The 139,339-nt window shown below is 54.1% G+C and overlaps 3 protein-coding genes and 2 long non-coding RNA genes across 10 annotated transcripts; 4 read left to right on the forward strand and 1 right to left on the reverse strand.

Moving 5' to 3' along the window:
* Nucleotides 1-8,410: 8,410 nt before the first annotated feature.
* ASB6 (ankyrin repeat and SOCS box containing 6) lies at nt 8,411-14,244 on the forward strand. Of its 2 annotated transcripts, XM_058302261.2 has the most exons (6): nt 8,411-8,667; nt 10,225-10,406; nt 11,504-11,610; nt 11,723-11,831; nt 12,300-12,386; nt 12,563-14,244. In XM_058302261.2, exons 1-6 carry the CDS (start codon nt 8,555-8,557, stop codon nt 13,228-13,230), a joined length of 1,266 nt encoding a protein of 421 aa, XP_058158244.1. In that variant the 5' UTR covers nt 8,411-8,554; the 3' UTR covers nt 13,231-14,244. The 2 variants fall into 2 exon arrangements, with proteins under 2 accessions (XP_058158244.1, XP_004455085.1); XM_004455028.5 differs by lacking the exon at nt 10,225-10,406 and having other exon boundaries at nt 8,498-8,667.
* Nucleotides 14,245-14,413: 169 nt separating this feature from the next.
* Nucleotides 14,414-24,139, reverse strand: NTMT1 (N-terminal Xaa-Pro-Lys N-methyltransferase 1). 5 transcript variants are annotated; one of them, XM_058302265.2, is made up of 6 exons: nt 23,993-24,139; nt 22,653-22,738; nt 17,723-17,831; nt 17,346-17,556; nt 16,254-16,506; nt 14,414-15,338 (listed from the first exon to the last, which is right to left on the reverse strand). In XM_058302265.2, the coding sequence occupies exons 4-6, from the start codon at nt 17,505-17,507 to the stop codon at nt 15,082-15,084; spliced, it is 672 nt and encodes a 223-aa protein (XP_058158248.1). In that variant the 5' UTR covers nt 17,508-17,556; nt 17,723-17,831; nt 22,653-22,738; nt 23,993-24,139; the 3' UTR covers nt 14,414-15,081. The 5 variants fall into 5 exon arrangements, with proteins under 5 accessions (XP_058158248.1, XP_071073016.1, XP_071073017.1 ...); XM_071216915.1 differs by having other exon boundaries at nt 17,346-17,561; nt 23,993-24,137; XM_071216916.1 differs by lacking the exon at nt 17,723-17,831 and having other exon boundaries at nt 17,346-17,561; nt 23,993-24,138.
* Nucleotides 18,400-34,728, forward strand: C8H9orf50 (chromosome 8 C9orf50 homolog). Its single transcript, XM_071216528.1, has 8 exons — nt 18,400-18,441; nt 27,738-27,825; nt 29,106-29,196; nt 29,345-29,434; nt 31,847-32,007; nt 33,586-33,754; nt 33,943-34,117; nt 34,505-34,728. Exons 1-8 carry the CDS (start codon nt 18,400-18,402, stop codon nt 34,610-34,612), a joined length of 924 nt encoding a protein of 307 aa, XP_071072629.1. The 3' UTR covers nt 34,613-34,728.
* Nucleotides 34,729-48,197: 13,469 nt separating this feature from the next.
* LOC131279493 (uncharacterized) lies at nt 48,198-67,856 on the forward strand. The gene is made up of 3 exons (XR_009186872.2): nt 48,198-48,438; nt 63,503-63,862; nt 65,677-67,856. It is a non-coding gene; the product is annotated as an uncharacterized lncRNA (long non-coding RNA).
* An 11,728-nt stretch (nt 67,857-79,584) lies between these two features.
* On the forward strand, nt 79,585-107,706 carry LOC131279494 (uncharacterized). The gene is made up of 2 exons (XR_009186873.2): nt 79,585-81,144; nt 85,090-107,706. It is a non-coding gene; the product is annotated as an uncharacterized lncRNA (long non-coding RNA).
* Nucleotides 107,707-139,339: the final 31,633 nt, after the last annotated feature.

Below are 139,339 nucleotides of genomic sequence, written 5' to 3' on the forward strand. Positions count from 1 at the left end.
TCACTGCAATCAAGTGACCCAGGAAGCACATGATGACAGACGGTGACCTTGGGCAAGTCACTTCTCATCTGCAGTGGGGTGATAACAGGACCCATAGGGGTGCTGGGAGGACTCGCCCTCGATGCCCGTATCCAGCAGGGCAGGGGACTCCAGGCCAGGCCGGTGTCTGAATCCTCTGGGTCGGAACCCAGCGCCAGCCTGGCCACGCCCTCTTCTTGCTCCTTGCTGGCTGTCCCCGGCAGAGCCCGCCCTGCCTCTGTCTGCCTCCGTTCTCCGGCCCCGGCTCCTTTGTCCCCGTCACGGTTTGTTTCTCTCTCCGGTTTGCTCTTTTTCTGTTTCTGTCTGCCTTGTCTCTCTCCCTCTTGATCCACCAGGAATTCTGTCCCAGAGGAACCAATACTCCAAGGCTCCGCTATTTTCCCTTTTACAGCAGTGAGATGGGAAAAGAGAGAGAGGAGGGGAAAAAAAATCAAAGCTCCACATATTGGTTCCAGATGTGGCCCTCTCTCACAGCCCTCTCCAGCAATTTAATTAAATTCCCCCAGACAGCCAGGAGGGTTTCTTAATGATCAAATTTCCCCGGCTCCCCTCCTCAAATGGCCCTCGCTCGGGCCCGCTCTGTCTCCCTGACGGATGGCCAATGGGATTCTTCCTGCCGTCGGCTTCACCAAGCAGGACCAGTGGGGGTGGAGTGGGGGGCTCCTGGGGCGCACAAAGGGTCCTGCCCTCCCCCCACCGCTACCATCCGTCCTTCCCCCAGGGAGCTGAGCTCCTTGAGCCTTCCCTTGGCAGAGCCCGATGGGGCCTAGTGCAGCGGCTGGAGGGGGCCCAGCCGGCCCCTGCAGAGCTCTGGCCTGGGGCTAGCCTGCCAGGGACTAATGCCAAGTGGGCGGCAGCAGGCGCTGGATGAGGGAATTTCTGGGATCAGGACTCTCTAAGTCCACAGCAGCCAGGGATGGGGCAGGCTAAGACCCCCTGGGAACACTCCCCTGCCCCCATTTCGACAGCTGGAAAGACCAAGGCTCAGAGAGGGCAAGGCCTGGGTCAAGATCACACAGCTCTCCTCTGCCAGAGAGCAGAGGTAGAGGCAGGCTGGCCAGCATTTAAGGGACAAGGATCTTCCAGGAAGAGGCCAGGTGATATTTCTTGAGACCGTTTCCCCAGCAAGGCCAAGGGTCATGGGCAGAATCCTCCCCTGTTAGACCCTCGGGAGGACCCCTCGGGAGGAATCTAGGCCAGCCCCGTGCCTGTCCCTTCTTGTGCTGACGAGGTGCAGAGAAGTCAGGCCAGAGCCCGGACCCCGGACTCCCTCCCACCTGAGCGGGAGGCCTGAGGGGCCCCAAGTACCTACCCGCCCTGCTCCCCTGGACTTCGGGGGGCTCTGAGGACTCACCTCAGCAAGGAGAGGCCAGGGCCAGGCCTCTGATGTGGGCACGTGGGGCGGCGGCGAAGGGGGTCCCGACTCCAGGGGGCTCCCCAGGGCTGGTCCAGCCATAGCTGTGTTCACCGGCCTGGCAGCACCAGGAAACGCCTCCTGGCACCCGGCTGGGGAGGAGGGGGTCTGCGTCGGGGAGGAGGCTGGGTCAGGAGACTCTGCTCAGGAGGGGCAGCGTCCTGGGGGGCAGGCGGGCGCGGGAGGAGCAGGGCAGCGCTGGGCGCACGGGGCCCCGAGGCTGGTCTTCTCTAGGTCTCCAAAGGGCTCCTTTGGGCTTCCCGGGAGAACAAATGGAAAAAGGGAGGGGACCGGAGTCCGTCCCTGGCGCAGCCAACGTCCTGCTGTCCAGCTCCTGCTCCGGCCTCCTCCGTCCTCGTGGGCTTCTCCTGCCTCCCACTGCCCACCACCCCTACTGCAGGGCCCAGCCTCCCTTCAGCGTGTCCTGGTGCCCTGGCTCGTTCTTCAGTTTACCCCTGGAGCCAGCAGAGGGTTGCCTCCGGGAGCCTGAGAATCCAGGCCCGGCCGTGTCAGCATGAGGCCTGCGGCCAAAGAACAGACTGGACCGAGGGTCGGGGGTCAGGGTGGGGTCAGGGTGTGGTGGGGAGGAGGGAAGGAAAGAGCGGGGGCCAGAGCAGATGTGCAGACAGGAGGGAAGCTGGAGGACGGCGGTTCCATGACCGCACTCCAGAAATATGCCCAGCCCCTCGGTGCGCGCCTCGCTGCCCTGGGGCCTGCCCACGGGCCGCAGCCGGAGGCGCCGCGCAGAGACGCGAAGGCAGTGTTCCTTTTGGTGGACTGCGAAGTTTTACAAATATCTCACTTCATGGAAACTCTGCCGAATCAAAAAGAGAGAAATGAAACGGGGACTTTCCCCCACTCTCTCCCTCAAGGGCCTTATAAGGGACAGACCTGGCTGCCGACAGCCCCTCCTGGGGGCAAGGGGCTTGGGAGGGAGCAGGGGCCGGGGTGGGGCTGGGGACACCTGCCCTGCCTTGGAGCAGCCCACCCTGGACATGTGTGTGAGGATGTGCCTGTGACAGAGTGAGGGTGTATGGGTGTGAGAATGTGTGAATGTGGGTGAGAGTGCGAGTGTGTAAGAGTGGGTGTGAGGCTGGGAGAGAGCGTGTGTGCGAGTGTGGTGAGAGCGCACTGTGTGTGAAAGAGTATACGAGGGACTGTAGAGAGACTCAACAGCTGTTTTGTATGTGTGTGTTTGTGTGAGTATTGCATGAGCGAGGTCGGACCATGTGTATGTGAGTGTATGACAGTGTGTAAATGTGTGAGTGTGTGAATATGTGTGAGTGTTGAGAGAGGGTGTGTGTGAAAGTATACTGTGAGTGTGTGAGCGTGAGAGAGGGAGAGAAGAGAGCAGTGGTCAGGGAGGTGGTGGGTACAAGGGAAGATGAAAGACAGGGCTCTGGGTTTGAACCGCAGCTGGGCCCTGGCTTTGAGGTGGTCAGTTACCCCTCTGGGCCTCAGTCTCCCCAACTTTTCCACGGGAGTGCCAGTATTACTCACCCCCGGGGTGTCAGGATGGGCCAATGAGGCGATGCGTGACAAGCTTCTAACCTAACGTACAGGGCACACTCGGCCAACGGCCACCGTGAGCGTCGGTTTCATCATTCAGACAGACAGGCCGGCCCTGCGGCTCCCCCGAGGATCCACTGCCGCTGCAGCGGGAAGGGAGTGGTGCAGGGCAGTGAGGGCCCAGGAAGAAGGCTCCAGGAGGGCCTCCTGGGAGAGGTGATCTGTGTGCTGGGGAGGATGTCACTAGAGGGGACTGGGGAAGGAGGAAAGGTCTTGTGGACACACGTAGACCCTGCCCTGGGGTTAGCTTGGGACCTTCAAGAATTATCCCTGCAGGCTCCTAACACACACATTTCACTGCGATGGGCTCGTGCAGCGCACATGGTGTGAGTTGCTTAGCTGAATTGCTATAGAACTTGCATGCAGTAAACCTTATATGTTAGCTGTTACCGTTGTTGTTATTAAGCACAACTTCTCATGTCAGTAAACATTAGAGTGACCTACCACCCTAGTTTGCCTGGGGTTTCCCAGGATGTGGAACTGACAGCGCTAAAATGAGAGCAGAGAGAGAGTGTCCTGGGCAAATCAGGACGGCTGGTCACCCTAGATGTAGGTCTAAACCATTATATTTGGCGGTTGGGGTGGCAGACAGAATAATGGCCTCCCAGAGATCTTTGCCCCTAATCCCTGGAATTGTAAATACATTACATGGTGCCTTAGTTTGCCACAGGGCCACCGATGCAAAGTACCAGAAACGGGTTGGCTTTGATAATGGGAATTTTATTTAGGGTAGAAGCTACAGTTCTGAGGCCATGAAATGTCCAAATCAAGGCACCATCAGGGAAGCAGTTGTGGCTCAACTGATAGAGTGTCTGCCTACCATACAGAGGGTCCAGGGTTCGATATCCAGGTCCTCTGGACCCATGTGGTGAGCTGGCCCACGCGCAGCACACAAGGAGTGCTGCGCACAAGGAGTGCCATGCCACACAGGGGTGTTCCCCGCATAGGGGTGCTCCACATGCAAGGAGTGCGCCCTGCAAGGAGAGCCGCCCCACGAGAAGAAAGCATAGCCCGCCCACGAGTGGCACCGCACACATGGAGAGCTGACGCAGCAAGATGACGCAACAGAAAAAAAGCACGACACAGTTTCCCAGTGCCGCAGGACAAGAATGCAGGCAGACACAGAAGAACACACAGCAAATGGACACAGAGAGCAGACAACGTGGGGGAAGAGGAGAGAAATAAATAAAATAAATCTTAAAAAAAAAGAAAAAAAAGGCACCATCGGAGATGCTTTCTCACCAAAGCCAGCTACTGGTGATCGTGGGGCCCTGCCACTTGCCACAATGGCCGCTGCTCTCTGCCAAGGTCCCCGCCTTCCCCTCCAGAGTCTACATCTCCTGGAGCTCAGCTGTGGGTGACCTGGCATAGGGCTTGGCTCTTTCTGGGCCTCCTCTCTCAGTCTCGGCTGTTTTGTTTTCTTCCTGAGTTCAGCTGTGAGCTGTCAGGCACATGGCTAGTCTCTCCAGCCTTGAGCTGCTCCGTTCGCCCAGCCCCTTGGGGGCTTCATGCTTAAGCTTTGGTTACTAGGGATCCTTGAGTCCTCTCACACATGGCAGGGTCAAAAATGGAAACTTCCTTTCTCTGTGTCTCCCTTTATATAAAGCTCCAGTAAGTGGGCAGAGACCCAACTTGAGTCATGCCTCACTGATGTAGTCCAATCAAAAGGACCCCACACTTACAGGAATGGATTAGTTCAAAACATAATCTTTTTCTTTTTGAGATTCATGAAATAACTTCAAACTGTTATACATGGAAAAAGGGACTTTGCCAATCTGATTCAGGCTATGGACTGAAAAATAGGGGAGATGATACTGGATTATCTAGACGATCCCAAACTAACAATATGAGCCTATAAAAGCAGCGAACTTTCTCTTACTGGAAGAGGAAGGAGGAGTCAGAGAGATTCCAAGCAAGGGAAAGATTCAATGTGCCTTTGGGTTCTGAAATATAGGGGCCCACAGGAAGGACCCAAGAAAGTCCTGAGGGCTATGGGCAACCCTCAGCTGACAGTCAGCAAGGAAATGGGGACCTCAGTCCTACAACCATAAGGAACTGGATTCTGCCAGCAGCATGAATGAACTTGGAGGCAGATTCTGCCCTGAGCCTCCTGAAAGGAGCCCAGCTAGCCCACACCTTGATTTTAACCTGTGAAACCCAGAACAGAACAACCAGTTTAGCCAACTCAGACTTCTGAGCTACGGAACTGCGAGATGATAAATTTGCAGTTTTAGGGCACTAAGTTGTCATCATTTGTTATGGCAGCATTCCCCCAATTTATCTACATGCCCCTTGGAATAGACATTTGGGGTATTCCCACCTTAGCCATGATAATCATCCATATTTATTCCCTTGGATAAGTTCTTGAATTTAAACTGTTAGGATAAAGTAGGTTTTTGTTTTTTTTTTTAAGCTTTAGTTAGCATTGCCAAATTGCTCTCTAGAAAGTTTTAGCCAATTTATCTACACCACCCCCCCCATATGCAGGTATAGTGTCCCTTCACTTACACTGAATTCCATTATTCTTTTTGAATATTTGTCATGTTGTTTTAAGTTTGCATTTCTTGGATAGCTAGAGAGACTAAACAGTGCTTTTGTTTGTTGACAACTTTCCTTCTTTTGTGACTTGCTCTTGTCCATCTTTTGTTGGTATTTTGCCTTCTTCTTGCTGATATTTAACATTATATGGGGAGGTTGGTCTCCCTCTGCACATTGGATATAGTCAGAGTGACTCCCAAACTCCCTAGGGAGGAGTCCTCCCAGGGACTCCCTGAGCTCTGGGTGTTTGGCCCCAGAACCCACATCTTGCTGAAAAATGCTGGAGCTGAGCGGCGGGAAGGGCCTAGGCTGGCGGGGTGGCCAGGGGCAGTGGCAGAGAAAGAAGAGTAACGGTTCAGAGCTGCAGTCAGAGGCTCTAAGCGACAGAGAGCCTCTTAATGGGAGGCAGATGGAGGAAACAAGGTTACCCATGGTGACAGGAGGGAGGTCAGGGGGCACAAAGCTTTCCAGAGACAGGAGCCTGGGGATGGCAGGCGACAGGGCCTGGCTCCACAGAGGGCTACCCAAAGGCTGTGAGAGGGGAGGGGTCAGCTCCTCCCTCCTGCATGCACAGACCCTCTGGGGCCCAGAGCTGGAGGAGTGGTGAGCACGGTCTTCCCTGGAGGCCAGATGTATGGAAGAGACCCAACCTGGTTGTGTGATCTGGGACAAGTCCCCAGGCCTCTCTGAGCCTGTTTCTGCATTTGTTAAAATGGGGTAATACCATCACCACTTCTTAAGAGTATTTATTTTTATGTAACATTTTCTGTAATCTAAGTATTTTTTTTAAATAAATAAAAAATATATTAAAACAATAAAAAATATAACAAAACAAAACAAAAAAGGGAGTATTTAATGAGATCAATGTGTCAAGCATTTAGCATACTGCCTGGCACATAGAAAGGGCTCAGTGAATAAAGCTTGATTTGTATTGGGCTTATTAGAATTGTCATGTCTCACCCCCTCTCCTTCCGCAGAGTCATCGGCATCATTAAGGCCCTCTTCATTGAATCTAAGAGCCCTCAGGCAAGGAAAGTGAGCCCCAGAGATGGGAAGGGCCAGACTTGGGGTCACCCATGGAGTCAGGGCAGAAGGTGGCCTCTGACCCAGGTCATCCCACCTAGCTCTGCCCGGGATGCTGTTCTGTTCTGGCCCCCACTCTAGAGGCGCCTCCTTCAGTTACTTGTTGCGTGTTCTCAGTAAGGTCAGGTCCCCCCGGGAACCCCAGTGTCCTCAGCTGAATATGGAGCAGGCATCCCTGGGTCAAATGAGAGAGGCTGTGACCTGCTGTACCATTCTGGACCTTGGCATCAATTCTGGGGAAATGGGCTCTGTGGGGGGTGGGGTGGGATGGGAGATGGATAAAACTTAAAGCAAGGGCAGAAATTCTAACCTCCCCCAGGGTGATGCCTGGGGAAACTAAGGTCCACTGAGAACAAGTGCCCTTGTCCAGATACTCATTGTTGCCCGATGAGAATTTGGTCTCAGTTTCCTGATAATCTGATTTTACAAGACCAGCTGGAAATTCCCATTTCTGTGTGAGCAAATTTTCCTGATTTCACTCAAAAAGAAGATACATCTTTCCTGGGGCAAGAACCAAGGCAGAAGTGCTGAGAGCTGTGGACCTTGTAGTTCAGAGTTATTTCTGGGAGGCCCACGCTGGCACTGCCCGAAAGGGGCTTAAACCCCAGCTGCCAGTCTAACACCCCTTGTTTATTGCTCCTTTAGGCAACAGAAGTAGAGGCGTACTACGGCATTTTGAGGGCTTGACAGGAGTTGTGATAGCTAGTCATTTGCTCTGCACAACAACCTTGTAAACTTAACAGTAATAAAAGCCAGCAATTATCCACCCCCTACTGCATACCAGACCCAGCTGGATCACCGTAGCTGTACCTGGGCATGCTTTGGATTGATTTTTCTTGTGAAGTCTGTTTTGCTGGTGGTAGTAGGGCTTACACAGCACATCTTAAGTGTTTAATCATGACACATGGGTTGTTTTAAATGTGCGTCTAAGCATTTTGTTTTGTTTCTCAGCTTCACAATTCTTGGGGTCTGGCAGGTACCAGGCCAGAGACTCCCAACCCAGCATGGGGGGTGCTCACAAGCCAAGGTTGTGATTTGAACACTGACTTTCCAGAATTATAAAGACATAAGGGCTCTGCTGTGGGACTAAGGTTGTAGAAGCTCAAGTTCATGGCCCCAGTGAAGTGATCTCAGGCTTGGGTTCCTTCCTACTAGACTAGACTTCAACCGACACTTACAGAGCTACTAATCCTGGATATTAAGTGGGTGCGATTAACCCTATTTTATCGACGAGGGAATTAAAAGTTCATTGGATGCATCAAGGCAGAAAGTGGCAGGAGCCGACAATCAGCCTGGGTCAGGGTCTCAAGAGGACAGAGAGGAATTGTCCCCACAGCCCGTGGGGCGGACGTGAGGAGAGAGTAGTCCACTTCATTCCACCGTCACTGGGCCCGCGTGGGGACCGAGGTGTGACCACAGGCCCCGTCCGGGGGAAGATGAGAGCTAGAAGCCGGGGTCCAGCGCTTTCAGCTGTGGCCGGGCCGACGCTCGCAATGGGCGGAACGCGGACGGCGCCCAGCGGCCGTGGACGACATCGCAGGGCCCGGCTAGGGCAAAAAGGGGCGGGCCCGCCTCGGACTCGGGCTCGGGCGGACTCCGAGACCACGCCCCCCAGCTCTGTCGAGGCAGCCCGCAGGTCAGCCCAGCCCGTCGCGTTTCCGGACACGCCGCGCTCCTCCCAGTGTGCAGGGGGCGCTGTCGCCGTCCGACTCCCCTCTCCTGGGCCTGCGCGGGCCGGAAGCGCGAGGGCCATTTCCGGCGCGGGGGGAGCGAGCTGGGCGGCGGGCCGGGCAGGGTGCGGGGGCTGGAGTAGCATCGGCCTGGCTCGGCTCGCGGCTGCTGGTACGCGCCCAGTCGGCGTCTCGGCCTTGGGGGGAAGGCGGCCGCCCTGCAGCGCCCGGGGCCGCCACGATGCCATTCCTGCACGGCTTCCGGAGGATCATCTTCGAGTACCAGCCGCTGGTGGATGCGATTCTGGGCTCCCTGGGGATCCAGGACCTCGAGCGACAGGAACACCTGGACGGGTAATTGGGTCCCTTCCCGCCGGCAGGCCAAGGCCGCTTTGACCTGGGGCCACTTTTTACTTTAGATGTCGCTACAAGGTAGCGGTACCGGGGCGGGAGAAGACGTGATCCTCCACTTTAGAGATGAAAAGATTGAGGCAGAGGCCGAAGTTGCGTGGCTTCGAGCTCAGTCTTCTCCGCGCGGACCCATATTCTGCTCCTTGAAGTGTAGGGTTCTACCAACGCTCGTGGGTGGGAAGGGAGCGCCGGAGGGTGGGGTGTCGCAGGGCCTCCGCCCTCAGGGCCCCGCCCGCAGGGCCCCCACCCTGTGCTCCTTGCCTCAGGCCCTCCACCCCCCACCCGGACGCTAGCCTTCCTGTTTGTGATACAGCGTAGAGACTGACAATCACAAGTAAATTGTATGGTGTACTGGGTGTAATGAAGAAAAGGAGGGTCAGATGTCTGGGTGTTGGGAATCAGTTGGAATTTCAAATATGGTGATTACTGAGTCCAAGGACTTTGGTGGAAACAAGGTTTTCTTCCTCACTACATCAGCTCTGCTGACGTTGACAACTTGCTCTGAAAATGCAGTGCAAGATGTTTCCTTGTCTCTGAAGCTATTCTGGCTGGAGAGGGGATGGGGTGTGGGATAGGCTCCAGACATCATGCAGGGACCCTGTCCAGAACGTGGTGTTCTGGGCACTCTCCAGGACTGGGATGGGTGCAATGGGGATGAAACACAATCCTGCCCAGTTCAGTGAGGATTAAACCTTGGATCAGCCACTGGCAGGGTGCAGTGAGTGAGAGTAAGGGGGAGAGGCGAGTAGGAGCACCAGTGGAGAAGGAAAGCCTCACCAAGAGGAGGTGAGGTGGTGGCAGCCTGTGAAAGAGCCTGGGAAATTGTCAGAGCTGCGTGCAAAGACATGGAGCCCTCCCCCCCCCCGCCCCCCCCCCCCTCCCCGTTTGAGCTTTTGGGAAAGGCATGGCAGTTCTTAATAGGTCGCGTTGGCCAGGAGGGGAAGAGGATTTGGGGGAGGGGTTGGCAGGTAAGTGGGTTGCACTTGGGATGTGAAGGACCTTGTGTGCACACACCTTGAGAAATCTGGCAGGCTAAATGTCTCTGTGTGAAAGGGGAACAAAAGAGGGCTGACGCTGTCCTGGTGCGGGGAGAAGGCGACATGACCCAGGCTGGTCTGTTACCCTCTGCAGCTTGGGGAGAGTCCGTGTCTTTTGAGTGGGAAGGGCTTTCTGGAAAAGGAGCATCAGTGTTTCTTGCTTGTGACCTCAAGAGTTCCCTTCAGTGCCTAGAGCCCAAGTGTATGAGGCTTTGTACCCATGCCAGGGACCAGATTCTCTGGGCAAGCTGGGAGCCAGGTTGGAAGGAGACCGAAGACAGACCCTTTTCCCAAGAGAAATTTTCTGCCTAGGCCCATAGAGCCTAGGCCCTGACTTTGGTGGGTGGTTACAGCAGAAGAGTGGGTGGGGCCCAGCGGTGGGGCTCCCTGCCGTAGGGAGTCCATGCCCAGCAGTCTCTCAGCTCTTCCCACTCTCAGCTAGTGGGCCTCTCTCCTGTCCCAGACCCAGTCACGTCGCCAGTGAGGAGAGCCGGATCCTTGTTCTCACGGAGCTGCTGGAGAGGAAGGCCCACTGTCCATTTTACCAGGAGGGCGTGAGCAATGCCCTGCTGAAGATGGCCGAGCTGGGGCTGACACGGGCAGCTGACGTTCTCCTGCAGAACGGGGCCAATCTCAACTTTGAAGGTCAGCTGAAGCCTAGAGAGGATAGGGGTGGACACGTGGCTTAAGTATGGTCCTGCCCTGGGTGGGTGGCCAGGCCTTTCTAGGAGGTACTTACTCACTTATATCATGGGGTGATGACTAAAGAGGCCCAACCCTGGACGGTCTCCCACCTCCCCTCCTGGCTTTCAGACGGCTCTTACCACCTCTTTTCCAAGGGCAAATGTGTTGTTCCTGCTACCATGTGATTGATTTAGCAAACTTTCTCCAGCTCTCAGATAAATCCCTGAGTCCATTAATGTAAAAATGTGGCTGCTGGCAATGCGCCCAGAGCTGAGAAGGTAATTTTCTGCCGCTTACTCTGAGCCATCTTGCATTTTTGTTCATACCATAGGGAGAGAAGAAAAACAGATAAACTATGTTGGGCATGCATTATGGTAGGACCGTGTTGGTTTCTAGCTTGTGGATGCTGGGAGATGGCGATGGAGCTGTTGGCCTTTTTTCTCTGGCTTTCTCCCAGGAAGGGTATGGTTGATGAATAGACAGGGTCTTTCTGCTGACACAAGATGCAACCAGGCATGTCTCCCATCCCCACTTGATAGGCCCAGCAGTTGCCAGGCTCCCAGAAAGTCAAGGAGCTGAGAGAGAGGGCCCATTTTTAAATCAGTCACTTTTGAGACCTGGCTGGAAAAACTTGGCTCTTATTGCTACACTCAAGGAACAGAGTAGCCAAAGAGCTGCGTTCAAAGTGCTCCTCCCAGCATTTCTGAGAGGAGATGCCTCCGTTTTACAGCCCCGTTTTAGAGAAGAGAAAACTACAGCCCAAACAGGTTAAGTAAATGCCCCCTAGATCGCTGCCAGGACCTGAGCCTCTGAGTGTAGGTCTGATACCAGAGCCTTGCTGTAGAGGCTGATGAGCACACTTCTGGCCTGACCCCTGACACCTCATGGTGATGGGAGCCTGGGCCTGCAGCTTCTGGAGACTTCAGGCTCAGATATAAGTGAGATATATAAGACAGATCTAAGTGAGCGCTAGGGCTGGGCTCTGAGACCAAGACCTGGGACCCCATGAGAGTGCATTGGTAGGCAGGACTGTCCATGAGCTGTGCCTGTGCCTTCAGACCCGGTCACCTACTACACTGCCCTGCACATCGCCGTCCTGCGAAACCAACCCGATATGGTGGAACTGCTGGTGCGCCATGGGGCCGACATTAACCGGAGGGACCGGGTAAGAGAGCCAGGTCCAGCCTGCTCTGAATGGGGGAGGGGGGTAGGGACAGGGACCCCTGAATAGCCCCAAAGGCCCTCAGGCCAACCTGGCTTGTGTTCTTTTGGCTCAGATCCATGAGAGCAGCCCCTTAGACCTGGCCAGCGAGGAGCCAGAGCGCCTGCCCTGTCTGCAGCGCCTGCTGGACCTTGGAGCAGACGTCAATGCAGCTGACAAGCACGGTGGGTGCCTCACGTAGGAAAGAGAGCCTCAGGGCCTTGTGAGGGAAACCCAGGGTAACCCAGGAGGGCGGGCTGGATGCTGGCCTCATCTGACAGGCACAGCGTGCAGCGTGCACAGGTAATTCACTGTCTGCCCCTCGAGCTCGAGTTCAGAGGCTCTTTAGAGAGGCAGCGTCGTCATTGTTCCTGGGCCGGGCCCTCGCAGGCTGCCTCGGTAGGTGGAGAGGTGGGGTGTGTGCACGCTGGGATTCCGAGGGAATCAAAGCTTCCTGTCAGGTGAGGAAGGGTCTCAGGTAGCATTTCAGAGTCCACATTTCTATGCAAGTGGAAAGAATAATCAGAAACCCGTCACCCTCAGACCTAGCTGAGGTCAGTCCTTTTTAAAGTTCATCTTCTGTTTCTCTGGAGTTACCCTGACCTCAGCTTCCCGGCCTCCCACTCAACCTTATTCTCTCTCTCCCTCCCTAGGGAAGACTGCTTTGCTCCATGCTTTGGCCAGCAGTGACGGGGTGCAGATCCACAATACTGAGAACATCCGGCTCTTGCTGGAGGGAGGTGAGGCTTGTCCCCTCCTGGCTGAATAACTCCCAGGCTGGTTCCAAGCCTCAATCTTTCATGTAGCACTTACCTGGTTTCCACATGCTCCCTACCCCCTTAAAATGTAAAGTGTTCATTTTTAAGTGTTTAAGGCCTTCTCCCACCTTCTGTGTTTTTCCTAATGGCTCTTCTAGGGGCAGATGTGAAGGCTACCACCAAAGATGGGGACACGGTATTCACTTGCATCATCTTCCTGCTTGGTGAAACTGTGGGAGGGGACAAAGAGGAGGCCCGGATGATCAACCGCTTTTGTTTCCAAGTCACGCAGCTGCTGTTGGCTCATGGGGCAGACCCCAGTGAATGTCCAGCCCACGAATCTCTCACCCATATCTGCCTCAAGAGTTTTAAACTGCATTTCCCTCTCCTCCGCTTCCTGCTAGAATCTGGAGCCGCCTATAACTGTTCTCTCCACGGTGCGTCCTGCTGGTCTGGCTTTCACATCATCTTTGAGAGGCTTTGTTCCCACCCAGGCTGCACTGAAGATGAGAGCCATGTGGACCTCTTGCGCAAGGCCGAGACCATCCTTGATCTCATGGTGACTAATTCCCAGAAACTCCAACTGCCTGAAAACTTTGATATCCACCCGGTGGGTAGCCTGGCAGAAAAGATCCAGGCCCTTCACTTCTCCTTGAGGCAGCTGGAGAGCTATCCCCCAACCCTCAAGCATCTGTGTCGTGTTTACATCCGCCTCTACCTTCAGCCCTGGCCTGTGGATGTGAAGGTCAAAGCCCTTCCTCTGCCTGACAGGCTGAAGTGGTACCTCCTCAGTGAGCACAGTGGTACCCTCGAGGATGATATCTGACCGTCCCAGGCAGCCCTCTCGCTTTCTAGCCCACTGTCTGGGAAATTTAATTCAACAGCCTGTTGATGGATTTTAGCACCTGCCACAGACTTAGTAGAGGGTTCTTTGATCCTGGAAACCTCTGGTCCCATCTATCAACAGTGCAGTTTCGAGAAGAGACCTGGTCCTTCATGAGTACAAAGAAAACCAGGTAGAGTCTAGCAGCTGTAATCATTCCAGTGGTAACAGATGTGGTTCCACAACTTCCAAGGAGATTGCCCTCCCTTCCCTCCCACCCCCCAAGTCTCAACCCCTGTTGGAAAAAGAACAGGGTTCAGAATTGGGGAATGTTTATACCCTTGTAATTTGAAGGGCACCCTAGGGCACTTAACAGAAGCAGGGAAGCACTAAGTCTAAGTAATTCTTGGGAGCTGCAGGAAACTGGTTCGTCCGGCATGGAGGAGACACGACCAAAGCTAGAAGTCAGGTAGGGTTAGGTCCTGTTTGAGAGCATGCAGCGGCATAAAATCAAGCTTCTCCTTCATTCCAGATTCTGAGCTGGGGAATGGGTGGGACACACACAGGCACACTTAATGACCACTAAAGACTTGTCTTCCTGGATTTGAAAGCCAAGCTGACCCCTGCCAGCTTCTGGAGTCACCCACAGTCCTGCCCACCAAGGCTCCACCACAGGTACCTACTTGTGCATGGGGGCTGTGCTCCCTGCTACGGTGGCAGCTCTGCTTGTGCAAAACCTGGGTCCCAAGGGCAGTGCCTTCTGCCTAAAAGCAATCATGAGTGCATGAGCAGGAGGCTGCCCTCACTGAAGTCTCATTTTGTGAGGGGCTTGCCTGATGAAGAAAGCTGCCAAGACTGGAAGCTTACTGTGCTGCTCAGAGCTGAGCTCCCACAAAGTTGTCTGAGTCACATTGGTCATTGTGAAATGTGTAAAACTATATGCCTTTGGGAAGAAGCTAAGGCAACTAAATGCTATATTTATATTATAAAATTAAACTGATCTCTCTTGGCCTTGAAGTTACTTGTGTAACCTCTACCCCCTCCCTGGTTTAGGATAAAGGCACCCTCAGGCTCCCACAGCGGCCTGTGAGAGATGGTAGGCACGAGGAGGTATGGCACTGCGGAGGAATTTAAGCAGTTCAATTCTGTCGTCCCAGTAAAAAAAAAGCAGCTTTGAGACAGGGCCTTCATAACAGGGATTTACCCTTTTATTTTTGAATGAAAATGCCTGCCAAGGACCCACAAGGCACTGTGAAGGGAAGGCCAGACATCTCCCCTTGGTACAGGCTGTTGTGACTGTCACCTTTCTAAAGGAAGTCAAGGCCCTATCATCCAACAGGACTTGGAATCATGAATGGTCCCACAAACGGCACAGTATAGCAGACTGCTGGATTCTCAGACCCCACAAGCCCCACTAACCCTATTTGTTTCTCTCAAGGAGGCCACTCTTCCCTCCAGGTAGAGGCATTTCTTCATGTCCACAATAACGTTTAGGGTAATTCTCTTCCTCTCAGGGCAGCCAAGCCTATGGTTGAACAGCCAGCTGGTGTTCCTGAGACCCAGAGAACTGCAGCTTTGGATGTGATCACTGAACTCCCACACACAGCACCAGGCACGGGCCTGCAATGCCCAATCCCCGCCTTTTAAAGCAGGCAGAATCATGCTCCTCGCCTCCTGCCTGATTCAGCAGCACCCATCCCTGCTGGGTCCAATTTTGCAATTTTAAAGAGAGTCTGTATAGTGGGTGGATGGCAGACAGGTATATTTAGCAGCCTTTCAACACTCCTACCAGCGTGGAGCCTTGATCTCACCCACCCCCCCACTGGTCCCTCAGTTTCTCCTGCCAGCCTGGGCTCATCTCAGGGCAAAGCTGTAGACGTGGTAAATCTCTTCAGGGAGGTTCTCCTGCCTCTCCTCGGCCAGAAGGCTGAGGCCCGCACTGCGGATGATCCTGCGGACCACCTCGAGGTCCCGGCACACACTGCTGTCCACGTCATCCAGGATCACACCCTCCTGGGCCATGTTGTCTTTGATGACGATGATGCCATTGGGGCGAAGGCCCCACTTGCAGCGCCGCAGGAACTCAGCCAAGTGCTGATCGGTGAGGTGGCCTGGGAAGGCAGAGGCCTTGGTTACCAGGGGCAAGATGCAAGCCTGTACACACCCCTGGATGTTTTTTCAGCCACCACTTTCTGAGCACTTAATCTGTGCCCAGCACTTTGTTTAATGCTTAACACTGAGACTTCCCTGGCTTTCACAACAGTCCTGAGGGTTTTACTAACTCTATCTTATGTAAGAGTAAACAGCAGCTCGGAAGCAACCTACTCGAGGACAGGCAGCTATTAAGTGTGAAGCGGGGAATGAACAGATTGACTGGCTTCCAAGCCCTGCCCTTAACCAACACACCATGCCACGCATCCCTTGTAGGCCCGGATCAGGGGAGCATACCTGATGTCAGGTTTTTGCATTGCAGGAGCTTGCAAACAGATTTCCTACCCTATATTAAAGTTCTAGATAAAGGCTTCTTGGGAACACAGACTACACCCAGACCAAGCATCCACAGCTGCCAGCCCCGGAAGTGGTGGCTGACCACTGGCACAGAGGCCTGCTGCCAAACCAGCAGCCCCTGGAAGAGCACCCTAGGCCAGCACCAAGTGTGAAGCTAAGTGGGTGCAGGAGGGGATATCAAAACCGGGCTCACTGGGAATGACAAGAACACTGTTCATTTTGTTATTCAAAAACCCTTATGTGTAAGAAAAACCAATGTTCAGTTTCTCAAAATGTAAGTCACTGACCATTTAAAACTTTTCCATAAAAAGCTGCCCTCACATGGACTGTAGCAGGTGCTTGCTGCACTAAGAAAAAGCACCAAAGGAGCTTGTGAGAAGACCCCTTTGAGGCATCTCCACTGCAGCCCTGGGGAAGCCCAGGAGAGGCCTGCTGGCCTGCCCAGCTCCCAGGGCCTTGTGGGGACCTCAGTGGTCAGAGACAGGGAGGAACATGGAGGAGGGAAGTGGAATCCTCACCTATCACCCACTGGATCCAGATGACGTCATAGGAGTTGGGCTCTGGGCTGAAGTCCTGAAGACCACAGCAGAAGTAATTCCTCACCCTCTTGCCCTCCTCGCCCAGGTAGGTCTTAGCTTTCACCAGGAAGTCCTCCGTCACATCGACCATATCCACCACTTTGAACAATGGCAGGAGGAGCCGCTTGGTGATCCTTCCAATGCCAGCCCCACAGTCCAGGGCATAAGAAGTTCCAGTCTTGCTTGGGCCTTCCTAAAAAGCAGAAAGCATATAATCTATAAGGGTCAGAAAGCCATAGGGACCCTGTCACTCCAAAGGGGCAGGGCCAGTTCCCCATTAACCCAGAACCATAAGCACTGGTAGGGACTGCCTAAGCATAAAACACGCTCCTTTATCTGGGCCACACATTTCTAAAACAATACATGCACTAATCACTCCCTTCTGAGACCTCATTAAAATGACAATGCAGGGAATAAAGAGTTCAAAGGGTGAGAAGAAAGGAAGAGGAGCTATCAGTAAACAAAGGATTTCAAAGCACATTCAGGAAGAAGGAAAGTGGGCAGAGGGGAGACAGGGTAGAGCAGGGGGAGAAAGCAGCAGCGTCCAGTGCTTGCCAAGGGAAAGAAGGGAGCAGGGTCTAGGGAAGGCTCTAGCCATGAGATACCGGCATGGTATAGAGGAGGCGGGGGGGTGAAAGACTTAGGGCTGCAACCACTGTAAGGGAGTAGGAGTCCGCATACAGCTGAACAGCTAACATCCACAGCCCCAGATGCCCAGAAACATGGCAGGAGAGCAAACGTTTTGTCTCTGGCAAAACTGAACAGTTTGAGAGAAGACTTTTAAATTCTGGCACCTGAGAGTCTGCCAGCATACTAGCTAGCTCCTGTCTGATAAACTGAAAGCAAAGTCCAGAGACCAGTTGTCTTACCCTCCCCACATAAAGCTTCCATCCAGCTTTCCAAGACCTTGCCATTAAATACCAAGAGATAACTGAAGAGTCTAGTGTTACTTTAAAAGATGGCACCCCAGGCAGACCAGGCAGTGCCACCAGGGCTACATCCTCTCCTGGAGAGCACACTAGACCTGCCTACCCTCAAAAACCTCTGCAGGAACTTCCGGGAGCTGTTGATGTCGATGCTGGAGATGTGGCCATACCCCCCCAGCATGCCGTCCACTGTGGGTGGGACTTCTTTCCAGTACATCTTGGCCTTCGAATAGAACTGTTTCTCATCTTCTATCACCTCGCTTGTCATGCTGTCACCAACCACGTCTCTGCTCAAACACCAAACTCAGCAATGACACCTTTCCTGAGCAAGAAAAAGAGGAGTGAATCAGCCCAGTCTAGAACCCTGGCAGAAAGGTTCCTTCATGTAAAGGGACACCACACTTTGGTAGTCACACAGTCTTGCCTGAAGTGAGGCGTGTTCAGTTTGTCCAAATGTGCTTCCACCCCCCTGGATAACAGTACCTTCTATCTCTTGCTTTCAAGTCAGTCTGGAAAGCTGTCTTCACATCAAAGCAAGAAAAGTCCTGACTTCTAGTTCTTTACTTGACCCCAAGGTACAGAGAATCTGAATCTAGATTTAAAGAAAGCAAAGCAAGAAACTCAGGCCTCTTAAAATGTACATTCCAGTCCAACCTGGGAGGGGTCTGAGGAGCTCCGTGCCTCCCTTCCCCGCCTTCATGAGCACAGAAACAAGCTCACGGTGGGCTTCATTCATTAACAGTGGGCTTGGACTCTATGTCAGGCCCTGTACTGTGAACAAGGGTTGCAACCAAACAGTAAACAACTATGCAGACACACATAACTACCGCAGTGGTGAGGGCCGTGAAGGAGAAAAACGAGATGCTAAACACGCATACTCCTACAGCCACTGTGGGGGACTGTTTGGCAGTTCCTAAGGAAGCTGAATATAGACTCGCCATGTAACCCAGCAGTACCACTGCTAGGTCCAGACCCAGGGGAACTGAGAGCAGTGACATGAATAGACATCTGCACACCGATTTTCACAGTGGTGTTATTCAAGATTGCCAAAAAACGGAAACAACCCAGATGTCCCTCAACCAATGAATGGATAAACAAAATATGGTGTATATACACAATGGGATATTATGCAGGTATAAGAAGAAAAGAAGTCGTGAAGCATGACGACATGGATGAACCTGAAGGACATTATGTTGAGTGAAGTAAGCCAGACACAAATGGACAAATACTGCAGGATTGTGCTATTATGAACTAAATATATTGTGTAAACTCATAGAGTTAAAAATTAGAATATAGGTCACCAGGAAAAAAGCATACCCTAGAAGAGTCTAACTGGTTGGGGGAATTGGGGAAGACATCTCTGAGAAAATGACATATGAGCTGAAACTAAAGGATGAAGAGGAGTGAACGAGGCCAACAGAGGGCAAGAACACTGCTCCCGGAAGAAAGGAGCAGGCAAAGGGCACTTGTACATGGAAACTCAAGGTCTTACAGGTCACATTTAGTAGTTAGACTTTACCCTAAAGGGAAACAGATTTGAACCACCCTTAGGATTAAGCAGGGTGTAACGTAAGATGATCTGTGCTTCTGGAAGATGTGTTGGCAGCTAGGTAGACTGAAGCAGGCAAGAGTGAACAGAGACAACCGATCAGAAGACTACTACACTGATAGATGGAGAGGGACCTACAGAACAAGAGCAGGGCTAAGGTCCACGACCCCCATGGAAAGGGATGACCGTTCAGCAGCTCCACACTCAGCCAGCCTGGCCACAGCATGCCAGGGAGGAAGAGAAGGTTCTCATCTCTACCCCAAGACACTGGACACTGACATTAGTCACCAAACCATGACCACATATAAAGCACTGTTCTAATTGCTGTGAGGCTGACCAAGATAAAGTCCTGACACTCAGAGAGACAGGAGAAAAAAATGGGACCAACTAAAATACAAGGCAGAAAAAAAGGACTCTCAATGACCCAAAAAGTGCCATGGAAACTCAAGTGATGGAGGAATTTCTTCTGAATGGCAAATGGGGGCAGCAGCCTAGAACAGGCAACCCCTGGGCTGGGCCTTGAAGGATGGGGAAGGCCCTGGATGAGACAGGAGCTGGAGAAGGCAGGGCATGGGCACAGGCAGAAGTGGCATGACAGTGCATGTCACTCAGAGGATGGCTGATGGCCTGGGCTAGCAAAATGTGGAGAGAGAAGAGTACTGTGGGAGACAACCATGGAAAGGCAAATGGGGTCTGGATTATGGTGGGCCCTGAGTACATGCCAAGAATTTCTGAAGAGCAAGGGGGCACTGTGACCTAACTCAAGGGAAGCAGAGAGGTAGAGAGGCGGGAATGGCAGTGGTCACCCAGCTAGAAGGTGCAGAACAAGAGCTGGAGTAGTGCTGTAATAACAGTGGCAGTGGCTTCTGCTCTGCTGGACACATGCTAAGCAATTTTCATTTACCTCTGAATCCTCACAAAACATCTGATGAACACGAGCGCCTCCACTCTGTAGAACAGGGATCTGATGCACATGGAAATTAAGTGACCTCACTCAAGGTTAAGAGGCTTGTATCCTAGGCCCTGACTGTTCTTCCCACATGGAGCGCTCATTCTCGTCATCTGGGTCTCAGCCTCCTCAAAGAGGATTCACCATCTCAAAAACGCCTTCCCCAAGCAGCCTATCTCAGTGGCTTCCTCCAGTGCCTTCTCTAATCACTACGTTTTGCTGCCTTCTTAATGTGTATTTCTATGGGAACTTATATTGTTACTTACTGCCATTCAGCCTCCACTAGAATGTAAGCTCCAGAAGGCAGGACCTTGCCTGGGTACTGTGTCCCCAGTACCTAGCGCCAAGGAGTCCCTCAATGCAGAATTTGATGGAAGAACAACTAACCCCATCACTTGCCTGTAAACTCCCTGAAGGAGGGATTGTGTGTAGGCACAGGGCAACGGGATCCTGGAGGGCAGGGATGCAAGCTCTCCAAATTCTCCTGGAAAGTTGCTTCCGTGCTCCTGGGTTTTTACACCTTTTACACATTTTTACACAACTCTATTGGAATGTAATAAGTCCAAAAGGATGTCACTGATCCCTGAAACTATGGGTTCAGCAAAGAAAGACTAAACATGGAGAACACTGTTATAATTCTATAACTAAATAAATAAAACCAAGGACTTTTTAAAGGCTTCAGGAGAAGGAATCAGAAAATAGAAAAATGACCTGAAGACAAACAAGGTGTTTGATACGTAACTTAAGAGACTCTAAGGAGAAGGAAGGGAAACAAAACATATGAAAACTAAATTTTTTTTTACTGGTCACATTTGATAATAGCACCCAACATAGAACTGTACTTGAACTTGTCCTGAAAGAGAAGAAACAGACCCACTCAGCTGAATTGCTCAAGGACACTCCTGATGGCAGAGGCAGAAGCAGAAGCAATTCTACTTCTACCACTAGTCAGCCCTTTCCAGAGAATCCAGCCAGTCAGTGGGGGACACGGGGGAGGGCCTGCCGCAGCTGCCAAGAGCAGATGGAAAGGGGCGCCTCCTCTCCATCCCAGGCCTGACTCCTTGCACAGATTCCGGCCCTCTTCATTACAAGGTCGCACACTAGCCCTCTGAGGGACTAGGTGAGAGCTGACAACACCCATATGCTCTACCACGGTCCAGTTCCCTTTAGACCTGTTGCTTGGGCACTATTTCCACCTTCGATAGAACCTCTAGCTATGTCCTGAGAGACTCCGACTCCCTCTTCAGATTCCTGAATCAACACTCAGACGATCCCCTCACTTCACTGTTTGGGTTCAAGACTGGAGGCCCTAATGAAGATGAGTACAACCACTACACTGCCATGGAGCCCTCTGGGTAAGAGGCTACGGGGGACCTATGTTCTAAATACAGCACCCACCCACCCCCCAGTTCACTGCAATGTTCCCACACCACTGTCCCAGCCCCTGAAGCCAGACCCCTCAGAAAGAAAAAGCAGTCAATGCACTGCTTAGAAGAATGAATTCTTGCTCCACCCTTGACTTACACAGCAAGCAAAATAATGTGGAGACCAATACAAGTAGGGCAGATGAAATCATGGTTCCCTGAGAACTGACAGGAAAGGGGGCCACCAGCCTGAGAGTCACCCTGTAGGTGAGTTTGAAAGCTACTTGTGTGACTGAGGTCTGGAGGTCGAGTGGGCTGTTTCCAGCCAATGGACACCACAGCGCTACCCATCCACACCACACCAGGAGTGCCCCAATTCAGACCGGAGCTCAGTGAGATCAGGTCTGCCCATCCTCACTGCCTGCCAGTCTTAGCAAACTTGTGGTTTTCTATTCAAATTTATTTCCTCCACAGGATTGGGAGCTCCTTAGGAACAGTAGTGACATCCTGGAATTTATCACTGTATTTCTTGTACACCCCACATATCACATAAGTATTCAACAAAAAGTTCACTTCTGGTCAAACGGACAGAATAAATTTGCAACCAAGCTCTTAACAGGCTGTATTCTCTCTACCTCCCCTACCAGACTGTAAGCTCTGGGGTGTGTGGGGTTGTAGGTAGGAATATTATCTTGTATTTCATCAGCACGACACTGGATATAAGGTGTTTACTCATTAGGTGTTTAAAAAAAATGAAAGGATGAGCTTTATGTGGCTAAGCCATTTTCTACTTTTAAGAAAATCCTATAGAAAAAAATCTAACCATTCAAAACTGTGCAAACTGAAAGCTGTTACTGACAATATAATATTTTGCTTTACCAAAAGCCATACAACATGATTCCTTTAAATGTCAAGGTCCCCTGAATAATCTAATTTACAAGAATTCCACTTGCACACAGATTCTAGGAAAATGCCAGGGGAGGCACATCTAGACTGGGAAATGGCACATATAACTTTTGATGTTTGTACTAACAGCTAATTCATTAATGTGATCCCTAGGGCCCCATCTGCACTTAGCCTCCCAGTGTCGATTTGACCAGGGCAGGAGGTCCCTAGGAGTAGTGAACAGCAAGGCTGGTCAAACAGCAGGAAGTCCTCCTACACTTTGCTCCAGAACTATGAGACCATGTGGACCTGGAAAGGAGTCAGAGGCACAATGTGGCTGGGTGTGCCCTCTAGGCTGGCTCAGAGGTGAAGAGAAAGTCTTTGTTCATAGTTAACTTTTGCTCTTCAGCAGGTAGAACGTGATCTGAGCATCGTTCATGGTCAAATGACCACCTCTTCCTTCTTCCTCTTCTTCCTCCAAGGTGTTTAGGGGGACCTCTGGGCAGCCATCCCAGCTACTACTACTCTTCTCCCAGCACCCATGGAAGAGAATGGTGCTTCGGCTGTCACTGTCAGTTCTTAGCACAATTATCTCATTCTCTTAATTTAACTGTCTCCAAGAAAAACCCCAAAAGCAAATGTACTTAGGAGCCTGTTTGAAGTTACCTCCTCCCTCTGGCAGCCTTGTGGGCAGGGCCTGTTCTCTCTGGGTCTGTGCAGACAGCAGCTCAACATATGAGAATGGCAGAATGCTACAATGGGAGTGGGGGTAGGGAGAATTAAAAGAAAAAAACAAAGTATTATTACCGTTATGCTGGATGGCCAATCTAGTAGACCTAAACAGCTCTGCAAATCAGCATAGAAGGGGTATGAGCGTCCCCTCCACCATTAGCACAACTACTGCAGAGGAGATTTCTGAGAGACTAGCCTTGTGACTTCTGGCCTCCATCAAAGCCTTCAACATGTACCTCCAAGGCTCCCAGTCACCAGTTTACAGATGGAAAACCCAATACACTAAAGTAAAGTGAAATGCCTTAAACACACACAGGACACCAGCACCAGAATTCAGGAGGAAATCCAGGCTTCTTGTCCCAGCCAAGGCTTGGTCCCTTCCACAGGCCCATCCCATCTGACTGGGCAATCACTCTAGACATCAGGATAGCATAACCATCTACTACACTACCCCACCCACCCTTGGGGCCTCTGGTATCAGCTTCAATTCCTTACTGTTTTTTAAAAATATACTATTCATGTATTTTTAAAAGATACATAGATTACATAAAATGTTACATAAAAAAATATAGGGGACTCCCATACGCCCCACTCCCCACACCTCCCACCTTTCCCACATTAACAACTTCTTTTATTAGTGTGGTACATGCATTACAATTGATGAACACATGTTGGACCATTTCCACAAAGCATGGATTCAATTCTTTATTGTACAGACTAAGGAACCAAAGTCCAGAGATTCCCACAGAGGTCATCCAGTTGGACGACAGCAAAGTCTGGGCTTTTCCATATGGCAGCCTCCCTACAAACAGGCTGACCTTGGCTCCAAGGGCTACTGGCAACGAGCTCTCTTTTGGGCTACACCTGTGACCGGCCAGAACCGGTGCTGCGCCCAAGGTTAAAATATCACAGCAACGCCTATGTAACAGGCACTTAAATGTACCACCCACCTTCCGAAGTGGGTGCTCTCCTTATTTCCCCTGAGGTTCAGAGAATGAAATGGACTTGCTGTGGCCTGGGGGGACAGGTGTGCGGGAGTGTCCGGCCCAGGCTTCGGGTGCCCTGGCTTTCCTCTCCTACCCCGCCCCTCGGAAAGTGCCCAAGTCCGGCCAGCGAACCGCCCGGGGGCAAGCACTGGGGCCGGGGAAAAGCAAGGGAGCCGCTCACTCGAGTCACGTGACGAGCCGGGGCCTCAGGGCCCCTAGGCAGTTGGGGGGTCGAGGCTACCCCTCTCCCAGCGACCGCCGCCCCCTGCAATGCCGCGCGCTACTCACCCCGGGCGGAGGCTCCCGGAACCCGCGAAGGTCGTAAAAAGAAGGAGTGCGGCCACAGCGGCAGCCCTACAGCCCACAAACTTCTCCGCCGGATCACGACGAGCTGCGACAGGTCGCAGCGTGCGCTGCCTTTGTCCATATGTCACTTCCGGGCGTCAGGAGAGGGCGGGGCCGTCAATGGCTCCGCCCCGCGGGCTCAGGCTATGGCTTGGCTCTTCTGAGTTTGGAACGGCTTTCCCGACAGCCACCACTCCTTGCAGCCTGTCCCCTCCTCCAACAAATACACCAGTTAATTTGGAGGCTGCCAGGCTGGGTTTTTAAAAACTAGTGTTCTCTGGGTTTTTCACTGGGCAAAAAGGGCCCTAAGCTTTTATTCCTCTAATCTCATCCATTCCCATTAGCATCTTAAAATAACATACCTACCAAAAAAAGAAAAAAAGAAAAAGAAGTACCCCTGGCACAACCAAGAGGTTGCCACCACAAATAAACAAAAGAAATCCATTAAGTTTCCTTTTCCAAACAGATTGTCCTCCCTTAAGCCCCTCCCATATATAGAAATTCTGGAAAGCTGCCTCGGAAGCAGCTGTTAACCTCTTCTAGTCTCAGGCTCTTCTTCTGCCAGATGGATGCAATAATTTCTCACCTTCCGATGTCCTGAGAGTTAAATTGATGGGATATTGAGTGTTAATTTTTCAGCCCCTCAACTTGCACAGTGGCCTCCCAGGAAATGGAAGCTGTTATAATGACAATATTCATCATTACTGAAATCATTTTTCCTAAACCAATATCCTGTTGTAGATTTACAGCACCTTCCGCTGGGCATTGTACAGAGGCGGTGCTCAAAGTGTGTTTGCTCTAATGAAGCGAAAGCAGTGGGGTGAGAGCCCCCAAAAAGTCCTGCCTGCAGTCAAGTCCCCAGATGTGTTTACTTACAAATTATTTTGCATCCCCTCCAGCCCACCCCAGGTCAGACTTCATTGCCCTGGCCTGTGCCCCTCTTCCAAGCTTCATTTTCCATGTCTCTAAGGGAAGGAGATAAATCCTGGGCAATCTCTACTACTAGGGGCATCTAGAATCCTTTTTTAAAAAAATTTTTTAAAAGATTTATTTATTTATTTCTCTCTTCTTCCCCCTGCCACCCCATTTGTCTGTTCTCTGTGTCTATTTGCTGTGTCTTCTTTGTCTGCTGCTGTTGTTGTCAGTGGCATGGGAATCTGTTTCTTTTCTTTTTTTTTTTTTAAGATTTGTTTATTTATTTAATTCCCCCCCTCCCTGGTTGTCTGTTCTCTGTGTCTATTTGCTGCGTCTTGTTTCTTTGTCCGCTTCTGTTGTCGTCAGCGGCACGGGAAGTGTGTGCAGCACCATTCCTGGGCAGGCTGCACTTTCTTTCGCGCTGGGCGGCTTTCCTTACAGGCGCACTCCTTGCGCGTGGGGCTCCCCTACACGGGGGACACCCCTGCGTGGTAGGGCACTCCTTGTGCGCATGAGCACTGCACATGGGCCAGCTCCATATGGGTCAAGGAGGACCAGGGTTTGAACCGCAGACCTCCCATGTGGTAGGCAGACGTCCTAACCACTGGGCCAAGTCCGCCGCCTTAGAATCCTCTTCCGAGGGGCGGTGGCAACTCTGATCACAGCTCTCATGTGCTTAAAAATCCACCTCCCATTGGAACTCTGGTGCCATGCTGGTGGGAATGAAAAATGGTGTCAGTTCCTCAAAAACTAATCATAGAGTTACATGACTCAGCAATTCCACTCCTAGGTACTGTATCTACCCCCAAATAATTGAAAACTCAGATACTTTGTATGCCAAGGATCATAGCAGCATTATTCTCAATAGCCAAAAGATGGAAACAACCTGTGTCCATCACCAAATGAATGAATAAACAAAATGTGGTATATCCATACGATGGACAGAATCATCATTATTCATGTGGATATCCATACAAGAGAATATTATTCAGCTGTAAAAAATGTGAAGTTCTCACATATGCTACAATGTGGATGAACCTTGAAAACATTACGTCAAGTGAAATAAACCAGACATAAGAGGCAAATATGATATAATTCCACTTACATGAAATATCTAAAATAGGAAAATTCATAGAGACAAAGTAGATTAGAGGTTACCAGGGGCCAGGGTGGGAAGTGAGGCAGAATGGGATGTTATCACTTAATAGTTACAGCGTTTCCCTTTGAGTGATGAAAAAGTTTCGGTAATGGATGGTAGCGATGGTCATATAACACTTTGAATGTAATTAAAACCACTGGATTTAAATGGTTAAAATGGGAAATTTTATGTTATGTATTTTTAATCACAATAATAAGATAAAAAACTATTTTAAAAAATGCACACAACACACACCCCACCTTATTTTTCATGCCATCAGAAAAGAAATCCTCTTCCCCGTGCTTGGCCCTCCAAGGTCTTTCCAGATCTGGCCAGCTCCCTGACTTCAAAGCCTCACATCTTTGAATTCCCAAGCCCAGTACATACTAGCTGCTCAATAAATGTTATAGACCACAACAGCTGAAGGGCTCCTCAGAAATCATCTAGGTAGTCTGGTGTTCTAATTCTCTAAAATTTGCATACACTTTGCATAAATATAAAGACTTCTCACTACCCTCAGTCAATATTTTAACTCCCTGAAGAGAAGTGCCCCTCCAATCCTGGTTGAGGAGCCTTTGCAGAAAATGGAATACATCTTCTATGCTGCCTCCTCCAGGCAAGTGTCCTATACTTTGAATTAAGTCACTAGTGCATTATCAAATTGTAAAATATTATCATGACAGGGCAATTATTTGTTCAAACTACTCTTGATTCCCCTCCGACTTTCACAATATGTGCCTCCTCCCTTGTCTCCTCCCAGTCAAGAGTCCATCAGTGCTTCCTTTTACACTGGAGCTCAGGAAAAGGAGGGCTTGTCCCTTGTCACACAGCAAACAGTAGCCAGGCACGGACTCGAAACCGGAACTCTCTGTTTCCAGGCCCATTGCTTTCCTCACTGCCTGCTTTGCAGAGGAAGCTCTTCTTTCAAAAGTCTGCCAGCTAGACTCCTGCCCAAACATGATCCACCTGTGCCTCCTAGATAAGGAGGGGATGGCTGACCCCTGTGCCCCAGCTCCTTGGCTTGGGCCTAGCCACCCCAGTCAGGAGTCCTGCCCACCTCCTGTGGCCACAGCTATGGCATCCTGAGCACAACAGCCGCGTCCTCTGTCCCCAGGCCCCAGTGCCCACTGCTCCTCAGGTGGGCGAGAGGCGGATCATAATGATCCTGGAGAGGCCCTGCAGGCAGCAGGGAGGGGCAGCAGAGGGACCAGGGCTGCAAAGATGACCTCTCCCAGGGACCAGCCCACCTGGTAGGGGGCTCTAAGTTCAAGGGACCTTTTCTGGCCCCGCCCGGAAGCCCCACCAGGTGAGTGTGACACAAGATAACTGAAACAATCTGGGGGTGTGGTGGGGAGGAAGCAGGTTCAGAGATCCCCAATGTCAGAGTGGGGGTTGGGCAGGGCCTCTGGCTCCCAAAGAGGGAATTTGTTAAAAATATGTGTCTTGGCCCCACCCCAGGCCTACAGGATGGGAGTCTGAGGAGGGAAGCGGGGGTAAGTCATGGGTATTCTCAACATGGCCCTGCCAGGACTGGAGAGCTGCTGGTCAGGCCACCTCCTCCTCCCTTGCAAGGGGCTTCCAGATCGCCTCATTCCCACAGAAGGCTAATAACAGTACTAGCCCCCATGACGTGAGCACCCCAGCGCATGGGCCAGACGCTCTCTAAGGCGTGATGCTTTCTCACTCTTGCAGAGGCAGGTGCTCATACTATCCCGTTCTGCAGGTGAGGACATGGAGGGAAAGTGGAGAGAGGTCGATTGGCTTGCTAATACAGTTCATAAGTATTGGAGCTAACACTAAACCCCAAATAATAATTTAAAAATATATATATATGGGCCAACCGCTGGTCTTTATTAAGTACTTACCCTACTTAATACCGTGTGCCTGACACTGTTCTAAGCGATCTACTCGTACTCGCTCATGTAAACGTCACAGCAACCCCAAAAGGTGGGTACTCTGACCATCACCATTTCTCAGAGAAGAGGAAACAGAGCCTTCGGGAACTCAATCTAGCCAGAAGCCACTGGCTGCAGACCCCGTCGCGTTAACTCCAAACCACACTACCCCCGATCTAGGCACTATGGCCCGGGGGCTGAGGGCTGCTGTGTGCGCTCGCCCCACCTCACACGGCGGGAGGCCGGCGTGAGGACGCCCTGAGCGGAGAGCAGGGCCAGGCATGTCCCGGCGTCACCCCAACGCGGGGGCCCAGGAGGTGGCGCCCGAGTGGTTTCCCGGCGACGGAGGTCTCCGGAGGAGGAGAGCGTCGCGGCTGCCCGCGCTGATCCCGCCGGCGCTCGGGGAGGTCCTCTGGCCGCGTGGCGCGAGGGGCTCGGCGGGCTCGAGGGTCCCGGGAGGCGGCGCCTCGTGGTGGCAAGCCCTCAGGCCCGGGTCCTCAGACCCCCTGGCGCACCGGGTCACAGAGCCTGGGGGGCGCGTCGGGAGCGCCGCGGCCCAGCGGGCGACGCGGAGCCGGGCAGGGCTGAGGTCCCTGCTGCTGCCACCCCTGCTCTCGGCCGGAGCGTCCCGCAGGCTGTCGGCGCCCCGAAGCTTCGAAGACTGGCGGGATCCGCAGAGGGCCTCGCACAGGGAGCCCTCGTGCTCCCGGGGCGCCCTGCTAGGAGGCTTCCTCTCCGGCAAGTTCCGCGAGTTCCTGTGCCAGCTGGGGGCGGAGCTCGAGGAGCCGCCGCCGCCGCCGCCGCGTGAGGCGCGCCCCGGGCCCCGGGGGCGGAGCCAGGGCGGGGCCGGGCGCCGTGCGGGGGGATTGCACCCGCTCTCCCCCCCCTCCTCTCCTTCCCCCCATCCCCGGCTTAGAACGACGCTAAGGTTAGTTGAGCCGCACCTCACAGAGTCCTCAGGGCTCCGCCGTGAAGGCGGGTCTACTATTGCCCCCATTCTCTGGAAGAGGAAACTGAGGCCCAAGGTCACATAACTAGGAAGAGCCTTGTAAGGACTGTCCCTGAGCGAGAAGGCTCCTAACTACTTCCGCCTCATCCTCGCCCCCAGAATCTTCAACCTCGCAACACCGAGGGGGTGTGGCAGAGAACCTCCGGGGTTCTTCTCAGTGTCTTGACTGCTCATTCCTTCCAGACCTGAGGTAAGTGTCAGGGTCGTCCTTGGTGGGGAGAGGGTTGCCACCGAAGCTTCCAGAGAGTGGGACCCTGACCACTCACGCCCGCTGTGGCCTATTTGTCTTCAAGAAGCCAGCCATCGTACTTTCGGGAACTCTTTTTACTCCCCGACAGTCTTAAGAAGATTTTGCTCCATCAGACACCTGTCGTAGGTCCCCTGAGGGGTGATCGTTCACAATTCAGCACGATCGGGAAGGCCCACCAGTGAGTTACAGGAGGGCTGGGGGTGGGGGAGTTGGGAGAGAGCCTCTCCTTTTTTCCCTCTCTTTCATACATTCATCCATGAACGTTTCCATCCATGAATCAGATCTGCTGCCAATGCATTCACAACCTAGCCATGACTCTAGCCATCCACACACACCCTCCCTCCTTTATGACATAGCTCTAACCCTGAATCAGGACTTCTCCAAACCCATCAATTCATCCGTGCATCCATTCACACAGTCATGCCCATTCACCATCCATCCTCACATACATCGCACAGATATACCAGGCCTTTTACCAACCTATTAATGAATCTCTCTCCATCCATCCGTGCAGTCATATTCATGGACCCATGACTCTCTGTCCATCTACCTATGCATGAATCGGGTGGATCCATGCATCCATCCACCCATCCACCCAGTCATCCATCTATTCACAAACTCCCACGATTCTATCTATCCATTCATCCATCCAGTAATCAACTAAAATCCTTCCGTCCACTTGTAGATCCAGTCGTGAAGCCACCCACAAATCTACTTACCCATCTACGGAATCATCCATCTACCCATCCGTCCATGACCAGGTCCTTCACATCCTTTTGTTAACTCATTCACCAATCTGTCCTCCATTCACCCACCCAGTCTTCTATCCTTTTACCCATCCCATGATTCATTCATCCATTTCCTCCTCTAATTTTTATTGGATGTTACTATATGTTAAATATTAGGGGAAATTAAGTAAGGGACGGAGGTAAGAGAAGAGCCTGGGCTTAGAGCTTACCTGGGCCTGCATGCCATGGTCCTAATGGAGGGGGTAGAAGGAAAAAAAATTCCTCTGGCTTAAACAGGCTTAACATGCTCTTCAAAATGCCACTCTACCTAATCCTTTACCCAGGGCAGCCAGTGGTAACTGATCCTTCCTGATAGACTGCTCCAGGCAGACAATACTGATGGATCAGAGAGAGCCTAAGAAATGAAACACATTTGCTGTCCCAGGAACTTTAAACCAGTCAGGCCAAATAAACACACTGTTTCCCGCAAGGTGTAATAAAAATATGGAACTCAGTAGCTCAAATGTGATCAAAAGGAGGGACTGACATAGGCACAGATTTTTATGCACAAGAGACAATACTTGAGCGCCTTACCTCATGTGAGAGTCCCTGGTTGACCCACGGGGTCCACTGGGGTGCCCTTGAGTGGAGAAGCTGACTTTGGACTGGCAGGCAGATCTGGGGTGCTTCCCACACTGAGGCCAGGACAGAGTAGACATTCATTCATAAGGAGACAACTGTTGGATACCTAGGCCCCAGTGCCTGTAGCCAGGCACTGTGCTGGCCACCTCCAGGATGCTTAGCTCTTCAGTGGACTGGTGGAAATCAACCCCTCTATCCATACAGACAGACAGACGCAGTCAGATGAGTGAGTGCAGATATATCGATATGTATATATTGAAGGTCAGCTATGGCATTTCTGAAAAACAGAGCCATGTCTGGGTCAAGCAGGCCCTCCTGCAGCAGCCTTCCATTGAGGTGGAAATTAATAACAATAAATATAACAATAGCAGGGACCCTTTACTGAGCACAAGCCCTGTACTAGGACCTCTATTAGATGCATAATATAAGTTATTTGATACTCATCAACCTCTTAAGAGAATGTTGCCTATAATAGATAATGTACAATAAATGATATACAATATGGAATATGTCATATATAATTTAAAGGAGAAAACTGCAAAGTGGGAGACTCAGGGGAGTTTGGGTTCACTGCCCAAGGTCCCACCATTGGGATTATACTAAAAAAGGCTCCCAGATAGAGATGTTTGCCCTGGGCCCTGCAGACCCTGGACGGAGCGCTTTGCAGACAGTAGCGCATTTCATCTCTTCACAGCTATGTGGAGTGGGCATAACAATGACCCTTATTTCACAGATAAGGAAACTGAGGCTCAAAAGAGTCAGAATTGAAGGCCAGGACTGCCTGGCCCCCGGGTTTGTATTCTTAGTCCCTCTGCTACATTGCTTCATATATAAGCAAGGGTATTTAAGATAAAGAAGTCTGCAAGCAGGGTTCAAATCTTGGCTCCACCCCTTACCAGCTGTGTGATCTTGGGCAAGTCACACAGTCTATCTATGCCTCAGTTTCCTCAGCTGTAACACGGGTATACTAGTGTCTCACAAGGTGGTGTGGGTTTGGTGAATGACGCAGATATGCTCAGCCCGCGGCCGCGCAGGTCGGAAGTGCTCAGTAGACTCCAGCTCCTGAAATTGCGATACCTACTAGCCTCCTCCTACAGAGGCCAGGCGCCATCCAGGATCACGGCGCGAGTCCCGTGTTGGGGCATGTGAGCTGTCGAGGTGGGCTGGGGGTCGCGCGGCTCAGCCCCTGGCCCTCACGGGCTCCTGTCCTCTCTCAGAAGGCCCTGCAGTCCACAGGCCCCCGCGCTCAAGGCCGTGCTCACCCCCAGCTCCTCGGGGGAAGGGTCGTTGCCCCGCCGGCGGTGTTGCCCTTTCCGAGTACGATTCGCTGACGAGACCCTCCGGGACACAGCTCTCCGCTACTGGGAGCGCAACTGTGCGGGTAAGCCGGTGAGGACGGGAAGCCCCGGGACTCGAGGAGAGTTCTGGAACCTGGAGGGCAGAAGCTGTGGCCGCAGGCCCCTGGGAACAAGGTGAGGAGCTGGTCTGCGAGAGCCAAGAGGCCGCTGACTCTGACTCTGGGGGAATTCAGGGTGACATTCAATGACCAAGGAGAGGTCAGCGGCCCAGCAGAGGTGCCCTAAGGCAAGTGGTGCCGGGAGGGATAGCCACCCAGGCTTGGCCACCGCTGCAGGTCTTCTCACTGCCACAGGGTCCTCACGGCTGAACCTCCCATGGCCTTCTGACTCCATGTCGCCCCCACCTCCACTCCCCGAAGGCCTACAGGGACTGAAAAGATCCAGAAGCCACTGGAAGCCTCTTCCTCCCATCTCCACAAAGGCGGACCTCGGGGTCTTGGCTGGGGTGGTGCCTAGGAAGGTCCAGAGCAAAGCTCCCCTCTCCTGGAGAAGACAGGAACTGCCCGGTCAGGCACAGAAACAGAACTGCCCCAGCTCTGAGCAGCTTCTGGGGTGGGTGTAGTAGTGTCCTGCTTGGCAGTTTCCAGGGGGTGGCAAGAGGAAGGCAGGAAGACGTGCATTTCCTTGCCCTGCCACGACGGTATGAAGCTCCACCTTTCTCCACCTGCCCGGCCTCTTTTCTTCTCAGCCCTGCACACGGCAGCATGCCGCAAGCCTCCGTGCCCCCACAGTCCACATCCTGAACCTCTTTATTGAGCACCTATGATGTGCAGTGTCAGGAAATGGCTGCCCAAAGACTAGCTCTGGGTGTAAAGCTCTATAAATCCAGGGCCTTCTCGGATTAAGAAGGAACTGAGCCTCCACACCACGGGCTCAGCTAGAAAGTGCATCTTCCTAGACTTAGAGGAAGTCAAGAGATAGAAGCTGTGATTTTGCCCAACCCTCTGATTGTTTCATGGGGAAACTGAGGCTCTGAGAGTGGCAGGGGCTTGGGAAGATCACGTAACAGTGAGGAAAAGAAGCCAGAGTGTCCCACAGCCACTCTTGGGGATCCAGAGAAAGAAGGAGGTCCAGGAGAGAGAATTTCATGGGTTGGCAGGTGGCAGGCACTTCTAGCCATCCACTGGCCACAAGGAGCTGGGGTCTGGGCCCTAGGACACCAGGAGAAGAGAGGGGTCTGGCCTGCTGCTCCCCAACCCTTTCCATCCTGAGGCAGCCCTTGGGGAGTGTGGGGACCCTGATCAGCCAGGATGGCAGCGGTTGGGCAGGAAAGGTTCCCAGCCCAGGGACATCTGCTCCTCCCTCGGAAATCCATGGCGGGGCCACCGTGCTTCTCACGGTGGGAAAGGGGGTACATTTGGGGCTGAAGCAGGAGTGGACGTGTGTGTGTGGGGTGCTTGGCCTGGATAATAACAGCAGAAACTGTCATGCAAGATGGTTTTAAAACCCAAGTGTTCCCTGGAGGCAGCCAGAAGGCGCTGGGGAGACTTGGGTTGCCCTGGAGACGGGGTTCTGCCCGCCCTTGCCCGCCAGAGGGAGGAGGAGAGGGCGGGGACCCCAGTGTCCCCGGGCAGGGCCTGACCCCTGCCCTCTCTCCCCAGTCCAGCAGTGCCTCCTCAAGGACCGGGCAGCCAGCCAGTCGGCAGTGGCGGAGCAGGTGGTCGGGGGTGTGGGAAGATGGCTGGAAAGTCTGCCCAGGGTGCTGCGCCCCAGGGCCAAGAAGGAGAAGGCCGCCGCCAGCGATCTGCGCAGTTGGGACTGCCCCAGCCCGTGAGGCTTCCTAGGGGAGAGGACGGGTCCTGCACGCATCGCCGGGGTGCCCCCTCCTCACTCCGCGGACCTCCCCATGCAGCAGGGGAAGGGGCTGCCAGTCTGGGCCCTCGAGAGCTCTGCCAATTATGGGTGGGGCCTGGGACTCAGGGTCCCACCCTGCCACTCAGGGCTCCTGTCTCCCTCAGGCCCACCCAGAAGCTGCAGGGCCGCCTCTCTGAGAATGGTTCCGGGAACAGCAGCCTGCCCTTCATCCCCAGGGCCACCACCCAGGGGCAGCGGGGGGACCTCCAAACCTCCCTCGATGCCCACAGCGTCCTGGAGCAAGAGGGCAAATCGCCCCGTTCCTGGAGCCAGAAGCTGGTGAGCATCTGCGCAGCCGGCCGGCCCCGGGGGCACCCCTGCCTGGTGGGACGGTCAGGGGCAGGCAGAGGACAGCCTCCCCAGGCTCCCCATCCCCATGAGCCCTTGCAGTGGCCAGGCCCTGCACACCTGCACCCGCTCCCCGGAGCAGAGGTCCAGGCTGGGCTCTCAAGCTGGGCTGCCTGGGTTCAGACCCCAGCTCCATCCTTGCAGGCGCCGGGGCCTGGGGGAAGTTGCTTTACCTCTCTGCCTTTCGGTTTCCTTGCCTGGAAAATGGAAGCAGGGCCTGTCCCGTAGGGCTGGGATGCCAAATTCCACTGGGCTCAGGGGGCCCATCTCCTGTACCAAGGCCCCGCAGCGCCCAGCTAATCCTCCCTCTCCCTCTAGGAGTCCTTCCTGCCCAAATTGGTGCTGCAGTCGGTCCTGAAGCGAGGCCACTCCAAGGGGATCCAGCTCCGGCTGCCTTCCACCACCCCACAGCGGGCTCAGAGGTGAACCCCTGCTGGAGCCCACAGGGTGGCCACCGAACTGAGGAGAGGCCCCCACCCCCACCCCTCAAATAAACGCACATCCCAGGTGTCTGGGACCCGCTGCCAGGTCTCACGGTACAAGCCCCTCCCTGTGCCTCATTGCTGATTTCCGGGGGCTCCTGGGCCGGGGCAGTGAGGGTGATGGCATGTGGAATCACTGCTGGGACAGAGCTGAGGGGTGGGGGCGTCCTCAGGGTTCGGGAAGGTGGGAGAGCCTGTCATGCACCTTGAACCCAAGCCACTGTGGACCTGGATCAGGCCACACCTGCAGCAGGTACCAGCCATGGATTGGAGCCAGCGGTGGAGTCCACCCCACCCCCCACCGTCACCCACCCTGCAGCCTCCATCTCTGACTGGAGCTGCTTTGCTGACTCTCCGCATGGGGTGAGGGCAGCCAGGCTCCAGCCAGCTGAGGGAAAGAGGCCCTTGTGGGGACAAACATAAGCACGAGGATGGCCCAGGGCCAGATGTTTCAGTGTGTGTGTGTGTGTGTGTGTGTGTGTGTGTGTTTCGGGAGAGCACAGGGCGAGGAAGTGTTCAAAGCCAGCTTAGGAGGTGGTGGTAGGCAAGGTGGCAGGCACGGCCTGGAATCCTGAGCTGACCCAGAGCCCCCAGTGCCACCAGCATACACCCATCTGCCAGGTCTGTGCGGCCACACCTGTATTCCAACCCCCTGGACAGAGTTTGAGCCTCTTCTTCTGGAAGATGCCCTTTGCCCCCAACCCCAATTCGCAGATTCCAGGTCTTTATCGCCACCTTCCGGCCAGTGAGGTAACAGCCGTGGACTCCACATCCAGGCACAGTGTCAGTAACAGGAAAGGCATCTGCTGCCGAGGGCCAGATTTGGGCTGGATGGCGGTGGATCATTGCTGGGCCAGATAGGTTGTGGATGGAGGAGGCCTTTTTGAAGGAGTGCCCTGACTGCAGAAGAAAGGTGACAGATGTAGGCACAGTTTGGATAAACCCCGAGAGGGAAGGGATGGGGGCAGTGCTACAACCCCTCTTGAAGGCAGCCTGGAGCAGGATTTCAATCCCTGGGAAGACCACCCTCCCCTCCTCTCTGGACTCTGACGCCCCTGCTCCCCAGCCCAGTATTTCTATTTCCTGGAAAGCCAAAGGGTCTTCAGAGAAAGCTGGATTCTTCTCCGTGACCTTGCGCGGCCCACCTTGCCCTCTCTGAGCCTCAGTTTCCCCCGAAGGGCCGCTGAGCCGAAGCCAAAGGGCCGGCGGCTGCAGCGCCGTCCTGTGCCCACGCGGGGGCAGTGTTGGCCTGGCTTTGGCGCCGCCCGGCGCGGCCGAAACTTCTCAGCCTCTCGCAGAAGGGTCGGAAACTTTCCGCCCTCGCGCTCCCGCTCGCGTCCTCCCGCCTGCACCACCCTCCTCCCGACACCGCCCTCGTTCCTGCTCAGTGCCGCGCCGCCGCGTTCCTTTCGGGGCCGGACCCCAAGGGGAGAAACGGCCCCCCCAGCCCCCCAGCTTCCCTCTCATTTTTGGTGGTGGTGAAACCAAAAACTGCTAAGCTCGCATCGGCGCTGTCACAACGAGCACAGAAAATTGAGTCCCGCACAGGAAGGCGGGGAGGCGGCTGGGAAAATCCTTGGCGGCGCCTCGGGCTCCACGCAGAGCTCGTTCACCACGGATCGCGGCCCCCCGCGATCTCAAAGCGCCGGTGGCGGGGAGCCCTGCGGGGACCTGCCGGGGCGGGGTGGGCTGGGCCGCGCCGCCTCGGGCCCCTCCGGGGAGGCTGCGGCGGGGCGCGGGGGTTCGGGACCCGGGAGGGGCTCGGGATCCCGGGGGTCCTGGCCCGAGGGGCGTCCTTCCCCCGCTCCCTCCTCCCCGCTCGCACCACCCCTCAGCGCTGGCGCCTCCCCGGCCCCTTCCCGTATTTGTGCCTTTATTCTTTCCCTTTGCCCCCAGTTTTCTGTTTTCCTTTCCCTCTCGACAAACGTGGGTTCTGCCTCCTGCAGACCTGGGGGCCGCGGCAGCCTCACCTGCCGCCCTTCTGCTCAGCACAAGCTCAGCACACACGTAGGCGCGGAGACACACAAGCACCACACACTCACACCCTGCACATCAGAGTCACCGGAGAAACACACACCACACGGACCCACAGGCACCAGGACACACGTGTGCACCCACACTGCACAGCCACGGAGAAGCACGCTGCACGGGCACACGTCGGGAAGCACACCTGCTCACACACGCACTCCACAGACGCCATGCACACCCGGCACAGACACACACCCTCCAGGTCCACACCCCTGCACACACAGGCCGGCGCACCGCACGGGCACCACACACACTCACCCTCCCACAGTTAGGGTCTCCCGGGGCCCCAGCACCCACCTTCCAGGGTCTGGAGGACACAGATGCTCCCAGCCGGGCCCCTGGGGGCCTCTGTCTCCCCGCTGTTGGTCTGGCTCCTCCAGTGCCGGCACAGCCTGAACTTGGCCAACCGAGGAGGCCTGGGGGGGGTGGGAGTGCTGCAGTGGGGGGATGGACCCCTTCCCAGCTGTTCAGGTCCTCAGCCTCAGCCCTCCCTGGCCAGGACCACCCCTGGGGGGTCCCAACAGGGCCCCCTTCTCCTTTCGCCCCACATGATTCCACCTGTCTCCAGGGAGTGGCAAAGCTGGATGGGGGGCCTGGCCTGGCTCCTCTTCTCAACCTCAGACCCCCTGAGTTGCTGGGGGGGGGCAAGGCAAGTAGGCTCTCAACCCCAGCCCCAGGCTCGGTGAGTGCGGATGTGCCCTTGGCCTCTGAGAGGTCACCTCCACCCATTCTACCCTCATCCATCCCCGGGCCAAGCCGGGGCGGGGGCGCCGGGAGCTGGGTCTACCTGGGGGGAGGAGAGGGTGCAGGTGGATTCTGACGTGAGCAGAGCAACATGGGGGAGCAGTGGGAGAGCCAGTGCCCCTCTTCCTGGACGTTCCCATGCTCCCCACGGCCTCTCCTTAGCCACCTTCACGGAGAAGGAAAAGGAGGCCCAGGGAGGGTAGGGGGTCGGGGCTGTGGCCGCCAGGAGCGGAGCTGGGACGAGGCCACGCGCGCCTCCGCCAACGTCAGCCCTCAGCCACGCGAGCGCAGGCTGGCCTTCTCCCCTAAGCCATTCTCAGCACAACCATTTGTTGCTGGGGAAACCGAGGCCCAGAGTTAAGTGCTGGAGTCAGAGTTCAAAGTCAGCGCAGTGAGACACCCGAGTACAGCAGCGCCTCTGCCCAGGAGGTCCCACGTCTCAGGGAAAAGCAGTACTGAGGAGCGCCCTGTCCCCAGGGTGGGAGCGGTGGTCTGGGGGTTCCTTCCTGCCCCAAGGAGGGGTGTCCAACCTCCAGCACATGGGGGGCCGCAGAAGCAGGGAGAATCGGGGCGAGGTCGGGGAGAGAGTGACTGATTCGGAAAAGGGGAGTTTGGAGAGAAGGGGAGGTGGGCCGGCAGAGGGGCAGGAGCGAGGGGTGGGTAGGGGCAGGAAACCTGCCCCGGGGCGGGGAGCCTGGGAGGAGAGGAGGCCCCAGGCTGGTTAGAGGGGTGGGCGCTGAAGACCTCGTACCCGAGTGAAGTCAGCCCCAAGAGGGGCTCCAGGGGCATCAGCTGGCCCCCGGGGCTCACCCAGTTCCTCAGACACCTACTGCGTGCCGGGCTGGGTGCCGGGCACACCTGGCGCTGGAGTGACCAGCCCTGCCCTCTGGAGCCTACAGTTGCTGGAGGGCATGGACGCAGGCAATTCCAAGACAGGGTGACAAGCGGGAGGCCTGGGGCTCTGGGAGCCTGGGGGGGACCCAGCCAGTCTGCAGGGGCACGGGGTGGACACCTGGGCTGTCTGGCAGCAGCAAGGGGGGTGTGGTCAGCACTGGGCGGGAGGATGGGAAGTGCAGGAAGGAGGCTGGCACCGCAATGCCACGCAAGGACCGGGGAAGGCAAGGGACAGGGGAGGGCTAGTGACCAGGCAGGGGACAGGCCCTGCTCTAGCCAAGACACACACATGTGCATACGTGTTGTGCCCCAGCCAAGAGAGGCTGCGCACTGCCCCTTCCAGACACTCTGCCTTTGTCGTGCCCTTTATCCAGCGCCTGCCCCCAAATGCCCTCCCTCTTGCCCTTTTTTTGCCCTTCTGCGTCTTTCTGTCCTTCCCCCCAAGTGACAGATGGACTTCAGGGGCTCCCATTGGAGGCCATCAGACAACTCCACGGAGATGTGTGCCGCCACCTCCAGGCAGTTCCACAAACCTCAACATTCCCCTATAACAGGGGTTCTTAACCTTTTCTGTTCCATGGACCCCTTTGCCAGTCAGGCGAAAACCACAGACCTCTTACTAAGTCCACACTATACTGTGCGTTATATAATGAATGTATCACACCCACACCAACGCGTCCCCACAAGAATGTTTTTTTGAATTTTAATTCAAGCTCGCAGACCCCTTGTTAAGAATCCCCGCCCTATAATAAGCCCAGGAAGGGGGAGACATAGGAGATGCTCACTGTCCAGTTTGGGCCCATGGGAGCCAGCTCTGGAGCCAGCCCGAGTCCAAGCCGCAGGAAAGGACCAACCTCCGTACCAGGCCAGGCCAGGGATCTCCAGGGCTCTGGAGCGCTCCTGAACTTGGACCCCAAGAATAGCAGCCAGGAACAACTCGTCTGCCCCCTCCCCTCATGGGGCCTTGGGGACCCTTCATGAATCACCAGCCACAGTTTCCCCAGCTTATTGTCTACACCTGGGAGCCGTGGTGGCTTTGGTGACCACCCCCTGCCCCCCCCCCCCCAGCTCCCAGGCCTCCCCAGGGAGCACCCTGCTGTGTTCTGGGCAGACTTCCAGTTCTCAGGGCTGCAGAGGCCAGCAAACCCCAAAGAGTCTTCCCATAGGAACCTGCCGGCCCAGGCACTTTCCAGCAATCTTGAGCACCCGAAGAATTCTCTGGAGGAGGAAGCCACTCCCCAGGCTGTCTCATGCATCGACTCCCTTCTAACAGCCATTCCCATAATGTTCATTAGGATGACCGAGAATGAAGGTGAGCAAGACATACCTGACGCTGACCTCATGGAACTCGGGGTCCAGCAGGAAATCTCAGAAGAGAAATGACTAAGCGCTGTTGAGCAAGTGCTATGTGCAGGCACTGGTTCAAACACTTACACACTGAGAGCTTACTGTTCCAGGAATGAGGACACTCCCTATAGCCCCATACTACAGATGGGGAAACCAAAGAAGAGAGAAGTTAAGTAACCTGCCCAGGATCACACAGCTAGGTTTTTTTTTCACTTAAAGTGTGATAAGTGCTGTGATGGGGAAGCACAGATGACATCAAAAGAGGGCACAGGGAAGCGGACTTGGCTCAGTAGTTAGGGCGTCCGCCTACCATATGGGAGATCCGTGGTTCAAACCCCGGGCCTCCTTCACCCATGTGGAGCTGGCCCATGCACAGTGCTGATGCGCGCAAGGAGTGCCCTGCCACGCAGGGGTGTCCCCCATGTAAGGGAGCCCCACGCGCAAGGAGTACACCCTGTAAGGAGAGCCGCCCAGCATGAAAGAAAGTGCAGGCTGCCCAGGAATGGCGCCGCACACACGGAGAGCTGACACAGCAAGATGATGCAACAAAAAGAAACACAGATTCCCGATGCCACTGATAAGGATAGAAGCGGTCACAGAAGAACACACAGCAAATGGACTCAGAGAGCAGACAACTGGGGCGGGGGGAAGGGGAGAGAAATAAAATAAAAATAAATCTTTAAAAAAAAAAAAAGAGGGCACTGTTCCTTCTCTGGGGCTGAGGCTAAGGGTTCCTCCTCCAGGGAGCTGGCCCAAATTTCTTCCAGCCAAGGGAACCTCACCCTCCTCAGGGTTCTTGCAGGACAAGACAGCGATCACCTCCGGGGCAGGGCCATAGCCAGCGTATACAGGCTGTTTATTACTGGCCAGTAATGCCCATTCCTTCACTCCATTTCTTCATTCACTCATGGAACACATTTATGGAGCATCTACTGCATACAGTATCTCTGTGCTGAGTGGCCGGTGAACAAGACAGACCAGGTTCCTGCCTCGGGGGCGCATGTTTTGGTGGGAGAGATGCAGGCAAGGCTGCCTTCCAGGCGTGCAAGCTGTGCAGCCACACAGGGTCCCCGTGTGAGGGGACCCCACAGCTGCTTTCATGCTCTGCTGCGGCCATCTTGAAATTTTAAGTTTTTTAAACAAGGAGCCCCCCCCATTTTCATTTTGCTCTGGGCCCCACAAGTTGTGTCACCCTGGACAGTGTGTCACCCTGTGTCAGTCCTGGACACAGGCATTAAACTATGACAAATGCTGGGCTAGGGGCTCCAGAGAGGGCTGGCAGGAGCGCCCAGGCAGGATGCTTGGAGGAGGCTACAGACTGGCCTGGGGCTTGGGGGAGGGCGGCCGGCCGGCCAGCACGCTGGCTGAAGGCAGGACGCAGCCTGGCTGGTTAGGGGACTCGGGGTGGCTCAACCGCGGGCAGAGGGGCTGAGGGGCGGGGTAGGCTGGGCAGGTGCACAGCTGGGAGATGACGGTCCCGCGGCGCAGCTCCCAGGAGCCCGGCCAGTGGCCAACGGAGTTCGGAAATTCCTTAAAAATACCTCTACATCGAAAAAGTGAAATAAAATACAAAAACAAAAAAGCGAGAAAATGAAAAAATACCTCCACAGCCATTTACTGAGTAGATAATACCAACATGCAGCACGACATCCGGAAAGCACCAGCAGGAAATCAGGGAGAAGTCAGCCCCTCCCAGCGCCTCCCCGCTCAGCCTGGTCCCTCCCACCAGGCAAGCCAGTTCCCCATGCACCTTCCAGAGGGATTCTGTGCACAGACCTGGAGGTACGTACACACAAGTATTTCACATTTTAAAGTACATTTTAGATAGATTCTGTATTATATACTCCCTTCTGCACCTAGCTTTCTCACTTGATCTTCTAATTTGGAGGACAGGAAATGTTCTTTCAAGGTCATGTAATTGTATAGGAGACACTCAGGTCCAGCAAGGGTGTGGCATGAGAAAGACCAGTCCCCGATGCCCTGAATCCCCTTGCCAAGATGCCGAGCCCTCCCGGCCCCCCCCCCCAGCCTTTCTTCCATCCTAATCTCAGAGGCCACCATGGAGGGAGCTACAGCTCTGTCCCACGAAGGGAACATTGTAAGGATCATCATTTCCACATGAGGCTCAGAGAGATGCAACCACTGCCTCAGGGTCACACAGCCAAGCCATGAGTGCAATCTGCCACACCGCACTGCCTGCCAAGAACAGGTTCACATTCCTGAGACTAACTGCCCCTCGCCACATTCTCATGACCTCCCTCATGCCAGGGGGTGCTCCCCCCACCCCCCAACTTCAGCAGGTGAGCATTAGGCAAAGGACCCTTCTAGTTTGACAGAGCTACCAGGATGGAACTGGTGGGTATCCCCGTTAGGTCTGGAGGGTGGGGCTGGGCCAGGTGGTATATGGGGGGAGGCCAGTGTGGGTACCTGGTCCCCTAGGTCCCAGCTGTGCCCAGGCTCCTGGCACGTCCCCCAGGCCTGTGCTGGGTTGCCAAGGGAAGGCTGGCATCAGCTGGTTGAAAGTGCCCGAGGCTGCGAGTCAGCATTTGGGTTCAAAGCTTTATTTTTATTGTACATTGTTTACTCAAAGCCTGCCTTCGAAATCTGTTTTCCGCCTCCCTATCCCGGAGAAGGGAACTGGTTTGGATAAAACCTGTGGTGTTGTCTCAGCCTTAAAAATAATCCCCCCTGCGCTGGGGGCTCGTGTCCTCTGAGTGCGTGTGGTCCTCTTATGTGCGGATGCCCGCAGTGGGTCTGCAGGGATGCCGGGCACCCACCTGCCCTGGCCAATCCGGCACGGGCAGCAGGCTGCCCCGCGAAAGCCGAAAGCCGAGCTCAAACTTCCAGAGCCATGGGGAGCCGGCCTCCCCCCTCCCTTCCCCACCAGCATCCCTGCCTGCCCCCTCCCGACTGCCCCCTCCCCCTCCCCCTCCCTCCCTTCCTCCCTCTTCCGTCTTCCTCCCTGCCTGCTGTCTTTTCTCCCTTCTTCCTTTCTTTTTCATCCTCTCTTCTTCCTTCCCTCCTTTCTCCCCTTATTCCCCCCTTCCTTCTGCCTCCCTCCTCCCACCTCCTCATCGCCCCTTCCCCTCTCCATTCTCCCTCTCTCTTCTCTCCTTCCTCCCTCTTTCCTCCCTCCTCCTCTCCCTTCCTTCCCTTCTTTCTTTCTGCACACACAGGCAAGGAAAAGACTTGCTCACCCCCTCTATCACTTCTCCACCCTATGGTGGAAACAGCCTAACCCTGTAAACCGCACACTTCTGCGAAGTGCCAAGCCAGGTTTGGGGGAGCCACCGGGTCTACCCGGGGCCTGTTTGCCCACAGGTGGATGGCGGGGACCGCGTGAGCTGCACTCGCAGTCCAGGCTGCCCATCCCAAGTTCCCTCAGTGCTGGGAGGACAGAGAGTGGCCTCCGCGGGCCTGCAAGCCTGGGTTTCCAGCATTTGTGGAGGTAAGACCCTAATACTCTTCTCTAAGGCTTTGGGTGGTTTAACAGAATTGAGGGTAAATCTAACTTGCAAATCTTCCCTTTTGGTCTCCCCTTTTTCTTTTAATAGCTCAATGGAGCAAGATTTAGAACAGAACTGGAGACTGCTCCCTTCTCTCTCCTGCACAGAGTCTTCCCTTACCCAGAAGGCCCCTCTTTCTGCCCCTCTGACTGGGGTTTGAGGTTCCGGGGCGTCCCTGGCGGTGTCGTGGCCCTGCAGGCTGGAATCCTGGTGGCCAGCCCTGACTCTCCCTGCTTGGCCCTCTCCCTCACCTGGCACTGACCCCCGCCTCTGCAGCCTGCTCCCCGCTCTCTGCCTTTCCCCTCCACACCCCCCTCACTCTCTGCAGCTCTCTCTGGAGCAAACCACCGTCCAGCCCCAGGGCTCCTGCACATGTTGCTCCTTGTGTCTGGAATGCTCTTCCCGCCAGCTTTACTGACCCCTACTCAGCCCTGGTCTTAGCCTAGCCGTTGCCTCCTCAAGGGAGGTGATGACGCCAGGATGACGCCCGGCCCCTGCTGTTCTCCTCTTAGCAAGCCCAGAGTTAAAGAATGGCAGCCTCATTAGCACACTGCGGGCAGGGACTGAGCAGGCCCCTACACCAAGCCTGCCAGATAGGAGGCCCTGAGAAATGCTGGCCAACACGTGGGACCTATGGGGGCAATCTCCGTGCTGCTCTCTGTACCTCAGTTTCCCTAACTGTGGGATGAGAGGTGGGCCTCATTCTCTAAAGCCCACCCACCCTTGCCTTGTGATGACTCTCTGAGGCTCCCTCTGGGTTTCTGGCAAAGGATCACACTCATTTCACGGTATTTGACTTCCTTGATTATCTGATTTTCCAGGGAGGAATTTTAAATCTCTGGGCTGGGGTGGCATCTGCTGGATACCCATGCTCCCATGTGGTCCCAAAAGCCTGGGTGCTCCAGGAATCCTGGGAGAGTTTCGTTAAAACTGCCCCCACTTGGCAAATAAGACCCCCCTCCCACCCATACCCACTCCCACCCCCACACACACCCCCATCCCCACCCTCCCGCACAGAAAAACCCTTCGGGGCCCTGCAAACCATGCATTGTTTGACCCATCTTGGTGGCTGGGTGGGAGGGCAGGATCCGACAGCTGGGGAGGGGGCTCCTGCTCTCTGAAGCTGATGCTATAGTATCAGGCACTTGAGCTCTGGAGCCAGACAGACGGTGTTCAAATCATGACTCTGCGACTTCCTGTGAGACAGTAGCCTGCCAGTCACATCTCTGCGCCCCAGCCCCACACTGTGTCACGGGCACCCGCCAGCCAGGGCTTTGTGTTGGATGGTCCCTGCCCATCCCCTCTGTCCCTGCCTGTCCTACCCCAGAGGCAGTGGCTAAGCCCCAAGACCCCAGGGCCAAAGCCCCGGGTCAAGACCCGTCTCAGCTTCTGAGCTGTGTGACTGTCGAGTGCCTCAGTTTCCTCGTCTTTACAATGGGGGAGTAGGGTAGCTGCCCCCGCCTGGTGCTGTCTGGGTGCTTTCATGGTTCCCAGCCTGGGCTCACCCACCTGCGTGCCTGGCAATCAGAGGGGGCCACGGGCACGAAGAGCAGAGGGAGAATCCAGGGAGAAAGGAGCCTGTGCCAGGCCCGGGGCTGGCCACTCCCCTGCCGGCGCCTCAACTTCCACCTGACAAGAGGCCGTGTCCCCACGCCAGCGAACAAGGCCCCTGAGCTTACACGGGACCTGCCGGGAGGGCGGGCTGGCCACAGAACGGCTCCTACGTTGTTATTATTATTACTGTTGTTGCTTCTTTACGACCGTTTTTATTCCTGTCAGTCAGAAAGGTCGCGCCATTTCCCGCCGTCCTTATTGCCCCGGAGGGGACACGGAGCTGCAAGGCGGGCCGTGTCCACCTCGAGCCGGAGGACGACCCTCAGCGTCCAACCCGCTCCCTGGAGCGCAAGGGGAAGCCAGGCGCGCACGGGGCTGGGTGGGGACACCGGCTCGTGGCGCGAGGAGGCGGCCCCTGCCCCGGGGGGATCCTCCCTAGGACGGCAGGGGACCAGGGATCGTAGCTCCAGGAGGGGCTGCCCTCCGCCGCCCGCGCCTCCCGCCCGCGGCCCCTCCCCAGGCGGGCGCCGCCCGAGGCCACGCGGCCGGGCCCGGAACTCGGGGCGCCCGGCTCCCGAGCGCAGGCCCCGCGGCCGCTGCTCCCGGCCCCGTCGGCTCCTCCTGGCCCGCGGGGCCTGCAGGGACCTGCCCGGCAGAGACGCTCGGCAGTCGCGGAGGTCCGCGCCCCGGGCCGCGGCCGCGGGATGAAAGGGGAGCCCGCCTCCCCCGCCCCTTCCGCCACCCGGTCCCGGGGCGCGCGGAGGGGGCGGCGGGGCGCGCGGAGGGGGCGGCGGGCTTTGATGTCGGCGCCGCCGCCCCCGCCCTGGGACCCGCTGGGCAGACGCGGGACGCCGACTTGAAAGGGCGAGCCGCGGGGAGGGGCGCGCGTGGGGGGCGCTGGGGCTCAGCTCCCCTCCCGGGCTGCGGGGCCCGGCCCTCGCGAGGAGCGGGGAGGCCGAGGTCCCGGCGTTCGGGGCCCCGCCGGCGCCCTCCCTTGCCCTTCTCCCTCCCCCGCCTCGTGGTCCTCGGGCTGAACTCCGGTGGTCGCCTGCTGTGGCCGCGTGGGGACCGAGCACACGCCCATCGGCTCCTCAGGTGGGGGCGTCATACCCTCCTGCGGTCCTAGCTTGAAGGGGCTCCCCCATCCCCTTCCCAGGAGTTAGGGGGCCTCCTCTCTGGCCCGCTGCCTCGGGGACCCCCTTTAGAGCACAGACGAGCCTCCTGCCGTGTGCTGCAGCCGGCGGGTCCTCGCATCCCCAGCCCTGGCAGGGTGTGGGCGCTCAGGAAACCGGGAGGAGTCCCAACAGCAGCCACACAATGAGCAGCCTGCAGGGTGCCGTCTGAGGGGTGCCCCGAGAAAAGCCCAGCGTCCTGCAGAGCCCGCCCAGCTGAGAGGGCACGTCCCAGGTGCCGGTAAACCATGCTGCCTTTCTCCTCCTCCCCGCTCTGACTAGAGTAGCCGCGGGATGACTCTTCTCCCCACCCGGCCTGCACCCCTTGCCCTCACTGGCAAGGAGCCTCGGCCTCCTGATTGCCCACCCCTCCATCCCGGGGTGCTTTGCAGCTGCCTCCTTGGACCCTCCCTTCTGCTCCATCAGCTTTACCCTTGGCCTCTACCAAACACCCCAGAGAAGGCTGGGGAGAGAGTGTTAGTCCCGAGTTGCAGATGAGGGTCCTGAGGTGGCAGTGCTAGGCCTCAGGGCCTTGGGACGCTGATTCAGAGGCCCCCTGCCAGGCTAGATTCAAACCTAGGACTCTTAGGATTCAGCCAGGGCCTCCTGGGGGCGAGAAGGCCCAGCCTCTGTCCATTCTGGGAACATCAATATATTAAATACAGAAGAAACGCCAAAGCTGGCCACAAGCCTCAAGGTAGGTTTCAATGTTACTTCTCAGTAATTGATTTGATGCACACACAGCACCACATAACTGGGACACACGCACATGCATCCGAGGGCTAAATCTGCAGCCAGCAAAGGCTCCTCTCCAGCCTCCCCAAAATGGGGAAGGTGGGGACAGGGAGTCAGGTGGGGTGGTGGGGTGTGGTGGCAGTGTAGGAAGGGATGCACTGCATGCACAAGCTCCAGCTCAGATGTGAGTTTCAGCCTTCCCTGCTCTGGCTTTTCTGGAGACCTGAGAGCTCAGCCTTTCAGCATCTGCAGGGGAGAGGGGAGGGGGGAATGAGGACTCACCCTGGGGAGGCGGGCAGGATACCTGACCACCCTGGGCCCAGCCTCTCATCTGTCCTGAAAGACTGGACTAACTCTTCTCCTTCCTTCCTTTAAAAATGTGTATAAAGCGGGAAGCAGATGTGGCTCAACTGCTAGAGCGTCTGCCTACCATATAGGAGGTCCAGGGCTTTATATCCAGGGCCTCCTGGCCGGTGTGGTGAGCGGCTCACGTGCAGTGCTGCCACGTGCAAGGAGTGCCATGCCATGTTGGGGCGTCCCCCATGTTGGGGTGTCCCCCATGTTGGGGTGTCCCCTGTGTAGGGGAGCCCCACACGCAAGGAGTATGCCCTGCAAGGAGAGCCACCCTGTGTGAAGAAAGGTGCAGCCTGCCCAGGAATGGCACCGCACACATGGAGAGCTGACACAGCAAGATGACACAACAAAAAAGAGACTGTTTCCCAGTGTCGCCTGATAATACAAGTGGATGCAGAAGAACACACAGCAAACGGACACAGAACAGACAACGGGGGGAAGGGGAGAGAATTAAATAAAATAAATCTTTTTTAAAAATGTTTATAAAAAAAAGAAAAAAAAATGTTTATAAAGTATCTGCCATGTGCAGACGCCTGTGCTAAGTGCTGCAGATACTTCTGTGAACAGCATAGACTAATCATTAGTTAGAGGGGAACAGATATAAATCAAACAGATGCCTAAATATGTGCTGTGATGGAGGAACTTCAGGCAGCTCAGATAAAAGGCTTTAATCCAGCCACAGACATCAGGGAAGGCTTCCTGGAGGAAGTGACATGGGTGAGCTCAAAACCAAGGCTGGGAGAATGGGAAGAGAGTTGGCTGGGTCGGGTGAGTGGGAGAGAGAGGAAGGACTTGCTGGAGAGGGAAGGAGCGGTTGGTGTGGCTGAGGCCCGGGAGCAGCAAGAGGTCTGGGAGGGGCAGGCCTTTACTTCGGGGCCATGGGGCGCCACTCAAGTGAGCAAGTGGTTGCTGGCTTCCCCAGTGGGGAGAACCAGAGGCAGGAGGTGGGCGTAACAGTGAGAGGTCAGGGGCTGGAGCCGTGGCTTGCCAGGCCGGGGGAAAGGAGGGCCTGGGACAGCTGGACTGCAGGACCCCCTCCCACTCCACAGTGGCACCAGAGGGTCCCTCCTGAGCCCAGCTGGCGCCCAACTTCCCCGCCCCTCCCTTCCCAGCCAGCTGCCAATCGTCTGTGTGTGCAGGTGGGGGTGGCCTCTGGGGGCTGGCCCCAGCCTCTGTGCCTGGATCTATAAGAAGGCAGCCCAGTCTAGGAGAGCCAGTGTGCAGCAGCGGCCAGAGGGCAGCGGTTCTCCAGGGAAACCCACAGCTCCCTCCAGGTGGACCCCTAGGCGCCAGCCCTCTCCTCAGGTGAGGGAACCCCTGCCAGGCCAGGGGACTTGAGTTGAGGTGAGAAGAAAACGCCAGCCAGGACGTCCGACGCCGTCAGGAACGGACCAGCCAGAGGTGGAAACGGAGGAACTGGAAGCCGGAGCAACGAGGTGCGGTGGGTGATCCCAGCACAGAAGGGGATGGATGGGGAGCAGGAAGGGCCTATGGCCACTTCCTGGAATACCCTTCCCTTGGTCACACTCCTGCGGCTTTCCAGACTCTCCCAGGCTCTGCCCCCTCTATAATTTCATGAACTTTCACCTATGTCTTCTAAAATGGTAGTCTTTCTTTGAACACCTACTATGCGGTGGGCCCTTGCCGAGTAAAGAAGTATTAGGCTCCACGGTTTACAGATACAGAAACTGAAATTCAGGGAGGAGAGCCGCTGGCCCAGGTCACACAGCTGGGAGCAGCAGGGCCAGCCTATGTGGCGCAGGACCACGCGGTGCCAAAGCCCGCACTCTGAATCGGCTCTGAATTGCAGAGCTGGGCTGCCTCCTTCCCATCCTGGCCAGGAGGGGTCCTTTTCTGTGCTCTTTGCAGGGATGCTTCTCGCATCTGTCAGAGCTCAGCTCGGCTGTCCCCTCCTGATAGAGGCCTTCTCAATGGACACTTCTCCCAGAGTCCTTCGGGGCCTTCTTCACTCCCCATCGTGTAATCTGTCACATTGGTTTACTTCCTTCATAGTCCTTTCCACCGCTGAAATTTTCTCATTAATTTACATGATTATTGTCTCTCTTCCTGACTACAGTAAGTTTCCCAGAGGGAAGGGACTGTGCATCTTGCTCACTGCTCTGTCCCTGTATTAAAAAGAATTCTGTTCAGAGGCAATTAGGGCCGACCTTAAATGACAGTGACTTAAACAAGAAAAGGGTTATTTCTCACTCAAGTAGATTAGACAATCCGGGGCTAGTATGGGCTCCAGGTCCTTGGGGAGACTTGTTGCTCTGTCATCCTCAACACATGGCTGCAAACTCACAGTCCACACTGCATGCTCTAGCCACTATCACATTCTGCTCAGCAGAAAGGAGAAAAAAGGGAGAAACTGTGCCTCCTGGTCCTTTAAGGAATCAGCCATCGAGCTGCCAAACCACTTCTGCCTACATCCCATTGGCCAGAACTTGGTCATATGGAGGTGGCTAGTTACAAGAGCTGGTGGGAAATGTAGTCTCTCATCCAAGCAGCCATGTGCCCAGCTAAGAATTGGGGTGCTTTTCCACTGGAAGGAGAAAGCAGACCTAGCAGCCTGTGCCACGGTCCCTATCTCCTGAATTATAATAGTCATAATCGTTTACACATATTTAGTACTTTACTCTGTAGTCATTCATTTAATCCTCAAAATAAGGGACAAAATTGGTCAAATCATTTACTCAAGGCCTTATAGCTGCTCAGTGACAAAGCCAGGATTTGAAACGAGGGTCATCTGGCTCCAGGGCTAACACCTCTCTACTTTTCTTCAGCACCCACTAAATAGCCGTAGCATGCATTAGTGATCTGACTAAACTTGCTCTTCTCTCCTTGTGCCCCTTGATGTGGGCTCCTCCTCTGTCCCTTGGACTAGCTCAGGGCGTGGGCTGTGGCCTCCAGGACCGAGCCTGGCCCCACCTAAGAGGACTCGGGAGAGGCCCGCTCCTGATGGGCAGGGGTTTTGCCACAAGGAGGAGAAGGAGGGATAGGATGGCCAGGACAGAGGCGATGGAGGGTTCCAGAGAACCAGGAACAGGTGGGGACACTGAGGCACCTTCTGGGCTCCTTCCAAAACTGACACTGAGGCCACTTGAAAACATGACCTCTCCAAGGCAGTGGGGAGCCCGGGGCACTCCAGTCAAACTCCTGGCAACTGGGGTGCCCGGGACCTGGTGAGGGGGCAGCAGGTCGGATTTGGAGGGTGGGGGAGGCTCTTGCCAGCCCCCACAGGAGCCCAGGAATGTTGCGTGGCTGGTGTGAGCCTCGGCCTGTGTTTCCCTAGCTCCTTGCCTGGAGAGATATTTGCGTCCCCCTGCCCCAGCCCCCCACCCCCATTGTCTTTGGCAAGGAGCTCTTCCTGGCGACATTTCCCCTCTCAGTCAGTCTCAGTCTGGGTTTGGTGCAAAGACAGAAAGCCACAACAACCCTGGAAAGGCCAGCCATGGCACCACGTCTCAGGGAGCGCGCCCCCGACAACCAGAGGGCCCGGCTCTCCTGCCCTCCCAGTCACCCGCTGCCTGAAGCCTTTCTGTGCGGCAGAGGGTCACGACTTCTTCTGTGCTACCAACCGCTTTGGCATCTGGAGAAGACTTCAGAGGCCATCTTGTTGGTAAATGCATAACAAATACATAGGATTACAAAGGAAACCACTTAGTTTGACTTACAGTTATCAAGATGTTTTCAAAAACCACATTTGTGATATAATAATAAATATGCTTCTCTGTTAAGCATTAAATCATATCTACCAGCGGGTCTAAAGCAAAGTCGTGATGAGTGAAAAGCAGTATTTTGAGAAATCAGCTTTGATGTGATCTGAACAGACCAGGGATTTCTTTTGGGAACTGAGTCATGGGTACTGCTGACCACTGGGTTGTTAGGGCATGTTCATAATTGAAAGAAATGCTAGACTGTAGTTAGAGGTTAGTGAAAATGAAGATGTCATTTTTTCCCACCCAATTTCATGAGTGCTCTGAACGCCAGGTTAAGGATTTCTGCTCTACTCCCACAGTTGGAGTGCAGACATTACACCTACCTGGCAGGGAGGTCTGGGAGGACAGGAAAGGGGGGTTGGCCATATGCCTGGGGAGGGCTGGGAGCTAAGGGGGAGGGATCCTGGACAGGCGCGTCACCTGGGACCAATGAAATGTGGAAATCCAGGGACAGGGAGGAACCAGGGAGCGTGCCAATTTACCCAGTCTGGGCCACTGGGCAGTAGGGTCCCTGACCGATGAGGGAGATGAGAAAGAGGGCACATGTTGAGTAAGTCTATCAGCTTGAGTTGGGTTCGCTGGCAGAGTGTGTTAGTCAGCTCTTGCTTGGTTAGGCTGTGGTAACAAACATCCTCCATATCTCAGTGTCTCGTCACCATGAAGATCTATGCCTTATTCATGGTAGCTGTCAACTGGGCTGCAGGTGGGCACCAGTGCTACTCTGTGTCATCTGTTATGCTTCTGCAGGCTGCAGAAGCAGTCCCTGTCAGGGACAGTGCTTCTTTCATGGTGGAGGAAGAAGAACGGTGGCTTTTAAAGCTCCTCTGGGAAGTGGCACATGTTACTTCCACTCAGATTTTACTGGCCAAAGCAGGCCACCTGACACCAATGGGGCAGGAAGTAGAACCCCCTGGGAGATGTGGGCCCAGCAGGAAAGAACAGCAAACACTTGGACCCTCTTCTGCAGAGACCTCAAATAACTGGGCTGAACGAGAGGGCTGCCTTATAGAAATGAAGACCAGGGCTTGTATGGACTCCGCAGTGACGCCCCAGCTCCTCCCATCTTGCTGCTCTGCCAGTCTCAGCATGCACCTTCCACCTTGGAGTCCAGGATGGCTGCTCCGGCTTCTGCCATCGTATCTGCATTTCAACCAGGAGGAAGTCACTCCCCTGCTAAAGGCCTCATGGCTTTTGTTTTCTTTTTGATACTTTATTTTTCAGAACAGGTTTAGATTTGCCAAAAAATTGAAATTCTATACAGAGTGATCCTGTCCACGCATACTCGGTTTCTCCTATTATCTTATATTAGTGGGCTATATTTTTACAGTTAGTGAGCCAATATTGATATCCTGGTATTAACTAGTCAATAGTTTATTTTTTCTGTTCCAGGATCCCGCATGACATATAGTGGCCGTGTCTCCTTAGGCTCCTCTAGATTGCAGCAGTTTCACAGGACCTCCTTGCTTTGGATGACCTTGACAGTTTTGAGGAATGTGTCTATGCTCCTTTGCCCTTAGAATAACATCCAAACCCCCTGCCTCGAGGGTCTGCCCGAGCTGCCCCTGGGCTCCCTCTCCCCCTCACCGCCTGCACATCTTCTTTTTAGCCACTGCTCTGAGCAGGTTCTCACCTCAGGGCCTTCGTCCTTGCTGTTCCCTCTGCTTGCTCTTCCCCGCGGTTGCATGGCTGGCTTCTGGTCTTTCCCCCTCAGCCCAGATGCCATCTACTTAGGAAGGCCGTTCCCGCAAACCCCCCAGAGGAGCCGCCCCCGCCCCTCGCGCTCCCTGCCTCTGCCCTTATGTCAGTTGCCCACAGCCTTCGTTACTGGAAACCATCTTACCTCTTTTTCTTGTTCATGGTGTGTCTCCCGCGACTAGAGTGAAAGCACCACGAGGGCCCCTGTCTGGCTATTTCACAGGGGTGTTCCCAGCATTGGAATCACTCCTAAGAGTCAGAACAAGCTCAACCCCAGGAGGAGGGCCCCCTAATCCTCCACACCTTCCAGGTCAGTCCTGACTCTCAGAGAGCGTGCGAGACCCCCGCGGACGGCCCGGCGGGTACAGGCAGACCCTGCTGCAAGCTCCCTGGATGTGTTCTTGGTTCCAGGTCCTGGGGTCCCCTTCCCTTCCATCTCCAGAAGAGAGGTCGGGAACCTGGCTGAGCCCAGCCACTCAGCTCCTGAAACCGCCCCCCAACATCAGGGGGTATCTGTGGGGTCAGGGAAAATCCATGCAGGACTCAGGGGTCCTCACCAGCTCAACCCCTAACCCTTCTCAGGCCCTTATCTCTGGTGAGGGAGGGGGGCCTTTAGGTCTGGGCCCAGATACAGCCAGGAACCCCTGGGAGCATCTTTTTTTTAATAAAAGATTTATTTTTTATTTATTTCTCTCTCCTTCCCCACCCCTGCCCCAGTTGTCTGTTCTCTGTGTCCATTTGCTGTGTGTTCTTGTTTGTCCGCTTCTGTTGTTGTCAGCGGCACGGGAATCTGTTTTACTTTTTGCTGAACAGCTCTCAGTTTGTGCGGCACAATTCCTGGGCAGGCTGCACTTTCTTTCGCGCTGGGCAGCTCTCCTTACGGGTGCACTCCTTGCGCGTGGGGCTCCCCTACGCGGGGGACACCCCTGCGTGGCAAGGCACTCCTTGCGTGCATCAGCACTGCACGTGGCCAGCTCCACACGGGTCAAGGAGGCCCGGGGTTTGAACCGCGGACCTCCCATGTGGTAGGTAGACGCCCTAACCACTGGGCCAAGTCCGCCTTCCCCTGGGAGCATCTTGACACCTTCCCCAGAAGCCCAGCCCAGACTAGCTGGGGTGTCCCTGTCCTCCCGGCAGCACGATGGGTCCCATCCTGTCCTGGGACAGGAACAATGTGAGAGAAGCACTGCTCCCCAGGGTTCACAGTCAGGCTAGGGGGTAGGTCCAATGTAATCACAAGAGTCCTTATAAGAGGGAGGCAGGAGGGGCAGAGTCAGAGAGAGCGAGGTTGGAAGATGCCAGGTTGCTGGCTCAGAAGATGGAGGACAGGGCTGGGAGCCAAGGAAAGCGGTGGCCTCTGGAAGCTGGAAAAGGCAGAGAGACAGTCTTCCCTAAAGCCTCCAGAGGGAATGCAGCCCTGCCCACGCCTTGATTTTAGAACTTCTGACCTGCAGAACTGTAAGACAATAAGTTGGTATTGTTTAAGCCACTAAATTCATGGTAATTTGGTACAGCTGCAAGAGGAAAACAATACAGAAGGGTTGGACCAGTTCTCAGCCAGCTCTGAAAGAAATAAAACCCGCGACCCTGCTTTGTCAATCATTAAAGGGCCGAGGGTGGGTGGTGGGAGCCTCCTGTGGCCCTCGAGTCCTGGTCTGGAACTTTTCCTCTGTAGTTTCTCCCAGAAACTGAACCAGCCTGTTTGACAGGTTGGACCTTGCAAGGTGAACTGGAGGCTCAAGATTCCAAAAGAAATGAGACGGTCCTTGAAAAGCAGAGTTGCTGGGTTTTTCTGGCTCTGGTTGCTCTCAGTCACTTCCTGCTTCACCAGGAGCCCTCAGAGCTCAGGGGTCATGAGCTCAGGCTCGCGTCTGGCTGCCCTGAGTCCCGCGTCTTTGGGCAAGTCCTGTCCATGCCTCAGTTTTGTCCTCCATAAAATGTGGCGCACAGCTAGAACTCACCCTGTAGGGCTGGAATGGAGGCCGAGTTTATGAAGTACTCTGCACTGGCCGGGCCCACAGGAGTGCCCCCGTGTGTGTCTGGCTGTGCAGGTGTGCGTGTGCAGGTGTGCATGCAGCCTGGATGAACATTCTGAGCTTCACATTCAGCCTGCCACTCCCCTGCTCACAGCCCTTCTATAGCTCCCCACTGCCCCAGGGAGACGTTGCAATCTTCTCCACGGCAGACAAGGCCCTGCCCAGGCTAGTGCCTGCCAGCCTCCCAGCCTCACCGGCCCAGCCACCCAGCCTGCGCCCCAGGATCCGGCCCCGCCTCCCTCCCTTCCATTCCTTAAGCAGCCACGCCCTCTGGAGCGGGCCCTCGGCCTCGCTCTTCCCTCATTGGGAACACTTTCCCCCTCTCCTCACTAGCTAGCTCCTTCCCATTCTTTAGTTGGTTTGTTGGTTTTTTTAATTTTTAATTTTTAAAAGATATTTTGATTACATAAATGTTACGTTAAAAATATAGGGAATTCCCTCATGCCCTGCTCCCCACACTGCCACATTTACCCCCATTAACAACGTCCTTCATCAGGGTGGTACGTTATTGCATTGCCACTAAGCGTGGACTATAGTTTACATTGTACTTGACACTCTCTCCCACTCACTTCTGTAGGTGATAGCAGGTTATATAATGGCCTGTATCTGTCGTTGCAATGTCTTCCCATTCTTTAGGTCCTAGAAAACTATCACCTCCTCCAGGTAGCCTTCCCTAACTGCCACTCCCACTAGCTAACTGCCCCACTTTGTTCCAGTTGCACCCCCCTCATATTCTCCCCTGTCGCGGCACAAACCGCACCCTACAATAAGTTCTTGTTAAATGTCCATCTTCCCTCTGAGATGATGTCCCTGCTGACGGCAGGAACGCAGAGCGTCTCATTTCCCACTGTCCCCAGCGCCCAGCCCAGGGCCTGGCCCAGGTAAGTGCCCTGAACATCCTGAATGAATGGAAGGATGCATGCGCCTGCTGGACCACGAGCCAGGGGCTGCAGTCACCTCGTGGGTAGGTCTGCTTGTCAGTGGATGGTGTGTGCCAGGGGGCATCCCTGCAATTAGCGAGGGGGCGACACGTGATTTGGCCACAACGGTACCTTAGAGGGGAGATGGAAAGGTGGGGAGATACAGCGTGTGCCCCACTCCACAGCCCTGCCCCCTCGCTCCCTAGGCAGACAGTGGAATTCTAGAGGTTCTTTGTGGAAGGAGGCGGGCTGTGAGGATGTGGGGGGTGAGAGGCAGGGCAGACATCCACAGCTCCCGGCCTGGGGCCCTCAGTGCTAAGCCTCCGCTCCTTCCGCCTGGCCTCTCGGTGACCTCCTCCGTCACCTAGCTGGCCCCTCCTCTGAGGGGGGAGAGGGATGGAAACCTCCCGGTGTCAGCCGGGGCCTCCCTTGTCCTCATGCACACATGCACACACGCGCACACACACACACACACACCCTGCCTGGGCCCTGGGGAGGGCTCGGGGTGGCTAGTGGAGGTCAGAGACAGATGGGGTGAGGGGCCTGCCTGCCCTGCTCGCCCCCACCTGGGAGGAGGCCGCCCCAGCTCCAAGGCCTGCCTGCCTTCCTCTTCCTCTCCCTGGCTTCTCCTTTCCCCCCTCCTCCAGCCCCCCTTTTGTTTGTTTACCTCCCAGTCCATGATTCCTTCTCTCAGCCATCCCTCAAGTGTTCCCTCGTGTTTACTTCCTGCACAACCTAGGTTGGGGCACAGAGGATGCAGACCTGTCTCTGTCCTCCCCATGCCCAAGGCCCGTGAGGCAGGAGGGATCACGCCGTCGCTGACCTCGGGGGCTACTCTCCATCCTCCCCTTCTTTCCTTGGTAATGAAGCCCTCACTTTCAGCTGGGCACACGGGTTTCCAGCCTCCCTTGCAGGGAGGGATGTGGTCACAGGATGAAGTCCTGGCCATTAGGTGGGGAGTAGAAGTGATGTCTGCAAATCGCTGATCATGCACTGAAAGGGATGAGTGTGTCCTCCACTTCCTCTTGGAATGCAGATGTGATGGCAGGAACTAGAGCTTTAAGAAGATGAAATGGGATCTGTGAGTTGAAGAAGGCATGGCAACAAGTTAGGAGTCTGCAATCTCTATACAGTGGAGCTGCCTTATGAGTTCTGGACTCTGCTCAGACTGTTCTATGAGAGACAAGTAAGCTTCTATCTTGTTTAAATCATTTTATTTTGATGTCTTTGTTGTAGCAGCTCTACCTAATACCTAATACCTGGATAGAGGAACAAACACTGCCAGCTCTGCCTTGGTTGAATGGGGGTTGCTGAAAGAAGGCATCCTGCAGCAGGTGTCCGTTGAGCTGGCCCTGGAAGGGTGAAATACAGTTTCTGGCTTGGGGGGACATCCCGGGCAGAGGGAACAGCATGTGCAACTGCACTGAGGCAGGAGAGACCATGGCCTGATAGGGTTCAACAAATAAGTCTGGTGTGCTGGGGGCTAAAGGACACCTGGATTGTGTGGTAGCTGGACTCCAGGAAGGATGGCATGTGATTTCAGGCTAAGTCATTAAGACACTGCAGCTTCCGTTTGGAATGCTCTTGGATCGCTTGCTCTGTTGGAGGCAACAGCCATGTACCAGGACAGTCCAGCAGCCAGGGGAGGGGTCCGTGCAGGGAGAGCCAGCACCGGCTCGTCAGACCCGTGAGGGCCCTGTCCTGGAAGCGGGTCCTCCAGCTCCCATTGAGCCTTCCTCAGTGCCGACACTGAGCCCAAACCACCCTGCTCAGTCACTCCTGCCCTCCAGAAACTAGGAGATAAGAAGTATTTAAGCTGCTAAATTGCTAAGTGTTGGGGTAACTTGTTACACAGCATAGACGAGTTCTGACTTTATCCCAGGCCGTGGGGAGCACTGCGGATTACGCGCAAGAGCGTGGCAGGGAGGGGGGAAGGGCTGTTTTTGGAAGCTCAGCCTGACAACATTCCACACTAACTTGGAAAAGACTTTCTTGTGAGCCAGCGGCTGGGGCCCAGAGCCCCGTACCTAGTCCTCCCATTCCCGGGGCAGCCCCTCCCTGGCTCTGTTCTTAGCACTCTCAGCCTGGGCTTTTCCAAGCCTCCAACTCGCCTCCAGCTCCAGTCTTCTTCCCTCTCTCCCCAGACTCCCCACTCCTAGAAGGGTCTCTCCTCTCCACCCCCTTCTCTGCCTCCTCCCTCCCCGAGCCCGAGGCTACACCGTAGCACCGGCTGCCTAATTTACCCCTCACTTCCACCCGGCCTTCCTGCCTCCCCCTCCAGTTTACTGAGCTTCCTCCGCACACGCAGCCCTGCTCACATCAGCTCACATCACCGGCTTGCTGTGGCTCTCCTCTGCCCGCGGGCGAGCCCTCCCCATCTGGCAATCAGGGCCCTGAGGTTTGGCCTGAGCCCACCCCTTTAGGGCAGCTCAGGTCTGTCTTGTTCTTCTCTCTACACCCCAGTCCTTAGCGCAGTACCCAGCACCTAGTAAGAGCTTAATAAATGCTCATCAGAGGAATCAGCCAGCAGTGCCATTTTGAACAAAGCACTATCTCTCTGTGGGCCTCAGTTTCCTCATCTGTAAAACGAGTCCACAGACTAGCAACCTCCAAGCCCCCTCCAGCTTTGAGATGAGGTCTGGATGTTATTGTCACTGCTCTGCTTGAGTCTTGAGCCTTTTACACACACACACACACACACACACACACACACACACACACAGAGTAACTAAGCCCTCGCCGGGATGCTGTATCGACCTCATTCTTCTACCTCCCTTCAAGCCTTGACCCATCCTGTCCATCTCCACACAGCAACAAGTGTCTTCGAAATACAAACCTGTGCAGGATAAAGACAAGAGCCTCGTGAGGCCCAGCCCTTGGGAGCCTTTTCAGCCTCATCTCGAAGCCTCATCTCCCCCAGCTCACTGGGCTCCACGGCATAGGCCTGTTCTCTGCCCCTTGTACTCCCCAGGCCGCACTCCACACAGGCCCTTGCAGGCCCTTTGCACGTGCTGTTCCCTTACCCGGCAACCCCTCCACCTGGACAACTTCCACTCATTCTTCTGATCGTAGCTGAGGGTCACACCCTCTGGGCAGCTTTTCCCAGTGCCCACCCCCACCAAGACTGGGTAAAATCACCCCCTTCCCGACTGCCTTCCCCTGGTATCTCTTCCTCCCAGTGTCTGTCATGGTCAGAAATTTACATTTGCATGTGGGATAATTCCATGCATTTCCTAGACCATCTGCTCTCGCTCTCGGGAGGGGCTGGGGCCAGCCCTGGTTTGGTTCTTGCCCCTGCTGCTCCCCTGCAAGGGGTCTGCTCCCTAGTAGGTGCTCAATAAAGCTTAGCTCTGCTCAGTATCCCTTCTCCAAGGGGTGCAGTCCTTGAGGGGCCTCTGCAGAGCTCCCTGGGGCCCAAGGAGTCAGGCGGCGGGTGAGGTCTGTGCTGGTTCCGCGGGGGTGGAGCAGCCACGTGGGGGGCCCCGTCCTGCGCCTGGCCGCATAAGGCCTGTTCTCCTGGAGCGGCTTGCGGGCGTCATGATGTTTGGGAGGACATCCCCTTCCCTGAGTGCGGTCCCTCCCTAGTAGGTGGCCTGCCCGCGGCCCTGGAACCATCAGGCCTGGGTGACGGCCCTGCCTCTCCTTGCTGGGCCTTCTCAGGCAGAGCCCCTCCTGTCTGTGGGCCTTGGATCCTCAAATATAAAAGGGGACAATACCGATACTAGTCCCCACGGCGTGGTGTGGGAGTCAGAGAGGCAATCTGGGCACAGCTGCTGCCCAGTTTGGCCCAGGGCGCGGCTGGGGCAGGGGAGGGAGCGCGTGCTCGTGAGCAGCCGCTGGAGGGGCTGAGAGCGTGGTCCCCAGGGGAGCCCCGCAGGAGCTGCTCTGCAGCTGGTGCGCAGCAGGCATTGCGGAAGGTGGGAGCGACAGCCTCGGGTGGCTGCCACGGAGGGGTGAGCGGAGGAGTGTGCATGCGTGTGCGTGTGGAGCGCTGACAGGAGGAGCCCTCCTTGGAGGGAATGAGCTGGAAAAGGAAGGGGATGAGCTGGAAAAGCTCAGCCCAGCAGCAGTGGTGAAGCCAGAGGCCCAGAGGCGAGGGAGGAGGAGGGGCCTCCCGCCAGGCCGAGAGGCCAAGAGAGTCCGAGTGGATGGAGTGAAGGAGTGGGGAACTGGCATGGAGGGAGGGGCTCCCAGAATCCCAGAGGGGAGACTGGGGGGTCTGCAGGTACAAGGGCCCCCTGGCACACCTCGTGTCAAGAGCGTGTGCTTGACCACTCTGCCTCCGGCCTGAATCTGGGCTCTGCCACTTAGCTGTGTGATCCTGAGTGGATCCTTTGCCTTGCTGGGCCTCAGTTTCTTTGGTTGTGAAATGGGATGGTTACAACATACCTCTTTTAGACAGCATTCCCCTGAAAGCAGGCCTAAAAGAAAGGTAGTTTGGGAGTGCAGTCTCAGAGGCAAGAGTAAGGGCCGGGGAGGGGGAGACCAGAACAGGAGAGGGGAGAGCCCATACAGGTTGCAAGTCGGAGTGCCCAGTCAGGACTTTCCACGTGGGGGGAGAAAGTGGGGGCTCTTATCCCCTGGCTCCCACCTCCCTTGGATCGGGCTCGGCCTGTAGGGTGTCCCCTCCTCTGCACTTGGGGTTAGACACGCACGACGGCACCTGAGGCTGCAGACGGCCGAAGCCGGTCAAAGCCTGTGCGGATGTCCCTGCGCCTGGGCCTGTGTTAAGAGGCAAAGCGCATGAGGTGTTCAACACGGTCCGCCCCTTGCAGCACTCAGACCTGTCCTTGTTCTCCATCGAGTCCTGTCCCTCAGAGTTCCCATCAAGTTGCTGGCCACCTGCAAGCCCTGCAAAGACTACACCAGAGGGTTCCAGAAACAACCTCTATCCTCTGCGGGTGCAGCCAGCCTCAAGGCTGTCATTTATAGTCATCATCTCCCTCCTCCAATACGCAGTCTAGATTTTCCTCACCCTGGGCCCGTCCTTTAGTTGGTCTGCATTGCTTGCCTGGTTGCCCTTGCCCTTGTCAGGCTGGAGCGCCTGGATCTGCCCGTTCACCATTATCACTGGAAGTACCAAGAGGTGCCCCAAGGGAAGGCCTGCTTCCAGTTACACTCATCCCTGCCCCAGCTCCTCAGGGAGACCAGGTCCATCGCTTGCGCCTGACGCTCCCTCCTTTCCTTGCCTTCTGGTCCCCGGCATGAGGAGCCCAAGGGGCCGGATGGCAGTTACAGCTTCGAGTTCGGTGGGACCCACACGGTGTCCCGTGGAGCCCCTCTCCCTCTCACCTCTCCTCCCACCCCCACTCCCACCCCCCAGCCCCAAGTAAGCAGGACTTCCCTTCTGACAAAACCTAAAGTTGCAGGGACAAGAAGTGAAAATTCCACAGGTGGGTTTCTGGGGGTGACTTGGGGTTGGGGAGCACCCTCTCCTATTCCTTGTTCCTGCACCGTATGGCCCAGTTCCTGGAGACACAGCACCAGGAATGGCTGGGGGTTCCACGCACAAGCGGCCCCACCCCACAGGTGCTGCGCCAAGCTGTGTGCTCCAACATCCCACCAGGGCCCCTGCTCCGGGCTCGTGAACTCACTGTGCTCCTCCCCTGCCAGAGGACCCAGGCCTTGGTCGGAGGCCCGGGTGGGCAGGAGCCTGTGTCCCCCGAAAGCCCTCGGATGGTGCCGGGAGGTTTGGTCAGGCTGCACCTGTGCGATGCTGGGCAAGCCTGTCCAGAACTGTTGCCGCAGCTGTGGCTGGAATACGAGGTGGGGCCTGGGAGATGGAGGGGTGCATGAGGGTCACCTGCCTCCTCTAAGAGTTCTAGGAACAGATACAAAGAGGGCTCCAGCACGCAGGAGACACTCCCTTAGAAAACCCTGCCACCACCCCTGCCCTTGACCCATCCAAGGCCTCCCCAGGATTGGAGGTGCTGCCTCTGGGTCCTCCTCCACCCCCAGGGAGCCCCAGGAGCTCAGGCTGCACAGGTCCCGCCCTCCGCTCCTGACCTTCCTGTGAAAGCCAGCTCCCCTGCCGTCGATGGGGACTCAGTGGAAGCAGGCCCAGTCACCCACCGTGCCATGAACTGAGGGCTGGCTGGATGCCAGGCGCTGCCCTCAGGGCTGTCCACTCCTTTTCATTCTCTCAGTGAGTCACCGCCATCCTGCGGCCCAGTGAGACTGAGACCTACAGCAGGTGGGCTAAGTGAAGGTCAGGGGTGGGAGCAGAGGGCCTGGGGCATCCTGGGGCTCGGCCTGTGGTCAGTGAGTGCTCAGTCTACTCCGGGCAGCTCCTGGAAGACCAGGGGAGCAGGAAGGCTCTCACTGTACTGCCGCTATGCCCACTTTACAGATGGGCAAACTGAAGCTCAGCCAAGGGAGGCAGCTTGCCCAAGGGCACAGCACTAGTGGGTAACGGGGCTGGGATTGGCACCCAGGCCTTACAAACATCTGTGCTCTTTGCCATGAGGCTGTCCTGCCTGCCTCTCAGAGCTGAGTCAGTGTCTCTAGGAAAGGAGAGCTTGTTTCCTGTCTGGCGGCAGCCACCTTTGGGACGGTCTGACAACAGGGCCCTTTCTGAGACGGCTGGCAGCCAGAGTCACCACCTGAGAGGCAGGGCCAGGGCATTCTGGACTCCCCCAGTCTTTGCCCCATGGCTGGTTTCTGCCCAGGATTCTAAAGTCCTTCCTGGCAGCCAATCCTCCCTCTCAGGCTGGGACAGGTGAGCAGGGCTGAAGGAGGCCCCGACTTCCCACCTCCTGGCTGTAGGATCCCGGGTGAGTCCTGGGCCCCCATTTCTTACCTCGCCTCAAAGGGGCATCAAGGGATTGACTGAGATCCGGGCACGAGGCCTGTGGCACGGCATGGCCAATCCAACACTGTCCCCTCTCAGGCAGGACACACGTCAGCCAAGGCATAGAGAGGGGAGAGGGCCTGCCTCTTTCACCCAGCGCGGTCAAGGTCAAGTCCAGGCCTCCAACTCCCAACCCCAAGAGGAAATGGGGGCGGAGGTGTGGCGGTCATGGGGAGGGGGAGATGGGGGAGGCGGGGAGCCTTATGCCTGCTCCCTTCCACTGGGCCTCACACATTTACTAAATATCTGCTGAATGACCGAATGAATGTCTGCGTGGGTAGGTGGTTGGATGGACAGACAGATAAACAGGTGGCTGAAGCCTCGCTCTGTACTGTTCCAAACCCAAGCCTGCTCCGTCCAGGGCTCCCCTCCTCTGCTAACCTGACTTCATGGCTAACCGTCTCTTCCATTTTCTGCCAAGTCACTGCCTCAACCTGGTGATGGGGCTGGGTGTGCCGGGAATTTGTGGGGAAGAAAGACAAAACCTCACAACCTCACCACCGACTCCATTTTCAAGATGAGGAAACTGAGGCAGGGGCAAGCTTGCCTAGCCCTGGAACGCTCGCCTTGGGCCTCTACTCCGCCATGCCTCACTCACCAGCATGTGGGAAGCCTTTGGACCCCTCTGTCAGAGTTTTGCTAACTAATGGGTAGGGGGGCGGGGGCTACAGCAGATAGGGCTCCTTGCACCCCACCAGCCACGCCACAAGGCAGCCAGCATTGCCACGGCTCCCAGAAAGCTCCAGCTGACCTGGAGCAGCACAGCAGGGCTCCCCTGACTCCTCCGACGCTTCCTCATTCCTTTCCTCCCTTCCGCTCAGCCTCCTCTCACCCTCTCCCAGCCTCAGTGCCCCCAGCTGAGTCCCTCCTGATCCTGACCCCCCAGGCCACCTTGGCAGTCTAAGCTGTGTCCTCCCTCTCCCTGTCAGTGCCCGCATTCTCTCTGGACCCCTCCTGCCCCCACCATCGCCTCTCTCTGGACTCTCAGTTCCTAACGTCTTGACTTCTCCCTCTTCCTGCCCACCCTCCTCAGAGAATGCCAAGTCTGCAGGTTTCCACGACCTTGAGCAGCCAGCAGGTTGGAGCAGGAGCGCAGAGCTTTGCAAGGAGGTCTTGGGCAGGGCCTCTCTCGCCGGCTGGGGTTGCTCTGCCTTGGCGCTTGCTTTCTGCCCACACCCAATACTGTTGCCCTGCTTTATTTTTCTCTATGGCACTTCTCATCTTCTGACAATTTACTTTACTTATGTGTATTTTCTTTTCTCCTCTCCCCCCATTAGGTCAGTTCCATGAGGGCAGGGATTTCTATCTGCGGTGGCCACTGTTCCATCCCCAAAGCCTGGAACAGTGCCTGGCACACAGTAGGTGCCCAGGGAGAACTGATGAACGAAGTGCTCTGGACAGCCCCCATTCACTGCATACTTACTCCTGCACCAGCTAACTGCCTCGATCAACAGCCCTGGGTGCCGAGGAGTATGCCAGTTCCCTTGGGGAAGATCGGGAAACCGAAGCCCAGAAAGGAAGAACCCAAGGCAAAGGACCAGCCCAAGGTCACGCGGTCGAGTAGTGGAGCCGGGACCAAGCCCAAGCTTCCGAGCCGCGGCGCCTGCGCGCTGAGCCCTTCCTCCCACCACCCAGAGGTAGCCGCCACGTGGCTGGCTGCGTCTGGAAAAGCCGCGGGGGTGGGGTGAGAGAAGGGGGGAGTCAGTCCTGTCCCTCGCACAGGTCGCCGAGGCCTTCGGCCACGCCCTCATTCGTGGAGTGTTGGCACTGGGGCACCCGGGCTTCCTCGACTCCCCGGAAGCCCCCTTCCCAAACCCGAGCCAGGCCTTGAACCGGCCGAGCCCGCGCCCTCACCCCCTTCAGGGCCTCTGCCCCCTCCCCGCCCCCTCCGCAGCCCCCGGCCCGCGCCCACCGGGAGCCGGGAGGGAGAGAGAAAAATGAGTTTTCCCGCCGCCCGGTGGCGGTGTCAATTGATCGGGTGCGGGCGGGAGCCGCGCGCCGGGCTGGGGGCCTCGCTCGCAGCTGCCGGCGCACAATTATCGGGAAAAAAACTGGGGCGGCTGCTGCGGTGAAATTAGTTATCGATCCCTCGGCGGGGCCGCGGGGCCGCGCTCGGCGCTGACGGCTGCAGACCCGGGCCGGGCCCCGCTGGGCGGGGGTGAGCGAGGCGGCGGGGAGGGCGGCGGGGAGGGCGGCGGGGGGGCGCCGGGGGCCGGGGGGCGGGCCCGCCTCTCCGCTCCTTCCTCCGCCCGCCCTCGGCTGCTCGGCCTTCTCTTCTCTCATTCAGCCCGCCGCTGAGTCGACCCCCGGCCGACCCCGGCGTGGACAGGCGCCCCCTCCCAACCTCCCCGCCCCAGGCCTCTAGCGAGCGCCAAACCTGGCGCGGGGGTGCAGAGGACGTCCCCGCACGCGCCCTGCCCTGGAGTCCTTGAGCTGGCGGGGGAGGCGGGACCAGCGCCCGGCAGCTGGGGCGAGGGAGGGGGCGGCCCGCGCGGAGAGAGGGCAGCGGGTGGGAGCCAGCTGGGGACACCTGGCTTGGAGCCCTGCTCCCGGGGCAAGTTGCGTGACCACTCTGAGCCTCAGTTTCCTCGCCTATAAACCAGAGCTTCTTATGATTCCCACGTCTTGCTTTGTTGAGAGGATAGCATGAGAGAATTCACGAGAAGTGCCTGGCACTGGGCACTTGCCCCTGCCACTCCTGAGTCCAGAAGCGTGTTGAGGCTTCATCTGGAGTTTATGCCACTGGTCCTTAATAGCGACTCCTAGAGATGTGTCATACCATCCCATTTTACAGATGAGGAAACTACCCTCAGCTCACTGAGGCAAGGCGAGACTATGCGCCAGGGCGGGACAGGAACAGCTGGAGCCTAAGGCCAGGTGCCTGCAGCCGGGCTGGGGAGAAGAGGGGCTGGGTGGTCTGGGGGCTGCCCTGCGTCTCAGCAGGGTGGTGCTGACGTGGCACAGAGCCTGGACTGGAGGGTGGAGGGAGGAAAGGGCTCACGTGGGGGTCGCAGCAGGCCCCTGTGAGGCTGAGTTGTGATTTTCTCCTGTAGTCACTGAACTGCTGGCTCAGGGCAGCTCAACTTCCCAGCCTCTGGGAGGGAGGGGAAGAGGAGGCAGCCTGCCACCCCTTTCTTCCCAGCACCCACTAGCAGGGGAGCTCCAGACTGGAGGGCATGGGACCTGAGTTCTAATCCTGGCCCTCCACTCACCAGGATGGGTCCTTGGGCAAGTCCCTGTCCCTCCCGGGTCTCCTACAAGGAGAGGCTCCAATGTCCCCAAGGCCCCTTTTAGCTCATCTCCTTGCTGCCCACCTCCCCAGCACATCTGCCAGTCATAGCTTCATTCATCTCTCTAGCATTTATTCACTGAGCACCTACTATGTGCCAGAAACTGTGCTGTACACAGGGATGACAGCTGAGACAAAACAGTCCCTGTCCTGCTCTCTTAGGCACGATGGATATTAAACAAATCATCACGTACCTGTACCTGCAGCCAGTTCAGGGGACTGAGAAGGCATGATGGGGATGGGGTGTCGACAACCGGAGGAGGCTTCCCAGAGCAGGTGAGACTGGAACTGAAACTCAATGTGGGGAAACAGATGTGGCTCAACCAATTGGGCTCCCGTCTACCATATAGGAGGTCCAGGGTTCGATGCCCAGTGCCTCCTGGTGAGGGGAAGCTGGCCCACATGGAGGAGTTTCGCCGCTGTGGCCCCATGCAGTAGTGCCGCCCTGCATGGAAATGCCACCCCGTGCGGAAAAGCCGCCCTGCGCAGGAGTGCCACACAATGCTGAGAGCTGGCGCAGCAAGATGACGCAACAAGAGACACAGGAGAGAAAATAAGAAGACGTAGAAGATGCAGAACAGGGAGATGAGGTGGCACAAGAGAGTAATCGCCTCTTTCCCACTCTGGAAGGTCCGAGGATCAGTTCCCAGAGCCGCCTAATGAGGAAAGAAGCAGACACAGAAGAACACACAGCGAATGGACACAGAGAGCAGACAATGGGGGGAACAGGGTGGGGTGAGAGGGAATAAAAATAAATCTTAAAAAAAAGAATGTTCATTAAAAAAAAGAAAAGAAAAGAAACTCGGTGTGGAGTAGGAGGGAGCAAAGGCATGAGCCAAAAGCTGGAGTCCAAAGGAACTGGAATGTTAGAGTCTGAAAAGCCCTGTGTGCTGGAGAAGGCTAGAGAGTGGCAGGCGAGGAGGGCAAGGTCAAGATCAGCAGGGCCAGGCCCCAGTGGCCTTGAGGGTTGTGAAGGAGGAGGCCCTCCTGAGGGCAGGGAGAGCACAAAGGGTTTTGAGCAGGAGAGTCAGCCTCAAGCCTGTGTCCTCCCATTGGCCCCATTGACCCCAATGGTGTGTGGACATCCTGGGCTGGAGTCCTGGCTCTGTTCTCCGCCTCTCTGAGCGTCGGTTTCTTCATCTGTAAGATAGAGATAATGATCTTTACAGCTGTAGGGAATGTGGGCTTCGGAGCCAGACGGCCATGGATTCAAGCCTGCCCTTACAAAACATGGGGCCTTGGGCAGTATTCAACAAAGACTCAACCAGGCAGGCCGGTGCAGAACCTGGGGTGTCGTTCTCCACCCCCCTGCAGCCTTCCTGGCTCCCTGCCCGGGTCTCCAGAGCGGGGCCTCGGGACCCAGACTAAGTTCCCTTCCATGGCAGGGGAGGTGGCAGGGACCCTGGCCCGATGTCGAGGAGAGGCAGGGCCAGAGGGCTGGAAGCTGCCCCTGGGACCCCGGGCCCCTGCCTCTTCCCCCCGGGAGCTCCAGGCTCCCTGGCTAATGTGGGGAGCTAAGGGTGGCATAGCAGGAAGGGGCCCAGAGCCCAGGGGGCAGAGCGTCCCCTAGCTGGTGGCAAGGGTAAATAGAAAGCTACAGGGGCGGAGCGGGTGCAGGCAGACTGAGGCTGCTTTGTCTTCTGTCAGCCAGCTCACCCGGCTCTGGGGAACAGGTTATGCTCTATTGCTTCACTTGGATGCTGGTTATACAAGTGGGCTCAATTTGTAAAAAATTCACACACCTGAACACTGAAGACGTACTTCTCTGAATGTGTGTTATCCTTCAACAAAAAGTTACACCCACGCTGGCTCTCTGAGTCTGGGAGGTAGGACTGGTCATCCCCTCAGGGCAGAAAACAAGGCTGAGGCTGGAGGAGAACCAACCCAGACCCGGCCAGGGCACGTGACCGCGACTCTCCACATGGAAGCTGAAGAGGCCACCTTGCCCGTCCTGGTCCTGCGATTCCTGGGACCATCGGTGCCTGTGCTCCAGGGGCCACCGTGATGGAGGAACGTCGGGGCGATGCACTTAAGCACCGCAACCATCTGGTTAGGCCGGGTCCAGTCTTCCCACTGGCCATGTAAGAAAACAGACCCAGAGAAATGAGTTACTCGACATGTGCTTCTATTTTTTTTTAAAGATTTATTTTATTCATTTCTCTCCCCTTCCTCCCCGCTTGTTGTCTGTTCTTTGTGTCCATTCACTGTGTGTTCTGTGTCCGCTTGCACCCTCGGCCACCCCAGGAAACTGCATCTCTTTTTTGTTGCGTCATCTTGCTGCGCCGCTCTCCTTGTGTGCGGTGCCACTCCTGGGCGGGCTGTGCTTTTTTCACGTGGGGCAGCTCTTGCAGGGCACCCTCCTTGCGGTGGGGCATCCTCACCCAGGGGCACCCCTGCGTGTCACAGCACTCCTTCTGTGCGGCAACTCTGCACGTGGGCCAGCTCACCACACGGGTCAAGGGGCCCTGAGCTCTAATAGAACCCTGGACCTTCCCACGTGGTAGGTGGACGCTCTATCAGTTGAGCCACATCCTCTTCCCTCGACATGTGCTTCTTTATGCATGTTTTATGCGCATCTTATATGTATCTGTGCATATTTGTCTTCCTACATGGTTTTCAGTGCATTTTTGTGTGTGGGTGACCTCTCTGTAACGTCTCTAAATGTTTATATGCAGTTGGGATGTGCTTCTCTGGAGTGATAAGGAGTTGCATGAATGTGTGTGGAATGGGCATGTGTGCCTGAACATCTGAAATACATTTTCATTTAAGGGTGCATAATCTTCACACCTACTGGCACACATGTGTACAGTGCACATATATTTTTTTAAAGATTTATTTATTTATTTATTTCTCTGCCCCCCTCCCCCGTTGTCTGTTCTCTGTGTCTCTTTGCTGCGTCTTCTTTGTCCGCTTCTGTTGTTGTCAGCGGCACGGGAATCTGTGTTTCTTTTTGTTGCGCCATCTTGTTGTGTCAGCTCTCCATGTGTGCAGCGCCATTCCTGGACAGACTGAAATTTCTTTCACGCTGGGCGACTCTCCTTATGGGGCGCACTCTTTGCGCGTGGGGCTCCCCTAAGCGGGGGACCCCCCTGCGTGGCAGGGCACTCCTTGCGCGCATCAGCACTGCGCGTGGGCCAGCTGCACACGGGTCAAGGAGCCCGGGGTTTGAACCGCGGACCTCCCATGTGGTAGACTGACGCCCTAACCACTGGGCCAAGTCTGCTGCCCTACGGTGCACATATTGCAATTACCGCATCTTCGTGGTTTCATCCCCTATTTGCACACACACATGTCATTCCTCTACACACATGCATGTCAGTAGCTACTTTCATGTGCACATTTCTGTGGATACTTACTGTGTCTGTGTCTACATTTGCCTCTATACACGTTCTGAGAATACACACAAGTACCCTGAATGCGGGTAATCCTACACTTGGCAGGGAGCACAGCAGACTGCCCTGGGGAGGAGGGTGTTTTCCCATGTTTCAGCAGAGTGCTAGAGGACCGGGAGAACGGGGAGGAGCTTGGCTGCTGGCTGCTTGGTAGAGGGAGGGAGGCATTGCCCAGCTGCCCCTCGCATCCCTGCCTTCCCTGCACCCTGCTGGGGTTTCAGGGGCTGGTGGGGAGCAGGAGACAGCAGGTGGCCTTGATGAGCAAGCTAAAGCCGCCCTCTGGAGCTCCTTACCAAGGAGCTTCTGAGCTTATAGAGACCTGCCACCGGCCCCAGTCCCTCTGCCCTGGTGGGCTGCTTGTGCCTCTCACACCTGTGCCCCAGGGCCTCTGCTCTGAACATCCAACTGCGGTGGCCATTCTCCCCTCAGCTTCTCTCCACCCCAGAGCCCAGGCTTCAAGGCCCAGGCTGGGGCTGAGGCAGGGCTCTCGTCCTAGACAGCTTGAGCTGCCTAAGAAGGCAAGATGCACAAGTCCATCTTTCCTCCCACTTCCCACCTGGGTGATAGTGACGGAGCCCAGTGTGCAGAAAACCTGCTCTTTCTCTCTCTCGCTTTCTTTCACAATAATCCCTAACCTAGGCCTGCGATGCCTTCCATCCACCACAGCTTGCCCCTACCGAACTCCCTCGCCCCTTTTTGTTTCCTGCCACCCCTTCTGGGGTCACCTTCTATCACGTCTCCTCCTCTGAAGACTTTGGGGCCACCCAGAGTCCTGCTCTCCCTCTTAGAGTGCCTGTCTCCACTAGGACTACCTGGCCATCCCATGATGCCCAAGGACCTCTGTCTTGCCCTGGGTACCACGCCCCACCCTGATGCTGCTTGGAGAGCCCCCTCACTGAAGTCTGAGGTCCAGACGTCCTGCCTCCTCCCCACCTCCCACCCACTTGGCCCTCACTCTCCTGAGAAGTACAATAAACTCATTACTCTCTCCCAGACGCTTCTGCTCCATAGGTGCAGTCACATCCCAGGACTCTTCACATCCACCACTCTCTAAATGATGTCCTGCCAAGTCCCACCCTAGGGCCAGCCATGACCCTGGGAGCAGCCCAAACCAGCCTCCCTGGACTTCACTTGGAAGCAGCGGCAATATCATTTTAGACCAGTCTTTCCTTCATAGCCACCCCACTCCTCTGGTTTCCCTGCTCTTTCTCTGCATGTCCCTTTTCAGGATTTCCAGGTGGCTCTTCTTGTTTTGCCTCTTGATTACCTGGTGCTGTGTCCTGGGACCTGCCCCTGGCCCCAGATCTCTCAAATAGTGTCCACTATGCCCGTGGCCCTCCAAACTCGGCCTCTAGATCCTCTGAATGCCGACCCATCTCACCAGCTGCCCGTGGACACCGCCTCCTGATGTCCCACAGTCCATGCACTCAGCAGGTCCTCTCCTCCTTGATCCCATCCCCACTCCTGCCTCTCTGACAGCTTCCCTCTGGGAAATGGTGCTCCAGCCAGGCACCATGCCTGCCCCTTCCTTCTCCCTAGACCTCCCCATCCAATCAGTCACCACATTTTATGCTTTGGATTTGTTGAGCATCTTGGATATAGGTTCATTAAGTTTGGAAAATTCTTGGTCATTACTTCTTTCAATTTTTTTCAATTTTTGCCATTTTTTGGGAAGGGGGTCCCCTCCTTCCTTAGGGCCTTCAATTATCAGTATATAAAGTTGCTTGGAGTTTTCCTATGGCTCACTAGTGTTCTTTTCAATTGTTGTAGATTTTTGTTGTTGTTGGATTCTTTTTTCTCCCTGTTTCATTTTGGATTTGCTATGCCTTTACTAGTCTTTTCTTTTGCCTAATCTATGGTAATCCCGTTCAGGGTATTTTTCATCTTAGACATTGTCATTCTCACCTCCAGAAGTTCAACTTGGATCTCCTCCATGTCTTGACTTAACTTTTTGGACATAGGGAATACAGTTATAATAACTGTCTTAGTCCTTCTCTGGTAATTCTAACATCTGTGTCAGTTCAGGGTCAGTTTCAGTTGATTGATTATTCTCTTCTTTGTGGGTTATGTTTTTTAGCAGCTTTGCATGCCTGGTAATTTTTTATTGGATGCCAGACATTGTGAATTTTGTTGGCTATTTACGTATTGCTATAAATCTTCTTGAGTTTTGTTCTGGGAAGCAGTTATGTTACTTGAAGACTGATCCTTTAGGGTCTTCCTTTTCTGAATTGTTAGGTGGGTCTGGAGCAGTGTTCAGTCTAGGGCTAATTATTCCCTACCTCTGAGGCAAGACCTTTCTGAGTCCTTTACCCAAAGTCTCATGAATTACCAGCTTTTCCTGTCTGGCAGTTGGGAATGGGCAGTATGTGCTGTGTGAGGACCAGGTACTGGTCCCTCTAATTCTTTCAGGTGGTACTTTCCGTGGCCTCTTCAAAACCATTGTTTCATGTGTTTTGTTTCGTTTTGTTTTCCTGAATGTTTTGGCTGTTTCAGGTGGGCGAGTAAATTTGTTCTCAGTTACTTTATCTTGGCCAGAAGCAGGAATCAGTCACCAAGTTTTGATTCCATATCCTCAAAACTCTCAATGTCTCTCAACTTCTCTCCCACTCCCTGCCACAGAGCCAGACCCACTGTCCCTTCCTGGGCAACACCACAGCCTTTCAGGGCCATGTCTCTGCTCCCTTCAAATCATTTCCTTGCAGCAGCAGCCACCAGAGCGAGCCTTCCAGAGTGCGGCTCTGACCATGCCCCTCCTCAGCTTAAAACCTGCTCCTCATCGTCTCTAGGCTGAATGCAAACTCCTAACCATGAGCTTCTCGTGATTTGCCCGGTGGGTCGTTCTCCCCCTGCCTGGCCTTTGCTCGTACTCTCGCCCCTGCCAGGAGCTCCTGCTTTCCCCCTTCTCTGGATAGAGGCCCCTTCGTCCTCCAGGCCTGAGCATACTGATGCCTGCTCCAGGGTGCGCTCTCGCCTTTTAGGGAGGGGAAGGAGCCCCTCCCCTGTGTGAGCCTGCCCCTTAGCACAAATCACAGGGCTGGATTGCTGCTGCCTGGTGATGGCTGTTCTCCCCTAGGTCGGCCTCCCTCAGGGTGAGAGGCTGTGCTTGTTCACCCTGGACCCTCTTACTGAGCCCTGACCAGTGTCTGTGCAGAATGAATGGGGGAATGAATGAATGATGGACAAGGCACAACAGGGAAGCCTGATGTGAAGGGGAGGGAGACTAGGACTATAACTCAGGAGACCTGGCTCCTCCTCCCAGCCCTGCCTCAGCTTGCTGTGTGATTTCAGACCCATCACTGCTCTGATCTGAGGCCCTGTTTGTTACACGGCAAACACAGTAGCGTCCAAGGCCTCATCTGGCTGTGACTGTGATAACACTCTGTTCCTACTGCATCAGGGGGTGTGAGTTGGAAGGAATCTCATTCATGCTGAGCCCATCCTCCTTGTTTGAATGATGGGGAAACTGAGGCCCAGAAGGGGGAGGGCCGGCTCAGGGTCTCTCGGTACATTGGTGGCAGAGCCTCACTTGGGGCCCATGTGCTGGCTCTCAGTTCTGCTCTTCTGGGCTTTGGCAAAGGATGCTGCACTCCCAGTGTCCCGGAGGGGCTGCCTCTAAGGAAATCTTGGGTGGGTGGGAGCTCCCTGGGGTTGGGGCTGTCTAGGACTGGGGTACTTCGGGGTTCAGGCCCCTCAGGGCTGGGGCTCTCTGGAGCTGGGACCAGGACTTTCCTCTGTCTCACACTTCCCAGGACCCAGGACCCACCAAGGGAGAGGACAAAGAGAAGGATCACTCTGAAGTGGTCACACATCCAACTGGGGAGGTCTTTGTGTGTGGGTGGGGGGTGCACAAAGTCAACCTGAGGTCAGACCCTGTTCAGCTTAATTATTCATTAACCATGGAGCACAGGCAATGAGTTAATGAGCAGCACCTGGCTGGGGAGGGGCTAGGGGGAGCAAATTCCTCTCTGGAGGGAGGGCAGGGAAACCTGTCAATCAGCGGTTGGTGGAAAAGCTTTTCATTCATTCATTCGTTCACTTACTCATTCATTCATTCCCTTCTTGCTCTGTACCTATCAATGAGCAAGGCCCTGGAGATCCAGCTGGATCTGGTAGGGGGACAGAGCAATAGAGACAAGGACAGTCCAGTGTGGTCAGTGCTACAGCAGGGCCAACACAGGATGGGGTCTGAGGAGCTCAGAGGAGGCCCACAGGCCAGTGTTGGTGGGAATCAGCAAAGGTGCTTGGAGGTGAGTTCCCAGAGGAGACTCGAAGTTCTCCCATGCCTGGGCACATCCCACTGGCTTGGTGTAATGTGGGGGGCCTTGTCAACCCCTAAGCCCCTCATTCTCCAGCTCAACTTCTGTAACATTCCTCACTTCCTTAATGCTGGTGTTATCGTGTCTACTTCTATCCCTGCTTTTCTTTCACCGTGAGACAAACTGGGGGATTTCCTCAATGGGCCACGGCCACCTGGCAGGCCCTCTCCCCTCTCCTCACCCTCAGGCAATATCTGTGGAATGAATAATGAGGAAGGGGCTGAGGGACTTGAAGAGCAGGCTGGAGGAGGAAGGGAGAGAGGACAGAGTCCAGAGGGAAGGAGAGAGGCCATGGGAGGGCAAGAAGGGGGTGGGAAGGAGATGGGTTCTCAGGGTGAGCGGAGGCAAGAAGAGACAGAAACGAAGGGTGGGGGACCCAGACTGAGCACCAGGAGACTTGGGGAGCAAGGCAGGGACCTGGCAGGGGGTAGGGTGCCTCCTGGGAAATGTGGGCACCAACCTTCCAGCGGGGACATTTCAGAACACAGGTGGATTCAATTGTTGGGAAGGGCCTAGGAGTTCTCGGGGATGGGGGAGCAGGTGCTTGCGTATGTGCCTGTTTCATGTGGGTGTACCTCTTCGTGTGCCGCTGGGTGTGTACCCCTGAGTGTGCATGATTGTGTTTGCGACTGTGAAAGTTGCGGCGTCCCTCTGTGTGTTGCTGGGGGTTGGGGGCGTCACTGTGTGTGCTCCTAGGAAGGAGGAACCGAGGAGCACGAGGCTGGTTCCCCAGCTCCTGCCCGCTGGGTGGTCTCTCCCTCTCGGGGAGGTCTCTAACAGGAGCCGGGCCTCTCCTCTCCCCACGCCCTCTGGAGTCTGCAGGCTGCAGCCTCACTAATGGCCCTCCGCTCCCTAATTTTTCTGGCTCTGAGATGGAGGAGCCCTGGGGCCAGCCCACAGCCTCGATATCCCCATCCGCACCCACTTTCCGTCCCTGTTGGGAAGCTTTGGATAAAGGTGGCTCTGACGGAAACCCCACCCCTCCGCGCTGGGCAGTTCCTAGTCCCTTGCCCCAGCGCCTCCACGTTTGAGAGCCACCATCCCGCCGCTGGATGCCTCGGGGTGGGCAAGGGGAGATTTGGCGTCGAGCCCCCCGGCCTCTGTCCTGGCCTCACTGGGGCAGCCTCCATCATTGAGGGAGGCTCCTGAGGCCTTCCTGGCCGGGTTCCCCGGCTGGGGGGCTGAGTCGATCCTGACTGGGGTCCCCCACCCTGGTCAGAACTGGGGGAGAAGGCTAGGGGAGAGGGGCGCCGGGCCTCCTGCCGCTCGGGCCCAGCCCAGCCCCAGCTGGGCCCGGAGGCTGGACGAGGAGGGGCAGGGTGGAAACCGTGCTCCCCAACCCCTTCGGGACTGTCCAGGTGGCGGCGGAAGCAATTCAATGGCAGCTTCGGGCAGGCCCCTCTCCACTCCCGACAAAGGCCCGGGCGTTGGCGGGCAGGGCGTGTTTGTTCAGCTCTCCCGGGTGGGGGGCAGGAAGCAGAATTTCAAAGCGGTTTCACCCTTTGTTACCCCCTTCTCGGCCCCACCCCCACGCCCCAGGCTGCATTCCAGAAACCGAGGGGGTCCTGCCCCGGGAGAAATCCGCTTAACCGGAGGCTCAGGTTACAGCCGAGCTGCGGGCAGGAGCCGGCCCTTTCCAGGCAGACTTGGGAGGGCGGGCTCGAGCCTGGGGGCTGTGGGTCCCAGCCTTGCAGGCGGGCGGGGAGAACGGTGGCCAGACCCGGCCGGATCCTTGCTTGAGAGCCGGAATTTCCGTCTTTTTCCAGGAGGGTCAAGGGAACGTTTGTTTTCTGTTCTGGATCTCGGTGTTCTGACTGTAGACTGAAGCTTTCTGGGAGTTCCTAGTTTGGAGGAAGTCGTGTGAGGTGAAATGGGGCTCTTTCTTTCTGTGTATTTGCAGGTCAAGCAGTATTTCATTTTCAGAACTTTATTGAGGTGTAATTTACATTCAGTAAAATCATTAAAGTGTACAGCTCCACGGCTTTTTACATTCGTCTACATTCTGTGACTGGCCCCCCTGAGCAAGATCTAGAACATTCCCAGGGCCCCAGAAAGTTCCCTTGTGCCCTTTTCTATTCAATATATCCATCCCAGACCATAGATTAATTTTGCTTTTTCACATAAATAGAATCATGTGGATGTCCTTTTTTGTTTCTGACTTCCTTTGTTAAGCAAATTTTGAAATCCACCCCAAAATTTGCATTTATCAGTGGCTGTTCTTTTTCATTGCTCAGTAGTATTCCATTGTTGTTTGGATAAATTCTCCTGTCAATGGCCAGTTGGGGTTGTTTCTAGTTTTGGGCTAGGACGAATGAAGCTGCTATGAACAACTGTGTTCCTGTGCTTTTGTGGAGGAGGAGGAACTTGGGGTAATTTTTTTGGCCACTCCCGCATTCTCTGTTTGGAGCATCCAGAGACACAGAGCCTTGAGCCAGCTTTTCCTCCTGCCTGGACGCTCAGCCCTCTGACCTTGGCGTGGCCAGCTCCTTCTCATGGTTCAGATCTCAGTTTAAATATCACTTTCCCAGATGTTTTCCACTCCTTATGCCTGATTTCGTTCCTCAGTTTTGCTTTTGTGCACTTACGGCTATTTGTTTTCCCTCTGAGACCCCCACTGAAAAGGCTCTGGTCTCTGAAGGTAGCCACTTCCGCCCCTCGTATCCCAAGGCCCCGCACAGGGCCTGGCACGAGTGCTCAGCCAGGCTTTGTGGCTGCATCTGTAGGCATTTGTAGGACCTTGCTCAGAAGTGCAGTCTTCAGGGGCTCCCACCAATTCTCCCTGGGAGACTGGGGGGGGCCCCTGCATAGCAGGGAGGGGGGGGGGGCCTGACTCAGAACCTTTCCTATCCTTTGGCTAATGGTTTGCCAACAGTGTTGTGCCTCAAGGGTGAGGGGAGGGCGGTGAGGGGAGGGTCCATCCATGCCCCCATTCCTGCCCCAGCCTGAGCTGCCAACACTTCGTTTGTGTGATAAATTTAGATATAGAAGGAAAGCCTACAGGCTGAGAAAGGAGTTTTGAAAACTACTGCCTGGGTGATGGGGAGCCACTGAGGACTTAAGAAGGGGAGTGACATGGAGATAACCAGTAGTGACAAACTACCCTGGACCAGTAGACAGAAGGGCTGGACTTGATCATCATGCCACCTTCAGCCTACCATGGGCTGGGAAATGGCAGCGCTTATGTATAAGGTTGCTTTATGCTGAGACCAGAGTGGAGAAAGACCCCCAAGGGCATGGAGCTGTGCAAGTTCAGTGCGTGAGATCAGTGGGTAAGAGTGAGACAGCAGGGAGCAGCCCCCCTGCTTTGAACTAGGAGGCATACCCTGACAAAAGGCCTTCAAATGAAAAGCGAGCGTTTGGACCAGCTTTTAACCCCTTCCCACAAGCACTCCGGCATCATCTGGGAGCCCTGCTCCTGAGCTCTGCCGGGTCGCTGAGGTTGAGCACTTGGGCTGCAGGACAGGAGCAGAGAGAGAAAGGGACCTGCCCGCTGTCACCCAGCTGGTTAGAGGCAGAGACGAGATGAGAAGCAGGGGCCTGAATCCAGATGGAGCTGACGGCCCTCCACCGCTCCGTTCCGGCTCCTAGGAGCCAGGCTGGTGTGGCACACTGTCTCAGTGGGCGCCTCCTGTTTACTCCCTGACCTGCCACCTGGGCAGGGGTGCCAAGGCAGAGGCAGGTGGACGTGGAGAGGCTCTGCCTGCCTCCCTGTGGGGCACTCGGAGGAGGGCTGGGCCTTGGGGTGGGGCAGGAAGCTACAGATGGGTCAGCGGCACCATCTGCACATTCAGATGTTTACATGCCAGGGGGGATACCCACTGGTCAAGGTAGGCCCAGGCCTGCCCTTGTGTGCCTCGCAGCGGGGGGGAAGCAGCCGCGCAAACCGACAGCTACCGTCCAGTGCTGCTATGGCCCTGCAGTGGGGGCCACTGGGCCTAGGGGAGCACCGAGGACAGGTGGAGAAGGGGAGAAAGAAATGAGAGAAGGAGGAGGGGGGCCTGGCTCTCCCAGGTCAAGAACAGCATGGGCCAAGGTTCCTGGAGAGCTGCGGGTCAGTCTGGGCGAGGCCTGGTGGGTTCGGCAGGGCTGGGTTCTCCAGGCACAGGAGAGGCTGCACTAGGCCAAAGGTAACTCCAGAGAGACTTTTTTTTTCCTTTGAGAGAAAACGAGGACTTCATATGTGGGAATCAGATGCTCCACCACTGAGCTATATTTGCTCACCAATGAGAGCAGGTTTTTTCATTTATTTGCTTGGTTTGTATTTAGGAGGTACCAGGGATCGAACCCTGGACCTTGTATGTGGGAAGCAGGCGCCCAACCACTTGAGCTACCTCAGCTCCCTTTCATTCCATTGTAGAGCTTCTCACCTCCTGCTCACACCAGCATGCCTGAAGGAGGGGAGTGCTTGTGTAAAATCACTGTTTGTGATTAGAGCCCAGCACTCTGCCTTTTAACTGCCATCCTGCTGTAACAAATGTCCACATACTTGGTGGCTGGTACAATGCAAATATTCTCTCATGGTGCTGACCAGAGGCCTGCTGAGTCTTATGGAGCTAAAGTCAAGACGTTGGCAGGACTGGTTCCTTCTGGAGGCCCTCGGGGAGAATCCACCCCTGGCCTCTTCCAAGCTTCTGGTAGCTGCCAGCACGCCTCGGCTTTGTGGATACATGACTCCAATTTCTGCCTCTGTGGCCACATCGCCTTCTCCTCTTCAGCATCAAATCTCCTTCTGCCTCTCTCTTATAAGGTCATTTGTGATGACATTTAAGGGCCACCTGAATAATCCAGGATAATCCTCCCATCTCAAGACCCTTACCTTAATCACAACTGCAAAGTTCCTTTTGCCCTATAAGGTCATATCCAGAGATCCCAGGGATCAGGACTGGGTATCTTTGGGAGACATTACTCAGCCTGCCACATCCTCTGGTGGTCTCCATTCTGGGAATCCTCGGTCTGAAGGTTTGTTTATTTAACTGATGGCTCCTCTCCCAGGTCTATAGAAATGGGACGTCATTCAGTATGCACTGAGCATAGCATCATGGAGTACCCATTCCATACAGGCCGGGTGCTGGATGCTGGGGACACCTACCTGAGGTGGACCCAGCCCCCCACCCTCTGAGCTATTAGGCTCCTGACCTCTCTGGGCCCTAAGACTAATGACGGTCTTAGTAAAAGAGGACAAAATACTCTCCTTTTTGAGGAACATGGTGCCTCCCCAACATCCACTTAGGGCTGGGAGGAAGGCCCTTGCTTCTCCTCCTGCCTCCGGGAAGGCTGCAGGTGCACACCCCACCACACCCCTCTTCCCTAAGGATTAGGCTCTTGCAGAAACAGAGAAAGCACCAACTTGGAGGCCCACTTTACCCTCTGGGCTTCCTGTTATGTGAACCAATACTTTTCCTTATTGCTTCAGCCTGCCTGAGTCAGAGTTCCCGTTTCTTGCAGCCAAACACGCCCTTGCTGATGCAGTGTGTGGTGAAGGCAGCCAGTCACCCAGCTGTTCTCCCCTGTGCGGCCCGAAGGCCATTCAGACTCCCGTCTCACCCTCTCTTCCCCATCATCTCCTGCTTGCTTATTAGTCACTCCCCAAACTGCCATCCCTGTCCTTGAGCTCTCCGATTCTTTGTCTGTCCTTCAAGGTCTAGCTCAAATGTTGCCACCTCCAGTGCATCTTCCCAACCTCCCAGGGCAGGAAAAGCACCCGGTTCTAGTCCCACCTCCTTGCTGGGGCCAGGGGTGCCAAGGCTTGACAACGTGATCGGGTGTGCAGAGAGGGCTGTGGTTGGCACTCCTGCTTTACAAATGAGAAGTTAGAAGCTGGCCAGCAAGTGTCTAGACATCAAGCCGGAGGTCTGCCTGATTAACCGCAGCACGGAGCAGCCACCAACTGTGAGAGTCCTCTTTCTCCCTGGCTGGCTTGCCTTTGGCTGCCCTACCCATGAGCATTTTTCAGGCTTGTTTTCTTGTAGCTCCTGCACCTCAGCCCAGGACCGTAGTAGGGGCTGAGTAAATTCATGCTGAGGAAAGGGGCCAAGTGAACAGAATCTCCTTGCTCTTTTTTTAAAAAATTTATTTCTCTCCACCCTCCACCCCCCACCCATCGGCCCAGCTGTCTGCTCTGTGTCCATTTGCTATGTGTTCTTCTGTGTCCGCCTGTATTCTTGTCAGTGGCACCCAGAATCTGTGTCTCATTTATTGTCGTGTCAGCTGTCCATGTGTGCAGCGCTGTTCCTGGGCAGGCTGTACTTTCATGCTGGGCGGCTCTCCTTATGGGGCGCACTCCTTGTGCATGGGGCTCCCGAACGCGGGGACACCCCTGTGTGGCACAGCACTCCTTGCGCACATCAGCACTGCACATGGGCCAGCTCCACACGGGTCAAGGAGGCCTGGAGTTTGAACCCTGGACCTCCCATGTGGGGGGGCGGACGCCCTAACCGCTGGGCCAAATCCGCTTCCCACCTTGCTCTATATTGATGGGCAGAAGTACAAACAGCATCAACGAGAGCTGCCTTGAAAGACGTGCAAATGCCAGGTGCTCAAGGAGGTGAGCATAAGGGGGGAAGGGGGGCGTGGGGCAGGGGCGGCCACAGACCCAACCCCTCACCGCCATTCCTGCTCGCGCCCTGCACAGCAAAACACCCTGCCTCACTTCGGCCAGGTTAAAGCCGCGCCTGCAGCGACACTTCATTTAAGCTGGTAACTGCTACCGTCACTGAATGCTCCCTAGGTGCCGAGACCTCTGCTTGGCGCTCCTTGTCCTGGCCCTCACTGGACGGCAACCTCGTGAGAGGCGCACTATTTATTGTCCTTGCCACACAGAGGGCGCCTCTGAGGCTCAGAGAGGGGAGCGGCTTGCTCAAGGTCGCCTTGCTTGGGAGAGACAGGGACAGGATTAGAATCCAGACTTCCTGGTCCTGACTGAAGCACTTTCCACCGCACACTGCGGCTGCCAGGAAGGACCCACCAAGGAGCCCTCAGGCCTCCCAGGAGAGGAAAGGCCGACCTGGGTTCCAGGGCCTGCTCCCCCGTGTCCCAGCAGGATGGTCCCAGGCAAGGGATTTCACTTTTCTGAGCCTGTTTCCTAATCCGTAAAATGGGCGCAGTACTGGTGTCTAACTCAAAAGGTGTGAGGAGAATGGCAGAGCCTTTCATCAGCTGTGTCCTCTGCTTGAGAAATTCTTCTCTGGCTCTTGAAGGAACTGGCTCCTTCTCACCCTTTAGCTCTCAGTTAAATGCCACCTCCTCAGGGATGTCCCCCTTGATCATTCATAGTAGTTCTCTTCCCGGTGCCCTGCCCACTGGCCGCTATCTCATCAACCTGCTTATTTCTTTCCCAGCCCTCATCCTGGGTCATCTTTGTTTGTCTGTTCGCTCTTTTCTTCACCAGACTGCCAGCTCCATGAGGGTGAGGGCCATGTCTGCCTCCCTCAGTGGTAGATCTGGCACAGTGCCTGGGAAGAAGAGGGGCTCAATAAAAACTTGCTGAAGTAGCAAATATAAGAATGACAGACAATGCACATAAAACAGCATAGTTCCTGGTACCTAGTAAGTGCTCAATAAATGTTAGCTATTGTTCTGACTACAAAGCAGACACAGATTCCAATTTTGAACCCCTCTGCCTGTAACACAGATGCCCCTTTGGGTCACAAACTGAGATCTACTGCTTTGGTGTGAGCAGAAGGTGGGATGGCAGTCAGGGACAGTGGCAACCACGGCAACCGTGGCAAGCGTGCTTTGAGAGCTGTTTCCGGTGGTTGTAGGGGTGGAACAGAGAAGGGCGGCGCTGCTGTGGCTCACGCTGGGAGCGGGGAGATGCCCCTGCTCAGCCTGGGTTGCTCCACCCCTCATTCCCTGCCTACCGCTCTCGAGTTCCTTCCCAGCGGGAGCGCCTGGGAAGACAAGCACCCGCAGGTTGGTCTAAGGTGAGGGTCCTTGTCCAGCGTTCCTGACGCGTCCTCTGCGCTTAGCATCTCCCTGGCGCAGAGTAGGCGTCAGCAAGCGTTTGTGGAATAGATCAATGAACGAGGGCCACGGGAGCACCGTAATGGCTGAGATCTGTAACCTTCCTGAGTCTTATTACTGACCTCTTTGAAAAACCCATGAACGCTTTGAATCTCTCCGCAAATGCGTCCTCAATGTGACACACAATTTCAGCGGCTATATGCGCCCCCCCCCCCCCCCCCCAGTCATCCGTAAAGCCCCTGGCTGCGGGAGAGGAGGTCCCTGAGACCCGGGGGGACGGTGTCACCAAGAAGGACATTAGGGGGCTGGAACTCCCCTCAACAGGCTGGCGAAGAGGGGGGGTGAACGGATCCCCTGTTCTTTGACTTTCTGCTTCCTAGGAGAAGGAAGGGAAATGAGCGTGAGTCGATCTGGCAGGCGGGGGAGAGCGCGGGAAACACAGAGGCAGGAGGAGAGGGAAGAGAGGGGGCTAGTCAGCGAGGACAGGAGAATCGGAGGGGAGAAGGGGGCGTGATGGAGAGGCTCAGCCTTCGGAGGGAAGAGCAGGGCGAGTCGGGGCGAACAAAGAGCGGGCGCGCAGCGAGGAGGCGCAGCGGCGCCGGCGGGAGCGGGGCCGGGCCGCCCGGCCGCCCGGGCAGTCTGCTTTGCTGTCAGCCGCCGCTGATTAACGGGCCGCCTTCCAGCTCCGAGCGCGCCGCGCCGCGTTCCTGGCAACCCGGCCGCGCGGCTTCCTGGCGGAGGCGGGGCCTGCTGAAAGGTTACATTTGCACAAAGTGCCTCGGCGCAGCCGGCGCGGAGGGGCGGCGGGGAGGGGAGGGGAGGGGAGCGGAGCGGGGTGGGGGGAGCGGCGAGGGGGAGGGGGCGGGGTGGGGGGCGGCGCGGGGCGGCTGGCGAGCCTGGCGGAGGGGGAGCGAGAGAAAAGGCTGCAGCGTTCGGCGCTGCCTGGGTAATGGGAAAATTCCTCCGGGGGCCGAGCAGAAAAATATCAGGTTACACGCCAGCAGCGCACACGGCTTCCCCCGGGGGGAGTCTCCTGCGGCCGCCCCGCCGCCGGGCAGCCGGGCCGAGCGGGCGAGAGGCCTGCGCCCCCAGCGCGCCCCCGTCGCTGCGCCCCAGCGGTCGGCGCACCCTCGCCGGACGAGCGCGCCAGCCGGTGCACCCCAGTCCGAGCGCCCAAGCGCGCGTCCTAGCCCATGCAGCCCGGCCCGAGCGCTCCAGCCGGTGCCCTCTGGGGCGTCGTCTGGCCTTCACAGCTCCCCTTCCCTACCCCAGAAGGCGGGCGCAGGGTCCCCGCTCTCCCGGTGTCCGGCCCTCCCTGCTGGCGGTTCTCCTCTCCCCAGGAGGGCGGGTGTGTGGCCCGAGCCAGGCCCTGCAGGGATGGCTGCCCTTCGATCGCGTTCGCTCTGACTTGGGAAGAGGGACTGCCACTTTGCGCCTGCCCTCTCCTTCCCTTCTGGCCCGCCGGGTCTGCCCAGCGCTCCTGGGATTGGGCTGATGCCGGAGGCACCCAATTACATGGTATAAACAGGGTCCCTCCGCCCTTCCTCTTTGCGTCACTCCCTTGCTCCCAGACCTTCCACGGCTCCCTATTACTGCCTCTGCCTTTTAGTTTACACCCTTGGGTGCAGTCCAGCGTGGTGGCGGTGGGGCAATGTAAATTCTCCAGCACCTTGGGACGCCCCTTTTTCATTAAGGCTGTGGGCTGAAGTGCGCCCCACCAGGCAGCTGTCCACCCTATGAGCCTCCTTACCCTTTCTCTCATTGAACTGGCTGTCGGTGGACCCCATATTCATTCGAAGCCATCCAGATACCAAGCAGCTTCAGGGTCCTGGAGGGAACCTGGACTGAAGTAGAAACAGCCCCTGCCCTTAGGGAACTCAGGTTCCGGCAGGTGGAGGCTGCCCAGTTAAGGAGGTTAAGAGCTGAACCCTGGAGTCAGGTGGATTTGGGTTGAAATTCTGTAAGTCCTTAGGCAAGTCACGCTTTGAACCTCAGTTTGTCCAGCTGTCAAGTGGGTTATAATAGCAGTAAGAGCCACTTCATGGAGTTTAGCTGGGAGGATTTAAGGAGATAATACCAGTAACTCCTGGCATAGTGCACAGTGGCGCTCACTAAATAGGGAACATTATTACTATTAGGGCTATAAAATGAATCTACAAATAACTGGAGCCCAGGGTAGGTCAAGAGACTCGCAACCAAAGAAGCATAAGGGATCAGAAGGCAGGGGGCTTGGGGGAGGGGGTGCTGGTGGGTGTATCACGGCACTCCATGCACAAACACTTACAAAGGCCCAGGCTGGGCCAAGCAAGGTCAAAGCTGCAGCTCTCCTTTCTTAGGTCAAGGGAAGCCAGGCCTCTGGGCTCAGGAGGCTGTGACCCTGGAGGGCTGTGACCCTGGAGGGCTGTGACCCTGGAGGGACTACCCACTACCTGGCTGTGACAGGGTTTTCTCTGAACCAGCAACGTGGCAGGCAGGACATGCCGCTGCCTCTCCTGGAGAGCTGGCCTTGAAGCACTCAGCCCCGGGGAGGGTCAGACCAGGAGAGGGCAAGACCTGTCACTGGGGACCCTCTGGAGACGAGTCAGGCCCTTGCCCAAGCTATGGCCCTGGCCCTGTGGGGTCCTGGGCTGCTCAGACAAAGGTCCAAAGGCATGTAAGGAGGGAGCAGGGGGCTTAGGAACAACCGTTCTTACTGCTGCCCTTTCCTCATTCTCAGAGATTTCAAGGCCTAATGGGGGAAATCAAAGGAGCTCCCAGCTCTGCTGTAGTTGCCTTGAGCCCTGGAGCCCTCAGGGAACCACAAAGCAATGACTGGCATTGACCAAGCACATACCATGTGCCATGAGTTTGCCTATATTGTCTCCCAGAAATCTTAGGGAGTAGGTACCCCTTATGCTTATTTTTTATAGATGGGGAGACTGAGGGTCAGGGAGTTTAAGCTGCTTGTCACACTTGGTCATTGAAGCTAGAACCCCATCCCAGCCTTGCCAGATACCAAGGGCTGAACTCTTAATTAAGTGCTGTGAGCCACTTTCATGGAAGACTCAATCCACTTGCCCAACTGCCAAGTTTCCTCTGGTAATGCACCCAATTTATAGATGAGCTAGCAGGGGATTTGCTTGGGTGACTTGCTCAAGGCCGCTAAGGAGTCGAATCCATAAAAAAGAAAACCTTAGCAGAGCAGAGCTGAAAGGGGTCTCGGAAATCTTCTAGTCCAAAGTTAATTTTCTGGACAGGGAAACTGTGGCCTAAAGAGGGGACCCAGGGAGGGGTGGCCACCCACAGGCCCCTGCACCTACTTCAACATTTTCCCATCATCTTGGGTCGCATGCCCCTCCCCGGTGAGGTGCTGACCCTTAACCCCCCTTAATATTCCTTGGAGCATTTGCAGGGAAAAGAAGGGCCCATGTCCTCATCCTGAAGCTACTGGGAGAACGCCCTGACCCTCCTTGAAATGGGTGGGCAGATGGGGGGTGGTGGAAAAGAGGCAGGCTCAGCCTGCCAGGTCACAGCCTTCCAGAGGCTCTCCATCCTTCTGGGCCTTCCCAAGTCTCGAGAGGCCCTGTCCTTCCAGGCCCTGCTGAGGGGACAGTGGGAGCAGGGCAGGGTTGGGGATACAGGTCTTTGGGGACCCCTGGGAATGAGGGGGCTTCCTGTTCATTAGAACCTTGTAACCAGAACAGGAGAAACTTCCTGCACCCCTTCTCCGCCCCCCCCCCCCCATTCTGTCCACTCCTTTCCCTCCCCTCCAGCAACCCAGAGAGTTGCTCACAGTTTTGCATCTGGAAAATGTGGAGCTGCCCACCTCTCCCACTCCTGCAGGGCAGGATGCTGGGGGTACAGCTGTCTGTGATCCTAACGGTCTGATTCAGTGAGTCTAACGTCCTTCACTTGTTCCTGCCAAGGTTTATGAGGTCGCCGGCGGGTGCCAGCAGCCCCACGGAGACGCTGGACTGCCCCTCTGCGTGGAGACCCGTGCCTGCCTCATGGAGCCCTGGTCTGAAGGCCTGGAGATCACGGTCCACAGGCAGGCCTCGGAGGCGCTGGGAGCCTTACTCACAGAACAGTGCTTCTGTCAGACCCTGACATTTCAGGGAGGAGGGAGGAGGAAAGAAGGGGTGTGGAGAGAGGCGGGGTCACACAAGGGCACCAATTTTAATGTTTGTTTTCAGTGGACTTGATCTTCTTGGATGTATCACACCTCTGATTGCGAATGCCTGAAAATACCCCTGCTAATAGTATAATAGCCCTTGTCCCTTTCAGCAGGCCATTCATCCAAGCATTGCAAATCTCTGTGAACATTCATTAATTAAGCCCCAATTAAATGGTTATCATTGACTGAAAATATATTTACTGCAGCACATTCAGCTGGCTACTGCTTTACCGATTGTGGCTTCAGACCTGCCACCATTGTGTACTTGAAAGGTAGGACAGGAGAGCGTCAGAAAATCAGGTGACTCTGGTGTTGCACGTGGAGCTGCTGGGGAGGCTGCTCAAGGACTCCGAAGGGGCCCTCAGGTCCTGTCCGTTCTCTGTCCCATTGCTTCTTTCCATGCTGGGAGCTTCCGAAGATGGTCCAGGTATGCCGGACTTCCAGAAGAAACGTTACTGGTCTGGATTCACAGTGGGAGTGCTTTCCTTTCCATTTCTCACTTGAAAAGTGAGTGGGCCCCTAAAGTTCCTTTAGACTCAACATTCAATAACCTCTGCAGTTTCTTCTCTAGTAGCTCCCTTGAGTTACAACTCCACCTCTTCTCTGCCTTCCACCAGAGGCAATTCTTCTGCTCAAGGGAGAGCTGCTTGGCCAAGTTCTGGTGGAGGTGGGGGGTGAAGATGACTTGGCAGTGATAGCTCCTATCTGCCGGGCTAGGAGCCTACTAGGTGGCAGGCAGGGCTCAGCTCCTCTCAAGAGCCCTGGGAGGGGGAGAAATAATCAGGTGCGCCTTAGATTCCAGCCCAATGGGGAGGCAAACGGTAGTCATCTGAAGCATCTCACCCCCATTTCTCCGGGGCACTGGAAGGATGGGGTCTGCTGGCATGGGGGGCTGAGATCCTCCCGCCAGCCTAGAGCTGAGCAGCAGGAGGAGCAGAATCGCCACCCAGGAGTTGGGCTGGTTAGCACAAAGCAAGGAGGAAGTCAATGGGATGAACTAGCAGTGAGGGAGCCTAGGCAAGTATCTAGGAGCAGAAAAAGAGGGGAACGTGTTTCCTTTTAGGAGGCACCCGGCATTGAACTCAGGACCTCGTACATGTGAAGCAGACACTCAACTGCTGAGCTACACCCGCTTCCCAGAAAGTTTGTTTTCAGCACTGGCCACAAACATGGAATTGTGCAGAGCACAAATGGACAGGGGAGTCCTGGGAAGCCTTCTATGGGGGATACTGTTTGATACTCTGTGCCACCCCTGTAAGAAATCAGAAAGAGCTCCATCATTCCTGAGGCTCCCATTTCTTGAAAAATGACTGGGACGTGTGGTAGCTCTCACCTTGTATTGGGGTTAGAAATGATAGAAACCCAGTTGAATTCACTTAAGGAAAAACGGCTAACTTCTTAGCTCACATGTGAAACCAAACAGTGACAAGGGCAGGGATGGAGCAGACCTTGTGAACAGAGACATGACATGCAAATGCTTCCGGATCTCTGGCTGCTCCTGCTGCTGCTTTCCATCTTTGAGAAATGTCTCAGACTGATTCTCTTCTACTGCATATGAAGTTTCTTTGTGAAGAATGAGAGTAGAGAGGAGTGATTTTTTAAAAATACTGACAGGATTTTCTTAAATGGTGATTGCTTTATTTACGTCTTCTCTTCTTTTTGAGTAAGCTTTGATCATTTGTATTTTTTTTCCTTAGATTCTCTATTTCATGCATGGTGTCATATGCGGTAGGATAAAGTTGCTCCTAGAATTCTCTGCTGGTTTTTAACACTTCTATTGCATATCTAGTTTCATTCTCCTTTTTTCTTTTGTGTTTTTCTGTATTTTTTAAATTTAGTTTTTTTATCCTCCTTTCATTCTTAATGTTATATAATTGAGCCTTTCTTCTTTTTTCCTTGAATAATCTTGTTAAACATTTGCCCGTTTTGTCTTTTCAAAGAACCAGCTTTTGGCTTTGCTGATCATTTTTGTAATTCTTGTTTTCCATTTCATTTATACTCTTATCTTTATTGTTTACTGTAATTCTTGTTTTCCATTTCATTTATACTCATCTTTATTGTTTACTGTCTTCCACTTTAAAAAACCTTCTTTAGTTGATTGAAAGCTTTACACATATACGTTTAAGTTGTTTCATGTTTTGGAGTGAATGCACCTAAAGCTATCTATTTATATATGTCATTTTAGTTGCACTCCCACTCCACAAATTAGGTTTTGTTTTTTCTTTTTTTTGTGCTCAGAACCAAATATTTCTTAATTCCCATTGTGATTTCTATTGATGTCTTTGAGGGGGCAAACAGTAAATAACTTCCTGTTCCTCCTGGGTTCTGAACTAACTGAGAGAAAATAAAAATCTTTTAAATTTTTTTCTACGTGATAAAGATAAGGTGGAGGATGAAGCAGGGCAGGCAGCACACACGGGCTTCCTAACACTGCACACGGGGATTTGGCAGCCTTAACACCTTGTCACGGTGATGGTGGGGGAGCAGAGTGACCGCTGCTTGTGGGCAGCTCCCTCCCAGGAAGAGAGAGTTGGTGAGTCAAGCAGGCCATTTTATTTTTTCCACATTTACCAAGTCTAGTAAGTCCCTCTTTCTCTCTGAGGCAGAGCGTGTAGAGAGCCAGAAAGAGGGCAGAAGTGTTACACTAATTCTGCTCCTTCCTGGTGGAAGGAAATATCAGGAAGAGGAAAGAAATGTTCCTCTGATGACTTTAGGAGTGTGCATTCAATTTTTGAAGATAGTCGCACGTTATTTTTTAATCTGCCTTTTTAAATGTTGTTGAATTCTAATTTCATTGCATTGTGGGTAGAGAATGTGGTCTGCTTTATATCCCCTCTGGAATTTGTTTAGGTTTTCATTTGTGACCCAACTCAAGGTCAATTTCCAGAAATGTTCCATGTGGTCACGTGTATTCTCTGTCGGTGCAGGGCACTGCTTGCTCTGTTAGTTTCTGCGGAGTCCTAAGATCCTCCACTGTGTGTGTGAATTTCTCAAAATTTCCAAGTAATTCTGAGAGTTTTTGCTTTACTTATTTCAGGACTATGTTGTTATGTATGAGAAGCTTATCATTGATGGATCTTTTTGATGGATTGTTCTTGTTATCGTGCTGTAGTGTTCCTCGTTGTCCCTACTATGGATTCTGTGGCCGCAGGTCTATTTTGTGTGATAGTAATATTACTCTATTTGCTTTCTTTTGCTTAGTATTTGCCTGGTGTATATTTTTTTACATTCTTTTATTTTTCAGCCTCTGCCTTTTCTTTTGCTTTAGGGTGTCTCTCCTAACCAGCATGGTATTACATTTTGTTTTGTTTTGTTTTGATCTGACATGACAGTCTCTGTCTTTCAAGAGATTAATGAAATCAATTTACATTTATTATGATTGTTGATATATTTAGACTTCTACCATTTTATTTTGGTTTTCTATTTGCCCTGCCTTTCAAAATTATTATTTCTCCTGTCCTGCCATCTATTGAATTATTATTTCTCATGTCCTGCCATCTATTGAATTTATATAGTTTTCTTTATTCCCTTTGTTTCTCTGATGGTTTGGAAACTATAGATATATTTCTGTTGTTTTACTGGCTGCCTTTAAATTTTTAACATAGATACTGAAAAATTTTAAACGGGTGTTTTCCTAACAAAGTCTACCTCATGGTTGTCCAATAGAAATATAATTGAGTCACATGTGTCATTTAAAAATCTCTGGTAATCACATTTAAAAAACAAAACACATTAATTTTAATAATATATTTTATTTAACACAATATTTAAAAATATTATCCTTTCAAAATGTAATCAATATAAACTGTCAATGAAATATTTTCTGTATTTTTCATGCTATATCTTGAAATCCAGTGTGTATTATTTCAAACTTACAGCAATTTCAGTTTGGACCTGCCACATTTCAAGTGCTCAAAAGCCACGTGGGCTTGTGGCCTTTAGATTGGGTAGCACATGTCTAAAGGTCCTCAGTACCTCTGTACTCTCTAGGGTAGAACAAGCAATTGAGCAGTCTTCTAATATCTATTGAATTCCTCCTCCCCTCTTTTTTTTTTAATATCCGTTTTCTTGAAGTATAATTTACATATAATAAAAACATACTCATTTTAAGTGTTCAATTTGATAAGTCTTGACAAATAAATATATCTATGTAACTGCCACAGTAACAAAGATAGGAAACTGCTGATTTTTGCTTTCTTTTATTCTAGATTAGTTTTCATTTTGATAAAATCTAATTTATCAATTTTTTCTTTTATGAATAAAAGAACTCTCTGCTTAATTCAAGATCATAAATAGTTCCCCAATATTTTCTTCTAAAAGTTTTATAGTTTTACATTTTACTTTTAGCTTTATGGTCAATTTTGAATTAATTTTTGTAACACATGTGAGAAAAGGGTCGAAGTTCCTTTTTTTTTGCATATATCTAGCCAATTGTTCCAGCCCACTTATTGGGGGAGAAAAACTCTATTCTTTCTCAATTAAATTGCCTTTGCACCTTTGTCAAAAATCAATTTGCCATATTTATGTGGGTCTCATTATGGACTCTCTACTCTGCTTTATCAATCAATGTGTCTGTCTCTTCACCATCTCCACTTTGTCTTAATACCGTAGCTTTATAGTAAATCTTGAAGTCAGGTGGAGTGAGTCCTCCATTTTGTTCTTCTTTTTCAAAATTATTTTGGCTATTTTATTTCCTTTGTCTTTCTATATACATTTTAGAATCAGCTTGCTGATTTATACAAAAAAAGCCTAGTGGGATTTCATTTAGGATTGTTCCAATCTCTTCTGGCTGCTCTCCTGGCCTGTTGGGATCTCCCTTCACTACCAGCTTGAGGATTCCCGTTGTCTCTACTCTGCTGGATTTCTTTGATCCCACCTTAACTTCTTCCTTGGTTTATCCCCTTGTTTTGGTGGAGCACAATCTCTAGTAAATACCTGAGAAAGGGTGTATAGAAGATAAACTTTCTAAGCCTGTTCATTTCTGAAAATATTTTTATTCTACCTTCACATGTGATTGATAGTTTAGCTGGGTATAGCTTCTAAATTAGACACTTTTTTCCTTGGATTTTGAAGGTGTTTATTCCATTGTAGTCTAGCTTCAGTGCTGATATTGAAAAGACTGATGCCATTCTGATTCAGGATACTTTGTTTAAAACCTGGCTTTTCCCTCTCTGGATGCTTGTGTCATCCTCTGCTTATTCCCAATGACCTGGAATTTCACAGTGATGTGTCCTGGTATGCAAACTATTTTCATCCTCTTTATTTTTTTGAATACTAGGTGGGTATTTTCAATCTGGAAACTTTTCTTTTAATTCAGAGAAATTTTCTTGAATAATCTCTTTGATGATTCCATCCCCACCTTACCCCACCTCCCCACCTGTTTTCTTTGTTCTTTCTGAGACTTCTTTCATATGGATGCTAAATAGCCCAAACACACCCTCTAGCTTTCACAGCTTTTCCCTCCTATGCTTTGCTCTTTTGTTCTGCTTTCTGGGATATGTCCTCATCTTTAACTTGCCTTCCAGTCCTTCTACTAGGCTTTTAATTTGTGCTATCCAAGAGATATTTTTTTGTTTTCAGAAATTTGTTTTCAGAGTGTTCCTTTTTAAATAACATCCTGTTATTCTTATTTAATGTGTGCTATATTACTTATACTTTGATGACAGTAATGGTAATGTTTTTGGCATTCTCTTCTCCATATCATGTTTCCTCCAAGTTCCTTCTTATCTATTTGATATTGTTTGTCTTGTGTTAGTGGCCATCCTCATGTGCCCAGCAATCCTTGGAAGCGTGGTGCTCAGAGTTGGCTGGCCACCTGGACTTACCTGTAGGTGATTTGGCTGATCTGTTCTGTTGGACAACTACTGATATCAGTGCCATTAGGTCTTTTTTCTTTTCAGATTTCCCAGAGGATTATCTTTAAACCTCCTTCCTAGAGGTTCACAGTAAGTCTGGCTGCCAGTTGAGAGTCTCGACGTTCAGTATGGAGACCTTCACTTACTCCCCCTGATGTCAGTGAGATACCCCTGCCCTCAGCTGGACCCTTTCCCTAGTCCAGAAATCCTGGGTTTTTCCCTCTCCAGAGAATAAACCTGTTGTGTGGTAGGGGCAGTCACCTCTGGGGAGGGGATCCTGGGCACTAACTGCTCTTTAAATGGTCTTTCCACAAATCCCCTGTGGTTCTGCCTGCTTTTCACCTCTGCTGCCAGGGGTACCTGGTGTTCAATTCTCGAACCTTTGGGGGTTCTATTTATTCTCAGCTTTCCTCCCTGCCAGTTTAGGACTCAGAGTTTTGCATCCACTGAGTTGGCTCCCGCTCATCTGTCTGCTTTCCAATTTCAAAATTTTGTTTCTGTTGTCTCATATCTCATTTTCTCTGTCATTGTGGAATTTTAAAAATCCCTCTTCTCACTTTTTTCAGGAGTTTCAGCAGATAGCGTAGGCAAACGCTGGTGTTTAATCTGCCAACTGTTCTTTTTTCATTATATCTAATTCTCTTGGCTATTTCCCAAACTTCTTTTTGTGTTTGGTCATTTTACTTACAGCTACTTTGTGATCTCTAGCTTCTGTTTTATCTCCGAGGTTCTTGGGGGTTCAGCCCCCGCTTGTTTTACCTTTGGCTCTTGCTCATGTTGCTTTTGTTTTATCATTTTTTCCTGCCTGGGGCTTCTGTGGGCACCCTGGGCCCTCCAGTGAGTGTTTGCATTTGTTTCTGCCTGGTGCTCAGGGATGTCACCAACCAGGGACCCCTTTTTGTGTTCTTGCTCTAGGAGTCCTCAGACCACATGGGTAGCAGGCAGTGTAAATTTAAATCCCAAGCCCCTTGAGGCTAAATCCATGGTTACAAAGTCTCAGAGCAGCCTTGTTTTCCCAACCTCAACCCAGGCTGTGGAAAAATAAGCTTCTTGGTGATCTGCCTGGGCAGTGTTTTCATCCCGGTCTACCTTTTCACTGAGAATATAACTAAAGAGTCTGGATTGACGGCGAGCCTTATTTACAACTCCCACTTTGTGGACCCAAAGCCTCCTTTCTAGTCTGCAGCAGGGGCTATAAAATCCAATCCCCAGGCTGCTGGCATCAGCAACCCCCACCCTGCCCAAGCCCACCCAGCACCAGTTCCAGCCCTGACGACTCCTGCTCGGGTTTTCAGCTACTTCTTTGTTTTTGTCCCTGGAGAGTCCCTTCCTTTCTTGCAAGTTCAGCCATGCATTTAAAAGTATGCTTGTTATATTTTACCCACCATTTCCAAGTAGTATTTTGTAGCAGGAGGGTTTTCTGCTGTCGAATCCACGACATTGCTGGAAATGGAAGTCCTGTTTGTTTGTTGTTTGTTTGTTTTTTCCATCTCTGTATTCCCCAGAGCAGAGCAATAAGGCGCCCAGTGAAGAGTAGGTGAATGGAATTGAATTGCCCAATTTCCACTTATTTCCAGATCAGGGTTCCTCTGGCATCTCGCTGTTTGGAGCAAGCATCTCAGAGAACAGAGGATCTTGTCTGTTCTCTCGGACTTGGCATTCAAGACCGGTCCTGGGCTGGACTCTGCCTACACTAGGTCCCGGTCTCATGGCCAGCCAGAGCTGGGCATCCTGCTCTCCAGCCCACACGCGAGCACATGCTCCATCACACCTCCTTTGTCCTTGCTCTTCCACTGCCTGGCACTCCCTTGCCCAGGCTGAGCGTCTGACCAAGGGCTCTGGACGGATACATCCTGCAGCACCCGAGAAGCTTCCCTCTGGCTATTGGCTGCCGCAGGTCTCCTCCACGGAACCTGCGCTCCCTCGGGGCAGGGCTGAGTTGCTTTCCCTTCTGTATCTCCTGCATCCTCACGGTCGCAGGCATCCACATGGGAGGCCTTCAGTCATGTGTGTCTAACCTGTCAACGGGAAAGCCAGCGTGCCCACACAACCAGCTCTAAGCACCTATTTTGTTTGGATTTTACAGAATGAAAGCAGCTGTTACAGCCCCATCATTAAATCCAGCCTTCCCCTCTCCCAGGGCAGACACCAGCACTAGCCAAGCGGAGCTGTCCTCTGGCATGTTCATAGGGAGGTGGCAGGTCATTTGGGTTAAAATGGACTCTAATTAGACCTCTCTAGAGCTGCACTGCTCTCTACCTGGGAGAAGGGGGAAGAAGGAGCAGACTTTGGACAAGGGGAGAAAGTCGAACCTGCTCTGACACACTAGAAAAGGGCAGAGAGCAGCTTGGTCGCTGACTACCCCACCCCCAGTCCCTTCCCTACCCTCTGAGGGGGTTTGGGGGGGGGTCCAGGCCCCACGTTTGGGAAGGGAGATCTGTTTCCACCAGGGGAACGGGTATGTGTCTCCCCAAACCTTACCCCATCCCCCCACCCCCACCCCAAGAGCAGAGAGAGGCATTTTCAGCAACTTTGTCTCGGCCTCCTTTGGCTGCCAGGGCCAAGGTCAGTGTGGTGGGTTCACAGTACCTCTGCAAAGCACCTTCTCTTGTGGTCTCCTCTGGTGAAGACACACTGGGAAGGACCTATCCTCACTTTCCAGAGGGTCAGATGGAGACTGAGAGATGGGAAGAGACTTACCCAAGGTCACACGGCTAGGGCAGTGAGGCAGCCACACGTTGCTCTGAGGACCTGAAGTGTGGCTAGTCTGAACCGACATGTGCCGGATGTGTAAAATACACACCAGGTTTCGAAGACTGAGTATTAATATTTATTACCTGTGGAGATGATAATGTTTTGGCTGTATTGGGTTAAATAACAAATATTATTAAAATACATTCCACTAATTTTTTTTCACTTTGCTTTAAGGCAGCTGCTAGACGATTTACGACGACGTACGGGGCCTGCCCTTGTGGCTCGCCTCCTGTTGCTGTTGGACAGCACTGTTCTAGAACGTGGGCCTGGAGGCGCCGAAGCAGACCCCTCTTCACCTAGGGCTGCCGGCTGCCACCGAGTCAGACAGGGCTGTGCCCTCGTGCCTCTGTGGGCTCTGGATTGGACATCGGCTCTCTCACCCGGGAGCGATCTGATCTTCCCTTGGAGAAGTTCTTCCACTGGGAGCCCCATTCTCTTCATCCCCAGACGGCAGGGGTTGGTTTTGAGGATTCAAGGAGACAGTGTTTGGCGCCCAGTCCAGGCACCTGTCTGTATTCTAATCATAACCGTAATTAAACAATGACCTGAGGGGTGACTCGCCACCTCTCTGTCTCTGCCTCTAGGCTGTGAGGGCCAAGAGGATAGGACCCTGCCTACTCCAGACGGAGCAGGAGGCCAAGAATTCCATGTGGAGTGGATGCGCGAAAGCGTGCTTGTCCAGCACCGCTTAACGCTGGCTCGAAAAAGCAACGACTCGCTTTGGCTGTGATGCCGACCTCAGCAGACATGGCAGGCAGAGCCGTGTGCCTGGGTCACGCAGCCTTGGGCATAACCAGACTTGGAGAATTGGGGTTCCTGGAAGGCAGAGCCTGAGTCTGGGGCTTGGGGGTGACCCCAGGAGGCAGGAGAGTGGGGAGGGGAGGAGGAAGAGCGGTGGTCACTGGTGTGGGCATGGGAAGGTGCCATTCTCTGGGAACCCCAGAATTGTCTTCCGGAAGTTGGCAGGCGGAGCACGTACCCACAGACTCCTGTCCTCCACTGTGGAGGTTTGCCCCCGAGACTTGAACTCCCCGACACTTCCAGGCTGTGCTAGTGGCTGCGGGAGGCCTGCCTGAGGTGGCAGGCTTGTCGGCTGAAACTGTCCACCACACAGCAGCTGAAATCAGAGGTGGGCTGAGGGTACCGGATGTGGCACATAAACGGTCTGCTGCAGCCCCTAAAATGTATAGGGACCAATAAGAATTCATAATTGGTGCAAAAAATAGACAAAGACCAGTAACTGAACTTGAGGGCTGTGGCACAGAGCAGTTTCTAGAAAGCTAGCTGAAACCACGTTTGCTCATTCATTCATTCATCCATTTGTTGTGTACCACCTCTGTGTCAGCAGCCAGTCCATCCGAGAAAGGAAGACAGAATGAAATAAACAGGGAAGGATGTCGTTATGTCAACCAAGTGGAACCTGCCCTAGTTCACAAGTTAGTAAGTCACTTGCAAGCCTTAGTCCTGTAATCTTCATTGGTGCGGATGCTGGGCGTGACTTTGGGGCTCGACACCCAGCTTTGGGTGACCGCGTGACAGAAAGCCTTGGAAGAGGGCTCAGCCTCTGCTCTGGGTCAAAGAGAACTGAGAAATCAACTCACCCACCCATCCTGCCTTCCTGCATTCATTCACCCAACAACCTCTGAGGACCTACTCTGTGCAAGGGCCTGGGGATGTGGTGGTGAGCACGGTGGAACCCCTGCCCTGGGGAGCTCTCAATCTGAAGGGAGAGAAAATACAACCCCTGCAGAAAATCTGGAGGCGGCTCCCAGCCCTGGGGAGAAGGGGGCGGGGGCCTGCTGGGTCTTGGAAAGCTTCCTGGAGGAGGTGCAATTGAACATTCACCCCAACGCCTCTGGGCCCCAGATGTGAGCTTCTGGCACAGATCAGACCTGGCTGGACCCCATAACTGGCTGCTTGGCAAAGGATGTTGGCAATCCCAGGCTTACTCTTGGCCATTTACATATCATTTGCATCTATCTGCATATGCAGTGGCACAGCCTGGTCTCTTATGCATTTAAATTGCAAGTTATTTGTCTCCTTTTGAAAGCGCTCATTTTTTTCCCCCCAAGGGGAGCTGGCTCCATTTCCCCTCGTTGCCGTTATAACACAGGAGTGCTGAGCGGCCCCGCACTGTGCAGGCCCTTAGATCCTGGGGCTCAAGGCGTGTTTGGTATTTTGGTTTTCAGAGCACTTTGTTATTTTTAAGGGATGATAGGCTGTTGCAGAAGAGTGTGTTGGGCATGTACTCCCTGTGTTACAGGTGGGGAAACTGAGGCAGAGACTGATACTGTGGTGTCCCCAGCCTCACTTACCATGTTGGAAGCAGAAATCAGGGCTCCTAATTTCTGATCCAGAGTTGAGCAGGCCCTTAAAGTTACCTCACTGAGCAGATGGTGGAAGGAGGCCCAGAGAGGGGCAGGCACTTGCCCGGGCACACGGCTCGTCCAGGAGGCAGCGTTTGCCCCCCTGTCCCCGGCTAGAGGCAGTTGGCTTCCTGTGCCAAGACGCTTATTTTGACCACAGTGAGAGTAGCCTTTGCTGCTTCGGAGAGAAAGCCTCCTCGTAAGTGGTAAGCGTTCTGATTTCTTCCTGTCTGGGTTGTTGTTTCAAGCCAGTAGAGCAGGGATTCTGAACCTTTTTTGTTCCACAGACCCCTTTGCTCGTCAGGTGAAAACCACAGACCCCTTACTAAGTCCACGTATAAGTGTTTTATTTAATAAATATATCACACCTGCACCAACATGTCCCCACAGGAGTAATGTTCTTTTGAATTTCAGTTCAAGTTCATGAACCCCTTGTTGAGAATCCCTGCAGTAGAGTGAGTGTCTCCAGTCCCAGCCCAGCTCATTCAGTCAGAACCCGGTGCCACCGGGACCTGATCTAGACAGGAGTCGTCCTTGACCCTCCGACTGGGGATTTCCTGCTGCCCAGGAGGCACGGGGTGGGTCACCTGGAAGGGCGTAGGTCTCTCCCAGCTCTTAGCATGTGCGTTCCTGACCTGACTTGAAAACCAAGCTTGTGGACATCAGTTTATCTTTTTTTTTTTTTAAAGATCTATTTTTTATTTATTTCTCCCTCCCCCTGCCCCCAGTTGTCTGCTCTCTGTGTCCATTCGCTGTGTGTTCTTCTGTGACCGCTTCTATCCTTATCAGCGGCACCCGGGATCTCTGTTTCTTTTTGTTGCATCATCTTGCTGTGTCAGCTCTCCGTGTGGGCGGCGCCATTCCTGGGCAGGCTGCACTTTCTTTCGCGCTGGGCGGCTCTCTTTACGGGGCGCATTCCTTGCACATGGGGCTCCCCTACGCGGGGGACACCCCTGCGTGGCACAGCACTCCTTGCGTGCATCAGCACAGCGCATGGGCCAGCTCCACACATGTCAAGGAAGCCCTGGGTTTGAACCTTGGACCTCCCATGTGGTAGACGGACGCCCTAACCACTGGGCCAAGTCTGCTTCCCCAGTTTATCTTTTAATCTCTGGCTAAATCTGGTGGCATGTGTCACTAGACTGGGGATGGGGACTTACTCAAATCCAACAGTAGGCCTCGTTGGCTGTCATGTCATTTGAAGGTCTCTACTTGTAAGAAAACCATGTAATTCACTGATAGCGGCAGCTTCCATTTACTGAGCATTTTACTGTGTGCAGGCAGGATGCTGGGCTTTTAGTTAGGTCACTTCAGTTACTCACCTGCTAGACAGGGACTACAGATGAGGCCCTTGGAGCTCAGTGAGGTGAGTGGCTTTGCTCAAGTTCACACGGCGAAGGGTCACGGTTGAAGCTTGAACTCAGGGTTGACTGGCCAGACCCCACTAAGCCATATCACTTCCAATGTTATAGCTAACCTGTACTTGAGCATTAAATTATGTCTTAAGCAGCATAATGCAGTGATTCTGCTACATTATGATTAACTGTGATAGCAATTATAACTGGACAAAATATATAAAACAACTGTTTGAAAGCACTGGAGAGTGAGCAGAGCAAGCAGAACCTGGGGGAGGGGAGGGGCTGTGAGTCCTGAAGGAAGGGAACCACACCGGTGAGCCAGACTTATCTGGCTTTTGCCCTGATGACATTTCCTGGTTTATGTGGTGCATGTGGGATAGAACTCAAGCAGAAAGCAGGAGCCTTTTAGGGCCCAAGAAAAGGAAGTTGGAGTTTAGGACCGCCGCAACAACTGGAAGTTGAGAGAGAAAAATCCCTTAAAGGAGAGAGCCCCAGAGCAGGGAAACTCCCTTCAAATCCTTGGCTGACTCTGGTGTGGGGCGTGGCTCTAAGGAGCCAGGGAAAAGCACAGCTCGGAAGCTGGAAGAGCTAAGCAGAGATTTCGGCAGCTGCTTGGCATTGGGGAGATGGATTTTCTAGTTCAAATATCAGCAAGTTAGAGGGGCTTGGTAAACACACCAGGCTTTTCATTGAGATCCTGGAATACCCTGATTTAGGAGTAAGGATCAAAATAAAACCTGCCTTAACAAAATCTAAAACCAAGCCCCCACAAGATTAAGGTAAATGACTAGCAATTAAACAAAACAACATGCAACATTCTTCTGAGAAAGATAATACAATCCAAAATCTGCAGTATAAAATAAAGTATTGCTATATATGTGAAGACACAGGAAAATGTGACCCAGAGTCAAGATGGAAAAAATAGTCAATAGAAACAGACCCATAGACAATTCAAGTATTGGAATGAGTATGCAGACTTTTAAATAATCATGATAAATATGTTACAGAATCTACAAGCAAAGGTAATTTTAATAGATGAATAGATGGGAAATTCAGGAAGATATGGAAACTTTTTTTTCTCTAAGAATCAGGGAAGTGGATGTGGCTCAAGAAGTTGGGTGTTCTCCTACCACATGGGAGGTCCTGGGTTTGGTTCCCAGTGCCTCCTAAAAGAAGATGAGCATAACAGTGAACTGACATGATGGACTGGCGTGGCAAGCTGACACAACAAAATGATGAAATGAGACAATGCAAGGAAGAGGCACAACGAGGAAACACAATGAAAGACACAACAAGCAGGGAGTGGAGGTGGCTCAAACGATTGGCATCTGCCTCCCACATAGGGGTTCCCAGGTTTTGTTTCAGGTGCCTCCTAAAAAGAAGACAAGCACACAATGAACAGACACAGAGAGCAGACAGTGAGCATAAACAAAGGGGGAGCGGGGGAGAAATAAATAAAAGTAAAAAATAAAATAAAAGAATCAGATAAATTAGAGGACTGTCACTTTTTCTCCTAGGTGTAGTAGTAGCTTTATTGTTTGTTTATTTTTTCATAACTAATTACTTTATTTTTAATTGTCATAAAATACACATGACATGAAAATCATTTTAATTTTTGACGTTAATTACATTGATATTACTGTTTAATTTTTACCACTATTTCCAGACTAGTTTCATCATCCCCCAAACCAAAACTCATAATCATTTAAAAATAACTCCCCATGTCCCCTTCCTCCCACCCCTGGTAACCAACCACTATTCTGTTTTCTGTCCCCGTGAGTTTGCTTATTCTAAATATTTCATATAAAAGAAATAAAAAATTAGTCTTTTTGTGTCTGCCATATTTTACTCAACATGATGTGTTTCAAGGGTCAGCAGTGTTGTCGCATGTACCAGCACTTCACTTCTTTTTAAGGCTAAATCGTATTCTATTGTATGGCTGTACCACATTTTGTTTATCTGTTCATCTGTTGATGGACACTTGGGTTGCTTCTAAATTTTAACTATTGTGACTAATGCTGCTTTGAACACTGGTGTTCATCTGTCTGAGTCTTTGCTTTCAGTTCTTTATTTTACTTATTTCATTTTTTACTTTTATTTTTTTAATTTGAGGAGTTGTAAGTTAACAAAACAAGTGTGCATACCGTACAGGATTCCCATACATTGCCCCACCACCAACACCTTACATTGTTGTGAGACGTGTATTACAAGTGATGAAAGAACATCATCACATTACTGCTATCTATGGTCCATAGCTTGTATCTGACGTATTTTTTCCCCACAAACAAATAAGAGAAAGCTCTTATTTGTACTGCTAACCACAGTCCATCATTCACCACAGGGTTTGCTGTATTATACAGTCCCCTGCCTCGTTGCTTTCAGTTCGCTTGAGTATACATGTAGGAGTGTAATTGTCAGGTCATATAATGTATTTAACTGACTGAGGAACCACCAAACTGTTCTCTACAGTGGCTGTACCATTTTACATTCCTACCAACAATGTGCAAGTGTTCCTGTTTGTCCACATCCTTGTCAACACTTGTTATTGTCAGTTTTAAAAATAACAGTCATCCTAGCGGTTATGAAGTGCTATCTCATTGTAGTTTTAATCTGTATTTCTTTAATGTCTAATGAAGTTGAGCATGTTTTCAGATACTTATTGTCCATTTGAATATATATTTTTTGGAGAAATGTCCATTCAAATCCTTGGCCCATTTTTTAAATTGAGTTATTTGTCTTAATGCCATTGAGTTTAGGAGTTCTTTCTATGAATATTAAACTCTTATAAACAACCTAGTTCAACTAGTACCAACCTAGTTTCAATAGTATATAAACTCTCTAATCATATATAGCTGTGTACCTCCCTCATATTTTTTTTTGTAAGATTACATCTTTATACATTGTATGCCCACTAATACAGATTTTTTTATCTTCTTTTGAGAAATGTTTATTGAAGTTCTTTATTTTTTTACTTTTTTATTGTCTTTTTTCTTTTTAAAAATACATAGATAACACAAAATGCCACACCAAAAAACACAAGAGGTTCCCATATACCTGCTCCCCCCCACTTCCCCCACTCCTCCCACATCAACAACCTCGTTCATCAGTGTGGCACATTCATTACATTTGGTGAATGCATTTTGGAGCACTGCGACATCACATGGATTATAGTTTACATTGTAGTTTACACTCTCCTCCAGTCCATTCAGTGGGTTTTGATAGGATACATAATGTCCTGTATCTGTCCCTGCAATATCACTCAAGATAACTCCAAGTCCGAAAATGCCCTCATATCATATGTCTTTTTCCCTCTCCCTGCCCTCAGCAACTCCCATGACCACTGTCACCACATCAGTGATACAGTTTCTTCCATTACTGGAGTCACAATAATTTCTATAGTAGAACACCAGTAAGTCCACTCTAATCCATATTTTATTCCTCCATCCTGAGGACCCTGGGATAGTGATGTCCACTCCACCTCTAAATCAAGAGGGGGCTTAGATTCCACATGGCTGATGGATGGGATTCTCCTGTTTGCAGTTGTAGACTGTCTTGGTTCCCTGGTGTGGTGGTTGACCATCCTCAACTCCCTGTTAGCTGACCTGGGTAAGTCCAATGAACTGGAGAATAGGTGTTGCAACTCTGCTGAGGCTCAGGGCCCAACTGGCACATGGATAGTCCAGAGATTCAAGTCTCCTGAGCATACACCTACCCCAGCAGCAACCACAGGTTCAGTAAAAGTGACAGAAGAAGCATGTGTAGAGAGGTCACATCTGAGTCCAACTCCATCACACTCAGGAGCACAGATTCCAAAGTAGGGCCTACTGTCAAGGCACTGAACTCCAGAGCCATCTGCCATGACTGTAGGACCTGGATGTCTCCATAGCGCTCAGGAGCACCAATACCTGGGGTTGTATCTACTTTAGCTGTCTCTGAGATCCTGCTAAGACATGTGTAAGCATGACCCCTCTGAATACCTTCTGGCTCATTTTGAAGTCTCTTAGCCATATAAACTCATTTGTCTTTACCATTTCCCCCTTTTTATTCAAGGTCTTTTCCTAGTTGCATCACCAGCCTCTCCTTGGTAGTAATTCCAAGGTGCCAGGGAGGCTCATCCCTGGAAGTAATGTCTATGCTGGGGGGAAAGACTCACCTTACACATTTGACTGTAAGTCATTTGGGGGGAAGCAGTTACAGACTCAAAGTACAATGATACAGGATTTTATATTTACCTATCAAGTTACCTTTACCAAAGTCCTTTATTTCTTCTTATGGCTTTGAATTACTGTATAGTGTCCTTTTATTTCAATCTGAACCTTTAACATTTCTTGTAGGGCAGGTCTTCTGGTAATTAACTCTTTTAGCTTTTGTTTATCGGTAAATGTCTTAATTTCCTCTTCATTCTTAAAAGATAATTTTGCTGGATATAGAATTTTGCTGGATATAGTTTTTTTCCTTAGGACTTTAAGTATCTCATCCCACTATCTTCTGGTCTCCATGATTTCTGATAAGAAATCCACTCTTAATCTTATTAGGGAGCCCTTTTATGTGACAAGTCATTTCTCACTTGCTGCTTTGAAAATTCTCTCTTTGTCTTTGGATTTTGACAATGTCACTCTAATGTATCTTGGTGTATATCTTTTAGCATCTATCCTGCTTGGAGTTCATTAAGCTTCCTGGATATTTATATTCATTTCTTTCATCAGATTTGGAAAGCTTTCAGCCATTGTTTCTTCAAATACTTTTTCTGCCCCTTTATCTCTTTCTTGTCCTTCTGGGACCCAAATGATGCATATGTTGGTATGCTTGATGATGTCCCACAAGTCCTTCAGGCTCTATTTATTTTTCTTCATTATATTTTCTTTCTGCTCCTCACACTGGATCATTTCAATTATCTTGTCTTCAAGTTCACTGATCCTTTCTGCTGCCTCTTCAGAGCTGCTGTAGATTCATCTAATGAGGTTTTTTGTTTTGTTTTTTTTCATTTCAGTTACTGTACTTTGCAGCCCTAAAATTTCTGTTTGGTTCCCTTTTATAATTTCTATCTCTTTAATTTGGTTCAGACAATGTTTTACTAATTTCCTTTAGTTCTTTGTATATGATTCCTTGGGCTCATTGAACATATTTAAGACAGTTGATTTAACGACTTTGACTAATAGTTCCAATGTATAAACTTCCTTAGGTATGGTTCTGGCAAATTCTCCCCACCCCCACTCCCATTAATAGGCCATACTTTCCTGTTTTTTTGTGTACTTTATAATTTTTTTTTTTTTAAGAACTGGACATTCTGAGTATTATCTTATATAACTCTGGAAGTCTAGTTCTACTAGTCCTCTGGGATTGCTAGGTATTTTTTGTTGTTATTTTGTTGTTGTTGTTGTTGACTGGAACTGTCAAATTGTGACTTTTCCAAACAATTTTTTACTCCCAAATGAGGAATGGAAAGAGAAAAGAGAAAAAATAGGTACTGGCTTTTAGAAAACTCTGCCACTTTTGCCTGAGGGGGATTGGTACAATGGCTTTCCTCAGAGCTGGCTCCACAGTGATCTGATGTAGCTGATCAAGAGCAGTGACCAGTGATCACAGCCCTTCCCCCACCCTGGAGTTTGGAGGACTGGGGGCTTATAGCCCCACCTGGCACCAGCGAGCTACACCGGGACCCTGGGCTTCACTTCCCACTGCTGCCTGCTATGCAGCTGGGGGATAGGGGATGGTAGCTGACGCGTGGAGGATGAAATTCACCAATATTCACTGTGAATTTACCAGCCTTTCATTCAGTTCTTCCATGGATTCTGTGAAGTGTTCCACTTGATTCCAGAATTTCGAAATAGCTGATTAGAAAATCCCTGTCAGTTCAATAGTTGTTCTGGTGGAGGGACTGGGTCCTGGAGCTTCTATTCTGCCATCTTCCCACAATCCTCAAAAATACATCTTAAATAAAACATTGATTAGGTGTGATTAACAGCACACTAGACCTAATTTTTAAAAACAATTCCAGTGAATTTAAAGAGAGATTGATAGAAATTATTCACACTGAAGTACAAAGAGGAAAATATTTGATGAAATATTGACTGCGGATGTCCCAAACTTGATTTAAAAAACAATCAACTTCAGATTCAGGAAGTTCAGTAAACCTCAAGTAGGATAAATGCAAAGAAAATCATATTTAGGTGCTTCATGGTCAGACTGCTGAAAACCAAAGAGAAAGAGAGAATCTTGAAAGAAACTGGGGGGGGGGGGCGGAAAGCAATTACTTACAGAAAACAACAATGTTAATAACAGCAGACTTCTCATAAAAACAATGCAAATGAGAAGACAATGGAACAACATCTTCAAAGTGAAGAAAACAGGGGGGTGGGGGTATATGGGGACCTCATGTATTTTTTGAATGTAATATTTAAAAGAAAATAAAGAAAAAATGTTAAATAAAGTGAAAAACAAACAAAAAAAACTGTCAATTTAGAATGTTATCTGGTAAAAACATCTTTCAAAGTGGAAAAAAATAAAGGCTTTTTTTTGGTAAATGAAAACAGAATTTGTTGCCAGCAGACATGCATTAAAAGAAAAGCTAAAGAAAGATCTTTATGCTGAAGGGAAGTTCAGATAGAAATTCAGATTTACAGGAAAAAAACAAAGAGCACTGAACATGGTAAATAGGTGGATAAACATAAAGACTATTTTTCTTTTCTTAATGTCTTTAAAAATTAATTGACTTTAAAGCAAAAATAATGATGCAGGGGTGTGGGGAGTGGGGTATATGGGAACCTCTTATATTTTTTAATGTTACCTTTTGGGTGATTTATATATCTTTTAAAAAATAGATAATAAAAAATAATGATGCATTCTTGGATTTATAACATGCATAGAAGTGACATATATAGCCACAATACACAAAGAACAGGAGGGTATATAAATGCAATTATACTTTTTAAACTTCTTACATTATACTTGAGGTGGTGTAATTTGGTAGGTAGACTCTGATCATTTAAGAATGCATAATGTATCCTCTACTAAAGCAACCAAAAAAATAAAGCAGTAAAGCTAAAAAGTCAATAGAAATTATAGAATGGAATGTTTATAAATACTCAACACAAAACAAGGCAATAAAGGGGGAATAAACAAATAAAGAAGGGAGGGCACAAATACAGAACAAATAGCAAGATGGTAGATATAAATTCATCCCTAACAATAAGTACATTAAATGTAAATTGATTAGACACTCCAACTAAAAGATGGAGATTGTCAGATTAGATTTTTTTTAAAGCAAGACTTTCATAGAAGATGGACTTTATAAAAGTTGAAAGTAGAAGGATGACAAAAGATTTACCATGCAAAAACTAAATTTAAGAAAGTTAGGGGGAGCTATATTAATAATCAGTCAAGTTAGACTTCGAGAAAATGATTATTGCCAGAGATAGAAAGAAGAAAGAGTTGATTCATCAAAGAGACATGTGTAATCACCTGAAAACAGTTTCAAAATACATGAAGCAAAAATAAACTAAAGAACTAAAGGAAGAAATAAACAAATGTACAATCATAGTGTGAGATTATAAGATCCCACTTTCAGCCACTGAGACAAGTAGACAGAACATCAGTAAGGATATAAGAAACTTTAATGACATTATCAACCACCTTGACCTGATGGTCATTTATAGAACACTCCACCCAACTGGAGAAAGTACAAATTTTCCAGTGCAAATGGACTGCTCACCAGTACACATAATGTACTGGCCATAGAAGGCACCAGTTTTGGAGTCAGGGGACTTGCCTTCAGATCATGGCTCTGAAGCTTACTAGCTATGTGACCTTGAGCAAAGTACATTGCCTCTCTGAAATCTTGGTATACAAATGGGGTGGTACATCCACCTGTAGTGCCTGGCCCACAGTGGGTGCTTTTTGAGTAAAACCGGAACTGATTTTATCAGTTCTGCCTTCCCTGAACCTTGTCAGTGACTTCCTGTGGGGAAGTCCAGTTGGTTGCCCACTTGGCACCCCGCACAAAGCTGAGCATTCCTCCAACCAGCCTTTGTTGAGCACCAACCTCATGCCAGACCGATGGAGGCTTTCTCACTGGCAGCTGAACGTGGTTCTCTCTGGAAGCAGAGAATGTCCCCTCTTCCTTTACCTATTACAAAGCAGAGGGGGAGGAGGAGTTAAGGCATGAACAAATGGATTCTCCAAGTCAAGGCTAGAGCTGAGATTTCTTGAGGCTGGCTGGGGTCAGTGGCTCCTCACCAGTATGACCATCTCTTGTTGTCTAGCACCCTCCTCCTCCCTGAAAGCAGACGCCAGGGTGCCAGGGATCTGCCCACCAACCTCTCAGTGCCCCAGGGCTGCAGGAAGGGCCCTTTCCCTTTCTCATCCCAGAATCTAGCTCCTCTGCTCAAGCCAGAGTGCCCAGGCTTTGGTCAGTGGGTTGAGGGTGTGGGATGACCAGGTGGCATCCTGGGGCTGGCAGGGGAAGTTGCAAAACCAAGCACTGCACTAGGATCTATGCCGTCCCTAACAGGGGCTCCAGGTCCTAGGACACTGCTTGACAGAGGGTGGTGGTCTATGTGGTAGGGCAAGGAGAGCCACAGGGCCTGACCTGCACTTCTGTGTGCGACCCCGACGTCTCCCCAAGACTGGCCGCTCAGGGCAGAATTCACATGGGGCGCCAGTTGGTTTCATTTTTTTTTTCAAAGATTTATTTATTTTTATTTATTTCTCTCCTCTTTCTTCCCCAACCCCCCTCCCCCCAACCCCCCCCCAAACCCCCCCCCCCCGCGTTGTCTGTTCTCTGGGTCCATTTGCTGTGTGTTCTTCTGTGACCCTTTCTATCCTTATCAGCGGCACCTGGAATCTGTGTTTCTTTTTACTGCGTCAGCTCTCCGAGTGTGTGTGGCACCATTCCTGGGCAGGCTGCACTTTCTTTTGCGCTGGGCGGCTCTCCTTACAGGGCGCACTCCTTGCACGTGGGGCTCCCCTACGCGGGGGACACCCCTACGTTGCACAGCACTCCTTGCTCGCATCAGCACTGTGCATGGGCCAGCTCCACACGGGTCAAGGAGGCCCGGGGTTTGAACCACGGACCTCCCATGTGGTAGGCGGACGCCCTAACCACTGGGCCAAGTCCACTTCCCACAACAGTTGGTTTCAGAGCTTTGCAGACTGAAGTGCTGTTTCCAGCACCTTCCTGACTGTTCAGTCCATTGGGCTTCCCTCCTCCAAATCCCCAGTCACAGATCATCCTCCCACACAGGAGTCCCTTCTTCCCCCAACTTCTAACAACATAGATAAGTTTTGCCTGTTTTTGTCCTTTCTATAGATAAAATCTTTTGCATACCATTATGTTTGTGAGATTCATCAATATTGTCAGGTATAGTTCTTGAAGCTGGTTTATCATCCACTCTGAATATTCCAAAATCTATTCATCCATTCTCCAGCTGAAGGACTGGGTCCATTCCAGTTTAGACCTCTTGTGAGGAGTGCTGGTGTGAATATACCAATTCACAATTTTTGGTGAAACACAGCTGCATTTCTGTTGTGCATGGGCCTAGGCGTGGAACTGCTGGGCCATAGGTTAGGGCGTGTTCAATTTGGGGAGGCACCGCGCAGGCTTTCCACTGTGCAGTGGCTCCATGTCCGCAGCAGCACTTGGTGTTTTTCACTTTAGCCATTTTGGTGTCTGAAGCAGTAGCTCGCTGTGGTCTTTACTTTCTTCCCCCATGATGAGTCAGGAAGTTGAGTACCTTTTTGTGTATTTCTTGGCCATTTGGACAGTCTCTTGTGAAGTAGCAGTTTAAGGGTCCCCCCTACACACGTACTTTTGTCTTAAGTTGTCTGCCTTTTCTTATCGTCTCACAGAAGTTCTTTACATATTCTGTGTTCTATATTGTCCTTGTGTGTGTGTGCACACGTGTGTGTGTTTAACAGGCTGTTTAGTTCTGCTCCACAAACTCAAAACACGGTGTCTGGGGCCATATTTGTCCTGTGGGTGGTGATGGGGTTTCAAACAAGACGTCATATGTCACATGAAATTAATCTGATTTGAACTGATTCTGTGTTTGATTGGTCTTGGTTTTCTGGTGGTATAAGAGCCCCGAGGAGTTTTTGCTTCATTTCATGTTTGTACATATTTAAGAGTAACACCATAATAAAAATCATTTAAGTTAACAAGCAGGGCCCATGAGATCCTCTTCTCCTCTAGGCAAACAGGGGCAGAGTTTCAAAACCCAAATCCAATCTGGCAGCTCCCCTACTTGAAACTTCAAAGGATCCCTTTTCCCTGGGATGAAGACAAGACTCCTGCACCCGGCACAGACCTCGCAGGCTCACTGTGCACCTGGTCCCCTGGGCTCGTTGCAGCTGCTGCCTCTTTGGGGCCGTGGTCCCTCAGCTTGGGAGCAGCCTCTACCCCTGACCAGGTACTACTTTCTCAGACCTCAGCTCAACAGTCACTTTTCAGGGAAGCCCCCCGGGTTCCCATTACACAGCATCCCAGCTGAGCACTCTCCTTCTTTGCATGATCTCAGCTGCAATTTTTAAATTTATTTGTGGGATTCTTCCCTCCTAGATGCAAGTTCCATGAACGCAGGGATGGTACATGGTTTTTTCTCTCCTTTTTCTACCCCACGGTCTCATTCAGTACAGGGCATTTGATGGGTGCTCAGTGTTTGTTGAATGCCTTAGCAACCTGGGCCTGAGTAAGCCTCTCTCTGTATTGATAGGAGACCAAGGGGCAGAGAGGGTCCAAGGTCGCAAGTAGGGAAGGGCTGGGCATAGGCCTGGGACTCTGCTTTTCTTGTTCAACCACGTGCAATGCCAAGTCAAGCCCTCTCTGTCCCACAGCGTGGGGGCCAGCTCACCTCTTCATGGCTTAGGAATGCCTTTAAAAACCACCAACCCAATTATCTCAGCTTTAAATGAAGAAACCAAGCACCAGAGAGAGGGCAGGGATTGTCCACAGAGGGGTCACACAGCGGGACGGGCCTGGCCTGCTCTGGACCTGGGCTGTCTGGCTGCACCCAGCATTCTTTCCCTGCTGCTTCTAACTCCTGTGCAGGCAGGAGCCCGAGGAGGGAGCCTCTGAGAGTGGGAGATCGCGAGGCAGACAGGAGACTGACACAGAGGTTTCCCTGGTTCTCAGTCTCCTCTCCCCCACGGCCAGTATTGAATTCCTGTCTATGGGAAGGTAGGAGAGCACAGGAACATTCTGGAAGCTCCGAGTAAGGCTGGAAGAAGCATTCACAGCTGAGAACTCCAAATGCCCCCTGGGCCCTGGCCTGGCAGGTGGCTCTCCTCTTTGGGGGCTCTGCAGTAATTGCAGTCACTCCTTTAACCCTTTCCTAAGATGCCACTCTTTTCTGAATGAAAACATCTTTGTTGTCTCAAAGTGATAGTTGTACTATCACTTGTGTTGTAAAAAATAATACAGAGATCTTTGTATACCCTTTATCCTTTCTTCCAGTGATAACATCTTGCAGAACCATAGTATAAGATCACACCCAGGCTGTGGACATCGATACAATCCACTGACGTGACTCAGATTCCCCCACTTTTCCTTGTCCTCCCTTGTGTGTGTGGAGGCTTGGTTCTGGGCAATCGTGTCACCTGTGTAGACTTGTGTTCCCATCACACAGTCAAGGGCAGAGCATTTCCACCACAACCACCCTGCTTTGCCCTTTTATTGACACACCAGCCCACCCCCAGGTCCCTAACCTTTAGCCACCACTAGTCTAGCCTCCATTTCTAAAAATTTATTTCAGAAATGTTATATAAATGAAATAAAAAACCCTTGGGAACTGTTCTCTTTGGGTCAGCAGATGCCGCTTTCTGACTGAGCGTGGACTATCTCGGCCGTGTGATTGGGGATGCCGGGCGTGGTTTCCGTTATTCCCATTTTACAGCTGAGCAAACTCCAGAGCGCGCACTCTTGACAGCTGTGGGGGTGTGCGTGGGGAGCATTTCCTCAGGCAGAGGAGGGGGGCTGGGGGCTGGGCATGGCCTGGGCCCGGCCCCCTCCTCAGCCCTGCTGAGACCCAGCAGGTCGTCCGCCTGCCCTCGCCCACCGCGACCCCGGGGGGGTCTCCAACGTCCTCCCCACCCCACCTCAGGCCCATCTCCTCCCTCCACAGAGAGGCAGCGCCTGGGGGGGCCTGAATCTGCCGCCCTGCTTTCAGAGCCGCCGAGGGGCCGGGACTTGCGCAGTGGCTGCACCCCCTGGGTGAAACGGGGGCAATGAGCGCCTTCTTCACCTCGGCAAGGATGCAACGAGGCGACGTGTGTGAGGCGCAGTCAGCGGAGTGCCAGGCGCGGAGCGAGCCCCCGGCGCAGCGTGGAGAGCTGCCCGCGGCCCCATTTGGCAATGAATTATGTATGGCCTTCTGGCAGGCCCCTCGCCGGGCTGCGTGTTCTGCTCGCTCCTCATCTGTGTCTCTCTCCAGCGAGGGGCGCGCGCTCCCCAAGGGGGGCGGGCGGCGTTCTTTGTCTCCTCCGCAGGGACCCCCACCAGCCTCAGGTAGCTGGTGCCTACTCCCCAGGGTTCCCGTCCCACGGGCTGGAGAACCAAGGTCGAGGATCAGCTCAGGGTCTCGCATACAATAATGGTAACGTCATCAATATCGACAACAACAATAGGTGATGCGTCCAGCTGGACTTCACTGAGCCTTTTTAACGTGCCAGATAGTCATTTATTCAACCACAAAAAATTGGAACGCCCGCCCTGTTCAGGCACTGGTCTAGGTCCTGGGGCATAACAGGGAGCAGAACAAAGTCCTGCCCTCACAGACCTCAGATTCTACTTTGGAGAGCAGGCAATTAATAAGTGATTAATTGATTAAATAAGCATCAGGGGATATGTGCTATGAAGGAAAATAAAGGAGAGGAAGGGGATGAGATGAGACAGAGATGGCCGGGAAAGACTCTTTGAGGAAGGTGGCTTTGGAGCCGAGCCCTGAAAGAAGTGAGGAAGCAGGCCCAGGGGATATCTGGGGAAGACTGTAACTGGCCCAAGGAGCAGCAAGTGCAAAGGGCCTGGGGTGGGAAATGTGCCTGTGTCTGGGGCACTGCAGGAAGGCACCAAATTGTCAGGGTAACCCCATGGGGTACGTACCATCATTGCCCCATTTTAGAAATGGGAAAACTGAGATTCTGAGACTGCTTATGACATTGACCCTGCTGAATGTGCATGTTCATATGCCTTCTGTTTGATTACAGGAGCTGCGCCACACTTCATTGGTGGTGGTAGGAAATACATGGTATAAGTATTAATATCTGTTTTAGTTTGCTAGGCTGCGATAAGCAGATACCATAAACTGGGTTGGCTTTGAACAGTGGGAACTTATTAGCTTACAAGCTTACAGTTTTGAGGCTGAGAAAAATGTTCAAATCAGGACATCATCAGGCGATGCTTTCTCCCTGAAACCCTGCTGCCGGCGATCCTGGATTCCTCTGTCACATGGCAAGACACATGGTGGCATCTGCTGGTTGCTCCTCTTGCTTCCGAGGCTTTCTCTTTGTCTGAATTTTATTCTCTTGTATAGTACTCCAGGACGAGGATTAAGGCCACACAGAATGAGGTGGATCACAGCTTAAGATCCTGCTCATCAAGGATTTTCCTTATAATGGGTTCACACACACAGGAATGGATCAACTTTAAGAACATACTTTCCTGGGGTGCATATGATTTCAAACCACAACAGTACTATACTATCTTTCTAACACTAGAAAACCTCAGAGTTCTGAAGCCATCTCCCCAAGGGTCTGGGCCTTACACTGTGGGCCTCTTCCTATTTTTCTCCTGAGAACTCCCAAGATCAGATGAGCTACCAGGAGTATAGCATAATTGGTTAGATGCACCACCTTGGGGTGACGTCTTTGATTTCTGTCTTCCCCATCGCATGGGCAGGACGCTGACTCCCAGCCCCACACTTGTTCCTCTGTGCGGGCCAAGGGACACGAGGAGGTGCCGTCTTTGCTGGCCCACAGCTCCTGATTGGCCTATGCTGGGCATCCGTCAAGGCCGGGGAAGCCACATCTGGCCAAGGCAGGCCCAGAGGTGGCAGTTGGGGGGCTCACGGGTGGACCTGCCAGTGTCAGCCCCGGAGTGGCCCTGAGAGGTGTTCAAGCGTGGACTCGGGTTGCCGGACATTGCCATCCATGGCCTGGATGAGGACTGAAGCGTGAGCACCCTCCTTTCATCTCCAGCTGGGGGTGGAGGGTGTGAGGCAGAGGGGGAGGGAGTCAGGTGCAGGATCAACATGACTCCACGGGAGGGAGAAGCGGCCAGAGACGCCACCACGGCCCAGGGCTGGGAATCTGCTGTGGAGGAAAGCCCTCAGCCGTGGCCTCCTTCTGGCCTCCTTGCCTCCGGTGAGTCCTTCTAATCCATCCTGCAAAGACGCCTGGCTATCCCAAGCACGCCTACCTGAGCCACAGACCTTTGCTGTTCCCTGTACCTTGCTTCTGAAGGTACCTGGCCCCACCTGCCTTTCCAGAGGCGTCCTCTTCTTCCCACCTGGATGAGCACTTCTTAGAGCACCCTTGGCTACCCTCTGCCCAGGCTATTCTCTGTGTCTGAAATGGCCTCAGAGGCAAACCCACCCCCGGCCCCAACATCAGGCCAGGCCATCCTCCTCTAAGTCCTCAGGGCTTCTCCAGTCCACTCCCGCCAGGCTCCATTCCACCTCCTCAGGGCCTCACAGCCCTGCTTGCCAGTGCCGCGCCCTGGGATAAAGTCTCAGCTCCTGGCCCAGCATCAAGGCCCTTCCCGATTGCCCCGGCCCAGCCTCGTGCCTCCTGCCACCTCCCTCCCTCCCCTGTCCACTCTCCAGGGTCTCTGGTCCTCCCAGGTTACCCTGTTCCTCTCTCATTTCCGTGCTTTCTTGCATGCTCTTCCCTCTGCCTGGAAAACTTTTTCCTCCCCTCGGGGACTGCCTAACTCTTACTCATTCTCCAGGACCTAGCTTTGATCCAAATTCCTCCAGGAAGATTTCCTGGATTTAGGGTCCCTCCTCTTGGCTCCCAGAGGCCCAGAACCCCGTGCATTACCATCATTCCCCCTGAGGTTGCAGCTGGTAGCTTGCCAGCCTGCCCGGAGCAATGTGGCCAGGCGGCCCTCAAGAAAGCCCAGAGGGAAGAAGTAGGAAATGGTACAGCATCATTTATGGAACATCTATTCTGCTCTCGTCCTTTTACATGAAGCACAACAGCCAGAGAATCTGGATTAAATCTAGGCCTCTCTGACACCAAGCCAGCTCACCACGATGCCACAACCAGTACCCTTGGGCCTGATTTCATCTCTTCTCTGTTAATCTGTGTGATGGGCATCATTCTGGAGCCTATCTAATAGTGTAGTGAGGATAAAGGAAATAATACGTGTAAAGTACTAATCTTAGATCAGGTACATGGTAAGCACTTATGTCCCTATTATGGTATCAATAAGGTGGAGGCTCTGGAATAAGCCTCTGTGGTTTCAAATCTTGGCTCCGCCACTTCCTACTTCCTGGCTGTGTGACTTTGGGCAAGTAACCTAATGTCTCTGTGCCTCAGTTTCCTTACCTACAAAACGGGGCGAATCACAGGCCCTCTCTACATAGGGCTATTGGGAGGATTAAATAAATCGATATGCATAAAGAGTGTGCACAGTGCTCACATGTGGAAGGGCCTAACAAATGCTGGCTGTTAGTATTACTCTTTTGGGATCGCCTGAGTGCCTCAGTCCTGACACCAGGGAGGAGACCCCAGCTTCTAGGGAATCTTCCAGAGTTGCTGATCTGAGTTGGTGCAGAATGGATCCTCGATCACGTGAAGACCCCTCCCACCCCTGCTCTCCTGAGACAATCCCATGCCTGTCAGACAGAGTCACCGGAAAGTCATCCTTGGAGCGATCCTAAATTTTTCCTACACCTGGTCCTCTGGGTTCCCACTGAGTGGGGGCTGGGATGGGAAGACGAGAGAAAGAGCCAGAAGGTTGTTTCAGGGATGAATCCCAGAGCTTTCCAGTCCAGCTCTGCATCCAGCCAGGTGAGCCGCCGCGGGCTCCCGGGGGCCCACGCGCCGGGCGGGTGCGCTGGGCTCAGGCCCCTTGGAAGGACTCCCAGCTCTAGCCGGGCCGGCTTTGTCTCCTGGAACCAGGGCAGAATGGGCCGAGTGTGTCCTGAGAGTGCGAGGGACAGAGGCCGAGAGAGCCGCGAGGGAGGCCGAGAGCCAGAGGACGAGCACCAGGGACCCTGGGCAGCCGGAGGCGAAGGGGGTGTGGGAAACCCGGGGTGTCAGAGCAGGGGCCGGCGGGGCTGGGAACAGGAGCCCTGGGGAGGCCCGGCGTGGCGCGGGGGCGGGAGGCTTCGTACCAGACACTGTCTAGACGCAGCAATTATTGTCAGCTCAGAACACCCAGGCTCTGCCGGCTCAGCTGAAAGGCAGCTTAACAAAGAGCCGAGGGAGGAAGAAAGCCGGGAGAAAAGCGCCTGCGGAGCCGGCTCCGCGCCCGTCGGGCTCTTTCTCTGCTTAGGCTACGTCCCTTTATGCTCCTCCGGCCCGCGGGGGGAAGACCCCGACGTGAGAGCGGGGCTTGGAGAGGTCTGATGGGGCCGCGGCTCCTCCCGGGCCCACAGGGCCGCGCCAGGGTCACTTGGCGGGGAGGAGGGTGTCCTGGGGGGGGCTGAATTTTGCACGTGCATTCCCTTACTGCATTCTGGGGAGCAGGGAGGTGGGAAGAGCGCAAGCCTGAGAATTTGAACCCCGCTTCCCTCACCTTCCTGCTGTGTTCTAACTTTCTGCGAGCTTTCTCATCTGCAAAACAGGAATGAAAATACAGCCCAGGCTTGTGATAGGCTGCCCTAAGTCTAGCTCTCTTCCACCTTGGAGAGCTGCAGCCTGCTCTCCTCATTGTACTGACGGGGAAACTAGGGGACCCCAAGTGACCTGGGATGAGCCACTTCCTGTCTCACACACACCATTCATCTTCCTAAGGGCTTTAACATTGTTAAAGTCAGTCCCCAGGAAGGCGGTAATGTTATTATCCCCATTTTGCAAATAAGGAAACAGAGGCATGCAGAAATCAGCGCTATCTGCTGGAGCTCACAGCCAGTCAGCAACAGTTTTGGAGTCACTTGTGCTGTGAGACTAAGCAGTAGGTGGCAGGGATGATGGGAACACTACCTGCCCAGGTAGCCCCGGAGTCTGCAGGGGGGTCAGAGCTGCAGGGCCCAGAGCACCCCTTCCCCCATGTGTGGGCCAAAGCCCTCCCCAGTCTTCTCTGATCCCAAGTGGGGAGGGCAGAGCCTCTTGTGCAGGGGTGACACCCCCAGGCCTAAGTTCTTTTCGGACCCACAGATGAAGAAACTGAGGCATGGTGTCCCGGGGCACACCAGGGTATGCTGGCCCTTCTTTCCTGCTGCTTCTCCCTGCCCTATTCTCCCAAGTCTCTGGCGCTCAGGGTTCCCCTCTATTCCACTCTGACTCCTTCTCCCTCTGAGGCCCTCCAGGGGTCTCTGGGACCTCCTTGCACTTCTGTGCCCCTGCCCCTCCTCCCACAGCCCAGGTCGTCAGCTGAGCCCAGGTGGGCAGGGCCAGGTGGCCAGGGCTGCCCAGGGCAGCGTCTGGAATTGGGCTGGAGCCCAGGCCTGGGCCCACTTTCCCATCTTGGGAGAGGACAAACCTGAGCCCTGAGTGGGAAGTGGGCAGTCAGGCTCCCTGGGACGCTGCAGTAAGCCCCCTCAGCATCCTCTAGCCACCCTGTGGAACCGCTTGCAGGAGACCTGGGCCAGGCTTCTCCAGCAGGGCCTGGCCAGGCAGCAGGTAGGCCCTAAAGGCAGTATCTAGAGATGGGGGGTGGGACGGACAGACACACAATGGGACTTCCAGAGTGGGATCCTCCTCCCACTCATCATCCCCTGGGCTGACCTGGCCAGGCACCTCCTTGTCCCAGGGGGGATGGGGCTGTCCCCGGGCTGGGCCCTGAGTGACACTTGCTGCGAGGGACACATACACTCTTACACACTCACACGCACAGAGTGCCTCCGAGCTGGGTCCCTCTGCTCACCCCAGTCTGGAGGCATCGGCATCAACTGCTGAAGACAGGGCCCCCGCTCAGCCCCAGCCACCTGCTGAGCCCCCTCCCTGGGCGCAGAGCTGGGAGGCACCCTCTCCAGCTCCCACACTTCTCTGGCTCTTTGTTGTCCACAGGTAGAGCCGAGACCCCTCTGCTTGCCCTCAAGACCCACCATGGCCAGGCCCAGCCCCTTCTGGCTCGTCTCCAGCATAGCCCACATGTCCCATGCAACAAACAACCTTTGTGTGTCTTTCTTCTCTGTGTCTTTGCTCAAGCTGTTTCCTCTGGGCCCACTTTCCCATCCTGGAGGAGAACAAGCCTGAGCGTTCCCTGCCCTGTCCCAAAACAAACATGTGACCTCCCTTGAAACTGCTCGCCTCAACTGTCCTCTGCCTCAGGGGACAGCACCAGCCTTCATCCACCGCACAAGGCAGAGCCCAGGGACCTCCCTGGCCTCTTCACCCCACACCGTGACACAGCAAGTTCTGTCCTCTGTGCCTCCTCCCTGTCTCTGAAGCCACTGTTCTGGGCAGGCCACCATCATGCTTCCTTGGACCTTGGTACCACACTTGCAGCTGGCTCCCTGCATCCACTCTTGTTCCCTCCATTCTCCAGTGAGCTCTAAAACTCTTCTAAAGCTTCCAGCACCCGGCCCCCCCTTGACAGTGGCCAGTCCTGAGCCCCATGGCCACTTCTCTCTGCCACCTTTGGCCACGCTGACCCTCTCTCATCCACCTAGCTAGCAACTCCCCATCCTCAGGGCCAGGTCAGGCGCCAGCACCACCTTTGCAGCCGGCTGTCCTCTTGTCATTTTTTCATGTACTATTCATCATGGCTTGTGCAGCCTCTGCCTCCCATGCAGTACTGTGAGCCCCACGTGGGCCTGGCTGCGCCTGTCTTGTTCATCACTGGGCCCCCAACACCCAGCACCTAGCATGCAGAAGGCGTGAGAGAACAAACACGTGCCCTGTCACCCTTTAGGCGAGCTCTCCAAGGGAAAAACCAGGGAGTTCCAAGAGCATTCGGTGGAGACCAGGCGCTGTGGGTGTCAGGAAGGCTTCTGAGAGCAGCAGCACTGGGCTGAGACCTGGAGGGCGAGGAAGGGGAAGAGCCCGTGCAAAGGCCCTGAGGTGGGCAGGAACAGAAGGAAAGGGCCCTGGTGGCTGACGTGCAGAGGGGCAGGGTGTGGCGAGAGCCCTCCTTCTTGTCACTGCCTCACAGTGTGACAACCGTTCCATCTACGCGCTACCCTCTCCTTTCCCACCGCCTCTGGGCTTGGCTTTCACCCCAAGGCTCCAAGGTGGAGACAGGGAGCACCAGGTCCCTTCCACCCTCCCCTCCAGAAATCCCTCCCTGAAGAATCGCCCTCCCTGCAGAGGCCACTGGGGTTTTCAGGGTGACCCTCCATCCCTGCCCCCCTCCCCCAGGGCTCCCAAGCACTTGTGTCACAATGGTCACCACAAAAGCTGCTATGGTTTGTGGCTGCTGCCCGCTGGCCTGAGAGCACTCTAAGGGCAGGGGAGGGCAGGGGCCACTGTGCCCTGTGCCTGGCTCGGGGACACCTGGCAGCTTGGTGCTGGGACCAGCAGGAGAGCCCCCGGGACCCGGGGTTGGGAGGCCTGAGCTAGAAGCCAGAAGCCAGAAGGTCTGGGAGAGGCGGGGAGGGCAGCTGCGGCCCTCCAAGTCCATTCCCTCCCCCAGCCAGCTCCCCCACTCCCGCTCAGCCCTGCCTCGCCCTCCGTTCCCTTCATCACCCTCCTGCCTGCGCCTCTCCCTCGCTCCTCTCCTCCTTCCCTCCCCCCTCTCCCTTCGGCTCTCCTCTCCCTCCTCCCCTTCCTGTCCTCTCGCCTCTCCTTTCCTCTCCTCCGTTCTCCTCTCTTCTCCTTTCTGAGTCCTTCTCCCTAGCCTCCTTCCTTTCTTCTTCCTGGGTTAAAAATAATCAACTTTCTGGGAAGCAGCAGCTCCTGCTGAGCCGCCCCCCCCCACTTGGGAGCCCCTGAGAATAGCTTTCTGCGGTTCTCCGCTCGAGCCCCTCCTCTCGCCCTCGCCCCCTCCCCGCGAGCTGACTAATAAGCCCCGGCCGCCGCGGCAGGGCCGGCTCCGCTGGAAAGGCGTTAACCGTTTCGTGCCCGGGCGGCGGCGCGGCGGCGCGCGGCCTCCTGCAGGAGGGCCGGGAGCGGCGGGACCCCGGCAGGTCTGGCGTCGGGCTCGGCGGCCTCCTAGTCTGAAGCGCTGAGCAGCGCGCAGCGGACAGGACGCTCCATCAGTAGTGGTGGCTGCATGAACTTTGACCTATGACCACCAAGCCCGCCAAGTCCTGCTGCTTGCACCAAATCGGAGCTCAGTAGCAGCGAAGGGGCATCGGGACGCGCGTCAGGAGCGGCCACCCAAGGGATAGGGAGGTGCTGAAGGGCCGGGGCCACGTGTAGGGTTGACTGGGCCTGCGAGGCTGAGGCTCCCCGTGGCCCCGAGGCCTCCCCGCCCCCTGGCTCTGGGCACTGCCTCAGGAGGGCCTGGGCAGAGCGCGTTTGAATGAGGGCCCGAGGGCGGAGAGGGTCTGAAAACTGTCCTGGGATCCGATAACGTCCGCCGCTGTAGGGCCTTTAACGATCATGGACTCTCCGTCTTGCAGAAGGGGAAACTGAGGCCCGGGCAGGTGTGACTTGAACCTGGATTTCTTCGGGTTTCTGCTGCAGACGTTCCGGCCCCACGAGACCCTCATCTCAGGGGTTTCTGCGGTGTAAGACTGGTGAGGGGCGGGGGGACGCCAAGGTCAAAGGTGAGGCGTTGGTGGGGAGGGAAGGAACAGCGGGCGCAACCAGGTCCCAGTTGGCCCCGCCCCCTCCGCGCGATCCCGGCATTACCTCATCGCGGCGCGCGCCCATTGGCTGGTTTTCCCGAAGGCCAGCCCAATGCGGCGGAGCCTGTTAACCCTTTTCGCACCGCGGGCTCTGCCCCCGCGATGTCACCTGACTCCACTGTCCCCCCACCCGCGGGCTTCACGCGCCCGAGAGCCACGGGGGCCGGGGAAAGGTAACGTGCAGGCAGACCCAAGGAAGAAAAGCCCAGGAGCACAAGTCGGCCAGTCCTGGCTGGGGTCCCCCCCACAGGCTGTGTGACCTTGGGCAACCGGCTTCACCTCGCTGAGCCGCTGCCTGTTTTCTCAGCTGTAAAGTGAAGTGCATGATGTAACTTCTGCCCTTCCTGATTCCATCGCCGAGTACTTGCCAAGCGCTAGGCCCACGTGGGCTCCGCTCTCTACAAGGCCTCTTCACTGCAAGAGGTACAGTTAGTATTATGGGTTTTCAGATGAGGAAATGGGCTCAGAGCAGTGAAGCCACCTCCCAAGGTCACAAAGCAAGAAAGCCACCGAGCTGAGACTTGACTCCAAGTCTGCCAGGGTTCAGAGTCCCAACTCCTACCCAAGATTCTGCTTCTGCTGCTTCTTCAAGGACCTTGTGGCCCAGCAGAAGGGACAGGACTCACCTCCCTGGGCAGTCGCAACACAAAAACTGAAGAGCCAAGGGCTTCGGACTAGCAATCCAGAAGGGAGCAAGGAAGGAGGGTGGGAACTGGGAAGGAAAGCTGCCTGGATGGGGGAGGGGGGGGCGCTGGAGTTAAACATCCAAATGAGGAGGCAGGAGGATGCTCCAACAAAGGCAGGGGACGGTGGGACCCAGGGGGGGCCGGGGGGCTCTGGAGGAAGCGGGACTTTTGGAAATGGAGGGTCTTCTGTGGGTCCACCTGCTGGTTGAGGCTCCGCCAGGTGGGCCATGGGGCACTGATGGGGGCCCAGAGCTGCGGCCCCTCTCTGGACAGCACTGGGAGTCAACCCCGGCCAACAGTACAAGCAAAGACTTACATACGTCTTGTCTGAGTATTTACAAGTTATAAATCAAGCTAACGAGCTGCTAAATAAAATGTGTTCTGTCTTCTTTCCTTGACAAATACACCTTCATGAGGACAAAGACACTTGAAGGCTGGGTTTGTATTTAGAATTCTCAGACTCCGTGGAGTCCACGGTAGACGTGGCAGCACGGGGAACGCCTGTCCCTGGTGAATGACTTCTCCCTCAGCCCCTCTTTTCTTTCCAGGTGTGATTTCACCAGCCTGCATGTCCAAGCTCGGTCCACATCTGCAAACAGCCACTTGTTGGCCACCCCTATGGTCTGGGGGTGCCCAAGTTAGCAGCTCAAAGCACCCTTGGGAAGATGGGCCCAGGAAGTGGGCTGGGCCATTGGGTAGAGAATTCTAGGGTTTCAGGGACCCAGATCATGGTCAGGAACCCCAGGGCTCCAGATAGGCATGTCCTTTTGGTCCCAAAGAGTCGTCGCGCCATGCAGAAGGGCACAGTGAGAGAAGGGCCAGAGGACAGCTCTCTAAAGCGTGGCACACGCATCTGAGGGCAGCTCTGCTGAGGGTCGGTCACTTCTGGAGCTGGGGTGACCCAAGCTGGACTCAGGATCTCCCATTCTCTTTGAACTTGCTCCTGACCATCACTTGCAGCCATCCACCCCCACCCTGGCCAGATCACAGGGTGCCATCCCCCACTCTTCCTCCCCTCTCACCCCTCAGACTCCAAATATCAAGACCCAAGGAGTTTCCCACCTAAACAAGTCAGTTTCCTCCACCCTATGCCCACCGCCTCCATCTGCCACCCCTCCCTGGACTCCCAGCCCGCATCTTCTGCCCTCCCTGTGTCAGCCAGACAGGTCCTTCTAAGGGCAAGCCTGCCCACTTCCCTCTCTCTCTAACCATCCGTGGCTCCCCGGGCTCTCTTGAGCATCTGCCCCCCACCCCATCGTCTTTGGTCCCGAGCTGCAGCGTTTGGACATCCTCTCAGACCTGGATGGCTTTAGGTCCTTTCTGCCCCCACGGTCTTGCTGAGTGCCTGTCCCTCTGCCTGGAACCATATTTATTGCTCTTCATCTTGTAGTCAGAGCTTCCATGTCCCCTCCTCCGGAGAACCTCGCTGACCTCCTGGACTTCCAGGAAGCATAACAAGGCGCTTATCTCTGGAGTCCCCTGTTTCAGGTGCACGTCCCCACCTGCACAGAAGAGCAGGCTCCGTCAGGCTTGTTTGCCGCGTCATCTCCAGGTCCGTGCAGGGCAGGTTGCGCCGAAGGCCTGTTGAACAAATGAGTCTACCCTGGACGTGCAATCAGGAGACGCTGAAGGACAGTGGACGTCCTACTGAGCGCTCACTATGTACCACGTCCTGTTTTCAAGCATCTTAATTCCTGTGTTTTTCACAAGAACACTTTGACGTAGGAACTATTATTCCTGTTGTATAGAATGAGGACACTGAGGTACAGGGAGGCTCAGAGACTTAGGCGAGTGACAGAACCCAGATCTGAACCCAGCAGTCGAGTTCCAAAGCTCGCACTTTTCATCTCTACGCTTGGCTACCGCTGCCCTCTGTCCCCAGCTGGGCTGATGCCTTGCTCTGGGCCCCTGCCAGGGCGGCCACCTCTGAGAGCTGCAGCTTTTCTGTGTCTGTGGACAGGATTGCAGGTGATCTCTGAGGTCCCTCCCAGCACTGACAGCCTGGGGTCTCATGACCTTCCTGGGAAGTCCCTCTGATGATCTGCCCTCAGGAGAGAACCTGTGCTCAGCCTCTTTCCCAGGACATAGGCCAGGGCTCTCTGTGGGTGTCCTGTGGGTGCTGCCCCAGGAGTTGGGTGGAGGTAAAATAATCCAGTGTGAGTTTCAAGGTGGGCACTGAGCACATCTGTGTCTCTGCCAACAAGACAAAGGCAGGAGAGCCCGGTAGGTAAGAGCTCAGGCTTGGGAGTGAGAATGAATACAAATTCTGGCCCCTCCATGGAGCATCTTCTTGGTCTGCCGTACAGGACCACCATCTGCCATGTCCCCTGCCTCCCAGCCTCAGTTTCCTCATCGGTGGTGTCTCACTTGAGTTGTGCATGCCTCGGCAAGTTTCCTTTTCTAAATTCGTGGATCCCCAGAGGCAGGCAGCAGGGGATCTGTGGTTCCCCTGACCCAATTAACCGTGTGGTTCTAGAACTCATCTCCCTTGAAACAGTCCACCTGAGAGAGCCTGGAGCCCTGAGCTCCTGGCCAGGTAACCAAATCGTCCCTGGCAGTCTGGTGATCATCTCCAGCCTGGACTGGTGCCAGGCTGCATCTCACAGGGGCTGTGCTCATCACCTCCGAGGAACCCAGGCTATGCCACGCAAAGGTAGCTGAACTGCTGGGTTCCGGGTGCTGGGTTCAGGTTCAACATAAGTGCTAGAGGCCTAGGGGACCTCAGTACAGCAATCAGGGGGTAGAGGGGCAGCCGTTGGGGAAGGACAATCACCCTGCTGGCACCCACCGTCTCAGGGACTCTCCATAACATTCCTGTGGGGTATGTACCCATTTTATTTTTATTTTATTTATTTATTTCTCTCCCCTTCCTCCCCCATCCCTGTTGTCTATTCTCTGTGTCCATTTGCTGCGTCTTCTGTCTTTCTTTTTGTTGCGTCATCCTGCTGAATCAGCACTCCGTGTGCGTGGCACCATTCCTGGGTAGGCTGCACTTTGTTTTGCACTGGGCGGCTCTCCTTACAGGGTGCACTCCTTGCACGTGGGGCTCCCCTACGTGGGGGACACCCTTGCGTGGCACAGCACTCCTTGCGTGCATCAGCACTGCGCATGGGCCAGTCCCACACGAATTTTTTTTAATTTTTTAAAATTTAGTACCCATTTTAAAGAGGACATTGAAGCTCAGAGAGGGACAGTGGCTTGCCCAAGGTCACAGAGCAAGAAGCAGGAATACAAATTTTGCTCTTAACTACTCTACCTACTCTGTCCAACTGACTTAGGCCAAAGTGTTCAAAATGTGCTTATGAACATGGGGAGTGACATGATGAGAAAAGTCTGGAAGATACCTTGGGACACACAAGTCAGTCCATACATGGAAGTGTTTATATCCATAAATGAATGTGGGTATCCCTAACCATCCCACACATGTGAGGCTCCCCTTGCTCTCCAGCCCAGGACTCTCCTTTTCTGCTTTTGTCATTCTGCTTTTATTTATTCCCTTGTCATCTGTGTACTCCACTAGACTCAAAGTTCCTTCCTTGTCATATACCCAGCACATAACTCCCTCCTGTGTCCCTGCTCACCCACCAGGAGAGGTTCACCTTCTGGCTCAACCTGTTTCTCTCAGCAGGAGCTGGGCAGCCAGGTGCCACCCGGCTGGATTGAAGGAGGGGACTGGAGGCTGTGGCCCAGCCCCTGGGGAGGCTGAGTGCCCTGAAAGGGTCCAGAAGAGAGGATGGCAGACTCCACGTGGGCACCGCAAGGAGACAAGCCTGCTCCTTGCCAGGGACTCTGGCCAAGCAGCCCACTCCCAGGGCTGGGCCCAGCACAAAGTGCCGTAGGGACCCATTTTGCCAGAAGGGAGCGCTCAGGAGGCTCACCCGGGGGAAGGGCTCTGCCCACCGAGGCTTAGTTCATCCACAAGGCAGCCCAGCAGGAGGCGAGCGGCCTTGCTGATGATGCCCACTGTCACCTCGCTGAGTACCTGTTTCATTCCACTTTACAGGTGAGAAAGTAGAGGCCCCAGACAGAAACGGCCTCGTGGAACTTTTTTTTAAAAAAGATTTATTTTATTTATTTCTCTCCCCTTCCCCTCATTGTCTGCTGTGTCCACTCGCTGTGTTCTTTTGCGTCCGCTTGCATTATCTGGTGGCACCGGGAATCTGTGTCTCTTTTTGTTGCGTCACCTTGCTGCGTCAGCTCTCCGTGTGTGCAGCGCCCCTCCTGGACAAGCTGCGCTTTTTTCATGCGAGGCGGCTCTCCTTGAGGGGCGCACTCCTTGTGCATGGGGCACCCCTACTTGGCACGGCACTCCTTGTGCGTGGCAGCTCTGCATGTGGGCCAGCTCACCACACGGGTCAGGAGGCCCTGGGGATCGAACCCTGGACCCTCCACATGGTAGACAGATGCTCTGTCAGTTGAGCCACGTCTGCTTCCTCTTGGAACTCTTAGTAGCTAAACTGGGCCAGGGCTCTGCCATGGTTCAAGTCACCAAATATGCCAGAAAGGCATGGAGACACAGGGAGGAACTGGCCATCTGCCCCCCTTGAGTAGCTGTGGTCTGCATGGGGGCGGAGGTGGTGGAGACAAACCAAAGTGCAGGTAAGTGTGACCTGAGGGCGAGAGGGAGGGCTGGGGCCTGGAGCCTTGGCCCCCGGGGGCGGGGGGAGCCCAGGCAGAGCGCTCAGGGCTCACTGAGAGGGCCTGGAAGGACGCAGGGACTGTGACAGTGCTGGCCTCGGGAGGGGTTGGGGTCCAGGCACCCACTGAGCCAGACCCGTGCCAGGCCCCCTACTGGAATGGAGGAGAGGGAGCAGGATGGGGCCCTGCCCTCACAGTGGGGCAAGTACCTGGGTGGGGGCAGGAGAGGGGACACAATTCGAGGTCTAGGAGCATGGAGGAAGGGTGCCCGGGCCGCCTGGCCCCCGGAGGGTGAGGTGGGTGCTGCATGGTGTGCGGAGCGTGTGGGCTGTGTTGTCTGTGGTCTGTGTCACGTGGCGTGTGTGTGGCCTTTGTGTCTGTGATCTGTGGAACGGGGTGGGCTGTGGTCTTTGTGATATGGGCTGTTGTGTGTGTGTTGTGGGGGTGGTGGTATCTGGGACGCTCCCCAGGGGAAGTGCTGGCTGGGGGGGGGTCGGGACAGAGGAGGAGGAGCTAACAGGGGAAGGAAGAGGTGAGAGAAAGCCGTGCAGCACGTGCAAAGGCCTAGAGGCAAGAAAAGGCAGCCTGGAGCTCGGCAGGACTTGAAAGGGTGCCAGGAAGGCTGGGGGTGGAGACAAGCGGGTAGGGGAGGCAGGCGGCCAGGCCTTTCTCTGTGAGCTGGAGGGCGGCCGGGTGGTGGAGAGGAGGTGGGAGCCCAAGTCAGCATGGGAGGGTCTGAAATGGACCAGGGCAGATGCGGGCTAGAGGCGGGCTAGATGCGGGGAGAGGTTTGGGGAGGAGCCGCAGCCCTTGACCACGTGTCTGCGGGGCCTGGGGCTCCAGACTGGGCTGATTCCCTTCTTTGCCCCCGAGAGCAGAAACAGAAAGGTTTTTCATTTCTATCTGCAAACCGGGTCCCAAGATTATGAGAAGCTGGGGGGGGGGGGGGCGCTCAGCCTGTTAGCACCGTGGCCTTGAGTGGGGACACTGAGCAGGGTCTAAACCCAGGCCGTCCTACTCCAAAGGGCCTTCCCTGACTTCCCTAGAAACCCTAACTTGAACCCTCCCAAGAATAGCCGCCACATAGTGCTCTCACAGAACCAGGAATCCCTCATTCAATCCTCTCTCTTCTCAGAGAACCGTATGATCATTTTACTCTAGTATCATGCTTGTTGCACAAGTGAGAACTCTGCCACCTGATGTCCTGTTGGGACCCAAGCCCAGGCAGTGCTGCTCAGGCTCCAGCCCCCTTCTCAGCAAAAGCCTACCTGGGGTGCTGGCAGGTAGCTGCGGCTGCAGGAAGAACCTGGAACTGGGGGCCCAGAAACCCGGCTCTGCTGTCAACCGGCTGTGTGACCTTGGGCCAGCCCCTGCCCAGGTCTGGGCCTGGGATTGCCCAGCTGTACCTTTACTCCTTGAGCCGACAGATTGGTTGAGCATCTGCTAGGTGGCAGATGAGGAAACTTCAGAAAGCTTAAAGCACTGGCTCAAGGTCACGCCACCAGCACAAGGTGGCTTCGGATTTGAACCCGGAACCCAAGGGTGTGTCCTTCGCGCGGGGCTGAACGCTCCCCACGCATTCCAGGCTGTCAGCCTGACGTCAGGCCCGGGCCCGCGGGGCCTCTCCTTTGCACAAACAGACGCCGCGGGGCGGGCCGGGGGCGGGCCGGGGGCGGCTATGATTCAGGGCCCCGAGACCGGCCGGGAAGCGGAAAGTTTTGCGCCGATGACCTCAGCGGGCCGCGAGGGCGGGAGGGGGCCGGCTCCGGGAAGCGGCGGCCTGGCGGGCGGCCCGGCCGGGGCAGGGCGCAGAGGCGGCCGCGCGGCGCCCCGCTCAGGGGACGGAGCGCCAGGACCCAGCGCGCGGCCGCGCCCACGAAAACCGCTCCCCCGCCCTCCGTCCCCCGCCCCGAATCCAGGCCCGGGAGCCGGATCCCGCTTTTCACCAGCGTGGATCGGGCTCCACCCGCCTGCGGAGACGCTGCGCTCGCCGGCGCTCCGGAGGCAGCCGCATCCATCCTGCTGCGTCCCTGCATTTTAATTACCGCGGCATTAATATTCATGAGCAGGGACTCGAGGGGGACCGCGGGCTGTCATTTCCCTCGCCCGCGCACACGCCCCCCGCCCCCCGCACCCCTCTTCCCCGCCTGAGTCGTGGGCTTTTTCCTCTTGCTCTCACCCCCGCCTGCACCAACAGTTGGTGCACAGCAGATCTGGGGGGAGGGGTGTGAGTGTGAGCATGAGTGTGAGCGGGTGTGGGTGCCGTGGGGAAAGGCAGGCGAGGGCGCGAGTGGGAGGGCAAACAGGACGCAGAGTGGGGGTCGGGTGCTGAGTGTGTGATGTTCCTGTGTGTGATCTGTATGTAAATGTGTGTGTCGATGTGCATGGATCTGCGAGTGTGTGTGTATGTGCTTGTGCCTGTGTGTCTCCGGGCAACCCCGGGGGCTGTGTGCCAGTCTGGGGATAGCGGCTGTGTATACACATGTCTGTGCTGCATTTGGGGAAATGCCAAGGCTGTCGGGGTTAGAAGGGCCTGACTGTACAAAAAGGGGAAACTGAGGCCTGGAGAGAGGCTGTGCAGGCTGTGCCCTGTAAGTCAGAGGCACAGTGGGACCTGAGCTCAGGGCCTGGCAGGTGGGTGATCTCAGGTGCCCACTGGCCTGTGCTGCTGTTTATAAAATGGCAGACAGAATGTGCTGAGCTGGCACCTCTCTTATCCTTCCCAGCAAACCTGTTAGGCAGGTGGTGCTATCAGTCCCCTTTGCAGATGGGGACACTGAGGCAACTGGTCTGGCTAGTGAGGGGTGGAGGTGGAAGCTAGACATGTCTCAGCCCAGAGGCCCTGTGGAATTGTGGGGGTCCTCAGTGGAGTGATCTGGGGTACGTGGAGGTTCCTCAAAGCCCAGGCACTGCCCGTGCTCAGGCAGTCAGAGAGGGTATTTCACCATGTTTCCCTCCTGAGTCATTAAACGGGGCTGCTTCCCGGTGGCTCTCTCAGCGTCCCCTACCTCCTACTCTCACCCCAAGTGCCCGGACCCACCCTGCACACGAGTGGCTGACAGAACACAGGTTGTCCTGCTTAACTCACAGACTCACGCAGAGGGGCAGGCAGACAGACGTCCAGGCTCCTGGCCCTCCTCCAGGGCCTTGGGGTCAGACCATCACTCATTCATTGAACCAGTGCTTAAGTGCCTACTATGTGCCAGGCATTGTTCTTGGCACTGGGCACTTAGAGAAGTTAGGAGGTGCTCACTCTGCTGATCTGTACCTGGGTGGGAGCCTCCGGGCGCCAAGAGGGCGTTTTCCATGTCTGTGTGCACATGCTCACTGGGGGTGGGGGTCTAGGACCACCTGGGCACAAAAGACAGCTTCCTAGCCCCAGCCTAGTCACAGAGGTCCTGGGTGCACAGGAGCTATTGGGGGACGGGATGGGGGTGTCACCTTTGGGCTGGGGGTGGGCGAAGGGGTCATGCTCAGCAGTCTCACTCCTTGCTTCTCTCTCCTCCTGGAAACTTGGACTTCCTCTGGCCTCCCGGCCAAATAATCACAGGGGCTGGTTGACCTGCTTTCCCTGGGTTGAGCCAAGGCCATACCCCCTCTAACGTCCACCCCAGTCCTGCCCTTCTGAGCACCCGGAACAAGCTGCCTGTTCCCTCCTCTCCACCCAGGCGGGGCTGGGCTGGACGGCAGCAACCGTGTGCCCTGTCCCCCAAACTCCCCCCCACCTCCCACCCCATAGGGACACAGGTAAGGGGAAGGGGGTAGCAGCCAGGTGAAAAGCTGGAGAGGGTCTGCCCTGTGCATGGTGAAGAAAAGGGGAGGAGAGGCATCCCAGGCAAAGGCTCAGAGGGGTGACAGAGCCCCCCATTCCAGGAGCCAGAGTAGGCCAAAGGCATGAGATTTGGGGGGGGGGGGTGTCTTAGGGGAACTGATTTCCTCCTGAAAAGCCTGGGCAGTACAGCTTAGTGGAAGGGAGTCCGAGGTGGGCCTGCACTGGGTGAGAATCCCTCGTCACGGGGAGGGCTTGGGCGAGCCCCCGAGCCCCACCCTTCCCAAGCTGTAAAATGGGGAGGGCAAGGCTTTCTTTGTGGGATTACGTCAGATTAGGGGACACTGCCCGTTCAGGACCTAGCACAGTGCCTGGAGCCGGGTAGATGCTCCTACATGGAACAGTTTGTCCTCAGAGACATAGGGAGGCGCCTGGAATAACTGTCCCCATTTAGCCCAGAAGGAGAGTTAAGGAACAGCCCGTGGTCTCTCAGCCAAACCAGTGGGGAGGAGTTTGGGTGGGGGCAGACTGAAGCCTTCTGTCAGGGAAGGCTCCTGCTCTAGGTAAGAGGAGGGCGCCCAAGTCCCAGCCCCACAGGCTCAGCGCCCTGTGGACTTCCGGGTGGTGCAGCCAGGCTGCTCTCCTCAGCCAGCCCCACAGCTGGCCATCAGGAAGCCTCCTGGGCCCACCGACTCCTACCATCTCCTTACCTCCTGGCTCCCCTTTTTCCTTTGAAAGTTTTGTCCTTTTCTTTCAAAGGGTAATCCTATACATGGCAAGTGAAACAAAACAAAACCACAACAAAAGAACACGGGGAAAGTTCACACAAGGTACCCTATCCCTGTCCTCCTAGTTTTTGGTGTATATTTCCTATAGAACTGTCTTTCTAAAACCTTCAGAAGGAAGCGGACATGGCTCAACTGGTGGAGTGCTTGCCTACCATATGGAGGGTCCAGGGTTCGATACCCAGGGCCTCCCGACCTGTGTGGTGAGCTGGCCCATGTGCAGTGCTGCCATGCGCAAGGAGTGCCATGACACACAGGGGTGTCCCCCGCGTAGAAGAGCCCCACGCGCAAGGAGTGTGCCCCACAAGGAGAACCGCCCTGCGCAAATAAAGCACAGCCCGCCTAGGAGTGGCGCCGCACACACAGAGAGCTGATGCAGCAAGATGACGCAACAAAAAAAGTGATGCAGTTTCCTGGTACCGCATGACGACAATGCCAGCGGACACAGAAGAACACACAACGAATGGACACAGAGAGCAGATGACAGGGGAAGAAGGGGAGAGAAATAAATAAAATAAATCTTAAAAAAAAAAAAAGCCTTCAGAGGATGATGTCCACCTCCGCGCAAAGACCTTCAATGGCTCCCTGAGGAAGGAAGGCCCAGCCTCATCGCCCCCATCCGGCCTCTCTCTTCCCACCACCCTGCACAACGCCCACGCCCGCTGCATGCTCTTCCCCAAATGGGCCATACCCGCTCATGGCCCTGTGTGGGCCTCCAGCTGCAGCCCAGCCCTCCATGAAGTCCTCCTCGTTGCTCAACCCCAGCCTGCCCCGCCCTGGCCGGGCAACTCCTTCCCCAGCTCTCTGCCTCCCCATCCCCCACACCAAACATCTCCCTGGGTGTTTCCGCAGAACTGCTGGAGACCTTAGGTCGCTACTTTGCACATTTAATTCCCATGAGAGTCTCTCAGCCCCACTCGACCGTGAACTTCTTGAAGGCAGGGGCATAACATCCTTATTTTCGCTGCCACCTACCTTGACATCGTGCACATAATGGGAGCTTGAAAATGTGTTTTTTTCCTATCTGGTTGCATCATCATCTTTTTGGTGTGTCACTTCGCTGTGTGGGGGGCCTGCGCCTCTCTGGGACGTGCAGGTCTGGGATGGCTTTTTTTTTTTCACCAGGAGGCCCCGGGGATCAAACCCAATCCTCCATATGGTAAATGGTAAACGGGAGCTCAATTGCTTGAGCCACAGACCCTTCATGTTTTGTTTTTTTAAAACCCTCAAATTGCTTTTCCTTTAGGGATTCAGGCTCTAAAGCCAGCATGTTGGGGTTTGAATCCTGGCTCTGCCAATTCCTAGCTGTGTGTCCTTGGAAAAGTAAACCAACTACTCTGAGCCTCACTTACCTCATCTGGAAAAGAAATCTAATAATAAAACCTCCCTTCCAGAGTAACAGTGAGATAGCAGTGTATGCATAACACCCAGCACAGGCCTGAAGCAAAGAAGGGCCAACCTATTGTTAATCGTTACTGCTATTCAGTGATTTGGCCAAAGTCACCTGTCCATTTCCGGGCAGTGCTGGGAACTGTGGGGACACTCCAGTGCTCCTTCCTTTCCTCTGGGGAGTGAGGCTTACAGGTCATTGCCTGCTTTGTAAAAAGGGAGAACGAGGTCCAGAGAGGCCAGTTTGCTTACCCTGGCTCACACTGCCCTGCAAGCAAAGCTGATGGGTTCTCTAGGTCACTTAGGACAGGAACCATCACGGCCCCAGCGAGACCTAGCACCTTGACGGGGGTCCCTGCTGCTCCTGGCGGCTGGTGCACTGGCAAGGTGGCGTAAGGACACGGTCACAAAAGGAAACAATGCTAGCCATGTGTGAGGGCCTGCGATCAGCACTCACTGGCTTGATCTCCAGTTGTCCCAGCGGCCCTGCTGTGCCATCTGTCAGGGGCACTCAGAGGAGCGCCCTGAGGTGGCTCTGGGGCAGGAGCTGGAGCCCGGGCACCCCCAGGGGTCAGGAACCGTCTCTCAGGTCCCATGGTACCTCTCTCCAGCCCCCCCACTTAGCAGAGCCAGTCCAGCCCAGTCTCTGAGCCGCACCCAAGCTCTTGCCGGCTCTGCCAGCGAGACTGGAAATTTCTGCTCAGCAGCTTTGTATGCGATGATTTCGACACTCAGCCGGGGACGTGAGGGATAAGCCACGCTGTCCACAGGCTCTGCATTCTTGAGGTTCCACTTTGGGGAACCAGGAGCAGGGCTTTACTGCGCCGCCTCCGTGAGCCTTTCAGAAATAACAAACAGCCAACTCCAACAGCAGGGACTGTGAGCTGAGCACTTCCTGTGGGGCAGGCCCCTGTGCTAACTCCCAGGCTTGCACTGCCTCTTGGAACCGTTGGAGCACCCCAGAAAGGCTGGCACCCTTACTAACCCATCTCAGAGATGAGCTGGAGGGGCTCAGAGCCCCAGGCCATGTGGGAGGCCAGTTACATCCTGGGGCCATGCAGATCCAGTCCACGGAACTGTCCTGGAATAGGCAGGGCTGGAGAGGTCAGGTGGGGCCCAGGGTGTGTGGGGGACACACTGGGGACCCCAAAAGGACACTGAGGTGATGGAAGTCACCTGGTGGCTTGTCCACAAACCCTGCAGTCCAGGGGAAGGCATACCAGGAACTGGGGTCTCCTGGCATCTAGGAGCCTCCTCCTTGGATATTCTGAGTTGTCCTGGAGACCCTAAGGATCTGGAAACTTCTGTTGATGTGCCCATCTCTGATAAAACAATTCCACCACCTGCACCATCACCATTAGCCCCAGTCAAATTCAGCGGGCAGCTTAGGCGAACCTACTGTGTGCCTGGCTCTGCACCCCCCGGGCTGCCATCAGGCCCAAAGTGGCAATCTGGGATGGGGGATGGGGTAAAGGAGCGAAGGAATGGCAGGGGCATTGGCCGCCCCCAGGCAGGCTGCTGCGCCCTGACTTGCTCCGCCTGCAGCAGCGAAGACCCTCCCTGGGCTCCGGGTTCCCGCGGGCCGAGCTGGCAGAACGATTCCCTCTCTTCGGAGCAGTTAGGTGAGGAGTTCGGGAGCTCCCGCGAAACAGCGCGTGGGGCGACGGGCACCCCCGCGGGCCTCCGCGCCTCGCCCCGGCCCCGGCCCAGCGCAGCTCCCCCGCCGGGGCCCGATGGGCCCCCCGAGGGCGATGCGTGCAGGGCGAGGCGGCGGCGCGGGCCCAGGCGCCCAGTTCAGCGGAAAGGAATGTCTTGCTCGGCGGGGGAGGCCGCGCAAGCCCCGCCGCCCCCCCTCCCTCCCTCCCTCGCCTCCTCCGCCGCGGCTCGGGAGCGGGGCCGCCCGCTCGGGGCTCCACAGCACCACTCACCCCCGCCCCCGCCGCCCCCGGCCCCGCCGTGCGACCCGCGGCCGACCGTCGCCTAAAGAGGGGGAGAGGCGCTAAGCCGGGGTGCGCGCCCCGCCCCACGCCGCTCCGGGCCAGCTCGCCGCCCGCCCCCTCCCCTCCCCTCCCCTCCCCTCTCCCCTCCCCTCCCCCCTCCATAACTCAAACGCTTGTCAAGCCGGTTCCAGACTCCTGGCGCCGGGCTCCGCTCCAGGAAAGAAAAAAACAGCAAAGAGAGAAAGGGAAAAAGCCGGCGCGAGGGAGCTCGAGGGAGCGAGAAAGGCCCGCGGAGCGGAGCGGCGCGCCACGTGCGTGCCCAGCACTGCGGCCCCGCCCTCCCCGGCTCCCCCTACCCCTAATGGGGAACCCCCCCGCACCCTGGGGGCCGAGAGAGCGCGCGCACAGCACAGTAGCAATTATTTATGGTCAAATCAATTATTTAGCCGCTCGGAGATGGGGGGACGGGGGAGTGTTAAGGGTGGTGACATGGCGAAACCCGTTTGCGGGGACCACCCGGCTAGCGGTCGCGCTGAGCCTTGGGGTCCAGAGGCATTCCCCACTCCGGGGGTTCTGTTGTGAGAAAGCTGCCTGGGGGTGGATTCCAGGAGGAGCGCGGGAGGATCTGCGGAAGTGGGAGAACCTGACTCCCCGGAGGCTTCTTTCTTATGGGGGGTGGGCTGGGGAGCGCGGCTGGGGATGGAAAGCACTAGCCGAGCCGGTGGGGGTCGGTGCTAAGAACCTGGGCTGAGGTTTCTAGGCTCTGGAAGCCTTCTTTTTTTCATTCAGCCTTGTCTTTATTGCAAGCCCACTATGTGTCACTGTACCCACAGCAGAGGGCCGTACTGGGGGAGAGTTAAGAGCTGGAATTTGTGAGTTAGAGTTAAAATACTGAAAAACACAATTGTCACCCCTCTGCAGAGGCAGAAGCAAGGCTAATAAAAGGGAAGTTACTGGGCCAAGGTCACACAACTAGAAAGAAAGAAGTTGGGCTGTTGTTTTTTTTTAAAGATTAATTTATTTATTTCCTCCCGCCCTCTCTGTTTGCACTCGCTGTCTGCTCTCCGTGTCCATTTGCTGTGTGCTCTCTGTATCTGCTTGTCTTCACTTTAGAAGGCACCATATCTGGGACCTGCCATGTGGGAGAGAGACACTCAAATGCTTGAGCCACCTTAGCCCTCCTGATTTTTAGTGTCTCTCATTGTCTTTACTCTTTGTGTCTCCTTGTTGCGTCATCTTGTTGTATCAGCTTGCCATGCCTGTCCGTCATACCAGCTCTCTGTCTTGTTTGTCTGCTCCAGGAGGCACTGGGAACTAAACCCAGGATGTCCCATGTGGTAGGCAGGAGCTCAATCACTTGAGCCACATCCACTTCCCAGTAGCTGGGTTTTCAACCCAGGTTTCACTTAACTGTCCATGCCCTGAACTGCGACACTGCACATACCACCTTACGTGCCTCATCTAACCCATGCCACATCTCACCTGTCCTCACCAAGAGTCCAGGTCAGACAAGGTCAAGGACAAGTAGCTTTGCTTCTAGATCAGCCTGTGCCTCTTCCTCCCTAGGCCTCCAGGTTCAAAGCTCAAGCCTAGGAGGCTTTCAGTCTTAATCAAACAGTACCTGGAGGAAGATCTCTTTTAACTATTTAATTCCTGCAGTGACACCTGTTCATTCCAGAACTCAAGCTCCTCAGGCTGGAGAGAAGACTCCCTATTAAGTGGTATGATCCCCGAGTGCAGGGGCTGGTTCTGCCTTTTGCAGATCTACACCCCCAGCTCAGCAGGGTACTTGGTGTAGAGCAGTCAACCCATATTCAGCAGGTGACTTCTATTCCCAGAACGGGCACACTGCAGGTTCCTGGCCTTCCCAGACCTATGGAGACAGGATAGAGCGCACAGGGCCCAGGACTCTGCATTTTTAAATTCCCTTGAGTGCATCTCAAGCACGGTAAAGTGAGAGAGCCACTGGGGAAGAGGCCAGAAAGGGCCAAACATGGTGTCTAGACCAAGTTCCTCTCACAAGGGGAGCTCATCTCCCCTGCTTCTGCCTGGTTTCACCAGCGTCTTGCTCACCTTCCAGGTGAGAGCTCATCACTGCAGGCCTTTAATAGAGACCTACTGTGTCCCTGGGACTGGGTCTGGCCTCAGTGGTGACTTCCTTGGGTACTGACAAGAGCCCTGAAAGGGACGGCTCTTGCCTCCGTTTTACAGGTGGGGAAACAGAAGGCTGGGGCGCGGGGGGGACCTGGCAAACTGACTTGCCAAGGGCCTGAAGAGTGAGGAGGCTGGGATAGGAACTGAGTCTGTGGGATCCCAGAACTCACACCCTCTACCCCTCCCCTGCCTGATGGGCACCAGGTGCCAGGTGCCAGGCTGCCCAGCCGAGGGGTGGAACTTGCAAGGGGCCCGTGTGAACATCCAGATACGAGCCTCTCCACACCAGCCTGTGAACGGCTTTCAGAGTCCAACATGCGACAGTCACCATAAGGACCTCAAGCCAAGATGTGTAGCAAAAAATTAGGCTACAGGCCCAAAAGGAACCTCATCCAGTCGGCCTCTTCTCCCCAGTTCCTCTGGAGTCAGCGTTGGGGGAATGTGTTTGTGGAAGGATTTGCTGTATTTGCTTCAGGCAAATCTTTGCCTTTTCTCTGCCAGCAGCTCTGGAACAAAAAGAGAAGAGGCTAGGCCCAGCAAGAGGGGTGCCCCGGGGCCAGTGGCCAGTGGCAGGGTAGCTCCCTGGGTTTATCTGCCGGACTGGATCACCACGTTTCCCCTGGCAATTGCTTTGCACGACCCGTGGGCTAATTCTTTCCTGTCCTAGGAGGATAGTTGAGGCACTGGGGAGGTTTCAGGTGGGGATCAGCCGATGTAGTGTGGGGGGGTACCCAGGGTAGAGGGTGTGCACTTGTTCTGGGGGACCCAGAAGGCAGAACCAGGAGAGGCCAACCAGAGAGGAGAGAGGTGGGCTTTGCCTCACAAGATGAACTAATGGTCAAGGGCAGCCTTGTCGGTAGTGAGCATCCCACCTGGGCAAGTATTCGAGGACAGGGATGGAGTAACAGAGTACAGAGCCATGCCTCTGGAGGACTGGGTGAGACAAGTTGGAGGTCTTCTTCAGTGTTGAGACTCTGGGAATTTCCGTTCCTAACTTAATTGACCAGCCCAAGTGGGGCTGATGGAAAAAAATCAATGGAGAGGGGAAGTGGCAGGTTATGTTACACAGACTGGGAACTCACAGACCCCAGAGAGGCACGCAGGGGAACCCAGGCAAGCCCCCAGTCCTGGCCTTCCAACAGAGCTGCCATTTCTTGTCATTCGAACATACCCTTAAGTCATTTGTAAATGCCCATTGACCCTTCATTATAATTATTAATCATCATATTACTAATAACTTCAGTCAACAACCATAATACCCATAGCATTAACTGAATGTTTGCCATGATCAGGCTCTCTTCTAAGTCCTTTACGTGTATAAACATTTCATAACGCAATAATCCTATAGAGAAGGTCCTTACGTTCCCATTTCATGGATGAGGATGCAGAGGTTCAGAGAGTTGACATGCCGAGTCCATGATCACAGGGAAGCAGGCATCTGTCTCCATCTCTCATCCCCCAAAGCCCAGGGGGTAAAGCCGCTGAGAAGAGAGGAGGGGCCGGGGCTGGCAGAGAGCCTGGGCACTCTCCTTCCCTGGCTCTGTAACTCGTCTCCGTACAGAGGCTCGGGGCCTTGGCATGGGACCTGTCTTCAGGCCAGGGCTCATCTCAGAGCCCGGCTCAGGAGGGGAGCTGGGACGAGCTGGGGGAGGACTAAGGAGAAGCGTGTGTCCTCCCTTTATGGGGGCTGCTTCTGCCCTCATCAGCTGGGGGACCCTGGCCACTCCAGTTACCAGGAATGCAGAGCCACAGAGCCCAGAATGTTGGAGATGGGGAGGGGGGGACCATCTCATCCATCTTCCTCATTTTAAACCAGGAAAATGGGTCTCAGAGAGGGGAAGGGACACCTCAATGTCATCAGACTGCCAGTGGCTATGGGGGTCTCCCAAATCCTCCACTTGGGCTTTCCTGCTATACACCCACATCCCCTTCCTCTGATTTTTTTGTTTGTTTACTAATAACATAATACTAAGAAAACATTATTAAAGGAATTAGAAGAACTGCCACAAGTCTAGCATTTACCATGTGCCAGATAATGTGCCCGGTGATTGTTTTCTCACCTATAAAATGGGGATAACCATGCCTCCCTGCCGATCTCATAGGGGTCAAGGCCAAAGGTGACAGTGGATATGAACAGGCATTTATAAAGTACTGAGTTCAGGGAAGACATTACCACCATCATTATCTTCGAATTTAGGGCAGAGAAATTAGAAGTAAATGTTGTGGCTCCTACCAGGGAAACTGAATGGCATTTAGAGCCTAGGAACAAAATCAGTTCAAGGGTTAGATCCTCTCTGAAAGCACCCAGGCCACCCATTCATCTACTCATCCTTCCACCTGACATCAAGGATGGGACACCTACTATACACAGCGGAGGAATTCAGTCCAGTAGCTTTGAGCACAGGCTCTGACCCAATCCCTCCTGGACCTGAATTCAAAGCTCAGTAGCACCACTTCCCAGATTACCATGGCTTCCCTCTCCCAGCCTAGTGTTTGGGTTAAGAGGCTGGCCCAGCGACTGCAGCAGACAGAAGGAGCTGATTTCTCTAGGGGCAGGGGGCTCTGTTTCACAAGTCCATCAGGGGCCCAGGCTCCTTCTCTCTTTCTGCTCTGCCAACACCTGAAGGATTACCTCTGTAGGTGAAGGTGGCCACTACGTCCCCATCCTCATTCTCTTCTGCATGTGTTGGGGGAACCAAGGAGGTAGAATGCCACCCCTTCCTTTTAAGAGCAAGGCCAAAGGTACATAAATCTTGTGTCTTGGGTCCCATTGGCCAGAACCAAGCACATGACCATACCCAGCTGCAGGGGCGGCTGGGAAAGGTAGTATTTGCTGGTCAGCCATGGGCCTCATTAAAACCCAGGAGGGGGTCTTCTACTACTAAAGGGGAGATGGCAGAATGGAGACTGGGCAGCAGCCCCAGCATCTGTCCTGAAGGATGTCGGGAGATACTTTGGGGAAGTGCTTAGCACAGGGCCAGGTATGGAGCTGGTGCTCAGGAAATATGATTTACTATTATTGGTAGTACAAGTGAGTCCTTCTGTATTTTCCAAAGGGATGGGGGGTGGGGGCCTGCCGCGGCCTGAGTTCTGGCCAGCAGTCTGGCCCCTGGGGGACCTGCTCTGGCTGCTTTGTGGGGGCCTCCATCCCAAGGCCTTCTTCTTCCAGAGACTGCAGCCTCCAGCCCCACCCCTCAGGGCCCCGCAGCCCAGTCTAGGGAGGACCCAGACCTTCTCTACCCATCAAAGAACAGAGAAAAGAAGCCTTGTCTTCAGGACTTGGGGCCCACGAGGAAAGGTGGGTGACACTGGGGGCCTTGCCACCCCTGCCCCACGCCTGCCCCTGCAGAGCATAGCAAGCTCTACGGTGCCAAGGGGAGAGCCGGGGAGCTACCTCGCTGGGGTTCTGGCTCTCAAATGCCAGTCAGGACACCGGGTGAGTGTGTGCCCTGTCCCCTCCTGATGCAGCACCAGCTGATTTGTGCTCAGAAACATTCTCTCCTGGAATATTTCCCTCTGGACCCTAAGCCCTTCCTAGCCCAAGGAGCACTGGAGGGTGAAACAGGAAGGAGGAGCATGGCCTCCAGTGGGCACCCGGTCCCAGCGGGTCCAGCTCGCCCGCAGTCACTGAGCTGGAGGCTCTCCTCTCCTATAGATGCTAGGTTCAGGGTCAGGAGCTGAGACTCCCCAGATCAGACAGATCCTGGCTCTGTGTTTTAGCGCACGTGAGCCTTGGTCTCCCCAGTTTTACTGGGGACGGTAAAGGCGTCCGTGTCTCCATCTTGTTGTTAAGATTTATAAAATAATCCATGCAAGGTGCTTACGGAAAGAAATGACTCGGTGAATGGTGCCTGCTTGCATCAAGATTATGACCGGCTCCCCTACTATAGCTATTATTTTCTTTCATCATGCCACAAACTTTGACTGCTCTGCCACCTGGTCACACCTCTCTGCCAGCCGACGCCCTCCTGTCCTGCAGTCTGCACACTAAGCCTTTTCAGAGCTCCCCACACTGGGCAGGTCACCTGCATACCCTAGCTTTTCACTCCAGCTTTCTCCTTCACAGCACCTTCCAAAATCATGATGAATTAAGTATTTGGGTAGTGAACTGTTCTCCAGACGGTGAGTCGATGCCGGCAGGGACGGTGGTTGTTTTGTTCACTGCGGTAGCCCTAGTGTACAGAGAAGGGCATGGCGCGGTGAGGATTCTTGATAAATGCTGGCAGAATGAATGAATGGAAAAATAAATGAATGGGTGAATGAACAAGGCAGTAGGCCATCAGCCTGGGGATGTGCATTTAAGAGCAGAGTTTATAAACGCAGAAAGACCCTGACTTGAATCGCTGTCATTTACTAGCTGGGTGATCTGGAGCAAGACTCTTCTCCTTAAACCTTGGTTTCCTCATCTGTAAAATGGGGCTAACAACATCCTCACAGAGTGTGGTGAGGAATCATTGAGATAATGCACAGATAATGCAGAGAGCACCTAGCTCACAGGAATCGGTCAATAAATACTATCTATAACAGTAGTCATGGTTATTGTTACTAGTCTCCTGGAAAGAACAAGGGACTTTGTTCTGTACTTTTATGCTCAAATCCCCTGGACTGAGATGCGGTCTGACTAGTGGGAAGTTCAAGAATGGCTGATAAAAACTTTCATGCATCCATTCATTCATGCACGCATGCACGTGGGGATTCAACAGACATTTTCTGAATGTCCTCTGTCTGTTGGTGGTTGGGGGCAGAAAGGAGGGTCCTATGCTGGGGAGAAAACCATCAAGTCCATCCTCTGTGCAAAGGAAAGGGACAGAAACCCTTTGCCCGCATCCTGTCCTTCCCTTCCAACCTCCCACGGCCCATCCATCTGTGTCCTTTTCCGGTGCCTCTTTTATCCCAGCCTGCAATCCCTGCCTCAACCTCTAGCCATTTCCTGCCCCTCGATCATCTGCTTCCCTTGATCTTTTTGTCAATAAACTTTTGGAAGCCTCTGAACCATTGGCAACTCCCTTTAAATCCTTGGATCTGACCTGGCGAACCCGACAGGGGCTGGGGCCAAAGTGGACTTCGCTCTGGACTGTTCTGAGAGACAGATGGATTCTGAGCTCATCCATCTATCCATCCACCCACCCATCCATCCATCCACCCACCCACTCACAGGCTCCAGGCCCTATGCTGGGCTCTGGGGCCACAAAGTGAACGAGACAATGGTTGTCCTTGTCCTGGAGTTCCCAGCCCAAGTGGCAACAGTCATCCCAGAACTCCCAAAGCTAGAAGAGTCTGAGGACCCACACAAAGAGACGAGGAATCTGGGCTTGGGGTGACGCTCCTTTACTTGCGAGCTTCAGTTTCCACATTTGGTTAATGGGGTGAGGGAGAGGGGGGCTGTCCTCAGCGTTCTCTAAAGTGAGAGAGTG

The sequence above is a fragment of the Dasypus novemcinctus genome, chromosome 8 (genome assembly GCF_030445035.2).
Source record: "Dasypus novemcinctus isolate mDasNov1 chromosome 8, mDasNov1.1.hap2, whole genome shotgun sequence".
Lineage (NCBI taxonomy): Eukaryota > Metazoa > Chordata > Mammalia > Cingulata > Dasypodidae > Dasypus > Dasypus novemcinctus.

What these genes read in the sequence shown, in the direction of transcription:
- ASB6 (XM_058302261.2), top strand. Translation starts at nt 8,555, where the DNA reads ATGCCATTCCTGCACGGCTTCCGGAGGATCATCTTCGAGTACCAGCCG. An exon ending in GGCCAATCTCAACTTTGAAG is followed by an intron (nt 10,407 to 11,503) that starts GTCAGCTGAAGC and finishes CTGTGCCTTCAG; the next exon opens with ACCCGGTCACCTACTACACT. An exon ending in CAATGCAGCTGACAAGCACG is followed by an intron (nt 11,832 to 12,299) that starts GTGGGTGCCTCA and finishes CTCCCTCCCTAG; the next exon opens with GGAAGACTGCTTTGCTCCAT.
- NTMT1 (XM_058302265.2), bottom strand. Translation starts at nt 17,507, where the DNA reads ATGACAAGCGAGGTGATAGAAGATGAGAAACAGTTCTATTCGAAGGCC. An exon ending in TCCTGCAGAGGTTTTTGAGG is followed by an intron (nt 16,507 to 17,345) that starts GTAGGCAGGTCT and finishes TCTGCTTTTTAG; the next exon opens with GAAGGCCCAAGCAAGACTGG. An exon ending in CTGGATCCAGTGGGTGATAG is followed by an intron (nt 15,339 to 16,253) that starts GTGAGGATTCCA and finishes CTGCCTTCCCAG; the next exon opens with GCCACCTCACCGATCAGCAC.
- C8H9orf50 (XM_071216528.1), top strand. Translation starts at nt 18,400, where the DNA reads ATGACGACATGGATGAACCTGAAGGACATTATGTTGAGTGAA. An exon ending in CATACTATCCCGTTCTGCAG is followed by an intron (nt 27,826 to 29,105) that starts GTGAGGACATGG and finishes CCTCGCCCCCAG; the next exon opens with AATCTTCAACCTCGCAACAC. An exon ending in AGTTGGGACTGCCCCAGCCC is followed by an intron (nt 33,755 to 33,942) that starts GTGAGGCTTCCT and finishes TGTCTCCCTCAG; the next exon opens with GCCCACCCAGAAGCTGCAGG.